This window comes from Poromitra crassiceps (assembly GCF_964638095.1).
Source record: "Poromitra crassiceps genome assembly, chromosome: 1".
NCBI classification, from domain to species: Eukaryota; Metazoa; Chordata; class Actinopteri; order Beryciformes; family Melamphaidae; genus Poromitra; species Poromitra crassiceps.
The window spans coordinates 45,592,190-45,720,883 of NC_139623.1; the positions used below are offsets into that span (position 1 = coordinate 45,592,190).

Consider the following 128,694-nt stretch of genomic DNA (forward strand, 5'->3'; position numbering starts at 1 on the left):
ATTTTGTTATTACACATCATCACCCAGGGTGTTTCATACTAGTAAGTAACAGTGCTATCATTTTGTTATTACAAATCATCACCCAGGGTGTTTCATACTAGTAAGTAACAGTGTTATAATTTTGTTATTACACATCATCACCCAGGGTGTTTCATACTAGTAAGTAACAGTGCTATCATTTTGTTATTACACATCGTCACCCAGGGTGTTTCATACTAGTAAGTAACAGTGTTATAATTTTGTTATTACACATCATCACCCAGGGTGTTTCATACTAGTAAGTAACAGTGTTATAATTTTGTTATTACACATCGTCACCCAGGGTGTTTCATACTAGTAAGTTACAGTGCTATAATTTTGTTATTACACATCATCACCCAGGGTGTTTCATACTAGTAAGTAACAGTGTTATAATTTTGTTATTACACATCATCACCCAGGGTGTTTCATACTAGTAAGTAACAGTGTTATAATTTTGTTATTACACATCGTCACCCAGGGTGTTTCATACTAGTAAGTAACAGTGCTATCATTTTGTTATTACACATCATCACCCAGGGTGTTTCATACTAGTAAGTTACAGTGCTATCATTTTGTTATTACACATCATCACCCAGGGTGTTTCATACTAGTAAGTAACAGTGCTATCATTTTGTTATTACACATCATCACCCAGGGTGTTTCACACTAGTAAGTTACAGTGCTATCATTTTTTTATTACACATCATCACCCAGGGTGTTTCATACTAGTAAGTAACAGTGCTATAATTTTGTTATTACACATCATCACCCAGGGTGTTTCATACTAGTAAGTTACAGTGCTATCATTTTGTTATTACACATCATCACCCAGGGTGTTTCATACTAGTAAGTAACAGTGCTATCATTTTGTTATTACACATCATCACCCAGGGTGTTTCATACTAGTAAGTAACAGTGCTATCATTTTGTTATTACACACCGTCACCCAGGGTGTTTCATACTAGTAAGTAACAGTGCTATCATTTTGTTATTACACATCATCACCCAGGGTGTTTCATACTAGTAAGTAACAGTGTTATAATTTTGTTATTACACATCGTCACCCAGGGTGTTTCATACTAGTAAGTAACAGTGCTATAATTTTGTTATTACACATCATCACCCAGGGTGTTTCACACTAGTAAGTAACAGTGCTATCATTTTGTTATTACACATCATCACCCAGGGTGTTTCATACTAGTAAGTAACAGTGCTATCATTTTGTTATTACACATCATCACCCAGGGTGTTTCATACTAGTAAGTAACAGTGCTATCATTTTGTTATTACACACCGTCACCCAGGGTGTTTCATACTAGTAAGTAACAGTGCTATCATTTTGTTATTACACATCATCACCCAGGGTGTTTCACACTAGTAACAGTGCTATCATTTTGTTATTACACATCATCACCCAGGGTGTTTCATACTAGTAAGTAACAGTGCTATCATTTTGTTATTACACATCATCACCCAGGGTGTTTCATACTAGTAAGTAACAGTGCTATCATTTTGTTATTACACATCATCACCCAGGGTGTTTCATACTAGTAAGTAACAGTGCTATCATTTTGTTATTACACACCGTCACCCAGGGTGTTTCATACTAGTAAGTAACAGTGCTATCATTTTGTTATTACACATCATCACCCAGGGTGTTTCATACTAGTAAGTAACAGTGCTATCATTTTGTTATTACACACCGTCACCCAGGGTGTTTCATACTAGTAAGTAACAGTGCTATCATTTTGTTATTACACATCATCACCCAGGGTGTTTCATACTAGTAAGTAACAGTGTTATAATTTTGTTATTACACATCATCACCCAGGGTGTTTCATACTAGTAACAGTGCTATCATTTTGTTATTACACATCATCACCCAGGGTGTTTCATACTAGTAAGTAACAGTGCTATCATTTTGTTATTACACATCATCACCCAGGGTGTTTCATACTAGTAAGTAACAGTGCTATCATTTTGTTATTACACATCATCACCCAGGGTGTTTCATAAGCTACTTAATGTCTACGTTGTTTCCTAATTGGCTGAGTTTCACCACAGCCCACAGTTCATGTTGCCACGCCACCGCCGGCCGGAGGCATTATTAACTAATGGCATTTGTTCACGCTGAAATCTGCAACAACATGGACATTTTCAATTTGACCGTAATTTGAACCAAAATTAAGAAATGGTAGATTCTACCAACCATAACTGGCTCGCAGTGGCAGCTAGATGTCTAAAGGATAAAAATACAAAGTAGGTTTTGCATAAAGTAACAATAGATTGATTAATATTCAGAGAAGTTTCATTCACTCTTCCATCAGCCGTGTCTGTCACTCATGACCAATCCATCCCCATCATTCACCCCTCCAATCTGCTGCATGTCAGTGTGGTCATGCTGGGACTACCTAGCCTAGGTAAACCCAGCCACCACGTGACCTGCTCTCTCAGTTCCCAGTCACTAGTGACTGAGAACAGGTCTGAGAGCAGGTCACGTGGGGGATGGGTTTACCCAGGCTAGGGACTACCCTCCAATCTGCTGCATGTCAGTGTGGTCATGCTGGGACTACCCTCCAATCTGCTGCATGTCAGTGTGGTCATGCTGGGACTACCCTCCAATCTGCTGCATGTCAGTGTGGTCATGCTGGGACTACCCTCTAATATGCTGCATGTCAGTGTGGTCATGCTGGAACTATCAATCTGCTGCATGTCAGTGTGGTCATGCTGGGACTACCCTCCAATCTGCTGCATGTCAGTGTGGTCATGCTGGGACTACCCTTCAATCTGCTGCATGTCAGTGTGGTCATGCTGGGACTATCAATCTGCTGCATGTCAGTGTGGTCATGCTGGGACTACCCTCCAATCTGCTGCATGTCAGTGTGGTCATGCTGGGACTATCAATCTGCTGCATGTCAGTGTGGTCATGCTGGGACTATCAATCTGCTGCATGTCAGTGTGGTCATGCTGGACCTATCGACGACCCCTGCTCATTGCAGCCAATAGCCAATCAATGTGAGCGCATGCAACAGCAGCACATCTCATGTATGTACTGTATGCAGGACATCTTGCCATAACGACTCTATAGCTCCCCCCTCCGCTGCAACAGGGAGCACGGAGAGCTAATTTAGGGGATCTGGTTTAGAGTTTGTTTGTTCAACACACCGGGGTTCCCGGGAACTTCCCACGCCTCATTTGAGAGGCGACAAGAAAAAAGGCAAATAGATTAAAGCCGCCCCCCCCTTCCCCATTTGGGGATGATGCAACAAGGGTCCTCACGCTAAACAGGCAGCAATTCAAATGAGTGGCTAATTGTGGCATCTGTTAACCCATTGAAGAGGTGTCAGTGCAGTATCATGGCTCTGTTAATTGGTACAAACAGGTAGCAGATGCAGGCTCTGGGCTTGAGCATCTGCCAATTAGTCAGCCAATCTCCATGAGCTGATTAGACAACCAAGCTGATGGAGAGAGATGAGAGATGAGGAGATGAGGGGAGATGGTACAGTAGGAGAGGAGAAAGGAGGGAAAACATAGATTACTCCATAGTATTGATGTTAGCAAGGAATCATTGGTATTGCTATATAAACTCCCAACTGCTTACTAACAGCAGTTGTGTTTAAAATCGTGCAAATGTTAGTTTTATTTAATAGTTTGGGGATAGAAAGCAATAGCATACTTGGTTGTCTATCTGATCAGGTAAGTATACTGAAATATGGTAGAAATGCTGCTTTTGTTTTCTTTTTCCGTTTCTTCAAGAGACACATTTGCTGTAATATCACGTTTATGACATAAACGCTGCATGCAGACGTGGCATCAAAACAAACAGCAGATGTGATACATGTGGGAGAGATGGGAATCTAAACTATAAAGTAAGAAAGAGGACAATAAGAAAAAAGTAATGTGCTGTTGGCTGCCAAGATCATCATAATAACGATCTTTGTTTTGAATTCATATCATCAGAGAATAGGCACATACTGTAACATACTGTAACCTGTGATAACAAGGTGCAACCAGCTTGTTGCTGGAAGATGCGGCAGGAAACAGAACTCAGCTGGTACAATACAACTTTAGGCTATGATAGCAGTGATTCCCAATCAAGGGGATGTGTAGGCTTGGGCGGTATTAAGGTATTACGGTATACCGGGGTATTTAGAAATACCGACGGTATCATTTTCAATACTGTCACAACCGTTTTCTATCTTTTTTTTTCAGCGAAAATAGGTGCAAATGTTGTTGATTTATTTTTATTTGATTTTTATTCGCCATTTGTATGCTCCTTTTTTATCCTTATTAATAGACAAGCAGATACGTGTTACAAGCAACACTATTGTTTAAGACCACTAAACTAAACTGAACATGTTAGTTACAGGCTTGCCCATAACAATATCCATTCCATTTGTTTAATTGTCATTCTCCGTTGAGGACATTTTGTTCGTGTAAATAAAGTTTTCTGAAACATAGAAGTAGAATAGAATGAATTGGTCATATACCGTATACTGGGGTTTAATGTCAGGCAGGTATGAAGGTATGAAAAAATAGATACCGCCCAAGCCTAACGTGTACCTCTAGGGGTACTTGAGCAGCTTGCAGGGGGTACTTGGAAATAGGGCTGCAGCTATCGATTATTTTAGTAATCGAGTATTCTACAGATTATTCCAAGGATTAATTGAATCAGATAAGATGCCGTTCAGGCTGAAAAGGCAACGTAATGTTAGCAGAAGCAGTAGACTCCAGAGGTGGAAACACGACAGAGTAAAGAAATTTAATAAAACAGAAGAACAAATAACGACATAGCACACCCCAAAGATAATCAGTTTACTGTCATCGAAGACTAAAGAAGCCAGAAAATATTCACATTTACATTAGAATTTTTATTTATTTTGTTTTTTTCTTAAGAATTGGTCTTAAATGATTATTTATTACAAAAATAGTTGACGATTAATTTTCTGTCGATCGAATAATCGATTAAGCGTTGCAGCTCTACTTGGAAAGATTGAGGATTACAATTGATTTCCAAAATGATAAAAAAAAAGATCCCAAGTACTACAAGTACTGCCATGTAGCAATTAGCTAGCAGCTAGTGGGTGTAGTTTGGTCTAAAGAAAATAGTTCCTACATGTAACTGCTCATAACAAGGTTTGTGGATGATCTTGAATAGCCAGGTCATGATTTCTGAGAAAGAGACATTACTCTTGAGTTTTTCAAATTATGTTTTTGTTGCTTTGAGCACCACAAGCCGAGTGCCATCCAGTTCCATTGTCGGAAAAATATGTATTTTGGATTTTAGGGTGAGCTGTCCCTTTAAGGATCACATAATCTAAATGTCTAGTCTAGTAAATACCTTACCCTCAATCTTCTCGCTCGACTCCGGGATGACATTTTTGCAGCGTTCCCCTTCTCCTCTAGCCCAGGTTGGCTGTACCGGAAGCTTCTGCGTACAATCTCAAACCAGGTCTTACATGCAGCTGAAAAACAATTAAATTAGTATGTTACAAATACAAAATTGTCTTTCAGAATTGCGCCATGGCTGTCAATTCTCTTCGTCTCTATGCATTTCCATATAAGTACATAAAATATACTGATATGTATAGACACACACACACACACACACACACACACACACACACACACACACACACACACACACTAGAGCAGTGGTTCCCTAAACTGACACATTAGACCACTGAAACCCATTTGATATGATTTTTACTTTTAGATGAGATGATGACCAAAATAGTCATACATTCTGTTAGAAGGATTATGAATGGAAATTACCTGTTTTGCTGGGGACCCCCTGGAACCCTGATAAGGACCTCTGGGGGTCCCCGGACCACACTTTGAGAACCACTGCACTAGAGCAAAACAAATCTCCGGCTTATACACAGAATGGAATCAACTGGTACTGAAAATAGGCCATCTATTCATTTGACAACAAAGTTACTTACTCAGAAGGACATCAGTGTCGAAAGTGTGGAAATCTACACTTGCAGCCAGAGCTCCCATTAAATATGACGTCGTATTTATTTACTTTTATACAGCACAATGAATAGCACACTTTTGTTATGAAGAACATAGGGGAGAGAGTGGATGAAAATCGTACCATGCTGTGCGTCATACTTGATGTTGTTTGCTTCTGAGTTGTGCAGCAGGCGTACTCTTGCCTAGAGAGAGAGAGAGAGAGAGAGAGAAGACATGAACACATGTTATAGGTGTTGTTATGGGGAAATATTAAGCTAAAATGTTGATATATTCACTTTCTACCAACGTCCATGGCGTCCGCCATTTTGGGAAAATACCACAAGCAACAGAGGGTGCTGTGAAGCCAAGCATTAGCCTATTTGAATGTACAATCATTAATTTATTTGACTTAATCGTTATTATATATTCTTACCGAAAGTTTGGTATTGTGAGGGCGTCGTCTTTTCCTCAGATTCTCCTTCTCCACAGTGTAATTTGCTCTTCAAGAGAATCAAATCCCCTGTTGATCTTGCTGGATCACTCTTCAAACTGGAGTGTGATTTTGTCAAGTCAAGTCAAGTCAAGTTTATTTGTATAGCACATTTCATACACAAAGGCAATTCAAAGTGCTTCACATAAAATGGTTGACACAAGAAAATAAAAGAATAAAAGAAGAGAATAAAATAGGCATTTAAACAAACAAAAAACATCATCCAAATATCTTTTCCATAAAAATATATTTCTCTTGAAGTTATGATTGGTGTAAATAAACTTCTCTTCAAACAAGCCCAAATATAGGTTAGCAAAAGAAGGTGAAAAGGAACTACCCATAGGTACACCATGTTTTTGAATATAAAAAGTATCTTGAAACATCCAATAGTTGTGTTTTAACACCAAGTTGGCCAATTCCAAAAGACAGTCCTCAGAGGGACCACCTATAGCATTATACCTTGAGAGGAAATGCTTTAGGGCCTCTGCCTCCCTCATGTGGTATAGATGTATACATAGCATTTACATCAAAGGACACTAAATACAGTTCCTCTTCCTCTAAGAGAGGGTCAATGGATTCAATGATGTTTATTATGTGTCCTGTATCCTTAGTAAAAGAGGGAAGGTTCTCAGCCAATGGTCTTATAAAATGATCCACAAAAGTGGACAGATTGGAGGTAAGAGAGCCAATACTGGCCACAATGGGCCGGCCTGGAGGATGTTCAAGATTTTTATGCACTTTAGGTAATGTGTAAAAAGTAGGAGTATTGGGTGTTCAACTTTCAAAAAGTCATATTCCTTTTTAGAAATTCTGCCATTCTGAAGCAGATTCTCAAGGGCTTCATGGATAATACTTTTAAATGTTTAAGGCTGACGTTTTGGACCCAAATGCAGAGAGGACAGACACAGATTAGGTTTTAAGTCTTTTACTGACTTTCAAAAGGAGTTTTTAAACAATGAAATGATCGACAGGTCAAAACTGAGGAACCTGGCCTAAACAGGTCGGAAGGCCGACAATAACTAAAAAGTATTTTAAACCCAAATGAGGAAGCGGTCCAGGAAAGATCCTAAACTAAGTATTTTGAAGGCGAGAAGGCAGGCCAGGAAATCCTGCTGAGGGCAGGGTCCAGTGGGACAGAGGCTCGGGGGATACAGTGGGTCAGAGCAGCAGCAGCACAGCCCAGTTCTCCCATGGAAGTGTTACGATCAGCATTGTTCTCTGGAAAGACAGGTTGTTAAATAGACTGTCAAACAGGTGCAGGGCATTACTATGAAATTGATAGAAATGACAGCTTCTCTTCTATTGGCTGTGACGCTGCCTCGATGTACTGTAGCGCGAAAGTTAGTTTACTCACGGGAAGCCTTTCAGCACCATGGACAGCAACGGAACGGCCTCCGTGCGCTCTGGGCAGCCGGACGGGTCTCTCGGCACAGCCAGGAGGGACAACATAATAGGCTATGTTCCTGCGGGCGCGTCAAAATGACTGTGTTGGGTCACTTGGAAGTTTATTATAAAAAACATCATCTGAGAGTTGTCTTAAGCATTCGTTTACATAGTCAACTTTATTCAAGACCACCGTAGCACCACCTTTGTCTGCTTGTTTGATGATACTAGGGTCATCAGTCTCCAGTTCCTTGAGGGCAGCAATCTCATCTCTGCTTAAATTCTTGTAAGATATATGATTTTGTTTATTTTTTTAAAGGTCATCCACATCTTGTTCTACTAGTCTACAGTATGTCTCTATAGATCTGCTACGGTTAGAGGGGGGGGTACAAACACACTTTTACCTCTAAAACACGCATCTCTGTTTCCATTAGGTAATGTAGAACTAGGTGGTTGTGAACCTTCAGTTTCTAGTTGTTCAGAGGTACATCCATTTTGGTTGAAAAACTCCTTTAAACGTACGTTTCTAAAAAAAAACTTAAATAAGTCTACTTTAACATCAAAGTCCTTTATAGAATTAGTAGGTATAAATGAGAGTCCTTTATTCAACACAGAGAGATGGGATTCATTCAAGGACTTACTGGACAGATTAAAGTCATCTCCTCTCTTGTTGGGCCCTGGAGTGGGTCCAATGTTGTCTCTTCCTTCCTTGTCTTGTCCGGCCTTTCCTCTGCCTCGGCCCCTTCCTCTGCCTCGCATGTCTGGCCTGTGTGTGGTCCGCATGGATAAAAAACTGGAACTTGAGGCTGATGGTCAGAGGAGAGCTGGTCCGGTTGATGTCGTCTTGTAGGTCGTCTTCTGAGGTTCTGTTCGGGGTTCCTCCAGTAGTAGATGCTGCCTTCACTGTCATCTTTTTTTATCCCGGTTGAACGTTTTGATTTCCAATTCCTTTATCTCATTGGTGAGTTTCTCCTGCATGTCTGAATTAGCTTTGAGGAGGTTATTGAATTCTTCTTCATTTCTGATTGTTTGGGATAAAGACAGTTTTTTCTCATCCATTGATTTGTCTAATTCATCAAAGTCTTTTTTAAGTTGGTCCACAAGGAGAGTCATGAGGTCAAAATAACACTTATTCAAGATGGCACACCAGCGTTCTGAAAAGTATTTTGTTTTTTTGCCCAACATAGGGTATTTTTGCCACCTTAGACCTCGGGGGATGACTCGTCTGATGTAATCACTCAAAGTGACTGCATGGAGGTGTGTTTTTACCCGGCGTTTGGAAAGGTTATACAGTTCATTACATATACAGTGTAATTACCTGGTAAATACCCAGTACCCAATACCCAGTACTACCCAATACTTATAATTACCAGGTAAATACCTGGTATTTACCGGACTGTAAAAGGAAGGGTTACCAGAACACTAAATATGTAAGCTCCCATCATACTCTAGCTAGCCAGTGGAATAGTCGGCCCATGACCAATAAAAAAAGTCTCTAAGGTTCTGAGACCAATGAGTGAGTCAGGTTTTCATAATTTGATTGCACAGTGAACTATTCTCATCATTGTTTAAGGAGAGTGCTGTTGTAAAAGTGATTCTGAAATCTCTGTGTGTCACTGGCTTCTGTGTGGAGGCAGTATCCTTCTCCCTGTTTCCCCCAGTGTTTCCTTCACATTTAACTGTCAGCATTACATGTTCTGCCTATATAGCATTGGCAAAAACACAAGCAGTATACAAATAGGCTGTCAAGGAACTACTACGTTACAGCTTAGTAACAACATGATAATACGGGTTATAGCGTGATAATAAAGATGTAATAATATGTACGATGTATATAGAAATGTTGTGTTGTTAGAAATAAGCTGTGTTTCATCTTAAAAAAGCAACACCTCGCCCTATAAGATCAAACATAGACTACATTTTCCTCTCACCTGTAGTGCTATTTATCCATCTAGATCGCTTTGTGAAAAGCTTATACATGCTTATACAAGCTTAAACATGCCATATTTTTGTATTTATTATGTAACATTTTCTTGTTTGGGAAGGAGCATTTTGGACTGTTGCTTGTTTGAGGTGCTCTTTGGACAGAGGGATTCGCCTCTGGGCGTGCTCTGTACTTAGGGGGCGTGCTCTGTAGGGGCGTGCCCTGTACTGGCCCCAGCTGGAGCTGGATAATATTGGGGGCTAGAGTGAGCACTCAAGGCTGGCTGCCTGGCTCCATTGCCGTTTTTCCCCGGAAGCGAGGTTTGTTTACCAAAATGCTGCTCGGCTGATCCCTCGTATAAAGTCACAGAATATTTCCATTGTGGTCCTTGATCTTTTGGCAGCGAAGATGGCGAAAGTCCATTGGCCGCATAAACTCCGTTAAGATGGTTTCACTCCCCAGGTTCCTGTACTTATGTCAAAACCTTCCCATCGTTCTTACATCTGCCTTCTGGAAGAGCTGGATTCCATAATCCTGTCCTACATCTGGAATTCAATTTTATTGTCCACAATGTGGAAATTTGTTTTTGGCTTCACAGGTTTGCTTGCACATATGAAAAGCACAGTACATGCAACAAGCAGCAGAATACACAGTACACAGCACAGGAAATGACAGTATACATACGTAATACAATTATAAGAATCATAGAATTTTGAAAATTCACTTGCAAAAACCCAAGCTAGAGACGCCTGGGGCTCTAAGGAATTTGAGTTTTGTTGTGAAAAACTCGATCAGAATCCTGAACCAGGTCAGGAGAGTTTTGAATATATAACAGATGTTTCTGTCCACACACCAATTTGCTTTAGTCGTTCTTTTCTAGCTCCATGGTCAGACAGAAACTACCATGCCTGGAGTGAGAAGGGGCTGGTTTCCGTCAGAGACCTATACATAGATGGTCATTTCACATCCTTTGAACTTCTGAGGGGGAAATTTGAGTTGCCCAACACACATTGGCTCAGATATACCTACAAGTTAGACACTTTGTTCAATCCAAGTTTCGTGACTTTGAAGTTCTCCCAAATGAACATGCTTTTTTGATGTTTTGTAGAGCCCCCCTCACTACAGGCATATTATTTATAGATTTGTGTATCCGTTTGATGGTTGTACCAGGGCCTCCACTGAGAGGATTAGAGAGGCATGGCAGGAGGAACTTGGTGTTGAATTGTTTGAAATTATATGGGACAGGAGTCTGTCTTTGGTCCAACTCTGCTCAATCAACAGCAGACACCAGCTGATCCAATTTAAAGTCACTCGCCATCTTCGGCTGTTCTGAATCTTCTCTGTTCCTCCCTACGGCTGTGCAGCGGTCTCTGACGCAGGGGACGACTGTCGCCAAGAGACTCCTTCTGAAGGAGTGGAAGCCCCACTCTCCACCTTCTTTTCAGCAGTGGCTGGCGGACGTGGTTTCGGTTGTGCGTATGGAGAGACTCAGGTTCCTGAGGACCAACTCACTCAGGAAGTTCTCTTGGGACCCGTTCCTGGCCTACTTTGACGAGGTTAGAAACGACAATGAGATTTTATGTACAGCATCTCTTACAAGCACTTATGCACCTTATGCGGCTGGTAGCACCACATTGTAATGTTGGTATGTGGTGTGTGTGTGTGTTTTTGTGTGTGTGTCTGACTTTGTTTTGCTTTTGTCTGTTCTGAAAATTTTTAAATAAAATATTGGAAAAAAAAGATGGCGAAAGTCCCAATGGCCAGGCAGTCTCAAACAAAAAATAAATACATTTGACAGATTTCAATAACATTGCAGCTGAGCGAAGAGCAAAAGAAAAGCAGCAACAACAACAACAAAGTCACACATTGTTCTTAGCAGGCAAAACTGTGTGTGACTTGAGCTCATTGGCATTCGCGAGGTGATCCTGCACAGCACTCAGCACGGATAGCAGTGGTGTTGGTGTTGTTCCACAAGAAAAGTGGGGGGGAAACTATGTCAACAAATAAATACCTTTATTTTGTTCAAGTACAAAGTCAAGGTGCACTAATAACTGGCATATAAAAATAACGATGTGATAAATCCAACATTATGTGAGATTTTTTTTCCGTATTTCCTGCAAATCTTTCTGAGCAGTGAGTCGTATAGGATTTGTGGTTTTCAAAAAGTTCCGTAAGAACTTCCGAATTCAAAGTGCAAAGTGTGTGTTATAGTGAGGACAGTTGATTAGGGACAGAGGCTTGTCTTCGTTGACGTCTCCCTCACTCCCTCTGTTAGGATAAAAAACAACGACAACAGAGGATATCATTTGTCTTATGAACATATTAACTGGAATATATGTTAAAACTGAATGCACCTACAAGGATTTGTGCAGAGTAGGGCTCGGCAATATCATAGCTCTCTTTTAGGCTGAATGGTGATACACAATATATATCTAGTTATTTTGGACTAAATGTTCAGTTGCAAGTCAAAGCCACATGTGAGATGTAGGGCTGGGCGATATGGACAGAATCAGATACCAATTTTTTTCTTTTTTACCAAATATCTTGATATCAATATTGCGACAATATTGTAGGAATGACTATTGGTGCTTTCACAAAATATTTACACAATGAGAATTTTGATTTTGATGTAAATAATCATCGGTAATGTGGATATAATGACTAAGTGGGGAAAGGCAAATAATAGAGCAGCTAGAACAGTATTGCCCAGCCCTAGTGCAGAGTAGTAGAATTCAGGGCTCGGTATTTGTCAGGTTGTCCATTCAAAATGATGAATGAAATACGTCTTCATGGCATTAATACATAGTGTACCTGCATTTGTTCATATACCCAGGCAAGTAAGTAGGTTACATTGCCGTAGACTCCCGGCTTGTTCTTCGTAGCACATCCGATACCCCAGCTAGTGTCCCCTGCCAGCCACCATAGCTGTCCCACCTTGGCCACCAGGGGTCCTCCACTGTCACCCTACAGCAAACATGAACAGTGTTAACATCTCAGTGTGTGTGTGTGTGTGTGTGTGTGTGTGTGTGTGTGTGTGTGTGTGCATGCGTGCCAGAGTATGAACACAAACTAACCTGACATGTGTCCACTCCTCCCTGCAGTTTCCCGGCACAGATCATGGAGTCAGTGACTTCTCCATCTAACACTTCCTTGCTGTTACACGTGTCTCTGCTGTAAAGAGTCACCTGGGCCTGCATCAGGGTGTCAGGGGCTGGTCCTGAGAGAAATTAATCATTAGGCCATACATCCACGGTTAGCACAGTCAAGCGCACTCTCGCGTACGTTTTCAGCACTAAAATGCAGGTGACCCCCCTGGCAACCATTTGAACAAATAATACACACTGGCACACATGAAATATGCATGAGCATGCAACCTTTTCAAAAAAGTTTTTTTCCCCGCCGAATTCCGCAATAAAAAGCCATTTAAGACATTTCAAATAATTAAAATAACAATTTCAGTTGATTCCTCATGCTTAAATTATGCAACAACAACAAAAGTGGGTTTATGAGTACAACATATGGCTCAAAAGACGATTTTGTATATGTTGTGATTGTGCGCATGACAAAAATCAAAACGGCTGCCAAACGAACCACTTTGAACATTCTTTCAAACATGCAGATTTGTTTACTAGGCACATTCAGGGTTGCAAAAAGACCAGTTTCATTTTGAAATCATGATGGAGGGAAACCCCCTCTTCCTACTAGACTGACCTTCTGAGTACAAGGATCCCCATCCAGTGATCCAGGCTTGGCGCCCAGGATAGAGGTTCACGTCAAAATTGGGCAGACACACTGGCTTTACTGTATCTGTGCCATAAACAATCATGTGAGCTTGTATCTGTGCCATAAACAATCATGTGAGCTTGGCAAAATACTGCTATTATCGCTCCAGAAAAGCACGCACAAGTATTAGGGCAAAGGTAGGTCGAGAAGAAGAAGAAGAAGAAGAAAATGCTGAGTTCACAACTTTCAGACTTTAATATCAAATTTTCTGATGTGAATCTCAGAATATTACCCCCCCTTACTGTGGCTATTAAAGTGAATCCTGAATAATAATAATAATAACAACAACAACAACAACAACAACAGCAGCAGCAACAAGAACAACACTAATACTACTACTACTACTACTACTACTACAGTACTACTACTACTACTACTAATAATCATCATCATCATCATCCTCATCACCTACAATGGCCTCAATTATGATGAGTGTTTACCTGAAAATGTCAGGGGCATGTTGAGCCTCAGGAGAGCAATGTCATTGTCATTCGTTTGCGTGTCATATCTTTCATGAATGACGATTTTCCTGAGTGGCTTTCCATACTGGTAACTCATTGAATTCAAGCTTACAGAACCGGAGTGTACCTTCCAAATGTTATGATCGGAGTACCTATACGATGGACAACAGACAGACCGGAGAAAGAGTCACACATGAGGAAGACAGACCTCTAATCCCGTCGTATCTATGACAAGACAGCAATCTGCGAAGTTGAGCAAGTAGTGCAAATGCCTAGGGCCGAGTCTCACTTTTTGAAGCAGTGTGCAGCGGAGAGGATCCAGTCAGGGCTGATGATGGAGCCTCCACAGATGTGCTGGCCTCGAATCTGGAGACTGACCTGCCACGGCCAGGCCCCCCTCACTGCCTCGCTGCCCCCCACGATACGAGTTTGGGGAGACGCATCGCTTCGTCCGCACGCTGAGGAGGGCATCAAACAGTCATCACACTGGCATGGCTCAAACAAATATATCACCTTCCTTCCTTAAAAAAAAATCACACTTTGTTGTGCTGCAAAATAAGTATAAAACAATCCAATAAACTGACACACTTCCACTGCAATGTCACAAATGACGAAAGTAGAGCATGTACTTGTAAAGAAAGCTGACAAGGATTACAGTGGTATACATGTAGCTGAAGTAGCTTTACTTCAATTCAAGTAAGGTTCTACATTTTCTAAGTGGATATACCGGCATATCCAATTGTCCTAACACAGGCATGTCCAAAGTCTGGCCCGGGGGCCAATTGCGGCCCATGGACTGATTTTAAGTGGCCCCCAGCTTGTCTCCTAAAATACACTATATGTGGCCCTCCACACAGTATTGGTTAATCAAGCAAGTTAATTTAGCATTTTTTCCATTCACCTAATGATGACAGCACTATCATACAGTTTGTAGACAAGCACCAAGTAGGAACAGCACAGGCAGAACTAATGTTTTCAGATGGTAAACAAAATCCTTAAGAGTACAATTGTATGTGATTTTCTTTCTCTTTTATAACCCATATGATGTGAGAATTGAGCAGCTGGCCCTTGGTATTTTCACATTATCTAATGTGGCCCCCATTCAAAAAAGTTTGGACACCCCTGTCTGCACAGATCACGGGCCCTATCTTCCCCCTGGCCTTAGGCGCTAAACACAAAAAAACACGCTTTGCGCCTGACTCGGGAAGATAGCATCATGTTTTTAGGCCCCGAAATGCGCTTTATGCCGAAGAGGCATGGCGCAGTGCCAGAATAGGCCAGAATTGGCGTTTCGGCCTTAAATACCGGCCTAACGCCATCTTCCCCCGTGGCGTTAATTTAGCGCTTAGCGCTTTTCAAAACCAGGCCTTATTCAGTGCGCTGGGGATATAGCCAGTAACCTAGGCCTATACTGCAAAAGTTAACTGTTGAAATTCGATGTCTGGTTTTGTCACGAGTAGCATACAGCTGAAGTCTCTCTCGCCATCAAGCAGACAGTGATGGAAGCATGTTTCTTTATGTGTGCCAAGGGGAAGATGACGGACTACATTGGTGGGTACTGCGTGCGGGGATGCAGATGCACTCACTCTCTCTCCCCTCTCTCTCTCTCACTCCCTCTCTCTCGCCTGTCAATTTCTGCCCCTATAGCGCACTGCAAGCATCAGATCTGAAATGTATTATTTCTGTATATATGTATAATTATAAAATGTCAGGACAGATTGCAGAAAAAATGTTTAAGGGATGAATTTAAACGGTGCCAACACATCTTTGATAAAAGATTACGTTTCTTTAAGCGGAGATTCAACAGGGGTCAAGCGATGCATTTGGAACAGCTTCAGTCTAACAATCCACAAAAATTCTGGAGTGAAATTAATCGTTTGGGGCCTAAGAAAACTGTTAAAATACCTATGGAGGTAAGATTACCTAATGGGGATTTGGATAATGAGACTGAAAGTGTTTTGAAGATATGGGAAAGTGAATTTGCCAATTTGTTTTCAGGAGACTGTATTCCACCAGTTTTTGATGACGGTACTCTGGTCAACATCAGTAATACCAAAGATGCCCATGAGAGGGAGATGGATCAGGATGGGTACACTGTAAACCAATTCCTAAATGGTCATCTTACCTTAGAAGAAGTTACAAGGGCCATTGCTAAAGCAAAAAATGGAAAAGCAGCGGGGATAGAGGGCATTCACAATGAAATTCTTAAATCTCCTAAGGTTCTTCCTGTGTTGCTCAGTTTATTTAGGACATGTTTCTTATATGGTATTATTCCTTCTCTTTGGTATAAGTCTATTATCAAGCCCACTCCTAAGTCTGCCAAGAATGACCCAAGGGTCCCTTTAAATTATAGGGGCATTAGTCTCATGAGTACCATTTACAAAATGTATTCAAGTATTTTGAACAACAGGCTCTCACATTATTTGGAGATGTCTGACTTACTTGCTGATGAACAGAATGGATTCAGGAAGCATAGGGCCTGTATTGACCATATATACACTGTAACTACAGTTATTAGAGCGAGAATTCAAGAGGGAAAATCTACTTATGCATGCTTTATTGATTTCCAGAAGGCTTTTGATTGGGTTAACAGAGATTTGCTTTTCTTTAAACTAATCCAGGCTGGTGTTGATGGTAAATTTTACAAAGCTATCAAATCATTGTATCAGGCTCCTGTAGCCTGTGTTCAAGTGAATGATATGACTACTGGTTGGTTCCCAACGCCATTTGGAGTGAAGCAGGGAGATGTTTTATCCCCCACGCTCTTTGCCATTTTTGTTAATGATCTAGCCCTGGAGATAAAAAATTCTGGTTTAGGGATACAATTGGATGATGTTGTTTTAGGATGTTTACTTTATGCGGACGATATAATCCTCCTGGCAGAGTCAGGAAACATCCTGCAGAAGATGTTGAATATTGTTAATCTTTGGTGCTCTAAATGGAGGCTTATGATCAACCAGAGTAAAACTCAGATCATGCACTTCAGAAAAAAGGGTATTGTAAGATCTCTGCAGAATTTCTTATTTGGAACACTGCCTCTGGAATATACAGATTTTTATAAATACTTGGGCTTTACTCTGGATGAATTTATGTCCTATGATTCCGGGATTGGAATTTTGGCAGACTCTGCAGGAAGAGCTGTTGGCTCAATAATAGGTAAAGTGAAATTCTGTAAAGACATTGGCTATTCCACATACTCACAGCTTTATGAAGCATGTGTTTGTCCCATTTTTAGTTATGCAGCTGGAGTATGGGGTTGCAAGGATGCCAAAAAAGTAAATTCCATCCAGAATAGAGCCATAAGATGCTTCCTTGGGGTACATGCATTTGCCTCTATTCTTGCCATACAGGGTGATATGGGTTGGGAACCGGTGGAGATTAGACTAAAGGGAGAAATGATACGGCTATGGAACCGCTTCATTAATATGCCAGAGAGTAGGTTAACAAAGAAGGTCTTCAACTGGGACAAGGCTCATAGTCACCCCTGGATAAAGGAAATTTGTTCTACTCTTAGAGAGGCAGACCTGGCATATATTTTTCACAACATGCTTTGCTGTAATGTTAATATGTTGAAACAAAAGTTATCTCTTAATTACAGAGAGGGATGGGCAAATGACATATGGTCTAAACCTAAGCTTAGATCATATGTTCAGATGAAGCAGCGTTTTGGTCCTGAGCCCTATGTCACTTCCTTTCTAACCAGAAACCAGAGGTCTTTATGTGCTCAGCTGAGAATTGGTATTCTGCCTCTTGCCATTGAAGTAGGGCGGTTCACAGCTATACCAGAAGAGAACAGGATATGCAATGTCTGTGATCTAAAGGATGTTGAAAATGAGTTTCATTTCATGTTTTATTGTACTTTATATGACGATTTGAGGATTTCCTTATTTGACGAAATGCAAAAGCAAAGACCTGAGCTCTTCTGGGCAGATGATGGTCAGAAGTTGGAGTGGTTGTTTAAGACTGAGGTATTTAAGACTGCTAACTTTATCTCTAGGGCCTGGAATAGAAGGCAAGCACAGCTCTTTAAGTAGGTTCAGGTGGTGGTTTTCATGCTGTACAGCTTTACTGTATGTATTTTGGGTGTTTTCTGTTGGTTTTATGTTTTGATCATTGTTTGTTTAAATTATGAACAGTAAAAGTGTCCTGTAAGCCCATGTGGGCTGGGCTTCATTCGAAGCATGACACTTAAATAAAGAAAATCAATCAATCAATCAATCATGTAGGCTACACCACAGAATGACAGAACCATCACTATTTTGGGGGAAAGGCCACTAATTTATAGCCTATGTAGACACTAGGCAGGCATAAAGACTGATGGAAAAAAGTTGTTAGACCGTAGTTTTGAGACCCTGTCATTCAGGGGCTGTTGCATCATCCTACCTGTGCAGTGGGGGAGAAGAAAAGGTAGCGAGAGAAAACGATATCATTCTGCCCAAACTTTCACCAATCTAATCTCATCATGACATCCAGGGATAGGCTATATTTTTCTAGCCGATGCGTTTAGAACATTCTTTTCACTTTGATCTTGCTATAGTGTAGCGAATTTACATGCTTGCTGTATTTAAACTGCAGTGAGATTTGAGGAGCATAATAATATGGAATAATATATATGGAGACAGACGGGGATGAAAGAGGGAGGGGGGGAGCTCAGAGCGCTTTGGTCGGGCTTTTCTGACCGGACTGGATCGCTCCGTGGAATTGGAGCATGAAAGGGAAGCTTGTGATTCGTTTCCTGCAGTTCTCCAATGAGGACGTTGTGAATAATTCTACGCTTAAGAGGCGTGGTTAAGTGGTTAACAGATGGGTTTAGCGCCGAGGGGAAAATATGGATTGCGCTTGACCATGCCCACAATTTGCGCTGCGCTTGGCCTTAAACGCTATTTTAAGGCCAGGGGCAAGATAGGGCCCCACATGTTCATTGTAGCATTGCAGTTATGCCTCCGTTAAAAGTAGCTTACCAATACAATGCAGGCTGACAGCATTGGTTGAACAACTTTTGCTGCAAAGGAAAGTGACACAAAAATATAATTTATTTAAAAAGGAGTGAATCTGAGCCAGAATATTTAACTTTAAACAGAGTGGAACATGACGGATCCAGCTTCCAACTGCAATTCAATTGTGCAAAATGTAACTATCATCCAGTATTGGGTTGCATGACTGCACCTGTTGGTGAGCTGTGACTGTATGTATGTTCCAGGTTTATATCCAGGCTTCAGCTTCATGTAGCCCTCTGAAGCCAAGAAGCCTGCACTAGCCTGGGTGGAGGACTCATACTGCTCTCTGTGGAACAGACACAAGGACAAACATGTGGTCAGTAGGTCAGACATATACTGGGTTATAGAAGTAGGCCAGCACTCAAAAATGTCCTTTGAGAATTTTAATAGATCACCTGGGACGGCACACAACGAATGTTTCAGCGTCAAGCCTTCATCAGCGTTGTGTAAGGCGGAAATGACGACTAAATACATACAGACCGGAAGTACAATCAATAATTCAATAAAGGTCTATACAGGAAATGCGTACATGTGTAAGCCCACGGGTTAGAGAAGGACATGAAAATACTGTTACAAAATACATGTCATGTATACATAATATGAGACTTAAAGAATATACAAAATCTTACCATAGAAATACAAATAAGTATAGAATATCACTAAGACATGCTCTCACATCACTCCCTGAAAGCATGAACACCCTAGAATTGCACACAAAAAAGTAGAAGGTTAAACAAGGCCAGGTCGAAACCTGGCATAGGCCCGTGTGCTGCTAATTTGAGTGGGAAGAGGGAGAGGATTGAGATGGAGAGATGGATAAAACATAATTTTTATTGTATACCTTCATTGAAATGCTTACGGTAGTTTATGAGTTTAATGTGGAAAATAAGCATTTTTCATTTGCCCGTCTGCTCTATAATATCTATATAATAATATATAATATATATATATAAGCTCTATATATTAATAATATCGTCGATAAATATCCCTTTAAGAGCGCAATGCATTCATGGGTAATCGCTTGCTGTGGCTAATATTAGCCGCTAGTTAGTTATGTTACATGACAGTGAAACGCCACTGAATTACCAAATTGATATAACTTTTAACCATTTCGAGTAACACTGTTTCCATATGGATCACCAGCGTTAGTTTGTTGTTTATAACGTGGCTATATTCATAACGTTTTCTATCTCGGATGCGTTATTTCGGATCGCACATAGGTTACGCCTGGCGCAACCTATGTGGGTTTCAGGACGAAACAGACTCGAGCCACTAACGTCATCTTAAGAGCACAATATTCCTGGAATGCAAGTTTAACTAAACAGTTACATGTCCTCTGCATTCTACATAAAATTAAGATATTACGGGTTATTGTTTTATGTGACATACTTATTGACCAAGTTATGTTCAATTCAGCCAGGGTACAAGATACTGAGTGTAGGTGGCCATCTTTTCAAATCAAGTAAAATACCATTTAGGAAATGGCAAGCTGCAACAATAAGTCACGTTAAACCGGACCTTGTACGCACAATTATTTTTTACAGTGGGGCAATCAAAAATAAGGTGGATAGCGCTAGACAATAGTGCTCATTTGCGCATCCAGGGTTCAAAACAAAATCCTCCTCGGAGCCGAGCAGTGTTGCCAGCTGTGTTCTGTGAGCGAATAGAGCAAACGAATACAAGAAGTGTGTCACTCTCTCGCAGCAGCACAGGGAAGCAGGGACGTGCAGAGAACATTAGAGGGGCAGGGGCTCAAATTCATAAAAGGGCACTACAGGAAATTTGAGGCAATTTGAAGGCCAATTTAGGGGTATAACTCATTTTAAATATTCCGATTTTAACCAGATTTAGAGGAATATCTCATTTTAGGATGAGACTTTGACAAACATACATACCTGATTCACGTTGACTGACTGATATATCTGTCAGACTGTGTGCGCCTGTGCTGCTGCTGTCCGTCTGCATGTGGTTGCTCTGGCTGAGTGGAGTGCGCACTGCTGGAGTGGGTGGGGACGGGCCACGTGCGTTTTTGGGTTGGTGCCTTCAGGGGCAGTTTAGAAAAACACTGCTCCATGCAGAGGCCTATTACAAATGGTGCATTCAAGGCCAAGAGAGCTCGGAAAAGGCATTTCTCTTTGAATGCTGCCTTCAGTGATGGCATGGAAAGGGCAATTTCCATACAAAGCATCATTAGAAATGCATTCATGGTCAGGAAAGGGCACTTTTTATTTAATTTTTCCATGTGTCTGAGCCGTTTGTTTTGTTCATGTGTTGTTGGAATGAAAATGAAAAATTTATTATAATAAAAAAAAAGAAAAAAAAGGGCACTTTTTACAGACTGAAAAAAAGGCAGGGGCTCAAGCCCCCTTTCATGTCTATGTGTGCACGTGCCTGCAGGGAAGGCACGGGCAGAATCGATTTGCTTGTTGATTGGCTGAGCAGCATCACGTGTGATAATTTACAGCGCATGCATTGGTCTGTGAGCTTCCTGCCTACACCATTCAGCATGCATTTCAGCTTCGGTGTATTACCGCCACCTACCGGACTGCAGAGAGGTGCAGGACCAGCGGCCAAATAGGCCAGTAAATAGGTAAATAGGCGAGCAAAGTCATTCCCGACAAACGGGAATGTAAGGCCCTGCGTGTTCTCCACACACGGGCCAAAAAGCGACCTAGTGCCTGCCAAGGAAAACAATCAGACTGTGACAGGTATGACCTACAAGGTCAAAAGTATACACACTAAAGCCTGGATTATGCTTGACGCTTTGGCCGGCCGCACGGAAATGAGAGACACGGAATCCTGACGAGGAAACGTGTGGAGCTTTTATACTCTGTGCAGGTTTCTGCTCGCGGAATTGAGCGCGAGTCTTGAAAACTCCACTTTGTCCGCCCAGCCGCGTCCGCGTAGTTACAAAATTCGGGGTGCGCACGGCCAGGCGAAAACCGTCCGCACGGAGCCTTGTGGAGGGGCGTGTCTGCTGATTTCACGTCACTTTTCCGCACGGACACTCGCGTTCCTCGCTGATGCGGAAAGCATAATGAGCCCTTCAGGGCCATGTAGAAAAAGTATAAAATAAAAATATTTAGAAAAAGAATAAAAATAGACTAGAGGAAACAACTTAACAGTAACTCCTCATTAAGGCCTTTAGGATGTTCCGTCTGCAGAGTGTGAATCCAAAAAGCTTCTCTCTGTAACAGAGCTCTGTCTCTATCGCCCCCTCTTTTTAAAGGTGCTACAGTTTCAATGCCCTGGAACCTAAGAGAACACACATCATGGCCGGCAGAATTAAAGTGCCTTGCTACTGGGGACTTTTCATCCTTGTTCCTAATCTTACTTTTGTGTTCAGAGATGCAGATTTTTAAAGTCCCTGGAAACCAGAAATATTTTTTTTATTATTTAGCATTTTGAGTTCATCACATCACAGGAACCTATGTTAATACGCCACCAGTCAAATTTGAACGATGATGAACGTTGCAAAGTATATAAATTTAGGTTTGACATGGCAAAAGTCATGAGAATCAATTAGATTTTAGAGTGTATTTTCTCCAGCGGGCTGTGTGGGCGTGTCCCGTCTGCAGCAGGTCTTTTCCTCTCTCTCTCTCTCTCTCGGAGGAGACCTGCTGGAGGAGACCTGCTCGGCGAGTGCACAGCGCTAGTGTGTGTCAGTGTGTGTGCGCGCGCGTGCGTGCATGCATGTGTGTGTGTGATTCGATTAAATCTTATGACGTGATAAGATCACACATTTTAGCACTGCGCGCTCCGCTCTCTTCAATGAGGAAATGGAAATCCAGACCTTGTAGAAAAGTGTCGATTTTTGGGGTTAGGGTTGAAAGTAATTATCTCTCTTTTCTGAGGCACACAATTACTCACATAAGACCCTAAATTTAATAGTTAGGTTTTTGTGGATTTTGGTTTCCAGGGACTTTAAATCCCTTCTGGTCTTACCCACATAACATAAGCCACACGGGCACTTCAAAAGATGCACAACAAACTTAGTTTTACGTGAGATTCTGCTCTTGATAAAGAACTTTTTACCAGAGTGTGGGTGTAGAAAAAACTGACCCCTGATCATGGCGTTACATTAAACACAATTGGAACAAGGAAAATTACCATTAGGTACATTAGACAAAAAGTGTGAAGGATGTGTATGACAGTCAGCTCTGACTAACATGTCTCTTAACTCATTGAGTGCCAAGGACGAGTATGTTCGTCAATTCAGATACTAACGTAGAGTGCCAAGGACGAGTATGTTCGTCAATTGCGTTTTTTGACGGTGGGACGTGGATCAAAGCCTCAGGCATCTCCTGTACAAATATTGTAGCTATTGAAGGTGTATAACCTATTTTACGGATTCATTAGGTGGCGACAGTGCTCTCCAGATTAGAGAAAGGTCCGGAAAACAGCAGGAAAAAGCCCCGTGATGAAATAGAAACCGCTCATGCTGCAGCCAGAGCCATATAGATTGCTCTGTCTGGAGCTGACGTTGGCTGCGAACAGCAGTCAATCCGCGCCCACAACTGAGCCCCTCTGCCTCTGTCTGTCTGTCTGCATAGTTTCTCCACACGATTAGCCGCCAGAAAAGCAGCACCCGACGCCGAAGGGCCAAACCATTCTCAGCAGTCCGGTTTGGCTTTTCTGTGTCGCGCTGGGAGCCGGCGCACAAAAACGGAGCACTCCGAAAATAGACTGAGTGCGTGTTAGGCTGTGTGTTAGTGTGGGGAGGAGTTTGCAGCTGAGGGGGGGAGAGGGGGGTGGGGCACGCAGGGCACCACACAACTACACCACGTCACTACATCAGAAAATATTATCTTCAGAGTCAGTGAATGTGCTTGAAATGCTTCATTTCACAAAAGGCGGAATATCTCAGCTTCTAATTTGAAACCCATGTTTTTGCTCAAAACAACCTATTTTCTCCGGCTCATAACTAAAGAATGGAAAATGGTATCAATAAACTTTTTTTTGCTGATGATACAATAGAGTCAGCTCGTTCTTTGTGCGTGTTCGGTGTTTACATAGTAATATCACACAATATTCTGTGGGCCTCGAGAAATCACTGAAAACGCTCTGAAACTCTGGCACTGGGAGCGTTCGTTCTCCAAAAGTGGCTGGCACTCAATGAGTTAAGTTCCTGGCTCATTTATGAGCAAAAATGGGAGGCTTAAGCCCAATTTATGCTTTGTCTGCCGACACTTTTGACAGACGGTTCATCCAATCAAGTATTTTTTGAAAGTGCACTTATAAGCCCTTTATAACCAGTTTCCAAGTTTCCAGTTCCCAGATGGTTCTGTGAAACAAACCATCTGGCAGCGTCAGGCTAGGTCAATATTGGCCTTTGATTAAAAAAACGAGGGTATCGGCCCCTTCGGGCACACGTACAATTGCTCAACTTCACATCACTGTCACTGATGATGTCACAATGCCTATGATATCACTGATGATGTAACAATGCCTATGACATTGTCACATCAGTGCCTATGACATCAGTGATGTCATAAGATGATTTTGATCAATAATGATATCACTGATGATGGCATAGACATTGTGACATCATCAGTGGGACAAAAATTGAAACAGATATTGGCCACTTGAAACAGATATTACCCCCTTGCTCCCTTTTATATAAAAAGGATATCAGATATCGGCCAGTCAGTGTCATCCACTGGCGGCGATATGACATGAAATCGTATTTTCTTTGCCAATTTTAAAGGTAACGGTAAAGGTTCAGGATGGACAAACCCCGTCTTTATTTGTCACAATGCACCAATCATACTTGCACATACTTGCACATGTGCACATATTTTACACACACAAATGTTTTAGAGGCACCGTGAAATTCGTCCTCTGCATTTTTCCCATCCTGGCTCGTCCTCCACAGGCTGGCCAGGAGAGGTAGGCAGCCAGCTGCAGTGAAGCGCCCGGAGACCAACTTTTTCCAACCGGCGCTGGTCAGACGACGATCTTCTTGTATGTTTTTAGCGGGGCGGTCCATATTGATGTTATCTGGAGGAAATCCCAGGGGAGCACGGGTAGAACATGCAAACTCCACGCAGATCGGCAGAGGGTGGAGCAGTGGGAAAAATTGGCCAAGTACAATTGGGGAGAAAATGGGGGGGGATCTGAAAAAAAGCCCTTTTCACAAGATAGCCCACTTGGTGCACTGGGCACCGAGGGCATGGCGAGATGTACCCCCTGGTGCCAACAGCATCCCAGGCGAGAATCGAACCCAGGACCTTCTTGCTGTGAGGTGACAGTGTGAGGCAAGAACGCTACCACTGCACCACCATGCCCCATTTATTTATTTATTTAAAGGAGAACTTACCCCCAAAACACTTTTTTCAGCTTTTAACCAATATATATGACTTTGGGGGTGATGTGTGAAGAATGCTGGTCAAAATTTCCACATTTGTGAGCAAACTGTTGCCATTTTACCATTTGTATCATTTTTCAGCAGCATACCTGGCATAAGCGCCCTCTATGGGTGGAACACTGCTTTTTTTTTGCCCTAAAATGAATGGGATATTTGATACGTCGTGACGTCACGATGAACCAAAGACTATGGGATTTCAAGATAGTTACTCCCCTACTCCCCCGTACCCTTTCGGCTCCTCACAACTCCAAGCCTATTCCCATGATGTCACTTGACCTGTTAATCACCTGTTAATTGATTACAATCGCCTGTTATTTTCCTACCAACTCCTATGTAACACAATACTATCAATAAACGCCACTATAATCATAAAAGGAAGGACATGGCATTGTGTTGCTGTAAATCATTCCCAACCTTTTTCATACTAAGGAGCCCTATGATGAGATTTGGTCTCTCAGATGCAAATCTTATTTTTATTTTATTTTTTTTGTATAGCCTAGATATGATTTTGTCCAGAATTCCATATAATTAGGTTGAGAGACAACATGGAATCCTCTCAAGGACCACTGGTGGTCTTCTGTGCCCCTTTTTGCTGGGGACACGGAGCTGCTGCACTGACGCTCTGCCCGCCTGTCTGTGACCAGCGGCTTGCCCAGTCGTATGCAGCGGTTCACGCAAACAGATGCGGGATTCCCACAATAGTTACTCCCCTACTCCCCCTGTACCCTTTCCCGGCTCCTCACAACTCCAAGCCTATTGGAGGGAGGGAGGGAGGGTGTAGAAAAGGGTCCATAATGGCCCACCGTCAGGCCTGTTCTTGGGGCAGTCGACGCCCACGAGCCGGCGCGCCAACGACGTAATGATGATGACATCATCAATGATGACAATGATGTCATAGCATAGAGTTCACCTGTGAGGTCATCGGCGATGTCAGACATAACACCGATGATGTCATAGCTCCCTCGAACGTTGTGACATCACCAATGACGTGATGTCATACACCAAAACGCGGGGATATAAACAAGGTGTTCTGTGACGCTATAGAGATTCCTTCTTCCAGTATCCGGTATACTTACTCCCTACTACCCTTCATAATGTCAACCATTAGCACAACCAATTCCGAACTCGAGCTGAATCCTGGCTATCTTACAACCAGCCAGGCCCTGGTGACCGACTGCCTTACACCCAGACAGGTCACCAGTGGTATTTCAACCGCATCCGAGGACCGACATCTCGGTCCCTATCTCCATCCCCGTGATTCTGATCGATCACAGCCCGTGAGCCCTCATCCACGATCCAGCACACTTCACGAGGCAAGCCCCAAAGCTTCGCCCCCAGCAAGCTCACAAGCTTCGCTACAAGTTGATTGCGATTCTGACCGATCACTCTTGGTCACTGGCTGCCTTACACCCAGCCAGGCCAGGCCCAGGCCACTTCACGCATCACCGGAGGCAAGCCCACAAGCTTCGCTACAGAGGGGTTATTGTGTGTTTGCAGCAACATCATCAGCTCCGAGCCCCAGCACCAAAGTGAGAGCCTCACTTTCATCCCCGCCGTCATTTCCGCAAACAAATCTCATCGCAGTTTAGCGCACATGTAAAATATAACGCTATACTACGACGTGACAACATGACAAAGCTGCTCTAAACACATCGGCTACTATAATATCGTCACTGTGCAATGAAAGCCACTTCTCTCCAAAACGCCAACTTTTCAGGAAATGAAAAAAACCCTGTGCTCTTAACTCATTCATGGCCAGTTTAGGACTGCCAATATTTAGCACAGGCCAAAGATTTTCATAATTGTTGGTCATCTTTCAAGACCCACAGTAAATTATCTATTAGCACCAAAGTGATTTGCAATACCTCAAAATGAAGATGTACGTCTCTGGGTTCACCAGGGAAAAAAAAGTGAGCTTTTAGCATGTTCTGTACTCTACTTATAGCCATTTATATACACCCTGTTTTCACCAAAAAGGTCTCTCTGAGAAGAGAAATTGCAGAAAATGGCATTTTTGTAAAGCACACAATCTCAGGCAGAACTCGCTCTCAATTATTTTATTTTGAACTGTATTGACATCAGACATGTAAATATTATTCGTTATGACACAAATGACAAAAAAAAAAAAAATATATATATATATATATATATATATACATGAAGTGCTTTTTTTACATTCAACAATACAGTTTACTCAGTGTGAGTGAGTGTGATCATAGAATAGAATGCAGAGATCAGTGTAGTCTCTCTCACACACACACACACACACACACACACACACACACTCCTTACCGCGAGATCATCCGGGTCCTGTCGCATTGGAGTCCAGTCTTCCTCGCCCTCGACAGGAAAGTGGCCGTTCTGCTTGGCTCTGTGTGAAAGCCATTTCTGTGGCGAGGCTGCTGTTCTCCTGCTCACAAAGTTGTGACTCCGTCTCGTCTCTTTCGGGCTGGGACACAGGAACGGGGTCCAGGGACCAGGATCGATCATGTTGGTCACGGGTTTGACTACCGCGAACAACTGATCGATGTCCGCTGCCCTGCAGCAAGCCGACCAGCTCATGCAGCGCGCGGAGGGGCGTTTCAATGGCGTTTCTTCTCTCTGCACAAGGAAGCGCGTTTCTCTGTTTTCTGTTTTTCCTCCTGCTCATTTCAAAACAACAGCTGCGGTATGTGTTTGTTCACGTGTTGTCGGCTTGTCTTTGAGGCCAGGAACCTGATACCATGTCACAGGCTGGGGAAGTCTTTGAACTACGCGCTGCACTAATAAAAACAAAAACACGTCAAACACGTCATTGGCCCTGAGGGCTATTCCTGATAACACGTCAAAGACGTCTTTGGCCATGAATGAGTTAAAATACTGAAGCTCGCACACTGCAAAGGCTCCAGTTTTGGTGTTTTTATTTGACACCGGTGGTTACGTTTCGGGCAGCACGCCCTTCTTCAGACCGAAGGGCGTGCTGCCCGAAACGTAACCACCGGTGTCAAATAAAAACACCAAAACTGGAGCCTTTGCAGTGTGCGAGCTTTATTCATTTTTCTACTATTCCTGCCTCGAGCTCTGCACCTGCCCTATTATAGGTTTGGATTGTGCGTGTCTTGCCTTTTTTCCATGAGTTAAAATACTGAACACCACGTTGTCATATTTGACACGTCTTCATTGTAGACAGTTTATCGCTGAATGTGTCATTACATTATTAATATCTTACCTGGATAAGCTCAAATGATGATGTTTATATTATCAGTCCGAGTTGGAAGCACTCTCTCCCGGCCAGTCAGGCGGGAGAGAGTCGCATGCTCATGCACGAGCCCCAAGCTCCGGGCCGCGCGCAGCAGCAGCAGCATGAGCCATGAGAGCCGAGGAGGGGCCTTGGGCATGGGGTGAGAACAGTCTGACATTTCCGCAAACAAATCTCATCGCAGTTTAGCGCACATGTAAAATATAACGCTATACTACGACGTGACAACGTGACAAAGCTGCTCTAAACACATCGGCTACTATAATATATTTCCCTGCATCTCATACTGAGATTAGATCGGTATTGAGTTTGGACAGACTGAATGGCCCGAGGAGGAGGAGGAGAGCTCTGCTGTTTCGCCAGCCGGGGTCTGGGAGGAGGGAGGGGGAGGACGCAGCCTGCAGCTCTGCGCTGAGAGGAAAACTTTTGCAAAGAATCATGGAAAAGGGAGTTTGATGGCGCGGTATATCGCAAGTTGGACGAGGGAATGACGTTGAGAAATCTCGCATTGTGATTACATGAGCGTGAGAGCGGGGCGTTTGTCCTCACTGTGCTGTGTGCTGCGGTAACGAGTCTCGCGTCACTAGTCTCTTCTAACGTAAGATAGACAAGCCACACACACACACGGGAGAAAAATAATAAAATTTCTAGTTCGCCACTGAATGGCCAAATTGATATAACTTTCAACCATTTTGAGCAACGCTGTTTCCATACAGGCCACCAGCGTTGGCTAGTTGTTGATATTTATAAAGATATTGCAGCTCTCATATAAATTATTTTCGAGGCGGTGGGCAAACTGTCATGCCGTCGATTTCCGGAGAAAAATTCCTGAGCTGAGCACAGCCAAAGAGTATAGTATAGACAAGAGTATATGTCATTTCTTGTTTTGTTCCATAGGTTTTTTCAAATCACTGTTCTGATACATATCTGGGGGGTAAGTCCCCCTTTAATAATTGTTCGTTTCAGCCTCTCAAGTGGACTCAGTCCAGCGTATGCACATATATGAACATGCCAAATGAACTTAGACCCTCTGAAAGAAACCTAACTCAGAACCCCCCAAGTTTATGGTCTGCTTTGTGGTCCAGCTGATCCGTGCAATTCGTGTCAAAACAAAGTGGTCCCAGTCCACTTCACGTTTTGCTTTATGCCTTTTTAACTTGAGACTTGCCATATTTAAACAGCTGCAATGCCCTGTGAGACGTGGTGTGAGATCTCATCCATGTGGACCAGAAAAGAGAGCTCAGTCCCCTTGGAAGTCTGTGTCACATGACAATACTACATTTCTCAGGGAAACATTGAATCTCTGAAAAATGTGATGATATTGAACATTGGCACAACATATCTGCTATAGGCAGCTTCAATACAAAATAAAAAACTGTATCAGCCTTCAAAAACCCATGTGTATGTTCCACTGACAAAATTATAGTAATTTGCCTCCTTTTCACAGCAGCCATTTTGTGTCTCAAAGGCAGGAAGTAACACAGGTGAAACCAAAACATTAACGAGGGCCCCGGCACTGGAACACCGAAATGGATCGGAAGTTGGAAACCCTTGTTAATGTTATTGTTTTACACACAAAATGGCCGCTGTGAAAAAGGTCAATGGAGTAATATATTTTATGAGAAAAGACTCATGGGGGGGGGGGGGGGGGGGGACCCAGACACACCTCTTGTAGCCTATCTGCTCACAGGTAGCCTTCCCATAGTCATCATCCCAGTCCTCCGCACACACGGGCTTCCACTTCTGGCTGGCAGACGAGTAACTCTGCAGCACAAAGTTGGTTCCGTGGAGACGAACTGTAAGCCAGAGAGAGCAGCGTGAGTTTCCATCTGCATGTAAGAGGTTTCCACTCTTCACTGACATAACAAGGTTGATTCATAATATGATGTACGTGTGTGTATGAGGGGTGACTGTCTTACAGCACTGGGATTCATAATATGATGTACATGTGTGTATGAGGGGTGACTGTCTTACAGCACTGGGATTCATAATATGATGTACGTGTGTGTATGAGGGGTGACTGTCTTACAGCACTGGGATTCATAATATGATGTACGTGTGTGTATGAGGGGTGACTCTCTTACAGCACTGGGATTCATAATATGATGTACGTGTGTGTATGAGGGGTGACTGTCTTACAGCACTGGGATTCATAATATGATGTACGTGTGTGTATGAGGGGTGACTCTCTTACAGCACTGGGATTCATAATATGATGTACGTGTGTGTATGAGGGGTGACTGTCTTACAGCACTGGGATTCATAATATGATGTACATGTGTGTATGAGGGGTGACTGTCTTACAGCACTGGGATTCATAATATGATGTACGTGTCTGTATGAGGGGTGACTGTCTTACAGCACTGGGATTCGTAATATGATGTACGTGTGTGTATGAGGGGTGACTGTCTTACAGCACTGGGATTCGTAATATGATGTACATGTGTGTATGAGGGGTAACTGTCTTACAGCACTGGGATTCATAATATGATGTACGTGTGTGTATGAGGGGTGACTGTCTTACAGCACTGGGATTCATAATATGATGTACGTGTGTGTATGAGGGGTGACTGTCTTACAGCACTGGGATTCATAATATGATGTACGTGTGTGTATGAGGGGTGACTGTCTTACAGCACTGGGATTCATAATATGATGTACATGTGTGTATGAGGGGTGACTGTCTTACAGCACTGGGATTCATAATATGATGTACGTGTCTGTATGAGGGGTGACTGTCTTACAGCACTGGGATTCATAATATGATGTACGTGTGTGTATGAGGGGTGACTGTCTTACAGCACTGGGATTCATAATATGATGTACGTGTGTGTATGAGGGGTGACTGTCTTACAGCACTGGGATTCATAATATGATGTACGTGTGTGTATGAGGGGTGACTTGTCTTACAGCACTGGGATTCATAATATGATGTACGTGTGTGTATGAGGGGTGTCTGTCTTACAGCACTGGGATTCATAATATGATGTACGTGTGTGTATGAGGGGTGACTTGTCTTACAGCACTGGGATTCGTAATATGATGTACGTGTGTGTATGAGGGGTGACTGTCTTACAGCACTGGGATTCGTAATATGATGTACGTGTGTGTATGAGGGGTGACTGTCTTAGAGCACTGGGATTCGTAATATGATGTACGTGTGTGTATGAGGGGTGACTGTCTTACAGCACTGGGATTCGTAATATGATGTACGTGTGTGTATGAGGGGTAACTGTCTTACAGCACTGGGATTCGTAATATGATGTACGTGTGTGTATGAGGGGTGACTTGTCTTACAGCACTGGGATTCATAATATGATGTACGTGTGTGTATGAGGGGTGACTGTCTTACAGCACTGGGATTCATAATATGATGTACGTGTGTGTATGAGGGGTGACTGTCTTACAGCACTGGGATTCATAATATGATGTACGTGTGTGTATGAGGGGTGACTGTCTTACAGCACTGGGATTCGTCCTGTCCTTGTGAACAGTCTTTGACACCATCACACCACTGAGAGGCGCTCAGACACGCACCGCCAATTCCACACGACTTCCCCAGTAAACACTGGTAGGATACTGCAAAATGCGCACACACACACACACACACACACACACACACACACACACACACACACACACACATATTATATTTCTGTCATTACAAGCCAAACAAAATGACTTCCTGTGATATCACCAACATCATTTCAAACAACAACAGAAAAGTGCTTTGAAGATGAACTTACGGAAGTACCAGAGCAAGAGCGCGGCCACTGCGAGGACGACTAAGACGCAGACAGATGCACACACTACACATGTACAGTGGCTTTTCTTTACCCCTGTAAGATGGCAGAGAGAAGAAAGCACAGAGGAGTCATGATGTGGCTGGATTACATCAGTTCTGTTTGGATGACCTGTGATGTTGAACGGTTGTCGTTATCTGGGAAATTTGAAACATGCAAAAAGCAACTTCTTTAAATTTGCATATTCTCAAAAATACAAAGAGCAGGCTCGACAGATATGAATGGCCTGCATTTATATTTTTATCCAAAGCGCTTTACAGTCAGTAGGTACATTCCCCCATTCACACACCGATGGCGGCAGGTTACCACGCAGGGTGCTGGCACACCAACGGGAGCAATTTGGGGTTCAGTATCTTGCCCAAGGACACTTCGACATGCAGACTGGAGGAGCCGGGAATCGAACCACCGACCTCTTTTATCCAAAGCGATTAGTGGACGACCCACTCTACCTCCTGATATGACTAAAGACCAAAGATATTGTAGAGCAGTTGTTTTCGAAGGGGGAGCCGGGCCTTCCCAGGGGTTCTCCAAGCAGTTTCAGGCGAGGCTCAGTGAATCGAAGTGTGAAAAATGTTATTATATTTGTTATTGAAAGGAGATCACAACAGCCTGAAAGTGATTTGGTTAAAGAGATAGTTCAGAGACACAGTCGTTTTGGGGAATCTGACTTTGTTCTGACTCAGAACAAAGTCAGAACAAAATATAGCCGCAAGCGGCGATGGGCGGGGTTCAAGCCTTGCGCAGATGACAAAGCTTCTGATTCTGACTAGGACATCCTCCTTGATATAGCTGACAAGTTTCGCGATCATTGGACAAACAGGTGTGGAGTTAGCCTTTTTTATGTTTAGCCACGCCCATTTCTGGCGTTTATGGCGCCCCCTTTTGGTCGAATTGCACAAAATTTGACACACATGGTCTAGGAATGGTTGCTTCTTTCCTTCAATACTCTTCGTTACTGTTCGACAACAATACACACATAACGCGATACTAAAACCCACGTTCAACCATAACTAGATGGTCGCACAGTCCCTAAAACAGAAACAAGACATAACGATAGTTAGGGATCATGATTAAACTCACCTAGGACTAGGTGAGGAAAAGCCAGAGGTGTTGCACTTCCTGCATCAGTTTTAATCCACACAGACTGTCCTCATCAGTGACCCTCCATGTTGTCACTTGTAAACAGAGCTTTGCACCCCGCCCCCATGTAACACGCTGAATTCTATTGATGTGGCTCATTGGCCGAAACTTGGAACAATAGCAGACATTAAGCCAGTGAAACGCTGCATGCAAATGAATGAAAAACCCCCCTCAGCTAGGCGACTCAAGACTAAAATCTTGATTTTTTAAATCGCTAAATATACCTATTTACTGGTTATATAACGACTCAATTTGATGTGGGATGGATAGTCCATACTCTCCTTTGTGTAATTATAAAAAAAAAAGAAAAAGGCATTTTTTCACATATCAAACTACTAACTCCAATTGCGCGATTTCGACTTGGCGAGATTGTACTCAATTTACCAGAGGGTGACACATATCGCAACGGTGCGTTTTTTTCAAAAACCACGAAAGTGTTGTGCAGGACACTCATCACATGATGTGTGCTTTGGTTTGGTGAAGATTGGACAAAATTTCAAGGAGGAAGCGCAAAAAAACTGTTTTGGACAAAATTCAAAATGGCGGAAAATCTAGTTGGCGGAAAGGGGCGTGGCCTAGTTGAGTAGATGCGGGAGGACCCAAGGAATCCAGGGAAAAAATAAGTTTGACGATAGACCCCACGGTTCAAAAGTTATGGACCAAAAGGTAAGGAGGGCTGTTATAGCGCCACCATCTTGTCAATTGGTGCAATTTTTCCGTGGATAGTAAAAGACCCCTCTGTGAACCTCCCTAACAAGTTTCGTAGCTGTACCTTGTATGGTTTCTGAGATACAGCTAATTTAATGTGTTATTTTTGTCTACATCATTCTCTCTACCCAAGATGCAACACTCCTGCTCAGAGTTACTGTTAAGCTATATGTATGTGGTCAAATCACACTGGATTCCTGCTTCCAGTACACTTTTTGCATGTGTTTTTTAACAGAGAAGAGTTGGAGCTGCTGAAAACATACAGTATGCAAATTAGAGTGAGACCATGAGTGATATACCCACTGTGATACAAGTATAGGTGTGTCTGTTGTCTGTACAATAGCGTGCGTGCGACAAGTGACAAGTGTCATACAAGAAGGAAGGCTGGCCATAATGACAATGAATCCGCACTTCCTGCCACCCTTCAAAATCAAACAATTTAGAAGGTACAGGTACTGAATGCTGCTATAGCGCCCCCTTTTGGTGGAATTGCACCAAATTTGACACGCATGGTCTGGGATGGTCTCCGAAGACCTCCTGCAAGTTTTGTGAAGATTTCTTAATCGGTCATGAAGTAATGACAATTTAGCTGTGAGGCCACGCCCCTCTCAACTTTAACGATCAATATCTCCGAAACTAAAGTAGATTTTCAAAAATGCAAAAAGCACGGTTGTAGAGCTTGCTCCAAAGATGCTTCCTGGAGATTCTAGTGCAAATCGGTCAAACGGTCTAGGAGGAGATGCAAAAAATGTGTTTTCCAAACTTTTCCAAATATCTCAAAAACTTTCCAGGCGGACATTGAGGGTCCTTATGGCAAATTTGTAGAGCAGGTCCACCTGAACATCTGGAAAAAAAAAGTTTGAAAATCGGACCAACGGCGTGGAAGTTAAGGCCTTTAACGTAAAACCATCGATTATAGCGCCACCTTCAGGCCGATTCGAAAAATCTTTTTTGAGCAGCTACCTGCCAACAATATCTGTCATTGGGCCAAATGTCAGGTCTCTACCATTTACCAACTCACGGGAATTTGCGTCGGGGCAGATGAACAATAATAATAATATATTCGGATTTAGAAAAACAATAGGGTTTCAGCCCCTTCAGGGCTTGAACCCCTAATAAATGGGAAACGGAAGGTGCGATGGTGATCCCGGGCCTCGTACCGCTACTTTTTCACCCCGAGTCCAACGCCGCCATCCGTGAGTCTCTACGAGTTACGGTTGCGGAGATACGTTGCTGTAGCGCCCCCCATAGGCAAACAATAGCGCCCCCTACAGGCCAAATGACACTTTCTTTTCTGAAATCAGCTCAGAAGTGTCAAGTGTCATACAAGAAGGAAGGCTGGCCATAATGACAATGAATCCGCACTTCCTGCCGCCGTTCAAAATCAAACAATTTAGAAGGTACAGGTACTGAATGCTGCTATAGCGCCCCCTTTTGGTGGAATTGCACCAAATTTGACACGCATGGTCTGGGATGGTCTCCGAAGACCTCCTGCAAGTTTTGTGAAGATTCCTTAATCGGTCATGAAGTAATGACAATTTAGCTGTGAGGCCACGCCCCTCTCAACTTTAACGATCAATATCTCCGAAACTAAAGTAGATTTTCAAAAATGCAAAAAGCACGGTTGTAGAGCTTGCTCCAAAGATGCTTCCTGGAGATTCTAGTGCAAATCGGTCAAACGGTCTAGGAGGAGATGCAAAAAATGTGTTTTCCAAACTTTTCCAAATATCTCAAAAACTTTCCAGGCGGACATTGAGGGTCCTTATGGCAAATTTGTAGAGCAGGTCCACCTGAACATCTGGAAAAAAAAAGTTTGAAAATCGGACCAACGGCGTGGAAGTTAAGGCCTTTAACATAAAACCATCGATTATAGCGCCACCTTCAGGCCGATTCGAAAAATCTTTTTTGAGCAGCTACCTGCCAACAATATCTGTCATTGGGCCAAATGTCAGGTCTCTACCATTTACCAACTCACGGGAATTTGCGTCGGGGCAGATGAACAATAATAATAATATATTCGGATTTAGAAAAACAATAGGGTTTCAGCCCCTTCAGGGCTTGAACCCCTAATAAATGCCTTCAGACAGACTTTTTTTTTAATCTATTTGGTGCAGTCTCAAGTATGTCAAACAGCAATATCAGGCCATCTTGGCTCAATTGTTGAGTGTCTATGCCATAGACACTCAACAATTGAGCCAAGATGGCCAGTGATACTCAACTGGCGGCCCGCGGGCCACATGCGGCCCACGGGCGCCCCCTGTGTGGCCCGTGATGGAATTGCTATTTTTTTTTTTTTTTTTTTTTTTACAGTGCACCTGAACGCAACATGCAAGATACCCGCTGAATAAGTGTCCAAATGTTCATGTCATTCTGGCCAATACTCCTGCCCAATACTTGCATAGCATTTCAGTCTGGAATATGGAATATCTTTCAATAATCTATGATTTAGCTGCTAAATTGTCAAATACCGCCGTCTGCTCGCTACCCAGGCACTTATGTATGTACTTAACCTAACTAACTATCCGCTGTGCACAACATTGTCAGACTAAACTCCGGCTGACACCCCAAAAACCTACAATCCGCTACAGAAAAATGTATATTGATTGTTTATTAACTGGCCCCTGGCCTTCTATCATTTCACGAAAGTGGCCCCCGGGCAAAGCAAGTTGAGTATCCCTGGTCTATGGGATCAAATATCCCATAGGCATCCAGGAATTGAGCAAGGGCGGCACATTTTTCCAAGCCTGGGGAAAGGCCCACAGTCTCAGACTTTGAACGCCCCTGTTGTAGAGGAAAAGGTTGTTGAATTCTAAACATATAGCTGAATTATAATCACCAAACTTTTGATAATTAGCCATAATGTAGACTTAGACGGGCGAGCTAGTGGTGAAATGATGGGGCAGGATTATGTTCCTGTAGAAGCCACAAATCTGTGTTTATTTTTAAACATTTTGTATTCGAGAAGTACTACACTACCCACAATTCTAAAGTGTAATATTGACGTGTAATTGGTGGAGCTCGCTGTATGGTCGTCTGTGATTGGTGGAGCACGCCGAGCCACTGCACCATATCAGTGCACTAGTGAAATGTCTCGGGCTGCTACTACAAACGTAGGCTACAGCTTGCCGAGTAAAGGGCTCAAACCACCACTGAGTGACTGAAAGAATATTACGTTTACCATTATGAGTCATGCTGAAATCCGTTGCCCGGTTCCTTCACATTAAAGCATGGAAATGCGACTATATACGATAACATTAGCCTTTGGGCTAATGGGCTAATAGCGGGCTTTCAGGACCGCTGGTCCCGTCCACTGCCGCTCAGAGTGCTCTCATATTGCCTGAAACGCTAATCATCCGCTCCAGCCAGAGTGGATTATGGCAGTGATACTCAACTTGCGGCCCGGGGGCCAGATGCGGCCCGCGATAGGGTGCAGAGTGGTCCCCCGACCATTTTCTAATTCACAATGAAAACTAAGGTTAAATAAAGTTTGACTGAGCTCCAGCTAAATTGTCAAATATGGCCGTCTGCTCGCCGCCTAGGCACTTACAGTATTATGTACTTAACTAACCTAACTTAACCTAACTAACCTAACTATCGTGTGTGCACAAAATTGTGAGACTAAACTCCAGCTTGCAACTCTTGTTGCAAGAACAAAATTCAACCTAAACAACTTCAGACATATTCGAAAGTGCCTGACACCAGAAGCAGCAAAGATTTTCTTTCATGCTATGATTTTTCCACATATAACATACTGTCTAACCTCTTGGTCTCTTACCACTGATACAACAATAAAATCTGCACAATCTGTATATAAACAAGCTCTCAAGGTCCTGGACAATAAACCAAAAAGCTACCATCACTGTAATATACTCCCCAAATATGGTCTCCTTTGCTGGGAAAATCTTGTTAACTTTCACAATGGTTGTTTAATGTTCAAAATTCTCAATGGCCTAGCACCTCCTCCATTTACCAAATTTATCCGCCAGAAAAATCCTGGGAATAGGCTAACAAGATCAAGCCTACGAGGCGACATACTTGTCCCAAGGAGGAAAACATCTTTCGGCCAGGCAACCTTCGCAGTAAGAGCTTCCCAATCTTGGAACACCATACCTTTAACTATACGTAATAGTAGTTCTTATCGCTCTTTCGCACGTAATTTTAAAATGTGGTTGAACAACAACCAGACCTGCCAGCATACCTAGGCACATGCTTGTTCTGTCTGCCGCCATCTGCTGGCCTGTTTCTTTCACTGCACTGTTGTTGTTGTGGTTGTTGTTGTTGTTCTGAAATCCCTGTGTATGTCCCTGTTTGTCTTTGCTTGATCATAGCATGTTTATGGTTTTATTAATAATGTGGTCTGAATGTTGGCATGTTTTAACTGTCTGTGCTGGTCTGTCTGCCTGTATAATCTGTTTTAATTTGCATGGTGCCAATTGCTTTGGCCTGCTACATGTTATTTTTACTTACATTTTTATTTGCTTGTGTGTATTATTGTTGGTGTTTGTTTTTACTGCTTGCTTGCTTGCTTTTAATGGCTATCTTAAGTTCTGGCCAAGGGACAACAGTTGAAAATTAGCCGTTTGGCTAACACTGGCATGTTTACAGTCATGTTAATTAATGTGCACTGTCCCTCAAATAAATCAATAAATACAAATACAAAATACAGCTGACACCCCAAAAACCCCGCTACAGAAAAAAGTTTATTAATGTTTGCATATTAACTGGCCCCTGGCCTCCTGTCATTTTGCAAAAGTGGCCCCCAGGCAAAGCAAGTTGAGTATCCCTGGATTATGGGATGAGTAGTTCCTTCACTCTTAAAATGTATTATGTACACACTCTTGTACCTTTGCCTTTTTCGCATTTTTGTTTTGTTTTGTTGTTGCTCTGAATCAAATGATTTATGGTCACGATTCTGTAGCTTGCCATTTGGATTGGTTCCAGGCTTAAAACTCTTTATAAGGATTTTTTGAAATGTGATGGAGAAAATTTGGCTACTTTGGTGATTGTCACAATGCCATGTGATTGTTGAGCTCAAACAGTATCGACCTGACACTAATGACACAAAAGGTGTGTATACTACATTTCTATCATTTAAAATTCAGAATTTCCATCATTTTCCATAATTCCATAATAATCTTTCCAATTTGACAAAACTGAAAACTTTTATTTATATAGATCACATGCAAAATGTATTTTAGACTTATTTTGCAGCAACACATCAATGTGTTTGCAAACTGTTGCATGCTGTTATTTTTTGCTGTGGTTACCAAATTGTTTTATTCATGATGCGTGTTGCAAAACGGTTGTTATAAAACAGTTGCAGTTTATCAGGGTGGATCCTTTTCTGACATTGTGTGCTACATGATAGAGCATTGTGTTTTATCACGTATCCATCATTCTTGCATATTTTGTTTTTGTTAATAATGTCAAGTATGTCAAATGGTGTGTGTGTGTGTGTGGGACAGAGAGAGATAGATAGATAGATAGAGAGAGAGAGAGAGGCGGGGGGGGGGAGACAGATAGTTTTTGGCATCAGGTCATTCTTGTGGATAATTCTCTATAGGGTCTCTATTCTGGCCCTCCAGAGGGTCCCATCCGGCCCACAGGATGACTTTGCAAAGTGTGAACGTTGCACTGAGAAGTCCTTCAATCCAATCTGATGCACTTGTGAAGGTGCCAGGCGTCAGGAACAAGTTAAATATTAAGTAGCCTATTCATGATTTCAGTATTCATCACTAAATGGGAAACTATCATTACTATAATATATAGAGAATTGCACACTTGCAACTGGAAAATGTTGAGGTTTTTGTCATGTATAGGTTATTGTTGATTTTCTTTGTCCGGCACACTTGAGACCGAATTGGATCACATGTGGCACATGAACTAAAATGAGTTTGACACGCCTTACCTGCTCTATAGCGTTTGTTGTAGACTTGCTACAGTATAACAAGACATAGGTTGTTGCTGTAATCTGGTATCTCATATGTGATGTGATCTCATACGTGATATGTGATGTGATCTCATACGTGAACTATGGGGATAATGTGCATTTCCTAGCCCACCCACACAATATCACCACCAGCCGTCGCTGTATTAACACATTTGAAATCCACTCTTAATCATAAATGTAGTGAAGGGTAAACCCAGGTAAAGTACCCACCTTTTTATTTGCAGAAATAGTTCATTTTTTAAATGAAAAACATGGTAAATTCAGTAGAATATACAGTATCATAGTTAAATGGTGTACTACTGGACTTAGTTATAGTAAGATAACTAGAATAGTGTTGTCAGGAAAAATACACATAAATTCATGTTTTTTTTTCTCTGGTTGATAATGTCTTATAATAAAGCACCATACTGTACTGTACATACAGTGCTATGGATGATGTAGCTATATAAACATGGCTGCCACCGTACTGTACCTTTCCTCTGTCCGGTGTTATGTGGTACTCCAGGAGTCACAGTGTGGTGGGTGTCGATGGTTTTGGGGGTGACCGGGGGGTCATATGGTGGGGGGGCTTGTGGGAGGGTGGGGTACATCCCTATCCCTTGCGGGGAATATGGAGGAGGTCTTCCTGCTTCCTCATGCTGAAACCCTCGGTTGACATACTGGGGACCATCTGCCTAGAAGTAAAGAGGAATTAAGAAGTTAGACATTAGCTGTTACTAATTAAGTAACATTGACAGTAAACAAGTCAAACATGTGATTTGTTTGTTATTTTTCAAAGGGCATCAATTATTACAAATCATTTAGGCTAAATCATTATGAACGAATGAACAGTGTTGTGAAAATGCCAACATGAAATCAAGAGTGAACTGCGTTTAAAAAATACTTTAATTTACCTGATTACTCATACTGAAACCGTCTACACTGCTCCAAGAAGCAGGCTGCCACACCTGGAAAAGGTTGTACGAACTATTAATTGAAAACTAATGACCCAACTGACCATTCAGTACGTGACACCCTGTGTGACTTTAATAGGGTATATATAGGCTACATCAGTGGTTCCCAAACTGGGGTATGTGTACGGTGTAACCCTAGGCCCAGGGGTATGTGGAGCTACTACAAGGGGTACTTGAAAGAAAGGAGACAATGAAAAAATGAATACATCATGAAAATAAAGAACATTTTCAAATAAATCTGCTCAGGATGCACTAATTGCAACTCTTTCACTCCATGTCTTATTTTGTAATGTTATTCTTCAAAAGGGGAGTTATTATTCATTCATTGCATCATTATGCTATAGATTTCTCTTAGTTTTCTAAGCAAAATGTTGTCGTCGGGTAAAAGGGGATATACTGAAGGCAAAAAAGTTTGAGAACCACGGGCTACATGAAAGCCCCATCAATTCATGAAACTCAAGTCTCACCACTGAACATTTGCTAGTCAAATGGTTGGCTGGCTCCAAGAATTTTACATGGAACTACCAACACGGTAACCTTGCAAGCAAGAGAATTTCATCTTTCGTTACAAAACAAGCTGCAAATTGAAGAGCTGTGCTACTTTTCAAAACACAACACCAAACAGGCTCCTCCACAATCTAACAACATTCAACGCATTAACCTACCTTGACAATCTCACAAATTCCTTCAGCAGGCTGACTGCGTCTATCCTTCCTCTCGCTCTCTCCCTCTGGCTCAGTCCATTCTTCCACTTCTCCAGGTAATCAACAGCCATGACCACACCTTTTCCTGTGTGTGCACAAGCCAGCCTGTTGTGTGCCACTTGATCTATGCCAACAATTGAAATGACATGAGCAAACAGCCTGCATTGATGCGGGGCAGGACTGAATTTCAGCATCTTTTCTCCACAGCCGGCAGTCGCTCTTCGCCATGAAGGTGCCCAGCCATCGATTTAGCAATAAGACAAGCCAATTAGGCGTTCAATATCTCGGACAATTTAATAGGCTGCACCACCGCCCCATGTATTTACCTGTGTATTGTAGTCTATGCATATTGTGTTACATTGTGTACAAATAACATTCCCGAGCAAACCAGCCTGTCTCTGAGATTGATTTCACAAAGTGTTTTGTTCCATTAGAAAGATTTGTTGGCCACACTTCAAGCAAAGTGAAGAGGGGCAAAGTGAACGTCACTTCCTGCTTCAGCACTGTACCAGAGATTTTCTTCCTCATTTTATTTTCCCCATTGACATTTTCGTAAAATGCTTGTAAAAATAGTTGTACTTGGTCAAACCAAACGGTTCAGCTATATTTAGAATCGGGAGAGACCATAGAACATTAAACTTGGACAAAAACCTAAAAAAAAAAAACAGAAAAAATATTTTATTTAAGAAATTATGTTTTGGTCCGAGTGAAATGTTATGCGATCTCTCCCGTTTCTAAATATACCTGTACCGTTTGGTTTGACCAAGTAAAACTATTTGTATAAGCATTTTACGAAATAAATGGTGGTTGAAAATCTCTGGTACAGTGCTGAAGCAGGCAGTGACGTTCCAATTTGGCTCTCTATAAGAATCAGAAGCGGCTTTTTTACATCCCATGTTGCTGGATTAGATGAAAACTTGCATCTCTAAATCAGGGACTTTTCAGGAATCAAGGGGAAAACTACCGTTGTAAGATATAAATTATACTCTGAAGACATTTTGAAATGATATGATGTATTGTATTGGCTACAGGCATACTATATACAGCACAGTATTGCAACACATAGAAGAACAATGCAAGGCAGTGTTGCTGTGATTTGTGATGTTATGTAATAGGAAAATAGGAAATAATGTATTCAAGCAATGCTGCTGCCACTCTATAATGCCTGAGGAAGACCTACGTGGTTGAAACGCGTTGCGTTTTGTCTGCCCGTATAACTTTGAAGATATATTCTGATTTGTAACTGCCTGTACACAGATATATTACTTCGCATTAAATATTGCTATATAAAAATACTCCTAGTAGCTCCACCGTTTTTTCTATTTGAATACTTTTGCCTTTTGAGCTGCTTGGGTCCACACTTTCTTTGATTACCCACTCCTATAATGACCACAGTGCAATGTGAGTGAGAGGAGGGGGAGGGGCCTTCGCCTGTGGGCAAGCAGCAATTGGTCACCGCTTGTTTGACGTCCTAATGGAAAATAACTCATTCAAACAGGGTGTCGTGTCTCTATAGAAGAAAAGACTTCAAACAGATTTGGCTCTTACTTGGCATTGTCAGTGTTCCTATAGCGAAACTTCCCCAGAGTTTAATCAGTAACCAGGTTAATGTCTCCGGTATCCACCAGGCTCCTAACAAACAGGCTTCGACACAAAATGCCGACGGTCTGAGAACTTTGAGACTGTCAATATTTAACATGACATGACGATGTGTTAAACGCAGGGAGGAGGGAATGAAAGCTAAGGGGAATGCAGTGAAGCATATTACTGCTGCCCACTTGACTGACATGAATTGAACATTGGTTTAACTTTGTAGCCATTTTAACACATTACTAATAACTAAAAGTAGAACTTTTGGGGATCAGGTCTCTTTAGGAATTCGGTACATATACATTTATATATAGAGCAATGGAAGCATAGAGCTATGGAAGCTATGGAAGTCGTAAAAAGAAAATAGCCAAAGAATTAGCCAACTACAACTTCTTCACCATAACAAGTTTAAATCAAACAATGATAGTAGCTATAAATACTGTATAAGCAACCTACGATAAGCAGTTTGTCCATCTGTGGTGTGAAGGCCATACGAACAACAAAACTCGTCCACTTTACACACTGCAACACTGACAAGGATGTGTAGTTATCCATGTACAAAGAAAGGAAATTGCAGCATCCAGTGGCCAAGTTGAAAATGACAGTGCCAACCCAACAATAATGGTCATTAATATTTGTAGAAATTAGTGATTAAACATAAAAATAAAACGTCGTATGACAAATGACATACCTTCCTGGAAACTCTAATGAATCAATCCCTTATCAACTATTCAAGCAAAAAAGACCAATAACATAAAACTGATTTCATAGAAACTATTTATTCAAACTTTTCAACTCCAAGTTAAATATTTACCCTTTTTTGCACCAAAAGTTCACCAAACAAAGGAGTGTCTTGAACACTGGAGTCATAATATAATGTCATGTACAGTGAGTTTGCTCTCGGTTAAGGCCGCTGATAATACAGTTGTAACAGACGCAGTCTTCATAAATTGTTTTGAAAAGGGAGTGAATGGAAATCTTAACTAGTTAGATTGAACAGGGAGTCCACACAGTTAAACAACCAGTGATAACGGGGGAGAAAGTTCCTGTCGAGTTTCTTACAGTTTCTCTCACAGCTTCTGGATGAGAATAGAGGAGGCTCCACCGCCTCCATTGCAGATACCTGCAAGCCCATATTGGCCTGACTTCAGGTTGTGCACCATGTGACCCACAATTCTCGTCCCAGACATCCTGAGGGAAAAGGAAGAGAGAGACATAATATAAACTTCCTGGAAGAGGATACTCTTGTGGATTCTTGGTTGATCCTTTGTTTATGGATTTTAAAACAGATTCTTTTGTCCCCTAGATACTGGGAAAGTCTCCAAAGTCTCCAAAACTCAATTTCTAGGTCATGGAAAAGAAAAGAAAGGGGTAGGGGAGGAGGCATTTTTGGACAAACAGAGTATGTCCCACTCCACTTGTCTCCTCCAAGTTACTTCCTGGTAGGAGAGGAGTGGTAGTTAGGGAAGGGACGATAGGCCTAGTAGAGAAAAAGCTTTGGGGCGCAGTAGTTAGCACGGCACCATGGCTGAGCAGGCAGAGAAAAGAGAGGAGGAGAGCGCCACCTACAGAAGGAAAGAGACGTTACAGCAGGTGACAGGTGATCTCTGGGAAGTGCAGTGTAGTTCTCAACCACTGGGGGGCCTCAGAGCACCATATAGTGGGCCGCGGAGGCAGTGTTTTTTATTGGCAAATAGTTTGTTTAATAAAAATTAAATATGGTGATTAAAGCTAGTTATTTTTTATATCTCAATTTGCTCAAGAATTCAAATGGACATGATACAGTATACTGTAGATAATCTTCTACTAGGGATGTGGTCCATCTTGTTTTTGGGGGGATTCACATTTTCTAGACCAGGGGTTCCCAAACTTAAGAATGCCGCGGCCCACTTTGAAATGTGAAAATCTTCCGGGGCCCACCCAACCCTTTAATCACAACTCTGGGACTAAGATGATTTCCCTATCTGTTTTTTATATTTATATTTTAATTATTTTACATAATTTTTTTATTTTTATAATATTATATATTTTTTATTTCATTAACAGAGCATGTGAACTTGGGCATAAGGGAAATTAATAATTCATCCACATACAAAAACATTTAGGCAGAATACCCAAAAGCACATTGCCAACATTTTCTCCCCCCTTACTCATCGGAAGTATTTGCATGCATAACTCATTTGTTGAGACAAAATGTGATGAGCAACAAAAAATCAATCCACAAGCTAAGCTATTAATGCTAGGCTGTAAAAAATGCTTCCTTATCTGTAAAGGGGAGACTTGTGGGTACCCATTGAACCAATATTCATTCAGATAAATTGAGAGGTCAAGGGACCACTTTGAAATAGTTTTCCCTACCTATGTTTGGAACGTTATATAAATAACGTTCCCTTCCCGACAAGCGCATTATGCTTGGTACCAATGGCAAGGGAAAAAAACATTTTCAAAGGTGTCACAGCCTAATGTTGGCAGGTGTCTGTGTGTCCATTAGGGGTGTAAAAAATAATCGATTATAAGATGCATCGCGATGCGGACCTGCACGATTCTGCATCGATTCACAAATGTCAAAAATCGATTATTATTATTATTATTATTATTATTTTTTTAACACATTCACTGCCAACAGTTTATCCAATACAGTAGGTAGCTTCTGCCAATGGGTTTTTTTGAGGATTCTGGCTCATCTTTCAAGAGCCGAGGATTATTTTCTGCTAGGACTTTGTGAACACAAAATATCTCAAAAGAACTAATAGAATGTGTGCTTTCTCTGTCTAAAAGAGTTAGTTTTTATCATGTTCTGTTATGTAGGCATTAGCAGTTGAATACAGCATGGTTTCAGCATCTGAGAAGGAAAGCTGAGATAAATGCATTTTTGTGAAATTCGATAGAACAGGCAGAACAGTCACTTTAACCATTTATCTTTGGCATCAGTGAGACATCAGACCAGTGGCGGACTGCATAATCGGGCACGTCGGGCAAATGCCCGGTGGCCTGGCCTGGCCTGCCAATTTTTTTTATTTTTTTTTGCAGGCCAGGCCAGGCCACTCACTGAACAGCAGGCCAGGCGCCGCCTACTGGTTTACTAGTGGTTTTATTACTTTATTCAGGTTTAAAGTGGGTGCATCTCATTGTAAAATTGGACTTGGCCCAAATTGGGCTTCAAACAGCCCAAATTGGGCTTCAAACGGCCCAAATCGGGCTTCAAACAGCCCAAATCTGGCTTTAAACGACCCAAATCTGGCTTCAAACGGCCCAAATTGGGCTTCAAACGCCCCAAATTTTTCGCCGCCGCCCTTGGGACGCCGGCACGCGCGTCGGCCCGTATCGGCCTGGCCTGCTTGGTATCTAATGCCCGGCCTGAATTATGATCCCAGTCCGCCCCTGCATCAGACATCTAAACAATAGTTCTGAACAGTAATTTCCTCCAATATAACAGCACCCCCACAGCACCCCGCAAACTCCTCCCTCCGTGGGTGTGTCTCTGGTGGCTCTGCAGCGTGTGTCACAGGCGAGTCTCTGCTACCTGTCTGTGCTGCCTGGCGGCCGCTCGTCGGGCAAGTCTGGATCGGGCTCGCTCGTTTCTGGGGTTTCGGTTGTGAGCTGGGATGAAGCTGCGTGCGATTCTGGGCTTTCTGCTGCGTGTTTCAAAGTGTGTTGCACCCAGAGTCTATTTTTGGAATCCCCCACCGTTGTGCGCCAGCTCCCAGCGCGAAAGCGTTTTCGCCAAACCATTCTCATGAGAATGGTTTCCTCGCGCTTTTTCCTGCTGTTTTTGCTCGGCTTTCTCTAGTCTGGAGAGCACTGTCGCCACTTAGTGGGTCGGTGGAATGGGTTGTACACGTTGGGTGGCTCCCATATTTTTATAGGAGATGTAGGGGGCTTTGATCCACGTCCCACCGTCAAAAACTTGTCCACGGCAGTGAACGTGTTAATATATAATCAAATAAAATATAATGGAAGTACATGCAGTTGTTTATTTTAATTATGGATCATAATACAATGCAATTCTAAATGCACTTTTATTTTAAAAGTAGCCACACAGTGAGAAAAAGTGATGCATCGATTTAAGATGCATCGCGATGCATCGATAATCGTTATCGAATCGAATCGTAGCCCTCTGAATCGTAATCGAATCGAATCGTGAGGCCAGTGAAGATTCACAACCCTAGTGTCCATGTATTTCCGTTTTGAACCAGCTAGTAGCCTTATAGCTGCTATTGCATGGTTAAACCAGCTATTTTTAGGCCGGTGCTGGCACCCTTTCATCAAGATGGGCTTTTACTTTGAAATTTGTTTTATTTGACGAATGTCCGGTTTCGGACTTCCTGTCCGTCACGTGTGGCTAATTTTAGCGGCTAACTGTTACTTTTCGTTACTTTACATGGCAGTAAAATGCCACTGAATGACCAAATTGATTTAACTTTTAACCATTTCGATTTCCACTTTCAATACGGACCCCCAGCATTGGTTAGTTGTTAACATCGTGACTAATATTAACGAGTACGTTAATAACGTACTCCGGTTTGCGGCCTGAATCTGTGTGTTGCGCAATAGCTACAAGTCGCACTCTGGCTGTAGACCCAAGTTATAAACTGGAAACCGGAGTAGCCTACGTCAGTGGTTCTCAACTGGTGTAGCCTCAGGACCCACTATTTTCCTTGTCATGAAGTCGCAACCCAAATTTCAGATTTTTTTTTAAACCACTCTAATTTATTGCACAAAAAATAGCGCATTAATTTAATACACAATGCCTTCATGCACTGTTATAAACCTCAAATGAACAAAAAAGTGCAACAGAAGTGCAACTAGGGCTAAAAACCAATTGAAATAAGGCAGACTTGAATTACAGGCCTATATGTTTTTAAATTTAAACAAGTCAAACTGGTCATGCTCAGAAAGTCTTATTTGAACTGTATGAAATATGAAATAAAAGGCAGATTTATCTTGAATTACATGCCTATATGCCTAATAATAATAATAAAACAAGTTAACCTGGTCATGCTAATCCAGTTTCAATAGTCTGAATTTAACTAATATGACATAAAAAGGAATCACAGGCAGGCTATATGCTTTTTAGTTAAACTGGTCATAACTTTTAATTAAACTGGGGCCATGCTAATCCAGTTTCAATCATCTGAATTTAACTAAAATTAAATATGAAATGAAAAGGCAGACTTCTCTTGAATTACAGGCAGAGCATATGCTTCAGCTTGTTAAACAAGTAAAACTGGTCAGGCTAATCCAGTTTCAATAATCTGAATTTAACTCAAATGAAATATGAAAAAAAAAAAAAAAAAAAAAAAAATTTTTTTTTTTTTTGGACAATGTCCGCGACCCAATCAAAACGGCCCCGCGACCCACCTTTGGGTCGCGACCCACCAGTTGAGAAACGCTGGCCTATGTTATAAACGTTATAAATATAGTCACGTTATAAACAACTAACCAATACTGGGGTCCGTATGGAAAGTGGAAATCGAAATGGTTAAAAGTTAAATCAATTTGGTCATTCAGTGGCGTTTTACTGCCATTTAAAGTAACGACAAGTAACAGTTAGCCGCTAACATAGCGCTTACCCATCAGCGCAGCGTCATTTGACGTCAGCACACTCTTCTAACAGCCTTGTGTCTGGATGATGTGTGACCATCTTACATGGAGCATTTGTCTTTCTCCAAAATTAAGAGCACTGTTACTGAAAATTGCACACCATTGTACTGTAAGATGATGATTTTATGTTGGACTGCTGCTAAACTCAGTTGACATTGCAGAAGGTTTTTGGTATTCCTCCTGAAAGTGACTTGAATTTAATTTATTCTACTATTTTATTTTGAATTGCACTATATTCATTTTATTTGAGGACAAGCTCTTGCTTTAATTTTATTTGAGAGATTTTATGTTGGACTGTTAAAGAGAATGAGATGGTTAAATAAAATACAGAAATTGAGAAGTTTTTGGTTATTTATTTGTTTTGGGTAGATTTATTGTTATATAATAAAATAATAATAATAATAATAATAATAATCGTTAGATTAATCGACTAATCGAAAAAAGAATCCTTAGTCGAATCGATAAGAAAATAATCGTTTGGGACAGCCCTATAGCCGTGTCCCATAATGATTCCATTACAAATATTGCATTGCACACGTGACATGTTATTTTACTAAAAATAATACATTTTACCATCATTTCAAGTAGAATGATACCACCCAAGCAAGAATATTTCAAGTGTTTCAAGTGCTTTACTGAAATAGTTGGACCATATAATGATAATACAATTATCTCAACCTTAAAAGGTTACATATAGGTGCCAAAAAGCCATAAATTCACATCAAAGAACAAAGAAAAACAACAATTATAATTAAAGTTTAAACAGTAAGTGTGCAGCTGCAGCATTTATAAAAAAAAAATAAAAAAAAAATCTAACCCTGCATCCCTAAACACAAACAGGGAAAAAAGGTGGAAAATCAGATGACGGCTTATATGTGTTGTGTTGATTGTTAAAATGTGTATGGGTATACATGGGTGACGATCTGCACCGGCCGTATGCCAGGTTTCGACCTGGCCTTGTTATTTTAGGGGGGAGGGGGGGTTCTAGACCAACAAATCCCACTCATTTCTAATGAGAGAGCAGCATTTTGTTTTGTTTTTCCCCCTGCGTTCCTGATCATACCCCTGTTCTTTGATGAAAAATGTGTAGCCAGTCTATATCCTTCACACTCGACTGCTTAACCTGATGGGGTGTCCCAGTGTGATAGCGCCCCCACCCTGCTGCTTACCCGATGGGGTGTCCCAGTGAGACAGCGCCCCCGTTGACGTTGACCTTGGTGGGGTCGATGTCCAGCATCTTGATGTTGGCCAGCACCACCACGCTGAAGGCCTCGTTAATCTCCCACATAGCTACATCCTCCTTCTTCACCCCGCCTGCCTCCAGCACCTGACACACAGTTTTGAGACAGTCTTACAGTCATAAAATAAGTTAAGTATGGAGCAACATGGATCTTTAATCACCATTCAGTATAATTATTATATATATATATATTAGGGCATTCACAGACTAGTCGACTAGTAAAACCACTAGTCGACACTGTGCTTAGTAGTCGACTAGTCGTTTTAGCAAAAAAAGAAATATATATATATTTTTTAATCTTTAAGAAAGAACATGAGGTATTTACACGACATACATGGACTATCATATATCATATCAACATCATATCATATCAACATATCCCCCATATTTTTTTTTGCTAAAACGACTAGTCGACTAGTAAAATCTACTAGTCATGAATGCCCTAATATATATATATATATATATATATATTTTTTTTAAGACAAACCAGATTACAACATTGTCTTTTTACATTTTATTACAGTAACAACTTTTTTCCAGGACCATGCAGGAAAGCATCACATACAGTACTGTAAGATCTCCACATTTCTTTTTCCAGCATGGCATTTCTGTTTGTGTGTTATTACAAACCACAGAAATGTAGAGACATTAAAGTGATAATATGGAAGATTTTCATGTAAATAAATGTCTGTAAAGTCACTTTGATGCCCATTGATGAAAGCCCTTGCATCTCTCTGTATTACACCATTTACTGTATGTGCTTGTGTCTGTGGCAACAAAAGCCCCCCAAACTAAAAAACCCAGAAAGATATCACAAGCTGCGCACAGTTCTTGACGTGTTTCAACTCACCCAGCACAATTGTCCGGCAGGGAGAGGGTAGGCGGAGTAGGAACAAGTTTGACTACCAGTGTTGCCAGATGCAGGTGATGGTTTCACGTCCACAGACTGCCAGAACACACACAAAACGGCGCAAGGGAAACAACCCAATCTGGCAACCCTGTCAACGTCCTACCAGAGTAATATAGAAGAGAGAGTGGGCCAACGAAGTCCAAAATGCGTGACTCACGTAGCCTCACGTAGCGGGGGTATAGCCAGGAAGGGCTCTCATGCTACGTTTTAATGCATAGAATAAAGCTGATAATATACAATTAGATTCTTTAAACATCTTACCCTTTCAAAAGTACATCACAAATTGTCCATTCTGCTGCAACCCGACAGCGCTGCTTAATCCAAAAACTGGTCCATTGGAGTGAATGAGATGTCGCAACTCTTCTATTATATAGCTCTGCTAACTACCGCAGACCAACTTCTTCTTCTTTTGAGATGTGTGCGCGGTTGGCGTGCAAGCGTTGCATTGCCGCCCCCACTGGCCGACTTGAATGTATTAACACATTCACTGCCAGCAGTTTTTTTTTTACTGTAGGTAGCTTCTGCCAAGGTTTTTTTTTGAGGATTCTGGCTCATCTTTCAAGAGCCGAGGATTATTTTCTGCTAAGATTTTGTGAACACAAAATATCTCAAAAGAACTAATAGAATGTGTGCTTTCTCTGTCTAAAAGAGTTAGTTTGTAGAGTTAGTAGTTATGTAGGCATTAGCAGTTGAATACAGCATGGTTTCAGCGTCTGAAAATTTAAGCTGAGATAAATGGCTTTTTGTGAAATTCGATAGAACAGTCACTTTAACCATTTATTTTTGGCGTAAGACGTCAGACATCTAAACAATAGTTTTGAACAGTAATTTCCTCCATAGCAGCAGGAAACCCCCCTCTCCTTCAAACTCCTCCCTCCGTGGGTGTGTCTCTGGTGGCTTTGCAGCGTTTGTCACAAGCGAGTCTCTCCTGCCTGTCTGTGCTGCCTGGCTGCTGGCGGCCGCTCTTTGGGCGAGTGTGGATGGGGCTCGTTTTTCGGTTGTGAGCTCAGCTGGAATGAAGCTGCGTGCGATTCTGGGCTTTCTGCCGGTGTTTCAAAGTGTGTTTCACCCATAATCTATTATGCAAATTTGCAATCCCCCACCGCCAGCTCCCTGCGCGAAAGCGAAAGCGTTTTCGCCAATCCATTTTCATGAGAATGGCTTCCTCACGCTGCTGTTTTTGCTTGGCTTCGTCTAGTCTGGAGAGCACTGTCGCCACTTAGTGGGTCGGTAAAATAGATTATAACCATTCAATACCTCCCATATTTTTATAGGAGATGTAAAAGGGTTAGATCCACGTCCCACCGTCAATTTTTTTTTTTTTTTTTTTTTGACGAGATATCTCGTCCACGGCAGTCAACCGTTGGTTTCTGCTTGACGAGATATCTCGTCCACGGCAGTGAACGTGTTAAGAAGAAGAAGAAAAAACCCTTCATGTCACATATGCTGTGTGGATCTCATCTGTAATTACTGCTCATGGCCATAGGTGTTGTCAGAGACAAGAAAACTGAAATCTTCCGTATTATCACTTTAAAGAGGAAGTGACATGAGCCAGACCATGTAGTGCCATATTTATCCAAATATATAACTTACTGACCAATTAAAGATGACCTGTGCTGGACCTTGAATATAGCCTGCAATAGCTCCTGATTACACCCTCACCTTTGGTACAGCAAACGCAGGAGCAATGGGGAAATCAATGGGTGCGACCGCAGCATCAGCAAATGCTAGGGGGGAAATACAACAAAATACATTTCAATCACAGAAGAATCATTGTGACTCTTAAAAATGTACTGCAGTGATGTGGGAGCAGGTAATCAGCAAAAATGCAAATAAGCACCCGTTTTCTCGTATTAAAAATACAGACAGGCATTCACAATCATGTTACAGAGCTTGTTTACTCCACTTTTAAAGAGCCACTTTGGCGATTTTAAACCTGCTTTGTATCATTACAAAATAAGAAGTTTGCAAATGATTTATTTTTAAACCTCCCTCCATCTTTCCTGGATAGAGAGATCCCTGTTCAGAACTTCTTGGACCAAATTACATCATTATGTCGTCCAGGAAGTTCTGCAAATGAAGATAGTAATGGTGTAGTAGTAAAGACAGTAATAGTGACAAAATGTCAAACATGTCAAAACTGTTCCAAAATGAAATAATTATGACATCATCAGCTCTCTGTCCAGGCAAGATGGGGGAAAGTAAAAAAAAAACCTCCAGTCAGTTTTCCTACCTGTATAACCGTTGGAGTTGTATGAAAAGGTTCTCATATCCATCTTGTATAGTCGCACGTAATCAGATTTTGCCAAAGAACTTACATTGATAAGAACCGAAAGCTAATAGTTTGTTCCACTAGTCTCGCTTGCCAGACTTCCCTCCCTGCAGGCTGCTGGTATAAGCTCTGCCATTGGTGCCGACCATTTCAGTCGGCAGCGGAAGAAAATCCCTTTAAGCTCCCTGCAAGCTCTGCCATTGGCTCTGACCCGCTCTGACTGACCGGCTGCGACCATTTATGGATTTCCTTTCCGCTCCCTCCGTGACGAATCAGTCTATCTCAAAACAAGGTTTTGTGCTCAATAGATATATATATATATATATATATATATATATATATATATATATATATATATTATTATATATATATATATATGCAACCAGTGCGATTCCCCAGTGAGGCTGGAGTCAGTCATAACTGAGAAGTAACTGCTGATTTTCTTCACACTATTCTAATTTCTTGAAATACTGTTTTGGGGGTTTTCTGGAGCTGTAGGCCAAAATTATGAAAAATGAAACAAATAAAGGCTAGAAATATTTCACTTTGTGTGTAATGAATCTATAATCTATGAAAGCTTCACTTTTTGAAAGGAATTATGGAAAAAAACTAACTTTTCCATGATATTCTAATTTTTTGGAAAGGATCTGTATATATTCACCAGGGAGGGTCTGGTGAGACGAAGGAGGAGCGCGGCCGGGAAAACCACAGGGCCTGAGCCTCCATGCACCGAGGGTGGGCGAGGGTGTATGATGTTGATAGTAGGGCTGGGTATCGAGTTTCGATACTTACTTGGCACCGAAATGAAAACATCGATACTAAGGGGTATCGAAGCCTCCCTTGTCAATCGATACCAATTTTTGATACCAAAACAAAACAGTGTCATTGAGCCTATAAGCATGCGACATGCTTGCACACCACACTCTAATACGGCTGGTGATTGGCTGTCATGTAGAAGCATGCAGGGAAAGTTACGCCCACTTTAGCCGGTGTGTGTTTGTTGTGAGGCAGGCAGCGTGCGCCGTGCGGTGCGGAGACAAGTGGAGCTGGGACTGGTTTCCACAGACAAGAGAAATAATCGAGAGGTGGGTCCGCTTACCGCAAGTTGTTGTTGATTAGCGGTTATCAGATCCCTCAGTCTGACAGTCTGGCTGTGAGTTGTATCTAGCATTAGATTGTTTAATTAATTGGCGCGGTAACGTTATGCGCAAGCGGGCATTGTGTATTTTTAGCAACTCGTTAACAAACGCTGATGTCATGATAGTTTGTTGAATGTAAATGCGATTAACTTTGTGCCATTAAGGCTATATTGATAGGCTAGTCAATGCTCAACTATTGTCTTCCATGCATGAAGTGGAGCTGTCTCATCAGTTTTGACAAGAATGACGTTCTGTTGCAGCAGTGAGCATTAAAACACTGATCTGCAACGCTAGCGTTAGTGTGTTAACGTTATATGCAAGCGGGCAGTTATCGCCCATTATGTATTTTTAGCAACTCGTTAACAAAAGCTGATGTCATGATAGTTTGTTGAATATAAATGGGATTCACTTTGTGCCATTATTGATAGGCTAGTCAATGCTCAACTATTGTCTTCCATGCATGAAGTGGAGCCATCTCATCAGTTTGGACAAGAATAGCGTTCTGTTGCATCAGTGAATATTAAACACTCATTTGCAACTCTCCGTTTTGCACTGAAAACTATTGCACTGATTTATTTGTTTTACATTTATTTCCTTTGTAGTACTCCAATTTTTTTTGTAGGGACAGCAATAAGTTTAGACAACTTAAAGTTATGTTAAATACAGTAGTTTTTATTTCTGCTGTAAAACTTGAAAAAAACTAAAGATTTGTATCATAATTGTCAATGTGTAATGCAGTTTTATTTTTGTTAAAATGGATTTTTCTAAAAATTGGTATCGAAAAAAGTATCGTTCAGGAACCGGTATCGAAATCAAAGTATCGAAACGGTATCGATATCGAAAAATTTTGAACGATACCCAGCCCTAGTTGATAGACCCAAAACACCTTACGACCCCAGCTAACATCACTGATGAAGCGTCCCAGCACATACTGTAGTATGTAATTTGAACATACAGCACATACATATATACAGTATATATATATACAGTATATATATACAGTATATATATATACACACATATATATATACATACATACATACATACACATACATATATATATATATATATATATATATATCCCCCCCCGCCCCCCTCCCCCAATACTGGTGAACAGTGTGGCTAATGAACAGGCCAGGGCAGGACACAGCAACACATGGAATATCTGTAAAAATGACCAAATACACTGGATTGGGGCTTTAAAGCCCCCCTGCAGTGTATTTGGTACAGTAACTTTTTCACCTTAATATAACAGCTTTTTAGTCATTGAAGATGGTACAGTGACTTGTAACAGGGAGAATGTCACCTCTATTGGTCACACACCGCCCTCCAAAGGCCTCTCCTGGGACTAAGCATTTTTGTGCCAGCGTCCCGGAGGCAAGATGCGCGCATGCGCTGTACAGCGGAAGCGCTGTCTTCATGAAAACAAGGAAGTAATTCGGTGCGGATTTGCTACGAAAATGACGTTTCACGTAACTATGGATTATTTCATCACGTGGTGAGTACCCGATGTCACAACATGTACATAGAGCTTTCTGCCGCTGTGTTTTGTTGACTTTGAACGGCGATATCGATACTATTGCACGCAGAGGGTGCAGTTTCCCCAATAGCAAAACTTGGAAAAGTTGCTGAATGGGGCTTTAAACATTGTTCATTTGCATATATACTACTGATACAAAGCTGGTTGAAAATCAGCAACATGGCCCTTTAATCAATCCCACTCAGCTTTGCAGTTTAATTTTCAGCAGCCCCAATAGCCTTGCATCAGTGTCAATAAATGACTTTCATGGGAGACAGTAGGACTCTACTGTGTGAGAGCCATCAGTCCATGTGCACAGTCTGGGCTGCATGTGCGTGGACATGTGCACGTATCCACTGTACATACATGATATGCAAACACAGATAGGAACGTGTGTGTGTGTGTGTGGACATGTGCACGTATGTACTGTACATACATGATATGCAAACACAGATAGGAACGTGTGTGTGTGTGTGTGTGTGTGTGTGTGTGTGTGTGTGGACATGTGCACGTATGTACTGTACATACATGATATGCAAACACAGATAGGAACGTGTGTGTGTGTGTGTGTGTGGACATGTGCACGTATGTACTGTACATACATGATATGCAAACACAGATAGGAACGTGTGTGTGTGTGTGTGTGTGTGTGTGTGGACATGTGCACGTATGTACTGTACATACATGATATGCAAACACAGATAGGAACGTGTGTGTGTGTGTGTGTGTGTGTGTGTGTGGACATGTGCACGTATGTACTGTACATACATGATATGCAAACACAGATAGGAACGTGTGTGTGTGTGTGGACATGTGCACGTATGTACTGTACATACATGATATGCAAACACAGTTAGGAATGTGTGTGTGTGTGGACATGTGCACGTATGTACTGTACATACATGATATGCAAACACAGATAGGAACGTGTGTGTGTGTGTGTGTGGGCACCTTACAGACAATCCTGGCCAGTGGAGTGACGTTGAGTCTCTTTGCAGCATCGGCTGTCATTAAAACCACAGCAGCAGCCCCGTCATTCAGTGTGCTGGCATTGGCTGCAGTCACTGTGCCTAGAATGCAAATGACCAATCAGAGTAAAGCAAACACCCACACAGAGGTCCCTTTCTGAAGCATGTGGGTCAGACTCATGCAAATGCACCATGCTGGGGGGTTTTCTACTTGTATTGCACTTGTATTATGCTTTCATATTGACAAGAGCGTCTGTCAAAAGATACATTTGATTCAATTTCAAAGTGAATAAGCAGCAAAGGGTAATCATCTCTAGAGTTGGACACATACAAACTAGGGTTGGCACGATGGACCATCGTGATGGGCCGACCCCCCATCGACCTCTGAGCCTTCTACATCGGATCATCGTAATTAATTATCTGTTCTAATTAAAATTGTGCCGTTTTAATAATAAACTAGAACGACCGCAACGCGGACTTATGCCTCCGCCATTAGTTCATTCTTGAGTCCAAGTGGATGTTGGAGCCAAATTGGAAGAAATTGCATCAAGGCGTTTCTGTGCAGAATTGGATATTTGAGCCAAATGTGAAGAAATTTAGTCAATGTGTTACTGAGATATGGCGTTACCGAGCTTGAAAATGGCATTTGTTAGGTCACTGTGACCTTGACCTTTGACCTTTGATAACCAAAATGGAATCAGTTCATCCTTGAGCCTAAGTGAATGTTTAAGGCGAATCTGATGAAATTCCGTCCAGGCGTTCCTCAGATATCGCGTTAACAAGCTTGAAAATGGCGTTTGAGAGGTCACAGTGACCTTGACCTTTGACCTTTGACCACCAAAATGTAATCAGATCATCCTTGAGCCTAAGTGAATGTTTAAGGTGAATCTGATGAAATTCCATCCAGGCGTTCCTCAGATATCGCGTTAACAAGCTTTAAAATGGCGTTTGAGAGGTCACAGTGACCTTGACCTTTGACCTTTGACCACCAAAATCTAATCAGATCATCCTTGAGCCTAAGTGAATGTTTAAGGCGAATCTGATGAAATTCCGTCCAGGCGTTCCTCAGATATCGCGTTAACAAGCTTGAAAATGGCGTTCGAGAGGTCACAGTGACCTTGACCTTTGACCTTTGACCACCAAAATCTAATCAGATCATCCTTGAGCCTAAGTGTATGTTTAAGGCGAATCTGATGAAATTCCGTCCAGGCGTTCCTCAGATATGGCGTTAACAAGCTTGAAAATGGCGTTGGAGAGGTCACAGTGACCTTGACCTTTGACCACCAAAATCTAATCAGATCATCCTTGAGCCTAAGTGAATGTTTAAGGCGAATCTGATGAAATTCCGTCCAGGCGTTCCTCAGATATCGCGTTAACAAGTTTGAAAATGGCGTTCGAGAGGTCACAGTGACCTTGACCTTTCACCTTTGACCACCAAAATCTAATCAGATCATCCTTGAGCCTAAGTGAATGTTTAAGGCGAATCTGATGAAATTCCGTCGAGGCGTTCCTCAGATATCACGTTAACAAGCTTGAAAATGGCGTTTGAGAGGTCACAGTGACCTTGACCTTTGACCTTTGACCACCAAAATCTAATCAGATCATCCTTGAGCCTAAGTGAATGTTTAAGGCGAATCTGATGAAATTCCGTCCAGGCGTTCCTCAGATATGGCGTTAACAAGCTTGAAAATGGCGTTCGAGAGGTCACAGTGACCTTGACCTTTGACCTTTGACCACCAAAATCTAATCAGATCATCCTTGAGCCTAAGTGAATGTTTAAGGCGAATCTGATGAAATTCCGTCAAGGCGTTCCTCAGATATGGCGTTAACAAACATCCGTACGGACGGACAACCCGGATCCATAATGCCTTCGGCCTGGCTATCGCCGGCGGAGGCATAATAAAAAGGCCAAGTCCACTTACCGTGACACGCGGGGGACATTAAACAAACGCACCCAGTTCAGTTCAGATAAGCCTCTTCTCCCCCTCCTCCTCCTCCTTTCTACTGCTTCTCTGAACTGGGTGTGCTTGTTTAATGTCGCCGGGGCGTCCCCCGCGCGTGAGAAGTCGGTTGTGTTGGTATGAAAACTTTTTAAGACAAAGAAGAAACTTCACATTCTTTCCTGTTTTCAACCCAAAGTGAGTACAAGTCTTCAACTGTGAATTTAACTCGCCCGTTTCCAAAGTGAACGTTGGAGTCGCTCCATAGATAGCTATGGCTCATATAGCTATGACCAGCAGCTGTAGCCTCAACTCTCTATAGGTTCAAAAGCCCACGTGAACTTAACGTTATATCAGCCAGTTTTCTGCCAGCTAGTTAAATTCAACACACACATGTTGTTGGTGAGGATCTGTAACGTTAACATTAGTTGTTTTACGCCGTTCAAATTGCTGGTAGTGACAGCCCCACTGCTTCACACCTGGCTCTGTGCTGTTAGCACAGAGAGGCTACTAGTAGCCTATCGAAGCCCGCTGGTCTCTGTAGAGCTCAGCTGTCCTGTTAATGTGAACACATTGCAGCGGCCTAGCCAAATGGCAGCACGGCAGCGACTTAATAAAGAATTAATTATTCCCCCCACCCCCGTCAATGATGATGCCATCGTCCATCACGATGGTTCACTGTAAAACAATCACCATGGATATTTTTTTGACATCGCACAACCCTAATACAAACAGAGCCATCATAATCATATACCCCTTACTAACATCCAAAGTAAAATCACTGGGGGAAATTATATATATATATATATATATATATATATATATATAAATATTTATATATATATATATATATATATATATATATATATATATATATATATATATATATATATATATATATATATATATATTAGGGCTGTCACAACCTCGATTCAGATCGAGAAATCAATCGAAATGAGCGTTCGATTTCGATCATCGAACTGAAAGGCAGGATCGCGATTCTCCCAGACCAGTATTATTTCCCCCTCTCCACCCCACTTGCACGCGCCCGAAGTAAAAACAAACGCACCCTTTCAATGATTACACAGCGGAGGGAGGCGGAGCGTCACAGCAGCTGCCTGCCTTGGCCCACGGCCTCAGGCTGTTTATAAGTTTGTCGTTCTATTCGCAATGCGAGACAAATATTCGTCCTCTGCTGTATGCACATTACAACATGAGTAGGTCTGTGAAGCTGTATGCACATTACAACATGAGTAGGTCGGTGATACTAGGCAGCAGGGCTGACCGCAGCAGCGGTAAGGTGGACTTCCCCTCGCCAAAGCCGCGGTGCGCCGTGGGCGGCTGGGCGCTGCGCCGTTCTCCCCCCAGGGGAAAGGCAGCAGAGAGGGGCCAGAGTGGAGCGAGCAGCACCGTTCTCCCCCCAGGGGAAAGGCAGCAGAGAGGGGCCAGAGTGGAGCAAGCAGCACCGTTCTCCCCCCAGGGGAAAGGCAGCAGAGAGGGGCCAGAGTGGAGCGAGCAGCACCGTTCTCCCCCCAGCGGAAAGGCAGCAGAGAGGGGCCAGAGTGGAGCGAGCAGCACCGTTCTCCCCCCAGCGGAAAGGCAGCAGAGAGGGGCCAGAGTGGAGCGAGCAGCACCGTTCTCCCCCCAGGGGAAAGGCAGCAGAGAGGGGCCAGAGTGGAGCGAGCAGCACCGTTCTCCCCCCAGGGGAAAGGCAGCAGAGAGGGGCCAGAGTGGAGCGAGCAGCACCCATCCAGCTGCCTCTATGCTCAGCCGCCGCTCCTCTCTCTCTCTCTCTCTCAACGTCACTGCTGGCTGTGCACGCTACTAACGCTACATTCTTTGAGTTTTAATTTTGAATTAAATAAATTGCGTTTTGTTCTTTAAACTGTGCCGACTCCACTCTCCTCCGCTCAGTTCCTCTCTCTTGTCATCAAGGCTCTGACCAACGCTTACTACCTGCGTTGCTTTTGAGAACTGCTTTTCTCTCCCTCTTTACAATGACGACGGCCGAATTGCCGAAATTGTCAGACTCCAAGCCCGGTGTGTTAACGATGACTGGCAGAAGTGAGGTCGTTCTCTTTTTAACGTGCTCTATTCCGGACTTGGTGTGTAGAGTGGCCATGTCCACTGTTTGTTTGTTTACTTTGTTGTCCGATCAGTTATATCCTTTGTTGATTGTCCTGAAATGCTTTGCCAATTTTGTTACATAGCCTACATGCCAGCAAATTATTTATAATCATTTATTTGGTATTGACAGAATGGCAGTGTGAGTTATTTTCATAGTTATAATATGGAGATCATGAATAGATTTATTATTGCACTTTAAATAAATAATTTAAGTTTGACCATATATATGGCCTTAATGTGGTAAATAAATGGCAGTTTAGCAGGGCATAAAACCAATGATATGTTGCTGTAAATCAAGACTTGAGTCTAACAAAGGCATAGCCGTCGGTGCTGTGAAAAAAAAAATATATAGAATGTAGAATTGAAAATCGAATCGAATCGTGACCTTAACTCATTCATGGCCAGTTTAGGACTGCCAATATTTAGCACAGGCCAAAGATTTTCATAATTGTTGGTCATCTTTCAAGACCCACAGTAAATTATCTATTAGCACCAAAGTGATTTGCAATACCTCAAAATGAAGATGTACGTCTCTGGGTTCACCAGGGGAAAAAAAGTGAGCTTTTAGCATGTTCTGTACTCTACTTATAGCCATTTATATACACCCTGTTTTCACCAAAAAGGTCTCTCGGAGAAGAGAAACAGCAGAAAAGGCAATTTTTGTAAAAGACACAATCTCAGGCAGAACTCGCTCTCAATTCTTTTATTTTGAACTGTATTGACATCAGACATGTAAATATTATTCATTATGACACAAATGACAAAAAAAATATATGTAAGGGATAATGTATATTGAGGCGGTGATTACGGGGGAAATAATGACCGACAGGTGGATTGAGCCCGACGCGCCAGCGGAGGGCTTAATCGTTCACCTGAAGGTCATTATTTCCCAGTAATCACCGCCTCAATATACATTATCCCGCTTAGAACACGGCCTACAACTAAATCATTCAATAATCTGACAAAAATAATTATTCAAATAGATTTTTTAATAGCGTTTTCAACGACAAAGCGGTTTCATTCGTAATTGGCACACAAGACACCACAGCTGCAACTGGTTGGCCTAATTAGTAGTGCCTTGCTGACAAAAAGCTCTTATCAACTGATTAATCCAGGTGTGGCAGAGCAGCGGTCGGTTGTCGAGAAATAATGACCGGTGAATATTGTTGATTGACCAATCAGAATCGAGTATTCAAGAGAGCCGTGTTCTAAATATATATATATATATATATACCGTAAAATACCAATTATTAGCCCGGGCGTTAATTGACAAAATATGTAGCCAGACCCCGCGTAAATATGGGACCTGTGGCAGTTTGGGACCTGCTTTAATTATTTTTGTACAAAAATATTGCTCAGCAAAGATTGTAAATAGTATGAAATTGTTTATTTAAACCATTTATTTTAATCAGTTGGCTACAGCCCCCCACACGATTGCTTGTCTATGGGGAGAGCCGCGCCTCCCTCTCAGCGCAGCAGAGCATTGCATGCCAGTTCTGGCCTATACATGAAATCAAATAAAATTTGAGCTGAACTGTGACCTACCGGTATTTACCACTAAACTTTCTCCGCTGAAGGTGAGAGAACATGATCATCATGTGAGCAGATTATTTGTTGCATGCGCTGCCTCCTCCGCTGGCAGGGGAAACATTATAGCCTATCATACTCACATTTCTCAATCAGAGATGTCGGATTTGTAGGCCTACAAAAATCTTCAGAAAATGCCTACACAATTTTCATAACTGTCAGGTGTTGCTGGAAAACGAATTTTTAAAAAGTTCATCACTCACGGAGCCTACCCTCTTCAGTAGCGCACATGTGAAAGTGCCGTGAAATACCAATTAGAAGCCGACTTCTATGCCCGCTGGCAGGGAAACATACCATAGGCACATTTCTCAAAATAATTATTACACCAGAGATGTCGGTTTTAGTGTATAAAAATCTTCAGGAAATGCCTACACAATTTTCAGAATCATCAGATGTTGATGGAAAACGAATTTATTTCTCTTCTTTGGAGTCGCTGCCATGATGATCATTGATCAGAAAGTTTCGTGCATGTGTTTTTTTTTTTCGTTGTTCCTCGTTTCCTCGTTGTTCGTCTTCTTCATCCGATTTTTCTTCTTCGTTGTGTTTGGGAGATGCATTCAACAGGATGTCGCAAAGGTAAAAAGAAAACATTAAAAAAACTAACTGGGCGTCAAATTGGGACCTGCTTTTATGTACAAAATATGTATCCAGACCCCGCTTAAATATGGGACCCGCGGCAATTTGGAAGTCGGCTTCTAATTGGTATTTTACGGTATATACTAGGGATGTCCCGATACCACTTTTTTGCTCACCGAGTACAAGTACGAGTACTGACATTTGGGTACTTGCCGATACCGAATACCGATACCGATACCGCGATAGTAATTAATAATGCCATAACAACGACTTTATTTTTTTAATTTATTTATTTTTTCATCAGATGTTCCTCACTTTCTGGGTATAACAAATTAAATGTGCCAGTTATGCAATTGCTGACATTCATTTCCCTGAACAAACATGGCACCACTGCCACACATTTCACTTCAACTTTCACATTCAGTGCATTTCAGTAACATTCACATTTCAGTAACATTTAGTGCTGTCTGTGAGGCCTAAGCCTCAGAGAAGTCAGAGGTAGGTTCACTTCTTTTAGTGCAAAAAATAAATAATAATATTAAAATAATAAAATATTAGCACCACCAAACAGGGGGATTAATCTCAGCTCTATTCAGTCAGCAGCATGTATTTATACTGGATAGAAGAGGCTAGGTAACTGAGATAGCCTTTTCAATTATCCAGAGTAGACTCCAGAGGACACACTAGGCTATATGTACCAGTGTTGATAATAAAATAAATAAAATAAAATAAAACACATCTTTCCTGAACAAACATGCATGGCACTGCTACACATTTCAAAGTAACCTGTAACACATTCAGTGGATTTCAGTATCACACAACCTGAATATACGGTACTATAACTAGCAGAACAACTGAAATGTATCTTTAGTGTATGTTAGTGGCAGTGCTATCTGTGAGGAGTAGAGGACTAAGCCTTTTTTGGAAAAGTGAGGGGCAGATTCTTTTTGATGAAGAGAAGCATCTCTGCGTGCTCAGCTGTGATCCTGTTTCTGGTTTCATCTACAATGTGTGACACTGAGCTAAAAAGCCTTTCGCTATCCACACTGCTGCATGGTGCTGAGAGATATCTGCGAGACATTTGGGCCAGAGTGGGAAACCGCACTTTGTTAACTCCCCAGTACTGCAGTGGTTTATCATCTGGGGCAGCTAGGGTCTCTCCAAGGTATGTGTCTAACTGAATGGCCCCACCCACTGGTGCTGCACTCAGTGCTGCTGATGCTTGCTCACTTGCTATCTCATCAAACACAATGTCCAGACTGCTCCTACTGGCCTGGGCCTTGCGTTGCTTTCTGGCAGGTGGTTCCCCCAGATCCTCCTCCTGGACATCTGCTTCTCCTGCAGACAGCTTCCGCAGCTCCACCCTCACCATCTCTTTGGCTTCTGCAGCAGTGTTGGCGTTTGAGAAGAAACAATCTTTGTATCTAACACAGAGAAAAATGTGTTAGCTGGTAACAGACAAGCTAGTCTCAAGTTGTCAGAAGGAATGTCAGCAATCAGCATATTGCCTTCAAATCATTTAACAAAGTTAAAAATTGGTAATGCTTTTAGGTTTTATGGCCAACTTTAATCAATTTGATTTAAGTGATTTGAAGGCAAGTAATTATCACTTGCTTTCTCTCTCGCTTTCTCTCTCACACTCTCACTCACACACTCTCTCACACACACACACGCGCCCGCACACACACACACACACACACACACACACACACACACACACATTACCTCGGATCGAGCACAGTTGCGATGCTGTAGAGTGGGTTTGTTTCTGTGTCAGAGAAGCGTCTCGTCACGGCTGCAGCCAGAGTTGCTTTCATTGTTTTGATGCCTTGGTCCTCTTCTGTTTCTGTGGTCAAAAGTCGGCGAAGCACAGTCACAGCAGGTATCACATCTGAGGCCAGGGCATCAGCTTTGCTCACTCTTTTGGTTAACTCCTCAAACGGGGACAGGACAGTCAGAGACTTTTCCAGGATGGCCCACTGATTTGCGCTGAGGTTGTCGGGGAGCTCATGTTCGGATCCATATACCCCCAGAGCCCGCTTCTGCTCGGTGAGACACTTTATCATGTAATACGTGCTATTCCAGCGGGTCTGCACGTCTTGCTGGAGTCTGGCTGGCGACTGAAGTAGCTGGATCTGAACGTCTTCCAGGCGCGAGTAGGCTAATGGCGAATGTTTAAAATGACCCACTATTCTGCGTCCAACTGCCACCGCGTCTGCTACACTCCTCTGAGCCAAGAGCCCCTCGTTAACAGCCAGCTGGAAGGTGTGGGCTACACACGACAGGCTGGGCAGTCCAGCGTCCTTCATGGCTTTAATCATGTTTTTTGCACTGTCCCGGACCACAACGTGCACAGAACTTTTCGGTATCCCCCACGTCTGAAGCATATCATCAAACACGTCTGCGATAGCTTGGCCAGTATGTGAACCCCGAAACTGCTTCGCTTGTAGAATGACATTTTGTGGGGTGAAATCCTCGTCAATCCACTGTGCAGTTAAACTGATGAGAGACATTGGGCTTACGCTGCTGCTCCAAATATCGGTGGTAAAGCTGAAAGCCGATATGCCCTGCAACAGGCTGTTGATATGCTCTTTCACGAAGTTGTGTAGCTTTGGTAACTCCGTGTCCGTGATGCAATGACGGCTGGGAATATCGTACCTCGGCTCCAGTACACTGAGAAGACGGCGAAATCCCGTATTTTCCACAACGGACAAGGGTTGGTCGTCAAGAGCGATGTACTGGGTAAGCGCATCAGTTATTTTCACTGCCCGTGGGTTTTCTCTTGCCATCTTCTCTCGCTTCTCCAGCGTTTGCTCAAGAGTTGGTTGTTTTGTGCTGGTGCTAGCATTAGCAAACTTCTTGTGCTCAGCCTGATGTTTGCTCTTCAGGTGTTTGATCAAATTACTTGTGTTAAATGAGCTGTTCTTCGCGCCTCCTCTTGACACTTTAGCAGAGCAGAGTTTGCAGTCTGCTTTGCTGTTGTCAGTATCGCAAATCTTAAAATATGTCCAAACTGCAGACATGTTGCTCCACTGCACACCGCGCCCACCTATCTAGATTGCACGGCTGCGGCACGTTGCCGTAAAGTGGTATCGGGCAGCTGTCGCAAGCGGTATCGGGCAAGTACGAGTACAGCAAAATAGGCCAGTATCGGCCCCGATACCGATATATCGGGCCAACCCTAGTATATACATGAAGTGCTTTTTTTACATTCAACAATACAGTTTACTCAGTGTGAGTGAGTGTGCAGACAGACACACAGACAGACAGACAGACAGACACACACACACACACACACACACACACACACACAGAGAGAGAGAGAGTTCTGTCCACAGCTGCTGCTGGATCGCACCTCCTTCCCCCGCAAATTAGCATAGGAGGGGAACACCAAACTGGTTTGAGATCAGCGTCTAGCCTCCTCTGCCTCTGCTGCATCGTTTTCCTCCTCTCGTTCGGGCTGGGACGAATGCTGCGACATACAATCCATGGCTGCGACACAGGAACGGGTCCGGCTTGGCTTTGGGACCAGGCGCTGGAACCGGATCGATCATGTTCGTCACGGGTTTGACTACTGCGAACAACTCAATCCAGGTTCGCCCTGCAGCAAGGCGAGCAGTGCAGCGCGCCGAGGGGCGTTTCTCCTCTCTACAAGGAAGCGCGTTTCTCTGTTTTTCCTCCTGCTCATTTCAAAACAACAGCTGCGGTATGTGTTTGTTCACGTGTTGTCGGCTTGTCTCTGAGGGCAGAGACCTGATAACATGTCACAGGCTGGGGAAGTGTTTGAACTACGCGCTGCACTAATAAAAACCAAAACACGTCAAACACGTCATTGGCTGGGAGGGCTATTCCTGATAACACGTCAAAGACGTCTTTGGCCATGAATGAGTTAAAATCGAAAGTCAAATCGAATCGTGGATTTGGAGAATCGTGACACCCCTAATATATATATATATGTCTAGGCTCGACACAAACTTTTAAAAGTGGGTGCCAGGCATCGACTTTTGGTTGCCGAAACTGAGATATGGTTGGCACTCACACACTCACACACACACACACACATTTAGCTGCATAACTACCATTCTCCTTCTGGAAAACAGCCTTCAGTTTGGGGACTTTGCTGAAGTCGACACGCCTCCACTCCTCATCCTCGGACACCACCACATCAGGTTTGCCTACAGGACCAGGTCAATATGAGTTATGCTGCCCCGTGTGTTTGAGCACCGTCATTAGCATGTTGTGGACAGACATCTTCCTTCACCTCTCTGGGGAACGCTAACTGGAACGATCTCTTTGGCCAGCACACCGGCCTCGTATGCTGCTTTGCTGCGGCTGTAGGAGCCGATGGCGTAGGCGTCCTGCTCCTCCCTGCTGATGCTGCTGTTCTTGGCTGTGTTCTCTGCACAGTTTCCCTGTTACAGACCACAAAGCAAACGGCACAGCAAACACAGATAGAAAATGGTCCTCAGTCACAAGTTGACCCGAAAAAGAGTGGAACATTTTAAACAACTATAAGAAGAAGAAGAAACTAGAACAACCGCACCGCGGATATATGCCTCCGCCAACAAGTGAGCAGTCGACATCCATGTCTGATCAGACTTTTGACGTTTGAGCAAAATGTGAAGAAATTCCGTCAAGGTGTTCCTGAGATAACGCGTTACCGAGCTAGAAGATGGCGTTCGTGAGGTCACAGTGACCTTGAACTTTGACCAGGCAAAATGCAATCAGTTCATCCTGGTGTCCAAGTGGATGTTTAAGGCAAATTTGAAGAAATTCCGTCAAGGTGTTCCAGAGATATCGCGTTAACAAGCATGAAACAATCGGTTGTGAGGTCACAGTGACCTTGAACTTTGACCACCAAAATCAAATCAGTTCATCCTTGAGTCCAAGTGGACGTTTTAGGCAAAATCAAAGAAATTCCGTCAAGGCGTTCCTGAGATATCGCGTTAACGAGCTTGAAAATGGCGTTCAAGAGGTCACAGTGACCTTGAACCACCAAAATCGAATCAGGTCATCCTTGAGTCCAAGTTGACGTTTGAGCCAAATTGGAAGAAATTCCGTCAAGGCATTCCTGAGATATCGGGTTAACGATCTTGGAAATGGCGTTTGTGAGGTTACAGTGACCTTGAACTTTGACCTTTGAGCACCAAAATCTAATCAGCTCATCCTTGAGTCCAAGTCGATGTTTGAGGCAAATTTGATGAAATTCCATCCAGGCGTTCCTCAGATTCAAGATTCAAGATTCAAGATTCAAGATTTATTAAGTGTCCCAAAAGGGCAAATTGGATTGCAAAAAGCGTAGTACAAAGTAGTGTTGTCACGGTACTCGGTACTTCGGTACTTGGACGGTACTACATTGCTACGGTACTGAACGGTACCTGTTTTTCATGGTACCGAGTGTACCGAATTTACTATTTAGTTTGCCACCATGGCTTGGCTTCATGGACCCAGCCGCCAGCTAACGTTAGCCTGTCTGCCTGAGCAACACACATACATACTGCGCATACAGCCCCGCGCACTTCCGGGACTACGGTGTCCCCGAACGTCCACACGTAATCGCGAACAGTCATTCACAGCTTGTTGACACAAGCAGTGCGCACAGGCGGCGAATAGAATGGCTACGGCTGCAGCAGGAGCGGCTGCTCCTATTCCAACAACTCAACTTGTTGAGAAGAAGAATGCAAAGAGTCGCATTTGGAAATATCAGTCCCCAAAGCCCCATCTGCAAAAAGTGTGAAAGGGAGTTCCAAACCAAACAGGGTAACACATCCAATCTCGCCAAGCACCCAGACCTGTTCACAGAATCCAAGGTGGGTTAATTCTTTCAAACGGTGTAAAATAACACGTTTAACAACATATCAAACGCACCTTATCCTGTCACATTAGTTTTTGAGATAGCTGGCAATGCATTGTGTAACCATAAAAACGTTTGGCTAACGTTAACGTAATAACATTAACGTGTTTCGTAATGGAATCATTATGGGACCCGGCTAATACCTGGTACAGCGTTAGCTAGCATAGTGTAGCGCCTGTGCAATGCAATGTTTGTAATGGAATCATTATGGGACACGGCTAATAGCCGAACATAGCCATAGTTCAACATGGCATCAAAATAAATACAAGCTTCTTTCGGGTGAAACATGTCCGTGAATTAAAACTAGCTCCATAAAATTGCTTGCACTCTACATGTGTGTATGTGCAGTTGTCTTTATCATCTCTTTATTTTAGTCAATCTCACTGACGTTACTTTCCATTTAACAGTATGCGAGAGATGAAGAGGAAGGCACAAGTCGCGGAGCCCAAAAGACCACCCATCAGACAATTCCTGATGTTTTTGAAAATCAGAGGAAATATGACAAGAACTCACATGAAGCAAGAAAGTGTGATAGGGCATTGGCAGAATTCCTATGCATCGATCAAATACCAATATACACCGTTGAAAAAAAAGGATTCCAGCAATTCTGTGAAATAAATTAAATTATATTTAATATAATAATAAAATTAAATACTTGAGGGCTACATGCCACTGTCTGTACTCACTGCCATACAGAGTTGAATGTAAGAAGAAGTAAGCAGAAGCACATTGTTTTGTTTTAAAGTTGAAGGCTACATGCCATTTGTTAATTGGAAATGGTTGCATACTTTAATAAAGGAGAATATGTTCAAGAAATATCAGTCTGTTTTTTTTACCGTGGTACCGAAATTGGTACCGAGTACCGTGGAAATTCACTAGTACCGGTACCGACTACTGAATTATTGGTACCGTGACAGTCTGACTCCTCCATCACTTGGATTGGTAAAGCATAGGCTTGTCCTGGGTTCAAGGCAAACGTTCACCAGACACATTTTTGATGTGGCATTTAGACATGCGTGCCAGAGCCAATAAATTAATATATAGCCTAAAGTAACCTTTTTTATTGTGCCAGGAGTTCAATTTCCTTATTGAAGCCAGTGACTGACAACTAAAAAGTGATGTGATCACCACAAATTCAGTTATCTTTTGTAAAACCCTTTGTAAGAGTGTTTTAAAAATCATGCAGAGATAATGTTTATTATTATTTGAACTGCAGTAATAGATGAGATGGTTGATAGTTACCATGTGGAATTTGTTGTAGACGTCAGTGAGGCCATCCTTGACGATGAGGTCTTCCATCCTCACTCCTCCGTAGACTGGCGTGTCTCTGGTCATCACATAAGGTACGTTGGACATGCTCTCCATGCCTCCTGCCACCATCACATCCTAAACCCACACACAATCAGCCACAATGTATTCTACATTGTGACTGGTTCAGTCCAACTGTCTGTAATTTGTCTTGCACTGCCTCGTTGTGCTGTATGCAAAGTCTGGTTGTCCTTGTGCTATAAATCTATGTTGTCAATGTCTGTGTCAATGTCTGTGCCTTTACTGTATTTAGTTATTAAATCGATTCTGATAACACTAACACTAGACCAGGGGTTCCCAACCTTTTTTGGCTTGTGACCCGATTTTGACGTCACAAAAATCTAGGGACCCTAGGCATTCAAATTCCGGTACACCATCGATAATATCAGTAACATCATCAGTGATGTCACATGTATGCTTCTTTTTCCCCTCAGAATTCTGACTTCAATCTGAGAATTCTGACTTTAATCTCAAAATTCTGACTTTATTTTCAGAATCCTGATTTAAAGTTATAATCTAAAACATTTTCATCTAAAAAATAATTATTATTATTAAAGTAACTATCTATCTGATAGTGAGCCCATTGACACTGTTTGAATCTCACCTGCAATTACCACTCATCGCCATAGGTGTCACCCAAGAGAACAAAACTGAAATCTTAGAGATTATCACTTTCACTTTAAACTCAGAACTGAGAAAAAAAAAATCACATGTGACCCTAATCATCTTCGCTAGTTTTAAATTGTGTGGTGTAAAATATATATATATATATATATATACCACTCATCACACATACATACAATGTATATTATACACATATACATATATATATATATATATATATATATATATATATATAAATTTCAGGCGACCCTATTTGAATTCCAGGCTTAGGGTCGCGACCCTAAGGTTGGGAACCACTGCACTAGATGTTTGGTTACTTCGGCAAAATACTGAAAGATCTGTGGTTTCTATCTGAAGGCAAGTTTCTTTGGGGACCTGGGCCCAGTTGCACAAAGCACCTTAGGCTAATATTTCCCTTAGAGTCAGAGTTAAGGTGTCCATAAAATAGAATCGGCTGCACAAAACACCCTTAAATCTTGTGCTTATGTTTTCCTTCAAATGTTTAACCTTATGGAGAAGATTTAAGGGTGTTTTGTGCAGCCGATTCTATTTTATGGACACCTTAACTCTGACTCTAAGGGAAATCTTAGCCTAAGGTGCTTTGTGCAACTGGGCCCTGATTTGTACCAGATTTCAAGTTTATGGTGAATGAAGCTTGTTTTTTGGTCGCAACTGTCACAGTTACCTGATTAAGACATCTTAGTTAGAGCATTTCCAGGTTTATGTTTAATTAAAAGTCCAACTGAAGACAAATCCACTTTAGCCTCTCCTCATATAGCTTTGGAGCAACCAGTAGATTGAGTTTTCGCTATCAGATTTGTGTTTTTAACGCATCTCACCCAAATGCAATTTGACTGCTAAAGATGTGTTCAGATGCAAGATCGACCCAACAGTGGTCAGGAACATATGTACTGTATATGCGTGTATACATTGCATCGTCACGGTAACAGACCTTGCTCTCTCCAGCAGGACAGCTGTAATAGTGTATATAAAATGTATGCTACCTGGTGGCCACACATCAGACTCTGGGCTGCCAGCATGATGGATTTCATCCCAGAGGCACACACTTTGTTGATGGTTGTTGCTGGAGTGCCGAGGGTCAAGCCTGGAGACATGTTTGCATTTACAACATACAGTAAAATAAATCAAGAGTAACAACACAGTAACATTATATTCCTTATGTATGTGTGTGTGTGTGTGTGTGTGTGTGTGTGTGTGTGTGTGTGTGTGTGTGTGTGTGTGTGTGTGCGTCTGCGTGACAGTCTGGCACAAGGGAACCGCAGGTTTGACAATCAAGGATGCAGATCTGTTTTGCGGTGAAGAAATATCCTCATATTGCTTGCCAACTTTCCTGATGTCAAAGGTGTACTTTTGATTGTAGGCTGCAAAATGTCTCACCAAGCTGCTGGAGATTAACCTTCCTTGTGTCACTGAGTGCTACAAGTGCCAGCTGCTGGTTTCTATATTGTGCTATATTGTGATGTTTGTGGACATCACTGTTTTTTGATGACATGCCAATAGGGCTGGGTTAAAAAAAAAATCGATATATCAATATTGAATCGATATTCATGTGAAGGAACAAGTATCGATACATAAATCCCAGTATCGATCTTTTAAAATGCATTTTACCCAGTTATTATATTTTGTATTTTTTTTACCCGTTAGTCTAGCGTGGTTTAGTTCTTAGCGCAATGTGATCGTCGCTAGATCTCACGAGGTCTCGTGCTTTTCAGACCATGCTTCAGACTGAAAAAACAAACATGAGGGAGGCTGCTCTACTCAAGGCGCCGCCACATCTCAAAGCAGCAACAAGCCTCGCTGGAGAAAGCATTTACGTGCAAGCTTCCATCCACTTCTCCACGTGCACAGAAAATAACATCGGCTCTGGCACGTTTTATTTGCAAAGATCTGCGGCCGTAGTGTTGTAGAAAATGTTGGCTTCCGAAGCCTCGTTAAGTCACTTGAACCACGCTACGTGCCACTGCTACCGTCACGCAAACAACTGAGTGAAGTGGCAATCCCAAAGCTGTGTGAAGAGGTGAAAAAGAACGTCTCAACTTCACTGAAGTCAGCAGAGAGAGTCGCTATAACTTGCGACAGCTGGACATCCAGAGCTACGGATTCGTACCTGACAATTACGTCTCTGTCCTTCTTGTCCGATCGGGCCCGTGATGACACCTTCTCCAGGCTGACCATATCATGGACTATCATGTCCACCTTTTATAATGCTGTGTTGGAAAGCCTGATTAGATATGGCATGGCGGCTTGGTTTGGGTCTCTGACCGTCCAGCTCAAAGCAAGAATTCTAAAAATAGTCCACACAGCCTTGAAAGTGATTGGAAAGAATGAATCGGCGACGCTACAGTCCATCTTTGAGAAAAAGGTGATCAGCCTGGCTCACAAAGTCCTGACTGACCCTTCTCACATTTTATTTTCGGAATATGAGTTGCTACCATCCGGGAGAAGATTCAGAGCTAGCAAACACAGGAGCAACCGCTATAAGCTCTCCTTTCTCCCCACCTCAATTGCACTGTTGAACAAACAGCCTGCTCTTCCCCCAGGTGTAGCACTCCAGTTAGGTTAGGTAGGTAGTCTGGTAGAAGCGGTATTTATAGTCTGGTTTGTTTGGTTTTGTTTTTTACTGCTCTTTCCTTGGTCTTATTCTCTAACCTCTTAATCCTATTTTTATTGGTTTATTCTTTTACTCTTTTATTCTTTTATCTAATCCGCTGCCGATTTTGATTTTGTTTTTAATTTTAATTGATTTGATTTGATTTTTATTAGATTTCTATTTGTATGATTTTTATGGTATTATGGTTTTATTGCTTATTTTATTATTCCCTTATTAACTGGTTTGGATGATTTAAACACACTATGCAATAGGGCATGTGCAATCTTCGAAATAGTGCAATCTTGTGTCTAGCTGGCACTCTTTCTGTGGTGAAGTGCAATGCTGTGACTGTGACCGTGTTTGTTTTTGTTACTGTGTCTGTAACACCGATGTTGGTACTAGCACTTTTTGCCCAAGACAAATTTCCCTCCGGGGACAATAAAGTTTATCTCATCTCTCATCTCATCTCACCACTGTCTTGACTGAAGCTGCTCGTCTGGAGCAAGTGGAGGCATCTAAAGTAAGTTATAGAAATAACTGAGTGTTCCTGCACACTACAGTATTTGTATATGATGGTTTATTTATTATCCTGATCATGAATATTTATTTTATCTTTCAACAGCAACAAGCTGAAGGTGATGGAGCTGCTGTGCCTGTACAGCAGGAAGACGACTCCCTTGGTCCTGTTGAAGTGGATGCTGCTGATCCTCCACCAAAGAGATCGAAGGAGCCTTCTTATGCACTGATGTCTCTCCTATAATTATAGTAATGATAATTATAATTTGTAAATATTTTTTAATATTATTATTTACACTGGTTTCCTGCCAGTGATTTGAGTTGAGCAAAACTGGTATTGTAACTAAAATATCGATATCGTATCGTATCGGAAATCGTATCGACTTGGGACCTTGTGTATCGGAATCGTATCGGGAAGTCAGTGGCGATACCCAGCCCTACATGGCAACATCTTGATAGTGTGGTTTAAAATAAACCATCCAGTCTGTGTGAGTGTTTGTCTTCCTTCTGCTGCTTAGTGCTAACCGTACCTGCACCAAGCAAGGCTTGTCTTGTGGGGGCCTGTCCTTCTCCTGCCTGAAGAACATTGCCCATGTAGACTTCCTTCACCTCCTCAACAGGGATTCCTAGACACAAGCAGTATTACATAGAATGACTGACATTGTGACATACTGTACACAGCTTATGTGATGTAGTGACCCACCCAAGTCTAAGATACTGTAGTAGCAGGAATCCTACATGTGCAACTTAGAGAAAGACAACTTAAGTAATTTATCACATCCAGTGTATTAGTTTTGATCTACAGAGACGTTACATCCAGAAGATTCGTATAAGCAAACAATACGTTGAGTAACCTAAACCAACTTGTTTTACATTACGTTTTGATGTGGTTCCAAACACTTTTAGTGTCACTGGACTTCCCCCTGATGACCCTATTTTGTTAAATAGCATTTCTGGGCTTTAGGAAGGACGACTCTGGTGGACGCCATATGCCCCTAAATGGGGTAAAGAGGTCTAAGGTTGCTTTCTCACTGGGAACGATTGCTTTCGTTCCGTTCCGCACCCGGGAACGATTGCCCCCCCCGCCCCTCTTCCCCGCTGGTCAGTGGTCAGCTTTCACATTTAACATTTCTTCCGTGCTCGGAAACAGAACGGAGTGCACTTGCGTCATCAACTATGCCTGCAGTGTATCCTTGCTCCATGTGTTGTCTATGAGGTTCGGAACGGTTGACTTTCACACTCGCAAGTGTTCCGTGCCCGGGCACGCCAAAGTGCTCCCCAGACCACCTTTACAAGTGGATCCTGTCACGGTTCCCTGTTGTGCACCCGGAAGCGGAATGGAACGCAACGTTCACACTCGTCAAATGTTACGAAACTGGGGTCAATTTGGGGACAACTGTGCTCGGGAACGGTACCGGGGCGCCAGTGAGAAAGCACCCTAAGTCAAGTAAGGAAGGACGAGTCTGAAAGATGTTCCAAATTCTCATGACTTCACTCACTTATAGCATCTGTTATAAACATCTAATTTCATATTGCAGCCTTTGCAATATCATTCTGAATATATTCTGTTCAGTGCTAATACATCATGTCTAATTTTAGGATGAGCTGGGTATACCAGGTAGAATTCAAGACTCACTGAAACATATTTCGGAACATACTGTACCTGCTTTGTCGATGGCTCCCTTGATGGCGATCGAGCCCAGTTTGGTAGCTGGCACTGCTGCCAGGCTCCCTCTGAACGACCCCATTGGAGTGCGGACTGCACTGACAATGACAACTTCCTGAGATCACCCATCAAAAGTTCATATTAGAGAGAACGGTGCAGAGACAGTTGCAAAGTTGAAAGTGATTAAAATCTGACATTTCAATGTACTTACATTGAGAGAAGGGCGAGATGCGTAGGCCCTTGACAGGTACTTGTGAGTCTGCAATGAATACATCAGATCTGTTTACATGTACTTTTTCAGACACAGTACAATGGTCATGCTATAATGAAAGACTTGTTCTATGCTAAATTCTGACTTTCTTATGGATGACTGTCATTCAAATTATGAATGTGGGAGTTTAGTCTAGTGTCTGTACGTTGATTATAACAGCTAGCGACTTTTCATTTAGTTGAGAAGTGTGGTGGTGACAACGTTGGACACGCTAATAAATACGTATGTTAGCCTCATAGCCTGTGATACGAATACTAAAAACCAGCATAAAGGCAATTAGCTAGCCTTCTAACGTTAGTGTATTTTTACCATGTTTTTGACTGTCTTTATTTTGTTGGAGGCATTGGTTCGAGGACGCTACGTTACCCAGTCACGTTAGCTGAGCTGTGGCCCTTTTATTTACAACCAGAGAGTAGCTAGCAGTAGCATAATGCTGCATGATAACACAGATAGCTCGGTGCCAAAACACATACAGACGAACACAGTCAAATTATTAACACATCCGCACTTACCAGGCGTTTACAACTCTGAGCACGCATGGTTAGAAGTCTACTGGACAACATGGTGTTGGAGTGGATGGCAGGACTGTGACTACTCACACAGTGGGACCCACTTCATTCACCTTCAGCCATGCAGCAGAGGGCTAAATGCATCAGCCAATCACAGTGAGAGGTGTGTTCCACGACGTCATTGACTGGCTATGCATTATGGTTATTGCAGTTTTAAATACTACGGGAAACATGGGAGCGTCGTAGCTCCCGCCCCCTTTTAGGGCGAAAACACAAGCCTCACCCCGTTGACTTCAATGTAAAATAGCACTACCCCAAAAAAAGTATAGAAAAATTATAGCTGCTGCGCAGCAATGAGTCGTGGCCCGGGTGACAGAGATGCTCACGTCATTTTTTGCAAGTCCAAGTCAAGTCTCAAGTCTTTGAGCTACAGTTGCATTGCGTTGCGTTGCGGCTGAGCTCCGGTTTTGCTCCGTGCTCTGTGCTGCGGCAACACCGGCTGCGTGCAGAGCACGTCACGGCTCTGCTCCGTCAGACGAGACCGACAGGTTCTCGTGGTAAAATCGCGCGAGACAATTTGTATGTGGGATAAATACAAGGACAAACAGGCAGAAGATCATTGTTCCCAACTGGAGAAGCAGAGGAGGGGTGGGCTTGCTTGGTGTTGTCCTTGTAAAAAGGATGTGTTGTGTCATATATTATTTTGTGGTTTTCCACTTCAATTATGAACTTTTCCTCATACATATTTGTCCTCTGGCTTGATATTGAATGCTGTAAACACCTCTGCCCTGTTGACTCCAGGCCTGGCTCCGCCCAACTTGCTGCGGCTTTGCTCCGTCATCCGTGAAAAATAGAACCCTTGCGTATCTTTTTTCGGAGAGCTCCGGATCGTCGGAGCTGGGACGGAGTAGACACGCAACGCAGCGGAGTAGGTGGGAGTTGACACATTAGGCTCGTTTGAGATGACTGCCGCCTCGCCTGGAAAGCAGACGAGAGCAGGCGAGCACAGTCAGGCGAGGCGTCAACAAGTCGAACACCAACCCGACGGCACACTTCCTGCTGCTTTTCTTCTACCGTTTTGTTTAACAGCGGTTTGTAAACAATTTAAAACATGCATTAGCGCCACCCACACTCACTGCTCAAATAACACAGCCCTTCAGATTCCTTATTTTTATTTTAATGTAGGCATTCCAGGTGGTATTTATGTAAAATATGGAGTGACAGCTTGGAATAGATAGCCTATAAAATTGAAGTTTCTACACTTCATTGTGGGTTTGTGATGCACCTGTGTTGAACCAATGGGCGCTCAGCTTGATGCGTTTCTCGTCATCCTCTGTCATCCACAGTCGGGCGCAGTTGGTGGGGAGCAACTGCGGCGCCTCGCTCCAAATCTGCGCCCGCCTCGCTCTCGCGAGAGTCACGTGACTCACGCAGTCGGGCAGGATGGAGCAAGTCGGACAACTTTCTAACCATCATGCAACGGGGCAAGCAAGGCGCTGGTCGAATCTGCGCAGAATTTGCTCATCTCAAACGAGCCTAATGATTAGAGTGGAAACGTATCGGCTCCGATGCCGTACCGCAGCGCAGACGGACCTAGTAGGCGTAGTCCAATCTGCTGCATGCAATCCAGTCTGCTTGCGCAAATTCTGGGTTCGGTCCGGCTGCGCTCCGGTACGGCTTCGGAGCCGATAGCTTCCACTATACTCAGTGTCAACTTCCACCAACTCCGCTGCGTTGCGTGTCTACTCCGTCCCAGCTCCGACGATCCGGAGCTCTCCGAAGCAGATACGCCAGGCTTCTATTTTTACCGGATGTCGGAGCAAAGCCGCAGCAAGTTCGCACAGGATAGAGCGGGATAGGAAGTACGACACAGAAACAAAATAAAACATCCGGTGGTTTTCAGAATAAAACACTCCGTGTTGACCCTAGTCTCTTAAAACAGACTGTCTTATCTACATCCGGCGGATGCAGCTATATACAGTCTGTACTTCGTGGGGGAGAATCATGCACCAAACGGAAGAGGAAGTTGAAAGGCGGGACTTCCGCTCATTCGTCCAATCAGAATTTAACATTAGCTAACTAGCTGTATACTGCTGTAGCTATCGTTAGCTAACGCTGATTAGTAAGACGAACGATAAGCTCAGTAACGTTAGCAACTTACCTCATCACTTTCGTTTAACTCTGGAATAAGTGCACGTCTTGCACGAGGTTCCTCCAAGCCGCGGATACATCGTTTACGTCTATCAGGGTCTTCTTTCACCGGTTTCGTCGGCGTAGCTTCCATGGTAATTCTAAAGCACTGCTAGCATTAGCAACCTGCATCGGTTTAAGTTTCCGGGGGGAACATATTTTTCGTGGACACGCGTGTCGTGATTGGTCAGATTCCGTCGAACTTCTTTCCGGTCTGAAGGTTTTTTTCACTACTTCCTTGTGCATGTTCTGGGGGTCTAACGTACAGACGGTATGGCGAGAGCATTTGAAAATTGCGGAAGCCAACTCGTCTGTTCTAAGAGACTATGTTGACCCCAGATCGTATTTCACATAATCACATCAACATAACGTCACAATGGGCGGAGCCAGGCCTGGAGTCAACAGGTCAGAGGTGCTTACAGCATTCAAGATCAAGCCAGAGGACAAACATGGATGAGGAAAAGTTCATAATGGAAAACCACAAAATAATATATGACACGACACATCCTTTTTACAAGGACAACACCAAAAAGGATTTGGCGTGGAACACCATAGAGACAGTCGGCATGTGTGGGAACGCCCACAAAATGTTAAACGGCTGGCGCGCAAATGGGGTAAAACCGCCGATCTCAATGGGCTGACTCACCAAAGGACGGTGCTGCGGCTCTAAACTACAGGTTTGGGGGTTCTAGAGCAGAACACAAGACGTCTGCTCAGATGTGCGTTTACTGAGGTGGTTAAATCCCCGATCGTGTCTGCCTGGGCTGGGCTATCAGCTAAATTCTAACTTTGCTGAATGGATAGAACAGGGGATTTACCCCACCCTGACCATGCCCCCAGCCAGGCTGAGCCAGCTAACCCAGCCTCTATTGTGGGCGTTCCTAGAGCCTGTAAGGGCGTTCCCAGACATGCCGACTGTCTCTATAGCAGGAGTTATGGGAGTGGATGGTGAGTTATTACTAATTATCTAAGGTGTTTTTCAGGTATTTAATACAATTAAGTAGGCTAATCTTCAGTAACCTGTTATAGCCTGTAATATAAGCATTTATTTATGATGCTGCTTTATATTTTTTGAAGTGAAGAAAATAATTGAAAAAAATCTTTCCTTTGCTAAGTTATAAAAGGTTTCTAGAAAATAGTTACCCTTTTCAAGTACTGGGGGGGTTACACCATCCCCCACTCTACTTTGCCTTTGCTTCTCCAGTTGGGAACAAGGATCTTCTGCCTGTTTGTTGTTGTATTTATCCCACATACAAATTGTCTCGCGCGAATGCATGCGATTTTACCACGAGAACTTGTCGGCCCCCATGACAAAAAGCGGAGTAAAGGGTGCCCAGACTAGCAGCAGGTTAGAGAGAGAGAGTAGGGACAGTGGAGCTAGTGGGCAGAGAGAGAGAGATAGACTGAAACATTGCTTATTTATACTTTTGGCATGTATGACATCACCAATGACATCACAGTAGCAAGTATGACATCACCGATGACATCATAGCAACAACTATGACATCACCCACCCAGTCTGCTCTACCAGGAAGGATGACATCATTGATGCCATCATCACTGATGACATCATTGCTCGAGTGACATTGTCACCAATAAGCAGGTACTTTTCGATCCCCAATAGATCACAGAGGCGAGTAAGATTTAACACTTTATTACAAAAGCACAAATAAATATCTAGGATACACAGTATAAAATCGGTCTGAGAGGCAATGACTACTATATGACAGGCTCGTCGATTGCTGGGGGGACAATGAGGTAATTTAGCACTGCAGACAGCTAAGGGCCCACTGGAAATGAACCAAATCCCACAATAGTAATGTAGGGAAAAAATCATTTAGCGTTGCAAACGGTTAAGGGCACACTGTAATGAGGAGAATCACTCAATAGGCTACTGCAAGGTAGATAAACGTCATTTAGCACTGCAAACATTTAAAGGGCTCACTGTGCCAAAGGTAAAAAATAATGATACTCAATCCCACACACAGGCGTATCTGCATGGCCGAATAGGAATGACCTTCCTCACACACTCTTCCACCCCCTCCCCAAATCCACAAGTCAATGCCAAATAAATAACACCTTTCTCACAGACCTATGTAATATAATAAATAGGGCTGTCAAACGATTAATTTTCTTAATCGCGATTAATCGTGCGATTAACTATAATTAATCGCGATTAATCGCATCTTTGTATCGCATGTTTAAAATGCTATTATTTTGCATTGCAAAGCATTTTTAATTAGATATTAATAATTATTACCAGTGTGTCGTGATTGGGAATCAAATGAATGCAAATAAATGTACTTTGTGATCTTGAATTTTAGATTTATTTTCAATTCAATAGAAGTGCAATGTAGACAGGAGGTCACAAAATGTCTACAAAATGCATCTTGAATAGAAAATAAATGCACAATTATTGTAAACACTCCAGAACGCTCCAGAACCGATACTTCCGGCGGCGGCGCTGTGGAGCAGTCGAAACCCAAAATGACACAGCCGAAGAAGGCTGTGTCTGAGCTAAAAACTTTGGCACTTCCATGTGAATAATGGCTCGGTATTGGAAACTGTGTATTGATAACGTGTATATCGCGTGAAGCCATTGGAGCCGACCTCCCAGTTAGAGGTTCTCAAATGTTTTTCAGCCAAGGACCCCTTACAAGATAGAAAATATACCCCGGACCCCCTCATTCTGATTTGTGATTTTGGGCTAAGCTTAATTGTTTCCACGGTAACGTGCTTGACTTTTAATTTGATAGGTTTGTTATTAGAATGTAATCCATGAACCATTTTAGATTTAAAGCATAAACTATTTTCGTTGAACTATGAAGATTTTGCAAAAAAAAAATATATATATTTTTTTTATTACATTACATTTACATTACGTCATTTAGCAGACGCTTTTGTTTTGTCCAAAGCGACTTACAATATCACAATTTGTCAACAGTCCAGAAAACCACTATGCAACACAATAAATGACAGCCAAGATATTTTGATAGACTAGCACCATGTAGGAAGTAGTTTGAGAAGGAATAAGTATGTAGCATTTTCTTTTTAATTATAATTTTTTTTTTTTTTTTTTTTTTTACTTGAAAACTTTTCGCGGACCCCCTGGCAAAGTGCCACGGACCCCTGGGGGTCCGCGGACCCCCATTTGAGAACCACTGGGTTAGAGGACCCGCGCATCCGAGACTCTGAAGGAAGAATGAGTGATGACGAGTCTCGTGCTAGCTAGCTGGCTGCTAGCTGGCCGCTAGCTACTATTAGGTGATCGCTCGCCTCAAACTCGATGTACTTCGGTGATATTTTAATTCCGTTTTACACAAGGTGCAAACTACGGCTCTTGACTTATCCACTGTGCCATTTGGGAAGTAAAACGAGCCATTTAAAAGCGAATTGCTGTCGTTCTCTTCCATGCCTGCCTGCACAAGCAGGAGACAGGAAACCGAACGGCTTGACTACAAGTACGGGTGCGCGAAGGGACAAAATAGCGGCATGCGATTAATGCGTTAACGCTGACAGCCCTAATAATAAAATAGCAATGGTAATAACAATATCAATTTAAATAAGTAATTGCAATAATAGGCTAATAAAATGGAACAATTACTATTTGCGTCCCGCCCAGTGCCTGGCCGCCTGAACTCCGCCCCTGCACGGAGCCGGCGAAGCGCTCCGTGCCTGTCTGGGGATCACACGGCCGATGGGGGCAGGCGGCAGAGTGTCCTGGTTACCCTCTTATGGCTTATGGAGAATTGAAGATGTTTCCCTGTCTTATATTGTGTATTGTGAAATGCTGCATGGGGTATGGTGGTGTGGGGTGCTGTCTAAATCAATTCATATGAAATGACTTAGATAACACCTTGTTTTTCATTTTTACCACATGCGCAGTGTCTGCAGGGCGTGGTCAAGAGAAGGCTTGACCACATAACCTATATACATCCGTACTATAATGCCGGCAGTGTCTGTCTGTCTGTCTCTCTCTTTCTGTATCCTTCGCGTATCTCGAGAACCGTTGGTCGGATCGACTTCAAACTTGTGGAGAGCAGTTTATCTCGATAGCCATTCATCTGATCGAATTCAAACTTGGGGAGTGCGCTGCTGGAAACGCGACATAGAGCAGTGCCAAATGTTGTGCAATTCGGCACAGCGCCACTTACTGGCAACACAAAAGCGGTTTATCTTGAGAACCGTTTATCCGATTGACTTCAAACTTGGGGAGTGTGCTGCTGGGAACTCGATGTATAGTGCAGTGCTGAAGTTCTTGCAATTTGACATAGCGCCACCTACTGGCAACACAAAAGGCAGTTTATCTCGAGAAACATTCGTCCGATTGACTTAATTTATCTCAATAGCCATTCATCTGATCGACTTCAAACTTGGGGAGTGCGCTGCTGGGAACCTGACATAGAGCAGTACCGAATCTTGTGCAATTCAGCACAGCGCCACCTACTGCCAACACAAAAAGCGGTTTATCTTGAGAACCATTCATCCGATTGACTTCAAACTTGGGGAGTGTGCTGCTGGGAACTCGACATAGTGAAGTGCTGAATCTCTTGCAATTTGACATAGCTCCACCTACTGGCATCACAAAAAACAGTTTATCTTGAGAACCATTCATCCGATTGACTTCAAACTTGCGGAGTGCGCTTGCTGGAGTGCGGTGCCGCATTTCATGCAATTTGGACTTATGCATAGTCATAGTGCCACCTACTGGCAACAGAAAAAGCGGTTTATCTCTTGAACCATTCATCCGATCGACTTCAAACTTGGCGGGTGCGTTGCTGGAAACCCGAGAAATTGCAGTGGTAAACTTTGTGCAATTCAACCAAAGAGATCACAGCTTTCACATATCTCCAGGACTGTCCATCCGATCGACTTCTGTATGTCTGTCCTTCGCGTATCTCGAGAACCCTTTGTCAGATCGACTTCAAACTTGAGGAGTGCGCTTATGGGGACCTGACTGAATGCAGTGTGTGGGGGGGGGAGCGCCCCGCGCCCCTATCTATCATTCATTCAGTCAGTCAGAAACGGATAACGGATAGGATGTCATCAGTGATGTCATCAGTGATGATGTCATCAGTGACGATGTTATCAGTGATGTCATCAATGTTTGTCCTGGCTGAGACTAGTGCGCATCATCTCCAGAGTAAGTGGATGATATGCCTTGTTTTCTTTCTGTTTTCTCCCTCTTTCCCAGTTTCATGTTTCTGTATTTATATGGTTTTGTATGAAACAGAAAAATAAGTAGTCCATATTATTGTAGGTACATGTATCTTTCTTAGAATATTACACTATAAAGAAACAGTAGGCTATGCTTGCTGAGCAAACCCTTTTTGATTATATGAAACAACTTTTCTCCAGCAATGGCCAACAGTACATTTACTTTAGATGTTGATCTTCACATGCAAAACAACAACAGCAACTTAAATTATTAAGACAAATTTATTTGGAAATTGTTGTGCTTTTTAAATACATAGCATACATACATTCATATCTAAATGAAATAAAATAAGAATAACAACAATAGCGTATAAATAAATGTATACCGTAATAACGTAATAAATGTAAATATATGTTTACATAAATATGTGTAACAAATAACTAAGAACTTAGATTTGACATTTGGACTCTCTGGAACCTACATTGTCATTCACAGTGGTTTTTTGTATAAGCGACTTATGTAGTCAGCTGGTCTAGAAGTTAGTGCAGCGCAGGAAGTAGCTGTTCCTCAGCACGCGGTACAATCTGCCACTCCTCAGGCTGTACTCGAACATGTAGGGCCCGCTGTAGATGTAGGTAAAGCCTGCGGAACAAAGACACAGTGTTACTGTGCTGCTGAGGAACAAAGACACACTGTTACTGTGCTGCTGGTCACAGGCTGATAAGGCACAGAGAGGGTTCCTCTGCCTGAAACGCTGTGAATGCCTTCTTATTTCCTGGATGTTTTTTGTTTGTTTGTTTTCCAGATCTTTCTGCCATTTTCTACCCAGGATCACGCTATTCCTCCAAGTTTCCCTCCCCTTGAACAGGCACTCAGATCGACCAGAGGAGGCACTATTGCAGCGACCAAGACTCACATGCCACCGGCTTCCCCACCACAGACACAGCCAATTGTGTCTGTAGGAACGTGTGACCAAGCAGGAAGTACCGCTACTGGGAATTGAATCCACGTCTAAACGGTGGTAGGTGAGTGCTTTTACCTCTACACTATCCAAATGGACCTCAGATGGATTTTGATGCCACTCACCGCTGTACTGGAAAGCTGCAGTCACCGCGCTGGTCAGGCCTGAAAAGGTCTGCTCCACCTGTTTGGGGAATCCCCGGTCCATAGTGCTTCTGGCCTCATCATAACTGTAAGGAATACAGAGACATGAATTAGGCTGATTTACTATGATTCAGTAAGTCCTAGATAATACCTAACACAGTCGGGCTAAAAATGGAGGCCAGCTGTATTGCAAACTCCTCCATCCCAGCCATGTTATTTCCTAAGTTAGAGAGATGCCTGGGTGCTTACAAAATTTAAGTTTCATTGTGAAAAACTGTCAGAATTCTGAACCAAGTTAGGAGTGTTTTGAGTCTACCAGATGTTTCTGTCCGTGCACCAATTATGTGTTTAATCACTCTTTTTGGCTCCATGGTCAGACAAAAATTACCATGCCTGGAGTGAGAAGGGTCTAGTTCCAATCAAAGACCTATACATAGATGATCATTTTGCATCCTTTGATCTACTGAAGAGGAAGTTTGAGTTGCCCGACACAAACTGGCTCAGATTCCTGCAAGTCAGAAATTATTTGTTCCAAGATTCACACCTTTGAAGCACTCCCAAATGAACATGCTGAGCCCTCCTCACTCCAAGCATCTTATCTCTAGATTTGTATGTCTGTTTCACAACTGCAACACGGCGTCTACTGAGAGGATTAGAGAAGCATGGCAGGGGGAACTCGGTATTGATTTATCTAATATTATATGGGAATGGATTATGTCTGTGGTACAACTCTGCTCAGTCAATAGCAGACACCAACTGATCCAATTTAAAGTTGCTCACCGTCTTCACTATTCCAAGCATAAGTTGCACACATTCTTCCCTTCTGTCTCACCACTGTGTGACAGGTCAAGTGTCAGAGGGCACACTATCTCATGCCCTCTGGTCTTGCCTTTCACTGACGGGATTCTGGACCAAAATATTTGATTGGTACTCTAGGGCTTACAAGATAACCCTCCAGCCAGACGCAGAACTTGCCATCTTCGGCTGCTCGGAGTCCTCTCTGAACTTCCCTACAGCTGTGCAACAGTCTCTAACACAGGGGACAACTGTTGCCAAAAAACTATTTCTAAAGGAATGGAAATCCCCCTCTCCACCTTCCTTTCAATTGTGGTTGACGGACATGACTTCTGTTATACGGATGGGGAGACTTAGGTTCCTGAGGACCAATTCACTCAAGAAGTTTTCGGCTGTGTGGGATCCGTTTCTAGCCTACGTCAATGAGGTTAGGGGCGACGGGTGACTCCTGGTTGGTTTCTCGTGGCCCTCTTGCGTGGGATCCCATGTATAATATTTCTTACAAGCACATAAACAGCTTATGTCGCTAGTAGCACCACAGTGTAATTCGAATGTGTCTTTATTGTTGGGGGGGGGTTCTTTTCCTTTTGTTTTTCTTTTCTTTTCCTGTGTCTGAGCCTGTCCGTTTGTTCAGTTTGTATATTGTAAAAAAAAAAGGTAATATATGTATAAAAAACACAGTCGGGTGTAATTAACACCGGTTTGAACATACCTGTAGTATTGTTTGCCGACAAAGAATAATGTCTTGCGAGTCTCCTCATCATAGAGGACTGCATCGACTTTCTTCACGCTCCTGGGGAGACCGAAACTGGTGATTCTTTTGGGATAGCCACGCACAGCATCATAGCCAGAGAACGCCCAGACTTTGCGACCTGTAGAGACATGGAAAAGAGTTATCAGCCAAAGCACTAATACAGCCATTGAAATGGTTACAGATTTAGGAAGATCATGAGAACCCGTGCCTTTAAAGAGCATGACTCTGTCTGATTGGCGGCTCTCATAAGCGGCGTCGATGTTGACCGGGGCGCTGGGCCAGAAGTTTGTGATGAGGCTCTGCTGAGGCATCCTGCTCTGAGGGTAGCTACGCCAGAAGAAGCTGAGAAGAACAGACAACACCACATGACAACTTTAGTACATCAGCAACTTCTCCCATCAGCCACTTCTTCTCAAGAATTCTGCTTTCACATTCTTGGTCATTCAATGTGTAGCATACCTATCTTTGAAGAAGAGCATCTCTCCTCGCAGGGTGGTGACAGCATCCAGGACCATGGTTGAATCACAGGCATCGGGGGTGGTGGGAGGAGCGGGTCCAGGCCCAACGGGATCCTCGTTAGCGTTCTTACCTGGAGATCAAATCACATCAGTCATCGAGTATTTAGAGAGGTCTGCGACACTCAGCAACAACACCCAATCTCGAGAATGAAACTTGCATGACCTTTATCGAGGTTTTACTTCATTTCGAACTCAAGCTCTCACTCTAGCGCCATATCGCTGCCATATCAGTGCCACTGGATGAACTCATTTTTACTCCAAAAATGACCTTTTTTATAATACCCCCCATCCACCAGTAGGTGGCATGGTATGCATGAGAATGGCGTGGCCACCCACTAGCAATCGCCGTGATTGCGTCACGTCCGCCCAACTTAAGGTGACCAGATTTCTCAAATGAAAATCGGGGACATTTTCTGGTCCGCTAGGGGGGCCCAGGGGGGGCTGTGCCCCCCCGTCTTTTAGAAAATTGTGTACATTTTACAGTAAAATGCATAAATCTGGTGCACTTTGAGAGCAAAAGTAAGAGGCTAGATCTATGAAGAACTTTGTGATTTTGAAACAATTGAAAAAGAAGCAGTTTACAATGGTTACTAGTTATCTGGCACAATTTACCACAAATTAGACAGCCTAGGTCAGGGGTGCCCACACTTTTTCAGCTTGGGAGCTACTTTTAAAATGACCAAGTCAAAGTGATCTACCAAACATATTTATTTATATATATATAGTCAAGTCAAGTCAAGTCAAATTTTATTTATATAGCACCTTTCATACACAAGGCAATTCAAGGTGCTTTACAAAAAAATAATCGAAAAAACAAGCAGCAAAGCAATGCACATATAAAAAACACATAAAAAACACAGCCGACAGTTTTAGTTAAAATATATACTCAAATTAACAAACATGAAACATTATTTCTGTTTTAACACATTGAATGCCAGCCATGTTTTCATTCCTGTAGGTAAGTTGTGCCAGGGGTGTTTTTGACGATTCTGGCTCATTTTAGAACAGCCGAGGATTCTTTTCTGTTAAGAATTCATGATCACCAATCATCTAAAAATAACTAATAGAATGTGTGCTTTCTCTGTCTAAAAGAGTTAGTTTGCAGAGTTAGTAGTTATGTAGATATTAGCCGTTGAGTACAGCATGGTTTCAGCGTCTGGAAATTTATTCAGAGATAAATGGCTTTTTGTGAAACAGTCACTTTAACCATTCATTTTTGGCATCAGTAAGACCGTCAGACATTCTAAACAATAGTTTTGAACAGTAATTTCCTCCATAACAACAGGAAACACCCCTCTCATTCAAACTCCTCCCTCCGTGTGTCTTCTCCTCCTTCCTCCTGGCTGTACAGCGGGCGTGTCAGAAGCGCTTTTGCTGCTGCCTGCCTGTGTGCCTGCCTGCCTGCTTGCCTGCGTGCGTACGCTCCTTGTGCGAGTCAAGATGGGCCGGGGAATGCGTGGGCGATGGGCAGATGTTGATTCTGGCCTTTCTGAGGTGTTTCAAAGTGTGTTTCACCTATGATCTATTTTGCAAATCGCTCTCCGCTCTCTGTGTGCTGCTGCCGGTGCGCGGCCGCTCTCAGGCAAGACAAGTCTTGAATGGATTACTGTAAAATCGCCACGGCATTTCCTTGAACGGCTTGGTCCCGCGGCAGTTTTTTCTTTGATTTCGGTCGTCTGGGGGAGCACTGTCAACACTTAGTGGGTCGGTAAAATAGATTATACACATTATCTTGCTCCAATAGTGATCTCGAAGATGTAAAAGTTGTTGATTGATGTACCACCGTCAAAAAAAAAAAATGTTTATCTAAGACGAGTAAACTCGGCTCTGGCACTTAAGCGTTGGATTATGTAAGACGAATTATTTCGGCTATGGCACTTAAGGTGTTAAATAAGTTACAAGGCACTCTTCAGTATTATTATTACATGTACAGTCCATTTGTTGGAAATGTACAGGAATCTTTTTTTTTTTAAATTACAGGCCGAGAGAGGCAGTAGTTTAGTAGCAGTTAAAAGCAAGAGTAAACATAAAGGTCTTTAGCTTGGATTTAAAAATAGGCAGAGTAGGGGCAGATCTAATGTGTTCAGGGAGTTTGTTCCAGTTATGAGAGGCATAGTGGGAGAACGCGGCTTCACCATGTTTTGATTTGGTCCTCGGGACAATTAGTAGACCAGTGCCTGAAGATCTCAGGGATCTGGATGGTTCATAGTGTAGAAGCATTTCAGAGATGTAGTGTGGGCCTGACCCGTTGAGAGATTTGTAAACTATTAGCAGAATTTTAAAGTCTATTCTAAGATTTACTGGCAGCCAATGCAGGGATTTGAGAACTGGTGTAATGTGTTCAGCTTTCTTGGTTCTTGTTAGAACTCTAGCAGCCGCATTCTGAATGAGCTGTAGTTGTTCTTCTTTTTTGCTGAAGACAATTATCTCTGTTTTGTCTTTATTAAGTTGGAGAAAATTCTGGCACATCCAATCATTAATTTGCGCAAGGCACTGACACAGTGTCTCTATGGGGGCATAGTCATCCGATGAGAGGGCTATGTAGAGTTGGGTGTCATCTGCATAGCTATGATAAGCTATTTTGTTTTTTTGCATAATTAGGCCCAGAGAGAGCATATAAAGGTTAAACAGGACAGGACCTAAAATTGATCCTTGGGGTACCCCACATGTCATTTTGGTTTGGTCAGATGTGTAGTTGCCAATGGAGACAAAGTAGTTCCTGTCTTGCAGATAAGATCTGAACCACTCTAGGACCGTGCCGGAAAGCCCGACCCAGTTTTCCAGTCTGTCCAATAGAATTTCGTGGTCAACCGTATCAAAGGCAGCGCTGAGGTCTAGTAACATTAAGATTGAGATTTTACCTGAATCAGTGTTCATTCGGATGTCATTTATAACTCTGATAAGCGCAGTTTCGGTGCTATGATGGGGTCGGAAGCCTGATTGGAAGGGATCTAGGAGATCATTGGAGGATAGAAAGGTATATACACCGAGTATACAGTGGAAAACAGTGGAAAAACAGTGGAAACAGTGGAAAAACAGTGGAAAAACAGTGGAAACGGTGGAAAAACAGTAAAAAAAATGCCATGCGATCGTCGATCGCGATCGACGTATTGGGCACCCCTGGCCTAGGTAATTCATGGGAAATAGGCTACTGGTGTATTGTGTAGAGTGGCAGGAAGAGAGGCAACTTCTCTCTTTGACCTCACCAACTGGTGGATAATTTATTTACACAAAACAAAAACATTACAGTAGTGATTTATTACCTCAGTAAACACTTTCCTTGAGTTTAGGGTGTCGCTCACCAGTTTCAAGTATCAAGTTTTCAAGTCATGTTAATACTAAAAGGCAATTTTAATGATTAAAATTGTAATCTAGAGATAAATATGACCTATTGTGTTTAATTTAAACCAGGGGTTATCAAAGTTTTGATGGCTGAAGGCCAATTTAGGGAACAGTAGGCTAATGACTAGATAACAATGATCCATCGCCAATCATGTTAAAAATTGTCATTTTTTTCAATGGAGTTTGGTGTACATAAAAACTTTACTGACTTCTCTGCAAAAACGTTTTGAGTTAGTTACTGCACTTACTTACCAGATAGTTTTACTGTACTTTTAACTATTCAAAACAACTGGGATGGATAACCCGCTGAATGAGGTCCGGTAAACAAGGACGGTAGCAAAAGCAGCAAGCAGACTCAGCGGCACGGGCAGAGGGAGGACATCTACTCTGTGATCTACTCTGTCACACACAGGCAGCACTTTGCACAACGTGCACAATGACAGGCTTTTGTGGTGCCGCAAATGCTCTGTTATCGAGTTTCTTGCCAGTATTATTATTTGACTTTGTGGCCAAAATCGGGGACATTTTCGGGGACAGCTCCAGCCGGGGAAAGAGCACCGAAATCGGGGACTGTCCCCGAAAATCGGGGACGTCTGGTCACCCTAGCCCAACTCTCATGCCCCTCACTTCTCGCTCATCCAGCCCACTGTGTTGGTCGCTCATATGATGCTCCTATATTGCTAACTGAAGTTGCATTCTTAGCCGAAGCTAACTCCATCTAAACAGCCCACCAAACTTCAGGCGTTCGGCGGACGAGACCCGGGCAGGCATCGAGGCTTCGAACCTGTCCTCTTTGCCTCGGGTGGCGGTTTCAGCTTCATCGAAGTCGTCGAAAGCTAAGAGTGTTTTCGCCTCCTATTGTTGGGTCATTCTGTCTGCTAAGTGTTGCTTTGCTGCTGTGCAAATAGCTTCTACTAGCTTTTATTGACCTTCTCCTCGGCTGAGGAGTTTTCTTTCGGAGACTGACTAGCTTCGCTAGCCGCTAGCTTTCAGCTTGCGGTTACACTCACTTCCCCGTGTTGTTTACTCAGGGTAGAGGCTTGCTTCACAGGCTTGTGTTCGCGCTTGTCTCTCAGTTCATTACACTAGCATTAGCTAGTCTGCTACTAGTCACGCTTGCTTTCCTTTGGGTTTAGACAGGCTGTGTTAGCTTAGCCTAGGTAAACCCAGCCACCACGTGACCTGCTCTCTCAGTTCCCAGTCACTAGCGTCTAGACTCCGGCCCATTCACAATGATTTCTGGGGCGATTGAAAGACCCGCGCAGACCCGCAGCCACCCCGCAGCCAATGAGTGACGGCGTGACTGCCAACATCAGTCCTGCCGTGATCGGCCAATCAGAGAGTGCGTCTTTGTCAATGACGTGTAACAGCTGCAGCGGCTTAGCACTACCTAGCCGTTAGCATTTGGCCTCTCTAAAGCATAGCTCCCGAGCTAGCTACTAGCTGGCTAGCTATATGGCTATTCAACTACGTGAGGAAATTCAAGTGAAAACAGCTGTTGAGGTTGAGGTCTGTTGATCAAAATAACACCTAGCGTTATCGAAATCGGATTTTAGCGGACCATACAAGCCAGGGCTTCAGAGCTGATCACCTGGACACATTTTATGGCGAAATTATCTGATAAACTTGTCTGTGCTGCTCTGTGGTGATCAGCTAATGTCTTCATAGCATTGTGATTATGATTTAATGCATTATGGAAGATAAACGCTGGTTTAACATAATTAAAATAATTCCCTACCAAACATGTAAAGTGACGCTTCTGGGCAGTAGACCATTTGGGCATAACATTATGTAATGTGACATGAGATCACCACATTTCAATAAATATAACGTTTTTGCACATTTGAATGCTGCTGGTCGTTTGTTTAATGCTGTATATATTGGATATTTAAAGCTGATACACAACACAATTGTGTTGAGGTAATTCTGCAAAGCTCAGTTAAAAATATAACATGTAACACTTTACACAATCAAATCTAACTTATTCACAGCAATACACAGTCCAGTAGTACAGTGGGCTAATTGTTTGAATTATATCGAAATATATTTGCATGGTGTAGCATGTAATGCAGATAATGTAGCTAGATACTCTGACACAGAAAGGCAGACAAGCTAGCAGCAGGGATCTTGTCACACTGATTCCAGATAAACTCCTCTGTCTAGCCAGCTATACAATATTGATCAAAATAACACCTATATCGAAATCGGATTTTAGCGGACCATACAAGCCGGGGCTTCAGAGCTGATCACCTGGACACATTTTACGGCGAAATTATCTGATAAACTTGTCTGTGCAGCTCTGTGGTGATCAGCTAATGTCTTCGCATTGTGATTATGATTTACTGCATTATGGAAGATAAACGCTGGAAGGCTGGGTAGCATTAGCTGACGTCATCCAGGCTACAGTAACATTAGGCTATTATAGTTATGAAACGTTGATTCAAACGTTACAATAATAAGACACAATAGGAGCCAGTTACCCTACTGTAGATAGAGAGTAATTTCAGACCACCAGATATCACCATATTTATGTTATTAAATGCTGTAACGTTAACGGTAATTCTCATGTGTATGGTTTATTTATAAGCATTCATTGATTGAAGCAGAGTGCTGGTCGGTTAAGTTTCTCTGTAGTCATGTCCTCTGCTCCAATCTTCGTTCGTAGTTTCTTCTGTCTCTCGTCCAGCAGCTGCAGATGTCATCATTATCCACGTTATTGATTATTATTTATAAAAAAAATCTTGTGTAAATATTTTGTGAACGCACCAATAGTTAGAGAAGGAAACCTCTCTTTGCATTTTATTTTTTAATAAAAGTAGGCTACTTGTGATATCTCACGTGGTCGATCATCATTGCAAATTTATGTGAACAGCTAGGTTTAATGACAAATATGGAATATCACCCAAGGAAATACCACGGTTTAATGCCAACAGATAAACCATACAGATTTGTTGTAATTGTGAACACATAAGGGAGCAAAGACATGGTTTTCAAGTATAACACAATGGACAACTTTTATTCAAAGACAGGATTGAAAAATATAGGTCACTTGTATTCACTTCAGTAATGTCAGGTCTCAGTCGCATTCACGCTAACCTCTTAACGTCTAGCTATAGCTAGGTTACATCTGGATTATGTATAATATACAGAATTAAAAAACCTTACTTCCAACAATTAACTAGCCTGCACTAACTACTGCACAGTAACGTGTACAAATATTGAACGCAACAGTCTCGTTCTGGAGCGAACCCCTCAGCTGAATTCACGTTGGAATATGATATCAAGGCTTGATACATTTGATTGTAGCTACTCATACAGCCGTGTGGAGCTTATCTAGCTAGGTTGCATCTGGAATATGATATCAAGCCAGTAATGTAGCTAGCTAGCGTTAAATAGGTTTATCTGTAACCACGCTGAAATGTGAGGGCATTAACGTTAATATTTCTAGCTAGGTCAAACACACCTTAACGTTATGAGTGTGGCCGTTTTTGATTAACATTAAGTCCACGATCAAGTCTAGCATTTCGGTATATTCCTACCTCTTAACATCTAGCTAGCTAGGTTGGATCTGGAATATGATATCAAGGCTTGATACATTTGATTGTAGCTACTCATACAGCAGTGTGGAGCTTATCTAGCTAGGTTGCATCTGGAATATGATATCAAGCCAGTAATGTCAGGTCTCAGTCGCATTCACGCTAACCTCTTAACGTCTAGCTATAGCTAGGTTACATCTGGATTATGTATAATATACAGTATAATACTACGCTCACTACGTCATGACATTCACATTAACGCCTCCAAAAATCTACTGTAGCTAGCTAGCGTTAAATAGGTTTATCTGTAACCACGCTGAAATGTGAGGGCATTAACGTTAATATTTCAATTAGGTCAAACACACCTTACCGTTATGACTGCGGCCGTTTTTGATTAACATTAGCGTTAAGTCCATGATCAAATCTAGCATTTCGGTATATTCAGTGTGTGTGTGTGAAAAGGATGTTAGCATGCTAGCATTATTAGCACAGAATGTATACAGTCCATGGTACAACGTTAGGCCTTCAAGTCCTGAGGCGAACAGCACTGGAGGATGAAGTCTGCAGTCTGGCATTCAGTGTCCAGCATAACAAGCACGCCTGTTTCCTCATCAGGTTGGCAGCAGCTGTATAGATGATGACTGTTCTTCACAGCCACAAATATCTCTCCAGATCTGCGGCCATCTGCAGCAGGGATCGAGGTTTGGGTCCGTGTAGACAGTTCCTCTTTCATTCCCTGACCACCGTCACGCGATGTTCTCTCTTCTTGTAGCTGGTTGTAACCATTTGCGTGCTAGCAGTACTGAAATGAAAAGTGTTAGCTCGCTTGCTAACAACAAAGGTCGCAGAGCGATGACGCCATCTGCTGCACTGCGCATGTGCTCTGTGCACAAAGCTGGTTGGATGACGGTTGCGTAATGGAGCGGTCTATCGGGGGGGGGCCAACAACCGCATGAAATCGTTTAGCACAGGCGGGGGACCAGACCATAGTGACTGAGAACAGGTCTGAGAGCAGGTCACGTGGGGGATGGGTTTACCCAGGCTAGTGTTAGCTTGCCTTCCCGCTCGGGTTAGGCATTATAGCCGCTTACGCTCCAGTGCACGTGCGCTAGCCTACTGGGTTTGCTTGCAGCTATTCACGGATTAGCTAGTAAGCTCCTCTCACGCTAGCCATAGATAGCCGATAGGCTTGGCGTCTTCGCCCTGTTCATCAGGGTATGGCTTGGAGGTTGCTATAGCTCACTTCAGAGTTGCTAAGCTTCCTTCGTTAGCTTCTTCCCCTCTTGCTTAGCTAGGGTTGAACAAGCTAGAGGGTGCGCCATTGCAAGGCTACGTTGGGGTCAGGCGACCAACATGCTAGGTGTGTGTTCTGCTTAGGGCACGACTTGCAGCCGGTGCGCTGTTTCGCACGGCGGTGCTGCGTCACAGGGCCTCCCTCTGCCGCGATATCCATCAGGCTTCGGGGACCTGATCCTGCATCTCTTCGCCTAAGAGTGTTTCGCCTTAGTGTGTGTTAGCACATACTGCTTGTAGGCTACCGCTGTGTAGCTAATACTGGCTTCCCTCCCCGGCTGGGGGAGCGCTCTGAGATATTTAGCTTAGCGTAATACGGTAGCTAGGACAGCTCGCTACTCACAGGCTTGTGTTAGCCGCTTTCTCTCAGTTTGCTTACGCTAGCATAGCTAGTTTGCTTAGTCATGCTTGTTCCCTTGGGTAACAGGTTGTGTTAACTGCCTTCCCTTCGGGCTAGGCTATTACCGCTTCCGTTACCGTTGCACGTGCATGTTCGCTAGCCTCCGGGTTTGCTTACTGTTTAGCCTGTGTGTTCGCGCTAGTTTGCTAGCTGCTTAACGCTACTTCCCTGTAACAGAGTGCGGCCTGCGGGAGCTTGCTACTTCAGAGTGACTGAGCTTCCTGCGTTTTCTCTCCTTGCTCAGCATGGATAAGGGAAAGTCAGCGAGGGGATGCGCCTTGTGTACGGCTACGTGGGCCGATTTCGACCGGCATGATAGGTGCGTTTTCTGCCTTGGGCATGAACACGCTGCACAGGCGCTCTTGAACCCTTGTTCTTGCAGCCGCTGCGGTATTATCAAGATAGCAGTGCTGCGTCATAGAGCTTCGCTCTTTCTTGAGGACATCCCTCCCAGTGGTACGCCTCTTGTCCGTTGAATCTCTCCAGCCTGACGTGGGTGACGCCCTGCTGCTCAGGGCTTACAGGGCCAAGAGCCCCAGTCGGAGCTAGACGAGCAGTCTGAATTTAGGTGGGGCAACGAGCCCATGCCTTCTTTCATAGAGCAGGGCGAATTCCCCAGATATGATCCCCTAATCGAGACCACCCAGGGGGAGGTACCCGTTAGGGAGGAGGCTTACGAGCCCTACCAAAAGCAGTTTCATGGGATGATGTCCAGGGCCACAGCTATGCTGGGCATTTCCTAGGCTGAGCCACCCCAGCCCCCTGCATCAGTGCTACAAGGGCGCTCTTTCAGGCATACCGCCCCTTGCTGGCGCTCCACGTCCAGCAAGGGCGTCAGCTCACCAAGGTCTGGGCTCAGCGCCAGCCTTCGGCTTGTAGCTCTAAGGACAAGCCCACCGTCCTCGGTGCCCAGGGCCCGAGTTCGGTTGCTCTCCTTGGGTCCCATTCCTTTCGTTGGGCGCCCCCTGCAGGCGCCTGGCAGGGGGCCCAGCTCACCTTGGTCCATGGCCACGGCCTGGCCTCGGTTTGTAGCGCCCAGGACAAGCCCACCGTCACACGCCACCGGACACCGGCTCACCATCGTCGGGGCTCAGGGCCTGACTTCAGCTGGGAGCCTTCATGGGATCCGTGTGCGGCCTCCAGGGTGTTCCGCGGCGGTTCAGGCCGCCGAGTGGAGTTGCAAGCCCTATGGCGTACGATGCCCGTCTTCGGTCTCAGGCTCAAAAGAGGCCTTCCCCGCAGGCCTTCCCCGCAGTCCCCCCAGCCTGTGAAAGCCACACGGCGGGCGGACCAGCCCGACCTGGCGCATCCCCGGGGGCGCGTCTATAGTCGGAGTTTGCATGAAGGACTTTCCCCCGGCATGCCTAGCATCTGCGGAGCTAGCCGTGTGACAGGTGGATGCAGCCTCTCACACCCTGCTCCCCCCAAATTATGCCCCCATCGGGGCATCGGATCAGGTCCCGGTGCCCAATATATATATCAACAAAGGCGCCGGTTCCGCGCCGTCTTGTTACAAGAGACCATCGTTGTCCAACAGGCTTCATGCCTGGAAGCTCCTATGTTCTCTGACCCTATGGTTGTTGCGCACCCTCCAGAAGGGTTACGCTCTCCAGTTTGCCAGACCTCCGCCCGCGTTCGACGGGATCCACGATTCAGCCGCGGACGGGAGGTCCCTGGACATACTTCGAGAGGAGGTTACCGCGCTGCTCGCCAAGGGGGCGATACACTCTGTCCCCAAGGCGGAGGAGCGCTCGGGGTTCTATCACACAGGTACTTTGCCGTACCCAAGGAGGACGGTTCCATCCGTCCGATTCTGGACCTTCGGCGCCTCAACGGGACGCTGAGGAAGTTCCCGTTCCATATGCTTTCCCTTCCCCACCTTTTCAATGCGTTGAGGCCGGGGGATTTCTTTACTTCTGTGGATCTGAAAGATGCGTTCTTCCATGTCCCCATGGTTCAAGGGCACAGGAAATACCTGAGGTTCTCCTTCCTGGGAAAAGCTTATGAGTTCTGCGTCCTGCCGTTCGGCATGTCCTTGAGCCCACGGACCTTCACTGTGTGCGTGGAGACAGCCCTGGCTCCCCTCCGCGTGAGTGGGATTTGCGTCTTCCCCGCTGGGACGGCTACACATGCGCCCGTTCCAGATCTGGTTTCTCAGACATCGCCTGGACCCGGCCAGGGAATGTTATCGCAGGATTCCTCTGACGTGTCCTGGTCAGGTGGGCGGACCCCTGTTACCTCTCGAGCCGGTGGGGAGCTCAGGAGCTTCGCCATATAAACGTGCTAGAGCTGGACAGTGTTGGGAAGTAACGAGTTACTAGTTACTTGTTACTGTAATAATATTACTTTTTCAAGTAATGAGTAGTGTAACGAATTACTAATAGAATATAAGTAATAATATTACCGTTACTTCAAGATAAAACAACTCGTTACATCTTTTGTTGAGTCCATTCTGTGATGCCGCTGCGCTGCAAAACGACACGCAGTTGGCATTCACTGATCACAAGCAGCATGGCTTTTAACCAGGGGTGGACTGGGATCCTAATTCAGGCCGGGCATTACATACCAAGCAGGCCAGGCCAATACGGGCCGACGCGCGTGCCGGCGTCCGAAGGGCAGCGGCAAAAAATTTGGGCCATTTGAAGCCCAATTTGGGCCGTTTGAAGCCCAATTTGGGCCATTTGAAGCCAGATTTGGGCCGTTTGAAACCCAATTTGGGTCGTTTGTAGCCAGATTTGGGCCGTTTGAAGCCCAATTTGGGCCGTTTGAAGCCCAATTTGGGCCGGGTCCAATTTTACAATGAGATGCACCCATTTTAACCCTGAATAAAGTAATAAAACCACTAGTAAACCAGTAGGCGGCGCCTGGCCTGCTGTTCAGTGAGTGGCCTGACTGCGAGCACCAAAAAAAAATATATATATATATATATTTTTTTCAGGCCAGGCCAGGCCAGGCCACCGGGCATTTGCCCGACGTGCCCGATTATGCAGTCCGCGCCTGCTTTTAACGCTCCCAAAACAAGGTGACGTCACCGCAGAGCACATTCAGAGCACCAACACAGCACACCTCCCGCTCTGCCCTGCTGAGCCAAGGAGGAAAATCCGTGGCTGGATATATTCCCATGACTTTGTTTTTGTCAGGAAGAAAGGTGACACGAACATCAAAGTCAAATGTAAACGGTGTCCAGGACAGGTAGGCTACTAACACTCTTTCCACTGTGAAAAACACGAGCTCAAACTCCCTAACGTTAACGTTACGAGACGAGAGGACAGCACAACAGAAACCGGAAAACTGTTAAAATACAGAGATAACGTAAAAACTCACAAGCTGGTGGACATCAAACATTGCTGTTATTATTGTCAGGTTAATGTTATTATTTGTGACACAAACTTGTTACGCAAAGATGTAGCCTATACGTATTGAGTTTGCATTGGCAGTGCATTATACTGCATTCTATAAAACAGAAGCTGTTTAAAAGATTGCATCTTGTCATCACTTTGAGCCAGGTGTGCTCTTCATCAAGCATCTTTGTAGGAAGCTGTGCTCTGGCAAAGCGATTAGTTTAAATGGAACGGCACATAATAGACCTAGTTCACACATTCGCACCACAAAGTCTGCATTTTGATGAGAAAAACGTGATGGGCCTTTTTCACAACGGCCATTTGTGTCTAGAAGACTGAGTATACACAGGTGCAACCAACTAACTAATTAGGGCTCCGGCACTGGAACACCTAAATGGACTTTAAGTTGGAAGCCCTAATTAACAACTTGGTGCACCTGTGTTACCTCCTGCCTTTTAGACACAAAATGCAGTGAAAAAGGCCTATTGCCATTTGTGTGGAATGTAACGTAAAAGTAATATAACGAGTATGTAACGAATTACTTTTGGCATGGAGTAATAAGTAAAGTAATAATATTACTTTTGAAAATAGTAACAAGTAATATGTAATATATTACTTTTTTAAAGTAACGTGCCCAACACTGGAGCTGGAAGTGATTCGCATGGCTCTGCTTCACTTCCAACGGCTGATACATGGGTGCCATGTTCTGATCCGTTCGGACAATACGGCAGCGATCACCCACCTGAACAAACAGGGCGGTGTGCGATCCGCGGTGCTGAACCAGTTAGCGGCGGAGATTCAGGGCCGACCTGCGGTCTCGGGGCAACCCGCGTCAGACAGAGTGGTGCCGCCACCCTCAGGTGGTGGAACAGATTTGGGCCAGGTTCGGCCGCGCCTGCGTCGATCTCTTCGCATGGCGGCGCGCTACGCATTGCCCACTATGGTTCTCGGTCCAGGAGGACAGCCCTCCGTTGGGCCACGACGCGCTGGCGCACGCTTGGCCCCAGGACAGGCTCTATGCGATCCCCCTGATTCGACAGGTGTTGGACAGGGTGAGGGAACAACGCCTGCGGCTCATTTTGGTGACGCCCTTTCGGCCCAAGCACACATGGTTTGCGGACCTGATCTCCTTCGCACAGGGACGTGCGGTCCTGTCAACTGCTAGGCGGTAGTGCCGTTGTCACGCCGATGCATCACGGTAGGGCATGGGCAGTTGCCATGCGTCCGTTGTTAACCTATGCCAATCAGGGTCGGTCTGAGGAGTGCTCTCTGCAGCAAGCCCGGTTGAAGTTGGCACTAGAGTGAGAGCTTGAGTTCGAAACGAAGTAAAACGTTAGGGTTGTGCTACAACCCAGGTTTTACGAGTGAGAACGAGAGCTCTCACTACCCAGCCTTGCTGCGTCGATGCGTCGATTGCGCAGTGGGCTGGATGAGTTGAAGTGAGGGGCATGAGAGTTGGGCGGACGTGACGCAATCACGTCAATTGCTAGTGGGTGGCCGCGCCATTCTCATGCATACCATGCCACCTACTGGTGGATGGGTGGTTTTATAAAAAACGTCATTTTTGGAGTAAAAATGAGTTCATCCAGTGGCGCTGCTGTAGCAGCGATATGGCACTAGAGTGAGAGCTCTCGTTCTCACTCGTAAAACCTAGGTTGTAGCACAACCCCAACGTTTTGCGTAAACAGACTACAGTGAGCCAGGCAGTGATTATACTAACCATAGAGAGACTGGATGCCGTTGACGTCATCCCGGGGCAGGAGGAAGGTGTCAGGGTTTCTGAAGCTGTACACGGGGTACATGAGAGCCCCGGGGTCATTGGAGTGAGACAAGCCCAGGGAGTGGCCAAACTCGTGGGCTGCTACCATGAAGAGGACGTAGCCTGCAGAGGGGCAAATGCAAAATTACAGTTATGTTACGTCTCTGCTGAGTATTATCATGTCAAATTGCAGCGACAGTGAGAATCCACTGGGATCTAGTGAAAGAACTGTGAAAGACCTCACCTCTGTTGGAGTTGAAGGTGAAGTACTCATCGTCGTCAAAATGGGCGTCTCCTCCGATGCCGGGGGACGGGGCGAAGGCATGGGCAAGGGTGCCATCACGGCCATCAAATGGGTAATAATCGCCGTGTGCTGTAAACAAGAACAAAATCACCTCAGCTTGTGCAAATAGAGAAGTCCAGCAGTGAATTAAGAGCTTCCGGTATTTAATGGATGTGTTTTGCATGTATTAGTGTGACAACTAACAGAACTGGCTTTCCCAAATGTATCTTAGAACTGAGACTGATCAGCTCTGCTCCAGTATAAATCAAGGCACAGAAATGGTGATTATAGTCGTTTCGGTGCTTCTTGGGAAACAACAACCAAGAAATGAAGCTAACATGAAGATGTTGTTGCTCAACAGGAATGTTGTGTTTTTCTTTGGTGAGTGATATACGTTATGTAACCTTGGTGTAAATGCTCCTTTTCCAAGCCACTTAGTGTCACTGAAGCATGCACTGTAGAGTAAAGATGTCAACAAGGGATCCAGCCTATCCATGAAAAAACACCTACTATTGTCATAACTAATATGCTCTGTATGTGTGTAGGACACTGTCTTTGAGTGTTTACTTGTTTTATTTATTATTATTACTATTTTCTTTGCCCTTTTCAGTTTTATTATATTTAATCTTTTTATTATTATGTTTAAGGAAACACATTTCGAGGGGAAGCTTTTCTATAAGGCTCTTCAGGTTTCTTGCCTCTCCTGCACATCAGTGCTTAATATGTTTCACTTGTTATACTTCTGTTGCATTCTTTTGTTGTGTTAATAAACTAAAACTAATAAACGAAAAAGTAAAAACTACTCTAGTCCTGTGAGATCAAACCCTCAATAGTCAATAGTCCAATAGACTGCTTTTTATTTGGGGCATAAAACTGTGACTTTGATGGGACAAGCGGAAAGTTATTTTGTACTTACATTGGCGGCCAAAGGAGATCATGATGTCAGCTGTGCCACTATAAACTCTTGTGAATCTCAGGGGAGTGACTTTGGCCCAGACCTGCAGAGCTCTATATATGGAGTCATCTACCTCAGCCATGGACATGTCAGGGGTGTAGTTCTCAATCCTACGTATAGGACAGAACAACAGTGAAATATAGAATCAAACAGTCAATTATATGTCATGTCTAAAATGTACTTCTCTCCGCCTCTCTCTTGTGCTCTGTTTAGAACAGTGGTTCTCAAAGTGCTCCTTGAGGGTGTTACAGGGGGTCCCCAGCAAAGATTTTTTTTTTTTTTTTTTTTTTTTTACTATTCCATCACTATCATTAAATCCATAATGTGTCCACAATGACATAATATATGATTATTTTGGTCATGGGTTTCATAGACCTTATGTAATAAAACATTAAAGGCAAACATCAGATGGGGGTTCCTGTGACAAGATCTTATCAAATGGGGTTCCATGGTCTAATTTGTGACTGTTTAGGGGTCGTTGACATGAAAAAGTTTGAGAACCAAGACTGGTTTAGACCACTCACCTGTAGGTAAGGCTGTTCTTCTCCCACTTGAGGTTTCTTCCGAATGTGGAGAAACGAGCAACGTTGTCATCTGGAACGCCACAGCGGGGCTGCTTCATCATGCTCACGGTGTCAGCGTCCAACATGCCCGTGATGTAGAGGCCAAAGAATCGCTGCATCTCGCTGAGCCTCTGGCTCACCTGGCTGATCCCCCGTCTGCCTCCCGGACCCGTCTCCTGTGTGTGGTTGAAGAAGTTCTTCAGGTAGCTCTGCAGGAAAGAACAAGGGTTAGATGGTCAGATAATGCAGCAGCTGCAGACCAGACATGCATTGTATGAACGAAGAAGGGTAAAGGATCTGCATGAATTGTATGTTAACTACGCAGTGGTTTTCAAATTGGGGTCAGGAGACCCCGAGGGATCCTTGAGGGGGTTCCAGGGGGGTCCCAAGCAAAAAGGGGAATACACTATTTTCACTATAATTCCATCCATATTTAGTCATACACTTTCTGTAGTAAAACATCTAAAGGCAGAAATATGATCAGGGGGACCCTGGAACAAAATCTTATGAAATGGGGGTCCGTGGTCTAATTTGTGTCAGTTTAGGGGTCCTTGAAATGAGATTTGTGAACCACTGAACGACAGTAAGTAAAAGTCACATAAGGTCCTCAATTGTCTATAAGAATAACATTCAGAATGCATATGAAAGTTTCAAATGCATGCCTTGAACACATCTTTACAGCAAAACATTGAGAATATAAAGTGAGGAGACCTTACCTCTGCAAAATGTTCATCTTCCACAGTAACTTGCGATACCGGCACACAGTAAACTGCGACTGCCAGGCTTAGTAGAATGCACAGATTGAAGGACTTCATGTTTCCTCGTCGAGTGTGACTTGTGTTTCTGTGCTGGACAGCTCCTATATGTATGCTGAGGACTGGGCGTGTTGAGCAACTACCTGCTTGAGTCAGCGAGGTAATTATTCCATTTATGGACACTTTTTTTTTTTACCTGCACACTGTGGTTGCACACACATTTTCTTATGTCCATCCTTATTGTTATTTTCTATTCTTATTTATTCTTATTTATTTATTTATTTATTTATTTATTTAGGTAATAACATAGCCAGTTTGTAGACCAGTGTTTGAAAACTACATTTTGGTCACTATTTTCTAGTGTATATAGAGCAGGGGTGTCAAACATGCGGCCTGGGGGCCAGATCCGGCCCCCCAAAGGGTCCAATCTGGCCCAAAGGATGACTTTGCAAAGTGTGAAAATTGCACTGAGAAGTCATTCAATCTAATGTGATGCACTTGTGAAAGCTAAGAGGTAGCAGGTTTCAGGAGCAAGTTAAATATTATGTCGCCTATCTGTATTAATCACTAAATGGTCAGCTATTTTCATTACCTTTGCTTGATTATAGAGAATTGCACAGTTGCCCATCAATTGTAATCAGGGGTGTAGTGATAAATACAGAGGTGGGTAAACTATCCAAGGTGAGTAGTTTACCCACCTTGTTTGCCCTCATTGATTTATACAGTTATAAAGGTACATTTTACAGTTGATCTGTCTCATTTCAAAGGGGTGGTTAAATTGTGTTTACTTGCGTTTACCCTCCACTACACCCCTGATTGTAATGCACAGTACAGACAGTAGATAATGTGCTTGATGGTAGCTGAGTTAACCCTACGTGTTGTAGGGTTGTACCTGTAATTCTTTACACTAAAAGAAACAGGACAATTCTGAGGTTTTGTCATTTATAGGTTATTATTGATTCTTGATTTTCATTGTCTGGCCTACTTGACACCAAATTGGATCGCATGTGGCCCGTGAACTAAAATTAGTTTGCCACCCCTGGGTTAGAGTCTTGAGGAAGACATTTAGAAAATATGTTTATTTTTTTTTAGTTTGTTGCATGACATTCTATATACTCCCTCTAAACCCTGGTGTTCTCAAAGCTCTGACCCTGCACCCTTCACTCATGAGTTGTCTCCTCCAGCCCCTCAGGCTCCTGCCACTCTAAGGTAAGATTATGTGCCCTGTGAGCAAACACAGACATGCTGCCTCATGTCATTACAAACAAAAAGGCCTAGTTATTTTCCATGCCAAACTAAAACTGACCCATGCCAAAGTCCATCCAACTAGTGATGCGCTACTTGTATGTAAGTATACGCCACAGATCAGTCATCATCATGCTTTTTATTTATTTATTTATTTATTTATTTATTTATTTATTTATTTATTTATTTATTTATTTATTTATTTATTTATTTATTTATTTATTCAAACTTTATTTCTCCAGGGAGGATCCTTGAGAGCAGGCTCTCTTTTTCAAGGATGCCCTCATTACAGAAATACAACAAATACAATTTATAATCACAATTACAAAATTACGGCACATATAAAACAACAACAAAAATCACAGAAAATCATTTCATTTTCATTTCATTTATTTATTTAATGTGACTCATTGACCATGATCACATGGTATGGAGCACAAACAAAACATACAAAAACAATATACAATGGCACACGGCATGGCTAGTGCATATGTCATTTGAACAAAGGCAGGACATTCTTCAAAAAAGCACCTAATTTACACATGGCTTTTTGTCTGTCTGATTGTAGTAGTAAAATCAGTTTAAACATAGATGGACGAGTTAAATAATATCTGGGTAAATATAACTCTCTGAAATTCAAAATAATTACATTCTTACATTCAAACAAAATATGATACTCGTCTCCCACACAGTTGTCACTACAGAGGTTACAGATCCTCATACTTCTATGCAGTCCTTTATATCTACCAACAACCTTGGGGATTCTGGTGTTATTAACCCTGAAGTTACAGATTGCATGTCTATGCCTCTGGTTTACATACAGCAGATAATTTTCCAGTTTAAGTTCTTTTTTGAATTCTACGTACAAGTCACATGATGTCATGCTTTTGAGCTCACAGATGCAGACAAATAAGAGGGCTACTTAAAGCAGGTACAGTCACTATGTAATGCATCCTCAAGTAGCGCCCTGAACGTCTCTAAAGCCCTTTTCCCACATGCGCTTTGTACCGCAAAATGACCGGAACGTGGTCTAATGCCTGCATGTGAGAAAGTCGTCGTGCCGGTATAAGCGCGACCCCGTCATCGCGGAGATTTCACCAGTTTGGAGCCAGTCAGAAGAGCGGTATGCACGATAGCGGACTCAAGTAGAGAACGGGTCCAGTCATTTCCCGCGACACTCTCATGGGCGAGGTGTACACACGTTGCTTAATGTTCCAGCGGGCATAATCTAATCATTCGCGCACATTAAAGCAAACTGGCGAAATGATCGTGTGATAATAAGAGCAGTAGCCTATGTCAGCTTCATGTGTGGGTGTGCTGATTTTCCACGCTCTCCTCTCTGCTGCCTGCTCGTCCTCCTCCTTCAGTGACAGCCCGACAGGGACACAGACGAAGCAAATGCAGAAGCGAAATGTGGAAGTATTTTGCTTACGTTGCCGACAGCGAAGGCAAGCCCGGACACATCAAACGAAGCCAGTCGGTAAAAAGTGCTTCAACGCGACGCAGGTGAACGGATAAACAAGCAAACACCATCAAGAGTTTTGCCGACACGTCACTCCCCACCCGCTCTGCAGTGCCGCCCCGCCCCCAACATACAGGCAAATTCGCTGCTAGATTCCCATATGCGCGAGCCGAAGTGTGAAGGGAAATGTCCGATATTGACTTACAGGTAATTTTCCGGTACGCATGTGGGAAAACGGCTGAGACCATCGGTCCAATTTGAGAGAGTCCTATGTGGAATGATCAATCTAATGTGTGTCTGTGAGCGTGTTTGATATCCTGTTGCACTGAAACTTAAAAGTGATGACAAGTACAATGAAACACTGCAACAAGAGGCTTCAGTGTGGAGGGTGAAGCATGCCTGTATCACCATAATCAAAAACAGACATTACTAGAGATTGCACAATGGTCTTTCTACTAATGAGAGAAAACAAGACTTGTTTCTGTAGAGCAAACCAATCTTTGCCCTCAGCTTTTTTTGGTTAGGTGTTCCACATGGGTCTGAAATGAGAGCTTAGTGTGTCGCCAAATGCCAACATATATATAAAGATCAACTATTTCAATTTGTTCACCTTTGAGAGTATCAATACTTATACATACATACATAAATACATTAATGTCAATTAATTCGAAAACGGATATGGGGAATATTTTGTATTTACTGCTGTTTTCTCGTGATAATGACGTATCGGCACACCGTTGTCATTGTTTAGACCGGGTGGCCTGCCATCTCAAATGTGCGCATGGCCGCAGCAATCTGCTCCAACCCCCCACATGGCACCCTGTGGGCCTGATGGAGTGGGGGACCAGAATACGATCTGGGAGATCTGAGGTCCCCTTGTGGTCTGCCCAAGCACGGCCTTTCTTCACCACTCCTGGGTGCAAATGTCCTCTATCATTGGCAACGACGGTGGTGCAACATTTCCGTGCCTTAGGTCTCTCTTTGTAGCCCCTACACACACCAGTTCTGCATCCTCTTTGCCTCATAGGCACCCTCATTATGCTGTGCCGAGTAAATAACCGCCATCCTGAATAAGGATGAATCGGGTAGGAACAGTCCGCCAGCCTGATCCGGTCTGCAGCGAAGGTCCCCAAACTGGGACAGCTGCTCTCTGGTCCAACCTTCCGCACTCTCCTTCCTGGCCTCCGGATCCAGCTTCACCACTCTTATCAAGTCAAGTCAAGTCAAGTTTATTTGTATAGCACATTTCATACACAGAGGCAATTCAAAGTGCTTCACATAAAATGGTTGACAGGAAAAGAAAAGAAAAGAAAAGAAGAGAGTAAAACGGACATTTAAAAGCATCACAAAAAAAAGAGTATAAAAAGTGCATTAAGCAACTTCATTAAGCACATAAAATGGTTGACAGGAAAATAAAAGATTTAAAAGCATCACAACAAAACTTTAAAAAAAGAGTATAAAAAGTGCAATAAGCAACAGGCGCAGTGGGGTCACCAACTGCTCTTCCATAGTCTCAACAGTCACCCCACTGGCAGCATCACCATCCGGTGCCACATATTGAATCTCTCCTGCTAGCTCATGTAACGGCTCCGATATTTCTGCAGCCACAAACAACCACTACCTCAACAGCTATGTCTTGTACATCAACTGTTATGAAGTATTCACTGCTTTGCCTCACTGTGGTGTAGAGGTCTTCACGGGTCTACTCGGACCCTAGGACCCGGGACCCGACCCGAGACCCGTATGGGGTCGGGTTCATATTTATTATGGTCAATTAGGGTCCAGGTCAGGTCGAATTCTATCACCACGGGTCCGTCCAGGTCTATTTATGCTTATGTGCAATACCCGAGTGGATCCGAGAAGACCCGTGATCAGCGCTGATCACGAGAGAAATGCATGAAAACAGCACACGTGAGGCTTGTTGTCACAAACTGCAAGTAAATCCATAGAGAAAATAACTAGCAAAGAGCGTTCCCATCTGCAACGAAAATGACTTCCTCGTTTACATAAGGCGCATGTGAGTGCATGCGGACACATGCGCACACATGCGCCTCAGGCAAACGAGGAAGTGATTTTCATTGCAGAGAGGTAACCCTCTTGCTAGTTCCTCTCACTATGGATTTAATTGAAGATGACTGTTTCCAGTACTTTGGATTATTATTTGATGATCGCATGGTGAGTACACAAGTCACAACATGTATGTGATTGTTTCTAGCGCTGTTCACTGGTGAAAGTGGGCCAGAACCGTCCGGTGCGCAGTTCCGGTAAGACTTTTGGTGCCTGAACGCCGTTGGGGGAAGACATGCAGCTGCCTGTCAATCAAAATCCGATTGCTGCAGAGTGCAGTCGATCCATAATTCCCAACAAGGAAATGCATGGCTGACGATAGGGTAATAAACAACAGTCTCTCTCATAAATTGCTTCTAAATTGTTCCGTGTTTTAGACCTGGCTGTCAGTGGTTTTTAATCCGTGCTGTGTAGGCTGATTTGCGCTTCCAGCACGCAGCTCCTGAATGCCGCTGCTGCTGCTGCACTGGGGCTGTGTCAAGTCTAGTCTCGCTTGCGGCTTGCCTCCGCTCCACCAACAAAAACAGTTCCACCAGGATTGCACGAGTGTAGTTCCCAAGCAAGCAAGCAAGCAGAAACGGTAATATTTCCAACCACTGAGAGGCAGCGATGTGCCGCAAGGCATGGGTTTACTTTGTGGCAATTGTGGGGCGAACAGCAGCTAACAGGCTGGAGGAGGCGCAGTGAAATGGAGTGATACACACACGGTGAAGTGCCAGCGCTGTTAACGTGAAATGGATGGCGTAGGCAACTCTTGTCCAATCAAATTACTCGGCCGGAACTAACTGTTGTATAAAGGTGCGTTTGATTTATTGTTCCCGGACATTTTGCGACCAAATGCACCTACTTTATTAATGCAATTTGCACCTGGCAGCGGGCAAGGATGGATAATAAACGAGCCCAACATGTTTGCCATTGTTTTCAGAACAAAAGGAGCAGAAACATGCAACGAACAATAACTCAAATGTTTAAGAGGAAGGAGAGAGATAAAGAAGCAGATAATGTGGCTAAAGTTAGAAGAAGAGAGCAAATTGAGGGCCAGAGGGAAGAGGCAGAGCCTCTGCAAAATGAAAACCCACCCTCAGATGCAAATACAGGTGATGATGCTAATTTAGACCAGAGAATGGACATGAAGTTAGCTTACTAGCAAACTAGACAGTGGCTTACTCAGAACACAGTATGTGTGCATACAGTACAACATTTTGTATGTATCCTACACATTGTAGGATACATTTTGAGATATTTTATTTTACTAATAATCTGTTCATTAATTTATCTGCCCACTGTTCTGACAATTCAAAGACAGAGACTGTTTGACTGTTGATGAATTTAGTTGTAAATGTTATTCTAATTTAATTAAAACAGTTGAGGGCCAGAGGGAGGAAGAGGAGACTCAACAAGAAGCAGCAGGTCCCTCCTCAGAAGAAAGAACAGGCGATGGGGGTGGGAGGAGAACAATATGAAACGATGAAGGTTGGGGTAGTAGCCTATAGTTCCTGCAAGAAATTCAAACCACTTTCACCCCTGGCGCTGTTGTGTGTGTTTTTGAGGGAATGAACGGTGGTAGCATAGAGACTGCCACTGTACTATCTAACTAGCATTAGCAGCCCTCATGTTTCACTGTGAAACACACTTTCTGAAGTTTCTATTGGACGCACAGGGAAGATGTTGGCGACGTATCCCTTGCCTTTAACTTAAGCCACATAGCTTTTCAATCAGCAAGAAGAATAACAGAAAACGTGGATTTATTTTTTATTACAAATTTCTTGGCAAGGATGAATGGATATTCATTACGTCACGGTCAGGCAGTGTCCGGCAGCAGCTAGCCAGCATCAACCAGGGGAGAATGCTATAACGTTAGTTAATAAAGATGCACAAAGTTTCATTTGATATACAACTTGTAGCAGTTAGCAAGCAACTTTGACGTCGGCACCGCTAGTCTCTGCCTCTGTATTTCTCGGATCTGAACGGGGCCGGGTCTCAGATTTCTAATAATAGACGGGTCCACTCCGGGTCCGGGTCCGACATTTATCGGTTCTGAACGGGGCTGGTTCTCAGATTTCTACGGGTCCACTACGGGTGCGGACACAAATTCCCCGGGTCCATTAGGGTCCGGGTGGTGGTCAATTGGTGTGGCGCAACATGCGTCCCAGCAGGAGGTTCTGTAAGCACCGGGAATGCTGGGGGGCTAGGCCGAGATTCCTGATGCCCCAACAGACCAGGTGCTCTTCGCACCAGGGAAGCTCCATCAAAGGTCTCCAAGCAGGGAGCTACCTTTTCTGGTGCCGAGTGAGCAAAAGCAAGATGAGCTCCTTCGCAGTAGTATGAGCCAGTCTTTTGGGTCCCCTGGGGACCGTATGGAAGCTACTTGTTCCATCCATAAATCACACTCAGCCTTTGCCAAGTTCTCCCAACGCTTGTCGTCCTCAAGTTCCTTCCTCAAGTACTAGAGTTCCTCAAGCTCCAATTCCCTCGCCTCTTGTGGGAGCTCCCTCTCTTTGGCCTCCTCCTCAAATTCAGCCTTGAGTCTCTCAAGCTCCAACAATTTCATATCCTTCATTCTCTGGGGATCCCGGAAGGCGGATTGGGCCGACCGGGAGGCCGGGCGCTCCTGAAGCGTGGCTCTGTTTCTATTTCTCAAGCTCGGCCTTCATTCTCTCCAACTCCAGCTCGGCTTTCATTCTCTCCAATTCCAGCTTGGCTTTCGTTCTCACCCACTCCAGCTCCAACATCTTTTCCCAGTCGTACCGGGCGGCGGATGGGTACTCGGAGGACATTTCCTGGGACAATGTTGTTATCCAGCTCGAAGGACCATTTTGTTGTGGAGAAGAGGTCTGTATCTTCCCTGCGGTTTCCCCGGTTGAGGATTTGTGGCGTCATCGTAGAAATCCCGGTTGATCGGCTACTTGTCTTCGTGGTCATTGGGCAATCCGCCTAGTTCGTCGTTGCTAACATACATCGTCTCAGGGCTGCCCGCAAGGGTGCTTGGAAGGTCCCACCGCCAACACCGCTCACCGACTGAATGGTCTCGTCAGCAAACGCCTCCTTGGAAATCGTCGTCTTCAGGGGTTTGATATAGCTTGTCTGTTGGGCTAAGGCTTGGTGCTATTGGGCTTAATACTTTCAACATGGTTTGATCTTGAACACCGTCGTGAACGTCAACTTCTTCTTCTGTGGTGTTTATGGCAGTTGGCATCCTTTATGTTGCATTACCGTCTCCTTCTGGATTTATCCATCCACTGTTTCCCTACATTCTGTCCCTCTTGATTTATCCTCTCAGTCATCGTTGATTATGACATCATCGGGATGCATCGTCGATGATGTCATAAGATGACATGAGAGTATTCCCAATATTGTCATTGCCAATGATGTCATCGCTTTGGTCCCACTGTGATGTCATACATCTGATGTTGTCCCTACTTGTGGCGGCTCCAGGGGGCCGGCCGGCCCAATTGGCCCTGGATTGGGTCCCTTGGCAACTGCCCCGCCACGAATAGGCACCTGCACGGGAACCTTTCTAACACTCACCTTATATTTCAGCCTATAGTTATGATGATCAGGCTCATTCTTTGCTTTAACGCCACTTTATGCCTTTATGCACACCTCTATATCTTGTGGACCATAACATTGATTGATCACACATGATTAGGTCTAATTATGATCTGATATGCGTTACAATAATGTTGTTCATCGCAGCCATATGCATATCTTTATACAATTAGGAAAATGGCATGCCCCAGGATCTACTATTGGGAAACCTGTTGGAAGCATGCAGTTGTGTGTCTGGATGGCACTGCCTGTGAGCCTGTGTCAAAGATGAAATATGGCCTTTTCAGGCATTTACAGTAATGAACTATAGGCTAAGATCTTTCATAAACATTTTCAATTATGTTGAATTTGCTGCATGGAATTCTTGCTTCTGCCTTTACGCACACACTCTATAGGCTATTTCCTATAGTCTCTCTAGTCTATACAGTCATGATCATGTTTGGATGACCATTTTATTGGATGCACACCCGCTCGCTGGTTTGGACATAAAGGGCTCTATTCTCCCCCTGGCCTTAAATTTGCATTCCCTAATTTTTCCTTGAGGCTAAACGCTAGAATGTGCGGTGCTAACCATTTAACCACGCCTTTTTAAGCATAGAATTATTCACAAGTGTTGGATTGGTGATCTCCAGTAAACCAATCACATTCTTCCCTTCCAGCTCCGATCCGAACGGAGCGACTCCAGTCCGGTCATAAAAGCCCTAAAGCCCCCGCAACCAAAGCGCTCTGAGCTCCCCCCCTCCCTCTCCCACTTTAATCCCCATTATGTCTCGATATGCTCCTCAAACAAATCTCATGGCAGTTTAAATACAGCAAGCATGTAAATACGCTACACTATATCTGATCAAAGTGAGAATAATGTTCTAAATGTATCGGCTAGCAAAATATAGCCTATCCCTGGATGTCACGATGAGATTAGATTGGTGAAAGTTTGGACAGAATGCTTGCATCGTTTTCTCTCGCTGCCTTTTCTTCTCCCCCTCTGCACAGCAGATAGGTAGGATGATCCAACAGCCTCTGAATGACAGGGGCTCAAAACTACGGTATAACAACTTTTTTTTCATCTGTCATTGTTCCTGCCTACATATAAATTAATGGCCTTTCCCCCAAAATACTGATGGTTCTCTCATTCTGTGGTGTAGAGTAGGGTTGGCACGATGGACGATGGCATCGACCATCGTGATTGGCCGACCCCCCATCGACCTCTGAGCCGTCTACATCGGATCATCGTGATTAATTATCTGTTCGAAATAAATTTGTGACGTTTTAATAATAAAAAATACCAAGTCCACTCACCGTGACGCGTGGGGGACGCGCCGGCGGCATTAAACGAGCGCGCCCAGTTCAGACTCAGAGGAGCCTCCCCTCCCCCTCCTCCGCTCTAGTGCTTCTCTGCACTGGGAGCGCTTGTTTAATGTCGCCTGGGCGTCCCCCGAGCATAAGAAGTCAGTTCTTTTGTTGCGAACACTTTGACAAAGAAGAAACTTCACGTTCTTTCCTGTTTTAACCAAAGTGAGTACAAGTCTTCAACTGTGAATTTAACTCGCCTGTTTCCAAAGTGAAAGTTGAAGTCGCTCACAGCAGCAGCCTCAACGCTAGACGCATCAGTCTGAATGACTGATCAGTCTCGCGTTGAGGCTACAGCAGCAGCAGCTGTGTTTCTCTCTCAACTCTCCTCTCGTCAAATCGCTCTCATTAGGTTCAAAAGCCCACGCGAATCTAACGTTATATCAGCCAGTAATTCAGTCAGTTTACTGCCAGCTAGTTAAATTCAACACACACACACGTTGTTGGTGAGGACCTGTAACGTTAGCGTTTTGTTATTTGTGCCGTTCAAATTGTTGGTAGTGAGAGCCACTGCTTCATTCAGTCACCTGGCTCTGCGCTGTTAGCACAGAGGCTAATAGTAGCCTATCGAAGCCCGCTGGTCTCCATGAAGAGCTCAGCTGTCCAGTTGTAATGAACGCATTGCAATGAATGGCATTACCGCACCGCAGCGACTTAATAAATTATTAATTATTCCCCCCACCCCCGCCAATGACGATGCCATCGTGGATCACGATGGTTCACTGTGGAATAATCACGATGGATAATTTCCTGACATCGCACAACCCTAGTGTAGAGGTCTTCACAGGTCCAAAATCACAGACCCGGACCCTAATGGACCCGGGGAATTTGTGCCCGGACCCATAGTGGACCTGTCTATTATTAGAAATCTGAGACCCAGCCCCGTTCAGAACCGAGAAATACAGAGGCAGAGACTAGTGGTGCCAACGTCAAAGTTGCTTGTTAACTGCTACAAGTTGTGTATCAAATGAAACTTTGTGCATCTTTATTAACTAACGTTATAGCACATAAGCATAAATAGACCCAGGACCCATGGGGACCCATGGTGATAGAATCAGACCTGTGACCTGGACCCTAATTGACCATAATAAATATGGACCCGACCCCGTACGGGTCTCGGGTCGGGTCCCTGGTCTAGGGACTGAGTAGACCCGTGAAGACCTCTACTGTCAGATCTGATGCTTGCAGTGCGCTATATCTTGTCGCTAGATCTTGTCACCAGTTATAAATATCTCGGCACGATAATTGATGACAAGCTGAAATTCAACCTTAACTCTGACATGTTGTGTAAAAAAGGTCAGCAAAGTCTACACTGCCTGAGGAAACTTGCAAAGTTCCAAATCGACAAGACTCTGATGAAACTGTTTTATAGTGCCTACATCGAGTCAGTCATTTCCTTCTCCATTGCCTGTTGGTATGGTAACCTGTGCATCAAGGATAAGAATTCCCTCAGCAAAATCGTGAAGGTGGCCTCTAAAGTAGCCGGCATCCATCTGGACAGCCTCGACCATGTCTTTAATAGACAAGTACTTAAGAAGGCTTTGTCCATCCGTTCAGACGCAGCCCACCCTCTAAACTCGGAGTATAGACTCCTTCCTTCTGGCCGTCGACTGTGTGCCCCACGGGCCACAAAAAATAGGCATAAGTTTTCTTTCGTCCCTGTCTCTATTCGAGCATTGAACGCTGCTGAGGGAAGGTAAAGATGTTTTAGTGTTTTATTATGTTTTTATTGTTTTATTATCGGCCTCCGCCGCTGTTTGTATTGTTTTACTGTTTCTATTGATTTTATGGTTTCTATTGTTTTATTGTTTTTATTGTTTTTTATTACTGATTTATCTTTCCATTACTTTGTGCACTTTACTGGCCATTTGTGCACTTTACTTTTTGCTACCTCATTTACCGGTCGCTGCGTGTCTGCACTTTATTGATCGCTGTGCACTTTAATGCTACCTTGCACATTATCGGTCATTGGGTGTCACAATCAAGGTCCTTGATGTTTTACTTTGATTTTTATTTATTCTTAACTACATGCATGTAACTTGTTAACATGCCACTTGTGTTGTTCTTGTCTGTGTTGTTATTTGTATGCCTATCTGCTGCAACTCAATTTGCCCTTTGGGACACTAATAAACTTGAACTTGAACTTGAACTTGAACTTGAACTAGGGGCAGAAATTGACACGCGAGAGAGAGGGAGAGAGGGAGTGAGAGAGAGAGGGGGGAGAGTGAGCGCATTTCGGGGAATAAAAACATGGCGGTATCCTCCCGAGTCAGCGGTAGGCAGGCGTAAAGCGTGTTTTTTTGCGTTTAAGGCCAGTTTAGACCCGCTGCCTTCATCAGGTACTATAAAACACCTTAAGCTATTCTGATTATTGTGATTATGCTCATGCATCATCCATTACATTACATCATGTTGCAGCAGACGCTTCTATCCAAAGCGACTTACAATATCACATTTTGTCAACAGTACAGAAAACAACTATGCGAAAAATCAATGACAGCTAAGACATTTTGATGGACTAGAGTAGCACTTTGTAGAAAGTAATTTGAGAAGGAATAACTAACATTTGTATTTATTTTTATTTTTATGGAAAGATGTTAGTTCAAGAAGGGCCCAGGTGTAGCCTGAAAGTGAAAAGGTGAGTTTTTAGTCTCCGCCGAAAGATGGCCAGAGATTCGGCTGTTCTGACCGAAGGGGGGAGCTCATTCCACCATTGTGGCACTAGGGACGAGAAGAGTCGCGATCGGGACGAGTGACTTTTGAACCCACGTATCGGTGGAGGGGCCAGGCGATCTGGACGGTTGGAGGGGCGAAGGGAGCCATGCGATGTTTGGAACCTGACCATAGATTGCAGATACAGAGGAGCTGTTAGGTGCACTGCCTTGTAGGCCAGTACCAGTGTCTTGAATTTGATGCGTGCCGAGATGGGAAGCCAGTGAAGGTCATGGAAGAGGGGAGTGACATGAGAGAATTTAGGTTGGTTGAACACCAGACGGGCTGCAGCGTTCTGAATGAGCTGTAGCGGTCGGATGGCCGAGGCAGGTAGCCCAGCCAGAAGAACATTGCAGTAGTCCAGGCGGGAGACAAGTGACTGGACCAGGAGTTGTGTCGCTTGCCTCATGAGTAATGGACAGATTTTGTGGATGTTGTACAGGGAGAACCTACAGGAGCGGGCAGTCGCTGCAATGCAGGCCGAGCTGGACAGCTGGTTGTTTAGCATCACCCCAAGGTTCTTAGTGTGTAATAAAACAAACATATCTGACTGGTGAAGCCAAGGTTGACCTAAGAATAGATGAAAAATGAATGGATTTATTCTACTGGCTTTTTCCATGTGGCCGTACCAGCGTTGCGTAATGGCTGTGCTGTGCATAATGACACAGTGATGCTGTTAATAAGCATGCAGAGAATGAGTCAGATTTTTGTCGCTCATCATCATGTGTGTTCATACGTATGTGTTTATGTCCAAACCAGTGAGTGCGTCCAATAAAATGGTCATTCAAACATCATCATGACAAAGGAGTCTGTCAGTTGTACAACTCTGCTCAGTTAATAGGAGACACCAACTGATCCAATTTAAAGTCGGTCACCGTCTCCACTATTCCAAGCAGAAATTACACAAGATCATCCCTACTCTATCACCACTGTGTGAGAGGTGTCAAGTGTCGGAGGGCACACTATCTCATGCCTTTTGGTTCTGCCCTTCACTAATGGGATTCTGGGGCAAAATATTTGACTGGTACTCTAAGGCCTACAAAGTAACCCTTCAGCCGGAGGCAGAACTCGCCATCTTCGGCTGCTCGGAGTCTTCTCTGAACTTCCCTAGAGCTGTGCAACAGTCTCTGACACAGGGGACAACTGTTGCCAAGAAATTAATCCTGAAGGAATGCAAGTCCCCCTCTTCACCCTCTTTTCAATTGTGGCTAACGGATATGACCTCTGTTATACAGATGGAGAGACTTGGGTTCCTGAGGACCAACTCACTTGGGAAATTCTCTGCCATTTGGGACCTGTTTCTGGCCTACCTCGTTGAGGTTAGGGGCGACGGGTGATTCACCAGGCTGGTTCCTCATGGACCCCCTGTGTGGGATCCCGGACACAATACCTCTTACAAGCATATAAGCATGCACTTACGTGACTGGTAGCACGACGTAATATTGAATGTTGATATGTTTTTTGTTTTTGTTTTGTATGTTTGTTGTTTCCCCTGTGTCTGAGCCTCTTTGTCTGATTCTGATTCTGATTCAAAAGATTGGGGGGGGGATCATCATGACTGTCACTGTATAGAGAGGCTATAGAAAATAGCCTGTGAGATGAGTGAGATGAGAGATCTGCGTAAAAGCAGAAGCAAGAATTGCATGCAGCAAATTGAACATGATTGAACATGTTGAAATACCTTAGCCTATAGCCTTAGCCTTACTGTTCATCATGTAATAAATGCCATTATCTGGCTCAAAGCCAAAGGCAGTGCCATCCAAACACACAGCTGCATGCTTCCAACAGGTTTCCCAATATATAGAGCCTGGAGCATGCTATTTTCTTAATTGATATGATATGAGATATGATGAGATATGCATGGCTGCGACGAACAACATTATTGTAACCCATATCGGATCATAATAAGACCTAATCATGTGTGATCAATCAATATTATGGTCCACAAGATATAGTGGTGTGCATAAAGTGGAGTTAAAGCAAAGACCGAACCTAATCATATTGTCCTCGGGAACGTGATGTCAAGTGTCTGGAGACCCACCCACTGTCGCCATATTCTTTGCTGTCAAGCAGTGTCTGCGCTGGTATTTTCTTGCGTTCAAGTAATTTCTTTGCATTCGCTTCGTTTTATTGGCAGGGTGGGCAGCCATGTTTTGGAGATTCATCAAATTGCACCAGAGAGCCCACCCGATACAGTGCTAGACCTCCACATGCGCCAAGTCGGTATACACTTTCAGACCGAAGTCTGTACTAGCAGTTCTAGACACTACGAACTGAATCTTAAACTCACATTCAAGTTCATTGGTCCATCCAAAAGTTATCAACCCTGCTGCGGTCCGGCTTAAGCTGCCACGGACCCTTCGTGTTTACCCTGTCTTCCATGTTTCCAAAGTCAGGCCTGTGGTTTCCAGCGACCTGGCCCCCCCGGGCCCAGCCCCTCCTCCTCCTCCTCCTCCTCGGATGTTGGATGACCAACTGGTCTACACCGTCAGCCGACTCCTGCATGTCGGTCGATGTGGGTGGGGTTTCCAATAGCTGTTGGATTGGGAAGGCTACGGCATGGAGGAGCGCTGTTGGGTGCCGTGACGGCACATCTGTGATCCGACCCAGGGGCGTCATGCAAGCCAACAATCTGAGGGGGCGAACTGTGGGTGGCGCCCGCGGCGGCTCGCGAAGTGCGGCGCCAAAAAAAAGTTTGGGGGGTTGGAAGCCAGATTTAGAGGAATATCTCATTTTAAATTAACAGACTGAGCAGGTGTAACCATAAGGCTATTTTCCAAACTGCTCAGCCTCCTGGAAAGATCCATAATCACCAGACTAAGTACATTGCCACTGCCCAGGTTCAATGGACTGGACAAAAAAGGGAGACCACATGTTTCAAAGCAATGTACAGTAACACAATGTTTATTTTGGCTGGTATTGCCTTTTCAGAAGGTATAAATCTAGTCTCATCTAGTGTCCTCTAGAGCAGGGGTTCCCAACCTTTTTTGTGCCAAGGACCAGTAGATACATGGAAGAAAAAGTTGCAGACCAGTTGTCAATTTTAATGGTTTTAATTACATATATATTTACTCACCAGGTGGCGACAAAGGGTAAATAACAGCCTTTTGTGTTGTACTGTATGTAGCCTATACAGTATTTATGTTTTTGTTTTAACTACAAACATAAATAAACGTCAACTTGAAACTATGTTTCAACTACCATACACAGCATATTATTTTATCTATGTTTATTGAAAAAAAAAACCCTCAAAAATCTGCAATTGCCCCCTCAGTTACAATGGGCATGACGCTTCTGATCCGACCCATATCCAGGACTTCCACCACCTCCATCCCATTGGGGGGGGCTTTCATGATCCTTTTGTGGCTGCTTGGCTGTCCCCTTTTCTCCATCTACTCCCAAACCTGTCTCTAATCTAGGGGGCTGATTGCTTTGGTGGAGCTGGCGACATGTCTGTCTATCTGTGGGCTATGTAACCAGGGCTGAAAGCTGAATCCAGTGTCAGATCGTTAAACTGCTAGTAGGGAGCACTTCCCCTCTAGCCTGTTGGTTAGTCCAGAAAACCTCAGTACTTTTGCATTATTCGATGAACTAATGCATACTCAAGTCTGTAAAGTCAAGTTCTGCCAGCTAACTTCAAGACTGTTGCTCTGTGTGCAAAGCCTGGCAGCTGCCTCTACTCGTCCTCTCATACACTCCTCTAGCCCAGTGGTTCACAAAGTGGGGGTCGAGACCCCCCAGGGGGTTGCGTGACACCACTGGGTGGGTCGCAAGGTGATTTCCAGAATGGGTGAAATTGGCCTCAAGAATGTCTGAACTACAGAATGTGTGAAATACATTTAAAAACTATTAAAAAGAGCACATTTTAACCATAATTACTATGTTTTGTTTGTTTTGTTTACAAAATTGTGCGCACAAATGTTTGTATGCTTTAACCACCTCCGAGGGATAGGCTGAAAAGTTTGGGAACCCTTGCTCTAGCCACTGCCATCTGGCTTTGCCCTGCCGAACCTCAGCCTCGAACCTGGTTCGGCTGCAGGTTTGAGGCTCTAGCTAGCGTCTCTAGCCGGTGCACTACTGGCCTCCTCTACAGCCAAGCCACAAGTTCAGCCGCTGCTCTCAGTCTGTTGCAAATTCCGGCCTCAGTGCCCCTGTATCTTCTACTTGAACTCTCAGTAAAAACTCATGAACTGTGCTTTGACTCTGTGTCAACTGCTCAAGCGCACCTGGGTATTTTTGCACTTAAGAGGTGCTTTTGTGCGGAAACGCCTGGTTTGGCATGTGGCACGCCTGACGCCTACCATGTCAATGTCATGAAAACAACTTTAGTACCAGCTTTTACATCACTTTCCCTTGTGAGTTATCATAACGCTTGTAATATCAGTACATGTAGAACATGTTTCTGTTTGTAACTATTCTACTTCAAATTAGGATGGATTTTAAATTATTGTTAGATAACTTTCATACAATATTATAAAAACCCAGTATGCTTGCTGAGCAAACCCAATTTGATGAAACAACCTTTCTCCAGTAATGGCAAACAGTACATTTACTTTAGATGCTGATCTTCACATGCAAAACAACAACAGCAAGTTAATTTCTTATTATGACAAATTTATTTAGAAATTGATAGTTGTTGTTTTTAAATACATAGCCTACATACATTCATATCTAAATGAAATAAAATAAGAATAACAACAGCAATGTATAAATAAATGTATAATAATAACGTAATAAATATATTTTATACATAATATATACACATATATAATATATACATAAATATGTGTAACAAATAACTAAATTCGATTTGACTGAGACATTTGGACTCTCTGGAACCTACATTGTCATTCACAGTGGTTTTTGTATAAGCGACTTATGTAATCAGCTGGTCTAGAAGTTAGTGCAGCGCAGGAAGTAGCTGTTCTTCAGCACGCGATACAATCTGCCACTCCTCAGGCTGTACTCGAACATGTTGGGACCGCTGTAGATGTAGGTGTAGCCTGCGGAACAAAGACAAACTGTTACTGTGCTGCTGGTCACAGCCTGACAACGCACAGAGCGGGTTCCTCTGCCTCCTGAAACGCTGAACACCTTCTTATTTCCTGGATGTATTTGTTTGTTTGTTTTCCAGATCTTTCTCCCATTTTCCACCCAATTGTACTTGGCCTGTTCCGGTCATTGCTCCACCCTCTCTGGCGATCTGGGTAGAGTTGTAGACTATAGCACATGCTTCCTCCGATACATGTGCAGTCGCCAGCTGCTTCTTTTCGCCTGACCATCGAGGAGTTTCACCGGCAGGACATAGCCCACATGGGAGGATCACGGCACACTATTCCCTCAAGTTCCCCTCCCCCCCGAACAGGCGCTCCAATCGACCAGAGGAGGCACTAGTGCAGTGACCAACACTCACACACCACCAGCTTCCCACCCGCAGACATGGCCAATTGTGTCTGTAGGAACGTGTGACCAAACCGGAAGTACCGCTACTGGAAATTTAATCCGGCTCTAAACGGTGGTAGGTGAGTGCTTTTACCTCTACACTATCCAGATGGACCTCAGATGGGTTTTGATGCCACTCACCTCTGTACTGGAAAGCTGCAGTCACCGCGCTGGTCAGGCCTGAAAAGGTCTGCTCCACCTGTTTGGGGAATCCCCGGTCCATAGTGCTTCTGGCCTCATCATAACTGTAAGGAAAACAGAGACATGAATTAGGCTGATTTACTATGATTCAGATATCAGGGTAAGTCCTAGATAATACCTAACACAGTCCGGTGTAATTAACACCGGTTTGAACATACCTGTAGTATTGTTTGCCGACAAAGAATAATGTCTTGCGAGTGTCTTTATCATAGAGGACTGCATTGACTTTCTTCACGCTGCTGGGCAGACCGAAACTGGTGATTCTTTTGGGATAGCCACGCACAGCATCATAGCCAGAGAACGCCCAGACTTTGCGACCTGTAGAGACATGGAAAAGAGTTATCAGCCAAAGCACTAATACAGCCATTGAAATGGTTACAGATTTAGGAAGATCATGAGAACCCGTGCCTTTAAAGAGCATGACTCTGTCCGATTGGCGGCTTTCATAAGCGGCGTCGATGTTGACCGGGGCGCTGGGCCAGAAGTTTGTGATGAGACTCTGCTGAGGCGTGCTGCTCTGAGGGTAGCTACGCCAGAAGAAGCTGAGAAGATCAGACAACACCACATGACAACTTTAGTACATCAGCCACTTCTTCTCAAGAATTCTGCTTTCACATTCTTGGTCATTCAATGTGTAGCATACCTATCTTTGAAGAAGAGCATCTCTCCTCGCAGGGTGGTGACAGCATCCAGGACCATGGTTGAATCACAGGCATCGGGGGTGGTGGGAGGAGTGGGTCCAGGCCCAACGGGATCCTCGTTAGGGTTCTTACCTGGAGATCAAAAATCAGTCATCGGGTATTTAGAGAGGTCTGTGTCAGCTACAACCCCCAATCTCGAGAATGAAAGTTGCATGACCTCTATCGAAATTTTGCGTAAACCGGCTACAGTGAGCCAGGCAGTGATTATACTAACCATAGAGAGACTGGATGCCGTTGATGTCGTCCCGGGGCAGGAGGAAGGTGTCAGGGTTTCTGAAGCTGTACACGGGGTACATGAGAGCCCCGGGGTCATTGGAGTGAGACAAGCCCAGGGAGTGGCCAAACTCGTGGGCTGCTACCATGAAGAGGACGTAGCCTACAGAGGGGCAAATGCAAAATTACAGTTACAGTATGTTACGTCTCTGCTGAGTATTATCATGTCAAAATGCAGCGACAGTGAGAATCCACTGGAAGAACTGTGAAAGAGCTCACCTCTGTTGGAGTTGAAGGTGAAGAACTCATCCTCGTCAAAATGGGCGTCTCCTCCGATGCCGGGGGACGGGGCGAAGGCATGGGCAAGGGTGCCATCAGGGCCATCAAAGGGGTAATAATCGCCGTGTGCTGTAAACAAGAACAAAATCACCTCAGCTTGTGCAAATAGAGAAGTCCAGCAGTGAATTTAGAGCTTCTATAATGCTCTTTGGGTTTCTTGCCTCTCCTGCACATCAGTGCTTACTATGTTTCACTTGTTATACTTCTGTTTCATTCTTTTGTTGTGTTAATAAACTAAAACTAATAAATGAAAAAGTAAAAACTACTCTAGTCCTGTGAGATCAAACACTCAATAGTCAATAGTCCAATAGACTGCTTTTTATTTGGGGCATAAAACTGTGACTTTGATGGGACAAGCGGAAAGTTATTTTGTACTTACATTGGCGGCCAAAGGAGATCATGATGTCAGCTGTGCCACTATAAACTCTTGTGAATCTCAGGGGAGTGACTTTGGCCCAGACCTGCAGAGCTCTATATATGGAGTCATCTACCTCAGCCATGGACATGTCAGGGGTGTAGTTCTCAATCCTACGTATAGGACAGAACAACAGTCAAATATAGAATCAAACAGTCAATTATATGTCATGTCTAAAATGTACTTTTCTCCACCTCTCTCTTCTGCTCTGTTTAGAACAGTGGTTCTCAAAGTGCGGCCCGGGGACCCCCAGTGCTCCTTGAGGGGGTTACAGGGGGTCCCCAGCAAAAAAGGGTCTATCTTCTTTTTTTTTACTATTCCATCACTATCATTAAATCCATCATGTGTCCACAATGACATAATATATGACTCTTTTGGTCATGGGTTTCATAGACTTTCTCCAATAAAACATTTAAAGGCAAATATCTTATCAGATGGGGCAAGATCTTATCAAATGCAGTTCCATGGTCTAATTTGTGACTGTTTAGGGGTCGTTGACATGAAAAAGTTTGAGAACCACGACTGGTTTAGATCACTCACCTGTAGGTAAGGCTGTTCTTCTCCCACTTGAGGTTTCTTCCGAAGGTGGAGAAATGAGCAATGTTGATATCTGGAACGCCACAGCGGGGCTGCTTCATCATGCTCACGGTGTCAGCGTCCAACATGCCCGTGATGTGGAGGCCAAAGAAGCGTTGCATCTCGCTGAGCTTCTGGCTCACCTGGCTGATCCCCCGTCTGGCCACCGGACCCGTCTCCTGTGTGAGGTTGAAGAAGTTCTTCAGGTAGCTCTGCAGGAAAGAACAAGGGTTAGATGGTCAGATAATGCAGCAGCTGCAGACCAGACATGCATTGTATGAACGAAGAAGGGGAGAGGATCCACATGGATTGTATGTTAACTACAGGTCCTCAATTGTCTATAAGAATAACACATTCAGATTGTGAAAGTTTCAAATGCATGCCTTGAAGTTTCTTTACAGCAAAACATTGAGAATATAAAGTGAGGAGATCTTACCTCTGCAAAATGTTCATCTTCCACAGTAACTTGCGATACCGGCACACAGTAAACTGCGACTGCCAGGCTTAGTAGAAGATACAGATTGAAAGACTTCATGTTTCCTCGTCGAGTGTGACTTGTGTTTCTGTGCTGGACAGCTCCTATATATATGCTGAAGAGTGGGCGTATTGAGCAACTACCTGCTTGAGTCACCGAGGTAATATTCCATTTATGGACAGCAGAGGAAGTATGGCTATGATTGCTCAGCCAACCAAAAAAAACAAGAAGCTGTAATTATGACATGACACATTCATGATTGTTATGTTAGCTTGTTACATTCATGAAGGTCATAGTAATCCCATTAATCCTCCATGAAAAAAGCACTATGTAGGCCATAGTATAGGCATCTGCCTTTTCATGATTTGGTTAAACACACACACACACACACACACACACACACACACACACACACACACACACACACACACACACACACACACACACACACACACACACACACACACACACACACACTGTAATACCTAAAACTGTAATACCTGTAATACCATAAATCTTGTCTATGGATAAAGGAAACAGTGCCTCCTCCAAATGTGGCGACTACAAATTACATGATTAAGGCCAAACTCACATATAAGGACAGATTGGAGCAGGAGTTTTCCAACATGAACACAAAACAAGCTTTTCAGAAAGTCAGAACACCAACCGGTCAAAATCAACTCAAGGACATTCCATAATCACAGACCCCACCACTTATGCCAACACTCTGAACACCTTTTACGCACGGTTTGACACCACGACCACTCTGCTGCAGGCTGTAAGAGTAGGCACAGTGACATCATCAACCATCATCACCAACACCGGAGCCCCTCAGGGCTGTGTCTTCAGTCCCTTCTTCTACTGTACACTCTGTACACAAACGACTGCATCAGCCCCTCACCCATAACCGTCTACTACAAATACTCTCATGACACTGCCATACTCGGACTACTCAATGACAATACCTCCATCACAGCCTATCAACACTCCATTTCCCATTTCACACAATGGTGCACGGACCATTACCTCCATCTGAACGTAGAAAAGACAAAAGAACTGGTCATTAACACATCAAACACCCCTCACTGGACTGAACCCCACCTCCATTCACGGCAAGACAGTAGAACAGGTCAACAACTTCAAATATCTCGGACTCACATTGGACAATAAACTCAGCTTTGATCAACACATCACCAATATCCATAAACGTTCCCAGCAGAGACTCCACATAATCTGCAAACTCAGAGCACTTTCTGTTGCCCCCCACCTTCTGTTACTACAAAAGTATCATTCAACCCATCCTCCTGTATTGTTCCCCCTGTTTCTACACCATGCTGACCATATCCAACAAAAACAAACTCACCAAGATCACCCATGCTGCCTCCAAAATCATCCACTCCCCCACACCCAATCTGTCAGACATGAACAACATAGCCATCAAACGCCTCGCACTCACAATAGTAAATAACCCCGATCACCCACTCAACTCACACTTCACACTACTGCCATCAGGCCGCAGATACAGATCACTCAAATGGAGAAGAGCACGTTTTGGTAGAAGTTTTGTCCCCTCTGCAATAACCTCCCTGAACAAAATGCCCCGTTGACCTTGTATAGTTCCAGACCTTACCTCACCTTACCCTACGTTTGTGTTATATGTTGTGTTTATATGTACTGTGCTCACTGAACATGTACTGACTGAAAACAAATTTCCTACAGGACAAATAAAGCTATCTATCTATCTATCTATCTATCTATCTATCTATCTATCTATCTATCTATCTATCTATCTATCTATCTATCTATCTATCTATCTATCTATCTATCTATCTATCTATCTATCTACCTACAATTATTGCAGAAATGGAGCAGAATTTGGCCAGTGTCTTGGCTCTTGGGCTAGGCAGTCCTGCCCTCTGCAGGCCACTTACGACCAGCCATTACCAAGGCTTCCAAATATAAATACGAGCAATTTACATTTGTACCCAAGCTGTATAATAACATCCTTGAGCAGTTGGTACTTCAAAACCTTGGTGATAAAAGCTTCTTCCAGACTGGAATCAAACGTACACCCCACTTCCAAAATGGTGGCGGCCTCTCTACTGTCCTCATCGACGACAACAACATCAGTTGTATTGGCTGTCACATTTGAGAATATGTCATCATCAGTATTACACAGTTTGAACATGGCAGTTGAAACAGGGGAGTGTTTATAGATTTCAACAGAGGATGAAACATATGGTGATATGCTATATTTTTCCACTTATTAGACATAATATAGCACTTCAATGATATGTGATCGTATATTGTATTAGATTGTTATCATTGTATTATGATCCTATGCTGAAATAACTGATTTTGAAAATTAACATGTTCTAGTTTTCTAACATACTCCTGTCAGTGCCCCTGACTAAGCCCTCGTTCACACAGGACGCTGAACGTAAGCAGAACTGAAGCTTGAAGCAGGCACAAGCTGAACGTATGCCTTACTGTTCACACAAGACGCCTTCTCTTTTCCTCTCAGCACCTACTCTCGCGCCTTGAACCCGCCCACAACTTCCATTGACGTCATGCCTCACGGCTTCACGGCTTCAGCGTCACGCTTGGAAATTCGGCGTCAGTCCTGAGTGATCGCTTCGGCGTGGCGTGAGCGTGGCTTCGGCACGGCGTCAGCGTGGCACGCACGCGGGTGGTGTGCACGGTTTCGCCTGTTAACAAGGATGCCGAAATGAAACTTGTGGGTTCAGCATAGGTTGAGCATTGCTTCGGCGTCCTGTGTGAACGGGGGCTAAGGCAATGGCAAAAGAACTGGAGTTGGTCCCCGGGCGCTGCACTGCGGCTGCCCACTGCTCCTAGTTCTAGGAAGGTTCTTAGTAGAGGATGGGTCAAATGCAGAGAATGAATTTCCCCACGGGGATAAATAAAGGATAACTTAACTTAACTTAATGATAAGTAGTAATGGTAATGCGGATAATGGAAGTTAATAAGATTGTATGCCAGCAGCAGTACAAACACAATGTTTCACATATTGCCTGCGGCTGCGAGCAATTCAATACACATATATTTGCTAAAGATACCTTGACAGATGATGCTCTGATGAAGGCCCATGGCCAAAATGCGTCAGTCTAGCCTGAAAAGAAAAAATGGAAACCTGAGCAAAAGTCTTGCATTTAAATTTTTGGAGTGTCGCTATTCCTACAACCTTGACAGATTATTTGTAATAAACAATTTCTTTTACCTGCACTTTATTGCAGGAGGGTGACAGGACAGTGGTTGCACACACATTTTCTTATGTCCATCCTTTATTATTATTATTTCCCATCCTTTATACAAATGTAATAACATAGCCAGTTTGTAGACCAGTGTTTGAAAATGACATTCTCCTCAGTATTTTCTATAGGGTTAGGGTCTTGAGGAAGACATTGAATTTTAACCTTCTTTTTTTTATTAGGGTTGTTGCATGACATTCTTTACCCCCTCACAGGTCTGACCCTCACCCTTCACTCATGAGCTGTCTCCTCCAGCCCCCCTGGCTACTGCTACAAGGTCATTAGTTCCCTGTGAGCAAACACAGACTCATGTCATTACAAACAAAAAGGCCTAGTTATTTTCCATGCCAAACTAAAACTGACCCATGCCAAAGTCCATCCAACTAGTGATGCGCTACTTGTATGTAAGTATACGCCACAGATCAGTCATCATCATGCTGTACTTCCCTCATGAACCAGATGACAAATTCAACCAGCTATACGTGCATGGATATGAGTCACACATGGGAGAACAATAATAACAGTTGTGCCTTCAGCATTTTTCTGGCAGAAATGTTCACTTTATAGGAGCAGGTCCAGCTCCAGGATGATGTTCACTTTATAGAAGCAGGCCCAGCAGCTCCAGGATGAAGTGACTGAGCAGTTACAAATTGTGAGGGGTCAGTTTGAAAATGGCCATGCCCGTTTTTCCCTCGCCAAAGTGTTGCCATTATTGCACCCCCTTCCACAAGCTAGCATAACATGGTTGGTACCAACTTGACTAGTGGCTTATTAACATAGGTTCCTGTGGTGTGATGAACTCAAAATGCACATTTATTTTCAGTGTCCAGGGTCTTTAAACCCTGGGGGGGGAGGGGGGCAGAAAATACAATTGAGGGGGCAAAGCCCTCAATAGCTCCCCCGTGGCGCCGGGCCTGCATAGACTGCATGCACATTTTCTCTTCTCCACTATAGGCTGTTATTTTCCATTCTTAAATATTTGTAATATTGGCAAATATTTGGCAAACTACTGTCCTTGTTGCTCAATGTATTGTCTCGGGTAAGTTGACCAACAACATTGTGTCGTCAGCAACTCAGACAATAAGTGTGCTGTAATAAAAACTCATTCAAATTCATTAAGATGTATTTATTAAAAAGAAATATAGCAGTTTTGCACTCAGAAAAGTGTGTGACCCAATGAATTATAAATCCCCAATGGTACAAAGACAGAACCATAAAATACAT

The 128,694-nt window shown here is 43.5% G+C and overlaps 4 protein-coding genes across 4 annotated transcripts; all 4 read right to left on the bottom strand.

The window, feature by feature from the left end:
- Positions 1 to 11,822: 11,822 nt before the first annotated feature.
- tmprss2 (transmembrane serine protease 2) lies at positions 11,823 to 41,915 on the bottom strand. Its single transcript, XM_083633878.1, has 14 exons — positions 41,842 to 41,915; positions 41,117 to 41,170; positions 40,696 to 40,897; positions 32,369 to 32,461; positions 32,085 to 32,201; positions 30,289 to 30,418; positions 19,187 to 19,303; positions 18,982 to 19,022; positions 14,310 to 14,478; positions 14,000 to 14,172; positions 13,488 to 13,583; positions 12,851 to 12,993; positions 12,588 to 12,740; positions 11,823 to 12,044 (listed from the first exon to the last, which is right to left on the bottom strand). Exons 2-14 carry the CDS (start codon positions 41,126 to 41,128, stop codon positions 12,036 to 12,038), a joined length of 1,455 nt encoding a protein of 484 aa, XP_083490004.1. The 5' UTR covers positions 41,129 to 41,170; positions 41,842 to 41,915; the 3' UTR covers positions 11,823 to 12,035.
- Positions 41,916 to 44,229: 2,314 nt separating this feature from the next.
- On the bottom strand, positions 44,230 to 76,848 carry acat1 (acetyl-CoA acetyltransferase 1). Its single transcript, XM_083648695.1, has 12 exons — positions 76,715 to 76,848; positions 76,143 to 76,190; positions 75,929 to 76,046; positions 74,796 to 74,891; positions 72,143 to 72,243; positions 70,449 to 70,592; positions 67,614 to 67,764; positions 67,432 to 67,527; positions 57,111 to 57,224; positions 52,887 to 52,951; positions 50,244 to 50,401; positions 44,230 to 44,661 (listed from the first exon to the last, which is right to left on the bottom strand). Exons 1-12 carry the CDS (start codon positions 76,763 to 76,765, stop codon positions 44,541 to 44,543), a joined length of 1,263 nt encoding a protein of 420 aa, XP_083504821.1. The 5' UTR covers positions 76,766 to 76,848; the 3' UTR covers positions 44,230 to 44,540.
- A 7,737-nt stretch (positions 76,849 to 84,585) lies between these two features.
- LOC310784555 (collagenase 3-like) lies at positions 84,586 to 103,517 on the bottom strand (the record flags this gene model as incomplete). Its single annotated transcript, XM_083645543.1, has 9 exons — positions 84,586 to 84,701; positions 85,146 to 85,249; positions 86,671 to 87,054; positions 87,172 to 87,301; positions 100,863 to 101,024; positions 101,146 to 101,274; positions 102,101 to 102,249; positions 102,664 to 102,911; positions 103,419 to 103,517. The coding sequence occupies 9 exons, from the start codon at positions 103,515 to 103,517 to the stop codon at positions 84,592 to 84,594; spliced, it is 1,515 nt and encodes a 504-aa protein (XP_083501669.1). The 3' UTR covers positions 84,586 to 84,591.
- A 16,931-nt stretch (positions 103,518 to 120,448) lies between these two features.
- On the bottom strand, positions 120,449 to 124,267 carry LOC310777009 (collagenase 3-like). The gene is made up of 10 exons (XM_083637251.1): positions 124,163 to 124,267; positions 123,691 to 123,938; positions 123,115 to 123,263; positions 122,676 to 122,804; positions 122,398 to 122,559; positions 122,126 to 122,255; positions 121,891 to 122,024; positions 121,641 to 121,800; positions 121,423 to 121,526; positions 120,449 to 120,842 (listed from the first exon to the last, which is right to left on the bottom strand). The coding sequence occupies exons 1-10, from the start codon at positions 124,259 to 124,261 to the stop codon at positions 120,733 to 120,735; spliced, it is 1,425 nt and encodes a 474-aa protein (XP_083493377.1). The 5' UTR covers positions 124,262 to 124,267; the 3' UTR covers positions 120,449 to 120,732.
- Between the last annotated feature and the right edge of the window lie 4,427 nt (positions 124,268 to 128,694).

What these genes read in the sequence shown, in the direction of transcription:
- tmprss2 (XM_083633878.1), bottom strand. An exon ending in CAGTCACAGCTCACCAACAG is followed by an intron (nt 19,023 to 19,186) that starts GTGCAGTCATGC and finishes TTTCCTTTGCAG; the next exon opens with CAAAAGTTGTTCAACCAATG. An exon ending in GCTGCACACTGCTTCAAAAA is followed by an intron (nt 14,173 to 14,309) that starts GTGAGACTCGGC and finishes TCCATCGTATAG; the next exon opens with GTACTCCGATCATAACATTT.
- acat1 (XM_083648695.1), bottom strand. Translation starts at nt 76,765, where the DNA reads ATGTTGTCCAGTAGACTTCTAACCATGCGTGCTCAGAGTTGTAAACGC. An exon ending in TCCACTGGCCAGGATTGTCT is followed by an intron (nt 52,952 to 57,110) that starts GTAAGGTGCCCA and finishes TTTCCCCCCTAG; the next exon opens with CATTTGCTGATGCTGCGGTC. An exon ending in TCACTGGGACACCCCATCGG is followed by an intron (nt 44,662 to 50,243) that starts GTAAGCAGCAGG and finishes CTTTTCCCTCAG; the next exon opens with GATGTCTGGGACGAGAATTG.
- LOC310777009 (XM_083637251.1), bottom strand. Translation starts at nt 124,261, where the DNA reads ATGAAGTCTTTCAATCTGTATCTTCTACTAAGCCTGGCAGTCGCAGTT. An exon ending in CGGCATCCAGTCTCTCTATG is followed by an intron (nt 122,256 to 122,397) that starts GTTAGTATAATC and finishes TTTGATCTCCAG; the next exon opens with GTAAGAACCCTAACGAGGAT. An exon ending in ATGCTCTTCTTCAAAGATAG is followed by an intron (nt 122,025 to 122,125) that starts GTATGCTACACA and finishes TGATCTTCTCAG; the next exon opens with CTTCTTCTGGCGTAGCTACC.